The 110,725-nt window shown below is 41.4% G+C and overlaps 3 protein-coding genes across 8 annotated transcripts; 2 read left to right on the top strand and 1 right to left on the bottom strand.

The window, feature by feature from the left end:
* Positions 1–7,797: 7,797 nt before the first annotated feature.
* TMEM205 (transmembrane protein 205) lies at positions 7,798–17,541 on the bottom strand. 2 transcript variants are annotated; one of them, XM_070938279.1, is made up of 4 exons: positions 17,450–17,541; positions 13,447–13,548; positions 12,952–13,115; positions 7,798–9,950 (listed from the first exon to the last, which is right to left on the bottom strand). In XM_070938279.1, the coding sequence occupies exons 2-4, from the start codon at positions 13,544–13,546 to the stop codon at positions 9,648–9,650; spliced, it is 567 nt and encodes a 188-aa protein (XP_070794380.1). In that variant the 5' UTR covers positions 13,547–13,548; positions 17,450–17,541; the 3' UTR covers positions 7,798–9,647. The 2 variants fall into 2 exon arrangements, with proteins under 2 accessions (XP_070794380.1, XP_070794379.1); XM_070938278.1 differs by lacking the exon at positions 17,450–17,541 and having other exon boundaries at positions 13,447–13,606.
* An 85-nt stretch (positions 17,542–17,626) lies between these two features.
* CCDC159 (coiled-coil domain containing 159) lies at positions 17,627–33,934 on the top strand. Of its 2 annotated transcripts, XM_070935271.1 has the most exons (12): positions 17,627–17,687; positions 23,391–23,483; positions 24,408–24,435; positions 25,661–25,737; positions 25,826–25,907; positions 26,410–26,581; positions 26,881–26,948; positions 28,349–28,425; positions 31,620–31,708; positions 32,259–32,338; positions 33,118–33,230; positions 33,651–33,934. In XM_070935271.1, exons 1-11 carry the CDS (start codon positions 17,661–17,663, stop codon positions 33,219–33,221), a joined length of 897 nt encoding a protein of 298 aa, XP_070791372.1. In that variant the 5' UTR covers positions 17,627–17,660; the 3' UTR covers positions 33,222–33,230; positions 33,651–33,934. The 2 variants fall into 2 exon arrangements, with proteins under 2 accessions (XP_070791372.1, XP_070791374.1); XM_070935273.1 differs by lacking the exons at positions 33,118–33,230; positions 33,651–33,934 and adding an exon at positions 33,023–33,100.
* A 13,010-nt stretch (positions 33,935–46,944) lies between these two features.
* On the top strand, positions 46,945–80,041 carry PLPPR2 (phospholipid phosphatase related 2). Of its 4 annotated transcripts, XM_070935270.1 has the most exons (11): positions 46,945–47,397; positions 49,867–49,927; positions 50,548–50,634; positions 52,126–52,314; positions 54,366–54,486; positions 54,575–54,831; positions 64,141–64,317; positions 69,286–69,423; positions 71,822–71,940; positions 77,541–77,628; positions 78,133–78,220. In XM_070935270.1, exons 3-10 carry the CDS (start codon positions 50,563–50,565, stop codon positions 77,581–77,583), a joined length of 1,116 nt encoding a protein of 371 aa, XP_070791371.1. In that variant the 5' UTR covers positions 46,945–47,397; positions 49,867–49,927; positions 50,548–50,562; the 3' UTR covers positions 77,584–77,628; positions 78,133–78,220. The 4 variants fall into 4 exon arrangements, with proteins under 4 accessions (XP_070791371.1, XP_070791369.1, XP_070791370.1 ...); XM_070935268.1 differs by lacking the exon at positions 77,541–77,628 and having other exon boundaries at positions 49,867–49,915; positions 78,133–80,041; XM_070935269.1 differs by lacking the exon at positions 77,541–77,628 and having other exon boundaries at positions 71,825–71,940; positions 78,133–80,041.
* The last annotated feature ends 30,684 nt before the right edge of the window (positions 80,042–110,725 follow it).

Below are 110,725 nucleotides of genomic sequence, written 5' to 3'. Positions count from 1 at the left end.
AACATTACATTTATGTTGTCTGTCAAAGGAAGAGGTTCTCCTTGCCAATCCCACTATCAGATCCCTAAAAGTGATACTGCCATTCAATTGGAAGAAGGGGGAGACTTGGATTCGATTTACCAGCATTGCCTGTGTCAACAGATATTTTACAACCTATATCCTGGCGCCAAAGAGCCCTGAGATCCCCTTAACTTTGGGGAATGTTTGATAGCCATGTGGGCTGTTTCACTTTAAAGGGTAACAGTGTGAATGCATGTTTATTCGGGTTCTCGGGGAAACTAGTAAAGAAAACATCTTCATACTTGTGTATTGGCTAAAATCTGCATTCTGACTTAAAGGGAAGGGTCTCTACTGCTTTAATCCTAGGGGTATTCAGATCTTGCTTTAACTGGGTTGTTATCACTTCTGCTTAATAAAAGGTTCCTTTTGAACAACCATGTTTCAAGAGTTTTTATTTTCTTAAGTTGGAAGAAGAGGCAATCATTACACCCACTATTGTTTGGCTGCCTATTTGCCCTCTGCCTAGGTGACATGGTTGCTGCTCTTTCTGCTTGAAGTTTGGTTTTCATCTTTCTGTCTAGGTCAGCGGTTCTCAACCTGGGGGTCGTGACCCCTTTGGGGGTCGAACGGCCATTTCACAGGGGTGGCCAAAGCCCTCTCTCGCCCCCCCCAAGCTTTCACTCACCCTCACCCTCTGCCTCTGTTGTATCGCAGGTCGCCGTTCGCTTACCCTGCCCACTCCCAATCTATTGCTGCCTCCTGAGTCCCAGTTGATGGCTAGAGGGAAAAAAAACTGTTTAAATTCTTGCCTTGGGGCTTCAAAGGGCCGCCCTACAGCTGATCAGTGTTAAAAGAAAACAAATGAGTAGACCGGTGCCTGCAAAAATAGAAAAAAACAGCCCCTTTCAGCTTCAGCACAGGTTAATTACCATAAGTTCATTTGATCAGCCTCCAGACTCTCAGCTGATTTGCTCTCAGCTGTTTTGCGGAGGGCTCTGTTGCTAGCTAGCGGCAAAGAGGTAAATTGCTGGAGCAGATTTTTTTTCCCCCTAGCTATGCTGAAAAAGTGAAACTGAAAGTAAAGCAGGGTCTTTGCTGCAACGTGACAAAATGAGGCAGAGAGAGATTTCTTTTTCTTTTTCCTCACCAAAAAAGGTAGTGCAAAACTGCAAACAATGGGAAATTTAGGGCAAAAGAAGAGGTTCAAGATTTTAAAACACAAAAGAAAAAAAGCTCTATTTAACTAGGGAATTGTAATAATTGAGATACTATTAATTGTATATTGTGTTGAAAGCAGAAATGGTTAAGTTGTGGTTTGGAGGAATATATGAGGGAAATTATTTGGTTTATTATTATTGGTAAATATAATTAATTGATTTGTAAGAAATTGGATTGCATGGAAAAAATTGGAATATTCATGTTCATATTGATTAATATACAAAAAAGATAGTTATATAACTAATTGATTTATATTAAGATGTTGAATTTATATTAAACAACTGTATTACATAATTACATAATTAACCAATGTGAGGATCGATATAAAAATAGATGACAATGCGAAGGGGTATAATATAGAATAGAAGGGAAAAATTGAATTTGATTAAGATTAGAGATGAGGATGAAGGGTAATATTGGTTTTTTAAAAAAAATAGATGAGGAATAAATATGGCAAAAAGGAAATATAGAAATTGTAAATTTAATTGAAATGACTAAACATTGAACCTTCATGTAGGTTCAATTTGTTTAAATTTGTGAACTGGCCAAATACTCTGTTCAAAGAAAATACATTGTATGTTTGTATGTTTGTTTCTAATTATTGCTATTTATTGCTATTTGTTCTCTTTTATTCTTTAAAGTTTAATAATTCATTCTTTATCTTAATATCTTAATATTTGTTTGGGGTTGGTTTTCTTCCCTTTCATCTTTTTTATTGTACAGCAATCTTTCTCCTCAAACCTACCACCTCTCTCTTTTCTTTCCTTCTTACTTTCTCTTCCCCCCTTCTCCTCCTCCCTACTTCCTCTTCCTTTCTCCTTCTCCTCCTCTCTTCCTCCCTCTCTTACCCTCACTCCTACTCTAATTTCCCTTCCCTTCCTTCATCCCTCTCTATTGCTGTATCCTTTTATGCACATGGACTACTCAGAAGGCTGAAAAAGTTATTTTTGACTGGTCCTCGCACTTTTGACCAGTCCTCGAACTTACGACTGTCCTCACATTTTAAGGTTTTTGCCCTATTTTGTCACCATGGTGAAGAGAAGCAGTTGTGAAATGAGTGACATGGTTGTTAAGAATGCTGCACGGGCATAAATGTGAGGATGGTCATAAGTGTGAGGACCAGTCAAAAGTGCGAGGACCTGTCAGAAATGACTTTTTTCAGTCCTCTGAGTAGTCTCTATACACATAGCCATGGCCACCCGGTCACATGACCAGCTTGCCATGCCCACTCAGTCACATGACCTCCAAGCCACACCCACAAAATAAGCCACGCCCACAGAACCGATAGTAAAAAAAATTTAGAACCCACCCCTGGTTGGGGGTCACCACAACATGAGGAACTGTATTAAAGGGTCGCGGCATTAGGAAGGTTGAGAACCACTGGTCTAGGTTAATTCTTCCTGTTCCACACATCAGTTTGCTTCTTCCTGCTTAAACTTCTAATCTCATTTTATTTGTAAATTTTAAACAAATTCTCCAATTTGAGATCACCTTCTTGTCTGTTTTACTCAGAAAATATTTGGCAGCATCCAGATCTGATGAATATGATTTATTCAATGCCTCAGATTTTTCGGTGTTTATAGACCACAGCCTCCCACAGCCCCACTGGGATAGAATTAACAGTTTAGCTCCAATGGTTGTATTTTACCCCCTACTGGACAGCAGTAATCTTTCTTGACAACAGCCTGTTTTTCAGGCTACCTTCTGGAAACTCTGGAAAGCTGAATTATTAATGGTTACATAGCAAGAGTGAAACCATGTAAATTTAACTACTTTTAACAAGTAATTGAAAAGTTGAATCATGTAGATTGGACATCTGTGCATGTTGCAAAGATTTCATGTTAATACTTGGGACACCCTTCAGAGTTTTTTTTCTTTTCTTTCAGAGTTTCAGAGTCATCATCACCAAATGGATTCGCAACTGGCTGACAGACCATACTCAATGAGTAGTCCTTAATGGGTCTAAGTCTACATGGAGGGAAGTAAGCAGTGGGGTACCACAAGGTTCTGTCTTAGACTCAGTACTCTTCAATATCTTCATAAATGACTTAGATAAAGGAATAGAAGGGGAACTTACCAAATTTGCAGATGATACTAAGCTAGCAGGAATAGCTAACCCCCTAGAAGATAGGCTCAAGATCCAGATGGATCTTGACAGACTTGAACACTGGGCCCTATCTAACAAAATGAAATTCAATGTAGAGAAAAGTAACGTCTTACACTTAGGCAAGAAAAACCAAAAATACACATATAGACTGGGTGAAACCAGGCTTAATAGCAGTAACTGTGAGAGGGATCTTGGAGTCTTAGTGGACAACCAGCTAAATATGAGCCAGCAGTGTGCAGCAGCAGCCAAAAAAGCCAATGCAATCCTAAATTGCATTAACATACAATCAAGATCAAGTGAGGTACTAATACCACTCTATAAAGCCTTAGTAAGACCACACCTGGATTGCTGCATCCAGTTTTTTACACCTTTGTAAAAAAGGTTTTGAGACTAGAAAAAATGCAGAGAAGAGCAACCAGGAGGATTAGGGGTCTGAAAGCTAAAACATATGAAAAGCAGTTACAGGAACTCGGCATAGCTAGTCTAGTGAAGAGAAGGACCAGGGGAGACATGATAGCAGTCTTCCAATATTTAAGGGGCTGCTATAGAGAGGAAGGGGTCAAGCTATTTTCCAAGGCACCTGAAGGCCAGACAAGGAATAATGGATGGAAACTAACCAAATAGAGATTCAACCTAGAAATGAGAAATTTTCTGACAAAGAGAACAATCAACCTATGGAACAGCTTGCCTTCGGAAGCTGTGGGAGCTTCATCACTTGAGACTTTCAAGAAGAGATTGGACTGCCACTTGTCAGAAATGGTGTAGGGTCTCCTGCTTGGACAGGGGGTTGGACTAGATGACGTACAAGGTCCCTTCCAACTCTGCTAATCTGTAATCTGTAAATCTTCTAAACATGAGTATCAATTGTGATTAAGGTATGTTACTCAACCCCAATGTAATCCATGACCTACATCTATAAGTCACACTGGGCTTAATTAAGCAATGGCTTAGCATGCTGTGCAGACCAGCCTGGGCTAACTGAAGCTATATGTGTACATATGGACATGGGCAGCTTTCCAGAAAGATAAAAAGGGGTTTTCCCCCCTCTATACTAAAGGAGTTTTACAGGCATTTTTTTAAAAGAGATTTTTTAAAAGCCCTCAGAAGGCCTATTAAATGGAACCGAGAAGAAATCTATTCACCTGTACAATGATCAAAGAGTTTAGTACACAGCAGTCCCATTTGATGAGACTAAGAACAACTTGTAATAGTGTTAGAAGGAAGTACGGTCTGGGTAAAACCTGTGAAGTAAATATCACCAAGTCATAGCTTTGAATTAGTCTGTTAAGGTGAGTTTGCTATTTTATCATTGGTTGAATGCACACACATAAAGGGTAATGTGGCTTGTTTGGGTCATGCTTTAGCATGTTGTGTCAACTTCACTACATTACTGTTTTTAGCAAACCATGTTTTAGAGTAGGGGTGAAATGCTCCTGGTTCGGATCAGATCACCCAATCCGGTAGCAATGGAGGTGGGTGGTTTGGAGAACCGGTAGCAAAAATCCCTGCCCACCACCATACCCAGCTGAGCCGCACAATCATCAGAGGCTTTTTTTTTAACTTTTAAAAGGATTTTTTCTACAACCTCTTTGGCCAAAAAAATGCTTTTAAAAGTAAAAAAAAAAAGCCTGTGATGATCACGCAGCTCAGCTGGGATCCTCAAAGGCTTTTAAAAGCATTTTTTCTACAACCTCTTCAGAGATTGTAGAAAAAATGCTTTTAAAAGCCTCTGACGATCCCAGCTGAGTTGCCTGATCTGCAGAGGCTTTTTTAAGCCTCTGCTGATCAGGCAACTCAGCTGGGATCGTCAGAGCCTTTTGAAAGCATTTTTTTGAAACCTCTTCACCGAAGAGGTTGTAGAAAAAATTGTTTTAAAAGTAAAAAGAAATGGCCATGCCCACCCAGTCACATTACCCACCACCACCAAGCCACACCCACAGAACCAGTAGTAACAAATTTTAGATTTCACCACTGGTTTAGACTGATACATGGAGCCAGCTGTGGCTTAAATTATGACAACATGATGCTTAGATCAGAGTTTGTGGTTGAAATGGCCAATAAGATGCCTTTAGAAATTCTGGATTATCACCCCAACCAGAACATCCAGGAATTAGGTAAATATATCTTCCTGTTCATATATCCAATATTGGTGTCAGGCTCCAAATAATGCATCCATTACAAATCGAATTCCGAGGCATTAATATTGCATCTCTTCCTGGCAGAAGTGGTCAAATTTTGTATGTACCTGAGGATAGCAGTAAAGGTCCTCTCTAACAGCAAAAAATACACTCACTTTTTCATGAAGCTTTCTTTAGTATGTTGCCTAGGTGGCAGAGTAGCACAGCGAGCTGGAACAGGATTATGTTCTCAAATTCAGAGGTACCCAGGATTTGATATTCAGAGCAGAATTTTATAAAACAGCTTACATAAAAAATCACGAAAGAAAACAAACTCTGGTTCTTGCCGCATACTAAACCAGTATTTATTTATTATTTATTTATTAATCAAATTTCTATACCGCCCTACTCCCGAAGGACTCAGGGCGGTGAACAGCCAAGATAAAATACAAATAATACAAATATTAAAAAATCCCTTAAAATTATTAAATATTTTGGCTGAAACATAGATTAAAACACCCAATTTATAAAATCACAAATTACAAATTTAAAAGAGGAGAGTTAGGCCAGGCCAGCCTGCTGAAATAAAAAAGTTTTGAGAGCACGACAAAACGTGCGCAGGTCCGGGATCCTCCGTATCTCTGGGGGGAGCTCGTTCCAGATGGTAGGTGCCCCCACAGAGAAGGCTCGCCCCCTGGGGGCCGCCAGTCGACACTGTTTGGCCGACGGCACCCTGAGGAGCCCCTCTATGGGAGCGTACTGGTCGGTGAGAGGCTATTGGTAGCAGAAGGCGGTCTCGTAAATACCCCGGTCCGATGCCATGGAGCGCTCTAAAGGTGGTAACCAAAACCTTGAAGCGCACCCGGAAGACCACCGGGAGCCAGTGCAGCTCGCGCAGGAGGGTGGTCACATGGGAGCACCACATCGCTCCCATAACCACCCGCGCGGCCGCATTCTGAACCAGCTGGAGCCTCCGGGTGCTCCTCAAGGGGAGCCCCATGTAGAGAGCATTGCAGTAGTCCAGACGGGAAGTAATGAGAGCATGAGTGACTGTATTTAACGAGTCCCGATCCAGAAAGGGACGCAACTGGCGAATCAGGCGGACCTGATAAAAAGTCCCCCTGGCCACGGCCATCATGTGCTCTTCTAAAGACAGCTGTGAGTCCAGGAGGACACTCAAGTTGCGAACCCTCTCCGTGGGGGCCAATGACTCGCCCCCAATAGTCAGTGATGGCACCAACTGACTATATTGGGATGTCGGAAACCACAGCCACTCGGTCTTGGATGGGTTGAGCCTGAGTCTGTTTCTCCCCATCCAGATCCGCACGGTCTCTAGGCACCGGGACATCACTTCAAGGGCATCATTGGGGTGGTCCGGGGTGGAGATGTACAGCTGAGTATCATCAGCGTACTGATGGTACTTCACCCCGAAACCATGGATGATCTCACCCAGCGGCTTCACATAAATGTTGAACAGAAGGGGCGAGAGGACCGACCCTTGTGGCACCCCACATACAAGGGGCCTCGGGGTCGACCTCTGCCCCCCTTTCAACACGGACTGCGACCGGTCAGAAAGGAGGAGAACCACCGTAGGATGGTGCCCCCCACCCCTAACTCCTCTAGCCGGTGCAGCATGATACCATGGTCAATGGTATCAAAAGCCGCTGAGAGGTCTAATAGGACCAGGACAGAAGAACAACCCCTGTCCCGAGCCCTCCAGAGATCATCAACCAACGCGACCAATGCTGTTTCCGTGCTGTACTCAGGCCTGAAGCCCGACTGGAACGGATCCAGATACGACAATTCATCCAGGTGCTGGGGGAACTGTCGCCTATCATACAAACTATCTTAGTTTAATATGTGAACTCAACAGCAGTGGTTAATGAATCACGGTTTATGTTTTAGCATATTACCACAATAGAATTTAGACCTATATACTGCTCCACAGTGCTTTACAGCACACACTGTGCAGTTTACAATGTCAGCATATTGCCCTCAACAATCTAGGTCCTCATTTTATGGACCTCTGAAGGATGGAAGGCTGAGCGAATACTGAACAGGTTAGGATCAAACTCCTGACAGTGGACAGAATCAACCTGCAATACTGCATTCTAACCATGGCATATGAAACCAGCCAACTGTTTTAGGAATAAACAATGGTATAGTATGAACTTGAGTCACCCAGGTAAGAGAAGAAATAGGGTAGTTACTGAAATGAGTACAGCTCAATAGATTAAAACAGTTTATGAATCCAAAAATAGGAGTTCTGTCATTAATTTACTTGTCAATCTGAAAATCCCCACTGGAAACTGGGAGAGACAAAGCGTCTAAATAAGCAACAGAAGCAGGCAGCTATTGATCTACCAAAGTAGGTTCATTTTTAATAGTAAACATTCTTTATTCCAAAAGCAGAATTCCAAAAGATAAGAATTTGCATATAAGAAGGTATTCTATATTTAAATTTTCTTTCTTTTTTTTTTACTTATTTTTTTTTTAACATTTTATATTTTAAATTACTAACATTACAAACAACATATACAATATTTCACCCTGTGCTATACATAAGAAAGGAAGATTTGGTTCTTCGGATATATCCTCATGATCGCCAAAATCCACGTTCTCGGGGTACAGGTACCGAAGCATCCAATTTTCCCAGCGCATAGTCCACAAATGGTTTCCAAATTTTCCAGAAAATATCTTCTTTATAGTCACCATTTCTAATTTTAATATCACATGTCATTTTATCATTTAAAGCTAATTTCCACATTTCACAATACCATTCTTCTATTCTAAAATTCACATCTAATTTCCAATATCTGGCTATTATAATTCTACCCATTATAATCATAATTCTAATCAATTCTTTCTCATATTTTGTTGGTTCTATTTCCTTAATTATCAACAGTAATATAGTTTCTGGTCTCAATATTATTGCTTTCCCCATCATTTCAAATATCATTTCCTCCAATTGTTGCCAAAACTTTTTAACTTTATCACATTTGTACCACATATGTTCATAAATCCCTAATTCCATATCACATCTCCAACATTGTTTACTAATTTTTTTATCCATCAATGACAATCTTAATGGAGTCAAATACCATTTCCAAACAACCTTATAATTATGCTCTTTAATCCTTACAGATAAAGTCTTCATAATTCTACTCTTCCAATTCACGTTCCAATCTAAATCTGATATTTTAATATTAAGTTCTTTTTCCCAATTCATCTTCATCACCCTTTGTGGTTTTCCATCAAAATTTATAATCTTATATATCTTACTAACGAGTCCCTTTAGCCCAATTTCATCTTTCATAATTTGGAATACTAAATATTCAAATTCAGTTTTACTTCTACTTATCGAACAATTGTCCCTTACCTTCTTAGTCCATTTTTCTATCTGTATTTTTTCAAACCAGCCTAAACCCAATTTTTCAATGATTTCTTTTTTCCTCCTTTCATTTTCTGAAGTTTTTAACCAATCTATTATAGTTTGTATATTTTCATCTTCCATTAGCCTATCACGACTTATATTAGTTTTAATCGGCCAATTTTCAATTGTCTTCCCTAAGAAAATTATATCTGGAATTAAAATTTTAACAAATTTGTTCCAAATTTTACTCAGTCCCTTTAACCAATAGCTATTAATTACACATTTTGATTTTGCTTTATCTAAAAACCATGTTGAGCCAAATCTCTTGATGTCCTTTAATTCTAAATCTCTCCAATGACTATCTTCACCTTTAAATATTTTTACCACAGTCCGAATAGCATAATTTTCTTTCAAGATAGCAGAATCCTGTACCTTACTGCTAAAAGTGAATCCTATTAAGGTTTTGTTCCCTGGGTATACAGTTGGTATTAAATGGTATTAGACTCTTGTTAAACAATAGGCAGACTACTGACAGTGACAAATCATAAAACATTGTTATAAAAATCTAACTTGGCACAACCCAATTAATATTGCATCAAGATTTTAAAACAGAAATGACAATTTATGCAGATAATTTGCTCTAATTTAAATATCCCTTCACAGTTATTGGACAATCTAATTTATACTTCAAGAGGGCATTCTGTATCTGGTTGTTTCTAGAGGAATGGTTCACACTCCAAAGGATTGATTTCTGGTCATTTCCAAGCTCTTCCTCGGAGCAAAATCAGCATTTTAGGAGAAAGCATTGGAACCAGCTAGAGCAGTGGAGAGTCTACAGGCTCTCCAATTGCAAGGCAATGAATGCCAAGTTCACCCCGGTGCAGATAACACAAGCCAGATTGCAGAGAGAAGACAAGCCATGAAACTTAAAGAACTTCTGGCGCAGGTGCCGATATTTGCTGTCTTTTTCCTTCAGAAGTTGGTAAGCCTCTCGCTGACCTGAATTTCCCACTTCCTGTCCGAGCCCATGCTCCTTTTCAATCTCTTGCATCTTAAGCATGGTCTTGGTGGTGACTTGCGAGAACCAGGAGGCATTAGTGGCAACCAAAATGAGGCAAATAAAAAAAAGTGTGATCTATAAGAAAGACAAAAAGTATCATGACCACTTCTGGATTCCAATTTACTATGTGTAATTTTCTTGGGAGTCTTTTTATTTAAGTTCTGGCGTTACATTCTTATTTCTAGGAAAAATGAAAGGGCAGTTGATGAACCTGATTTTCCTCATTTTTAAGAGTCAATTAGCTACATAGTCCAAAAAGTATTAATGAAAATGATGTATATATTTTAAATTTATTTCAAATTAACTTCCCACCATTTTCCTCCACAATTCTCTGAGGCAGGTTGCTGACAGAATGTGATTGGCCTAAAATTAGAGTCAGCTTTCCACATTCATCATCATCATCTTTTAATTTATGGGGTCCATAATCCCTTGCAGGGTGGATTCTGGGCAACTAAATGGAGCAAGCAGAGTGTTTACTGGATGCCCTTCTTGTCGTTAGTGCCCAGAGAGAGAAATATCTGCCTCTACCGATCGAACTCACAGCCTGATTGTGAGGCGAGAGCTCTACCTCTAGGCCACCACACCACTCATCAGCTTTCCACATTGCACACTATTGATTCTATATATATTAAAGGAGCTAGTGCAATATGAATGCTAACTTTTCTGTGCCTAGGATCAGCTCCAACAAAACACCAGTGCTTCAGAAATATTGCAAAATCTGCTGACCAGCAGAGTTGTACGGTTGTCAATCACTTGTGTTCTTGACATTTTGCTCAGTACACAGATTATTTCCCATGATCCAAAGAGATTGTGGTGAAAAATTAAGGGGAGGAACCGTAGGTTTTCAGTGATGTTTCAACTAATTCTTTAAGGACATTATCAGATAAATATGTGGTTCACATAGTCCACACATAACATCTGTATGCTTTCTCCAAGATTTTTATTTTATTGCCTCAAAACAAAGTTTTGGGGAGCTAAATACAATTATTTTCTAGATAAAGTCTGCAAGGAGCAGAAGAAAATGATAGTATTGCATAGTATCTTTTTCAACCACTATGATCCTATCATTTCGGTTTGTTTTGTTGATCTTGAGTACGATTAGCTGCCAATATGGTGATTCACATGACCACTCAAAACAGGTTTTTTCAGTGCTAACAATATTCAGCTGCTTCCCTGATATACTCATATAGCAACAGGGAAGTAGATATATACTGAGCCTATTTTTACTGTGAATGGTGAAAAAAAGGAGAGAAATTCCCTGAGGATGGGCTCCAGCATGAGTCCGAAAGCTCAGAAGAGTAAACCTCTGGTCCCAATGACCAACCCAGATTGGATCATGAAAAAAATTAATTTAACATCCCACCACTCACTAAATACTTTTAAAGCCCCAGGCAATTATTCTGCTTCACGTCCCAGCCCCATGTATTTTCTTCCAAGTCAAAAGTTCTACTTGGAGGAAAAGATAAAAATAAAACTTGTACCTTTTTAGGCAGCACTACAGTTGTACTTTGAAAGCCCCTACCTTATCTGCCCTTAAGAATTTCTCTCTAGGATTCAGATGTGCTAGACAAGAATCTGGTTGGTTTGGTTTTAGATTAGCATGTTGCATGAACACAGCCACTGAAGCTGTAAATTTAGAGTTATGACTTAGTATGTATTATGTGAATCCAGTTAATTGTGATTAATTCAGTAAACAGCTCAAATAGTAGCATCATAGTCCCTTCAGTGTTCTCACTCTTGTTGCTCTTAGCATGACAGAGAAGGCTGTTTTATAAGAAATGAAATCATTTATTTATTAATTGCATTCTATATTTGAAAAATGTGCCCAGAATGACTTAGGAAGAGCTTGTAATGCAGCATATATTATCCTGGAATCTACTCTGCATAGCAAAATTACACTAAACAAGAAATTACAGTAAGGCTGAAGCACTCACACTCAATTTTCCCAGAGGTGGGAATGGTGACGAAATGAAAAAGCATTGCATGCTAAATATTATGTCTTTCTGTGGTAAAATATTACAAAATATATGTTAATTCAGTAGAGTTCTTAATTGATAAATTATAAAAAAGGGCTTTATGGCATCTTAAAGACAATCAAATTTATTATACCAAATTAAAGGCATATTTAAAGTGCCACAAAATATTCTGCTGCAAAGGTTATACATAACTATCCATTTAACAAGAATTATTAATTTATTATAAAACATTTTATACGAACCTTTGCTTTTCTTCTGAAATACAGCCGTGAAGGCTGGGAGCAAATATGATAGTGTTCTAAATACACCCCCTCTGAGTTGAAATATTCTAGAAGATTTAGAAATGTTATATAGACTGGGGACAGGGAGAGAGGCAGAAAGCAGAATTGCAATCCTAAACCAGTTTATTCAGAAGCCCACTAAATACAAATACGGACCTATTCAGTTTGAGATATTGTATTATCTCTGTTTATCCTTAATGAATGTCACTATGTCACTATCATTCTGCTTACCAAATCCTTTAACCAAGGCGGCTGCTAACAGTTCATCTGATAAGAATCTGGCCATGGACATTTGTAGATGTAAAGCATTCTGAAACTAAAATTGCTACCCAGAGAATCAAACATCAAGGCCTTTCCCCCCATCAACAGCTATCACTTGTGTAGCTACAGAATTGAATGATAAGTAATTATGGCTTTTCTATATGTCCTGTAATGTAAATATATCTACTGGTATATGCCATTATGACTATCTTTAATCTGAAGCAGTTGGTGCTGCAAAGGTCTCAGGAAGAACATGGAAGAATATACATGAAAAAGTATCAGAGCATTAAAATGATATAGAAAAAGAGGGATTTAAATAGGAGATAATGGAACTCTTCTAAGAGATCTAATTTGAACAGTGAGACTGCTAGATCAATGCAGCCAAGAAGATATTTTATAAAGAATAAGATGACCTCTTAACCTCAGATGTGTTAGGAAATTTGAATGCTGATAATATGACAAGCTTAAGTCATTTTCAGAATGTGCCTATATAGTTTCTGCCTGCATGCCTGTCCTGAATGAAAAACTGCAGGGTTTAGATAATTAATTGCTACTTACCTGAACAGTTTCTCTGGTGCTGAGAAGTTCCCGTGGATGGTATGCAGCAAATATGGCAAGATTAAGGAACGTGCAGCCAAGTAAGGTGTAGAAATAGAAGGGAAACAATTTGCCCTGTACCAGACCAAAGGTGTGCCGGCTCACAGTTCGGAAAAGAACAAAACCTAGAGACAAAGAAGGGATGGGTTACATGGGAAAACACATCCTTTTCTTTAAGTAGTGGAAGAGAAGTTCAGATTTCTACATAAAAATTGGGCATTGGACTTTCATACAGCTAACTAAGAAAACAATAGAGTGATGTTGGCAGCAGTGACAGGGGCTGGAAGTCTAAGCTTTCAAGGGTATTGGGTTCAGAAAAACCAGGTTAGAGGTAGGTACTGGCAAATTTGGAAAACATGGATGTTTCTCTCCTTCCAACACATACTTTCTCTAACCCAGCCTCTGTCATACAGAAGAATATTCTAAATTAGCTCCCCTCCTGCCCAACAGACATACCTGCAATGAAGGTTACCCATATCTGCATTCCCCAGGCTGTAGAGAGGAGAAAAAGCTGGGTGATTCTGATAAGGCCACTTGGCTCACCTTCCATCGGCATCTCTGAAGCAAGATACGTAGGGAAGAAAAGGAGTGAGAAAAGGGAAGAACAAGGAGACATATCCAAGGGTGGGTGATCTAAGGCTTGGCCTTAGCCATATTGCTAAGCCTGATAATTGCCCAAAATGTGTGATATGATACCAACTATCCTGTGATGGAAAACATACCAAAAGTATGTTTACTTTTGTATATGCCCTGAATTGTATATGTATATGTAAAGGACTTTTTTTTTAAAAAGTACAGTAATTGTTTTACTATCTATTTTGATTAATTACTGCAAATTGTTTCAATATGTTAAATCCTCAAACATGTACCAATGTTACTTCTGACAATGTTATCAAGATGTATCTCATTTTGCTAATAGACATATAAATCATGGGAACCAGTCATACTTTCACTATATTGAACGTCTAAACATTAATCTCCCAAAAACCTCCACTGCCAGATAGTTCGAAAGAGCAGCAGGCAGGCAGCGATAAGAGTTGGAAAGGCAAGCAAGCAGGCACGAGGCAGAAGTCACTTGCTAAACACTGCCTGCCACTCTGCCTAAAGCAGCAGCACTCTTAATTGTCAAGAGACTAGATTAAATTTAATCCCCCCCCACAGAGATCCCCTCTGATTGTAGATAAGGCCTGGCTAACTTATTTCACACACTGAATTTGAGGCAGGAAAGGGCCATTATCTACCTACCTACCAACCAACTATCCATCCATCCATCCATCCTATTTGTATGGCCATCCATTTCACAAGAGAGTGACTCGGGTTGGTATTACAGCACTTAATCGGAAAACTATTATATGTGTTTTCATAAATATAAGTGAAAATCATTATTAAAAACTATAAAAAAACATATGAAATGAGATAGGAGCCATTGTAAGATCTCCCTGGTCCCCTAGGGCCCTGAAAGCATAGTCAAGTTTTGAGGGACTTGTTGAATGTTAAGAGGGATGGTGCTAATCTCACTTCTGGGGTGGGAGGTGGGGGGTGGAGAGAAGATTCTATAAGGCGGGTGCTACAGTGTGGTGAGCTCCTGTTACTTGCCCCAGCTCCTGCCCACCTAGCAGTTTGAAAGCATGCAAATGCAAGTAGATTAATAGATACCATTTTGGTGGGAGGATTATAGCATTTTGAGTGCCTTTAGTATATAGCCATGCTGGCCACATGATCATGAAAATTATCTTCAGACATTGCTGGCTCCCTCAGTCAAGAAATGGAGATGAGCACTGTGTCTTAGAGTTGGACATAACTGACTGGGAAATCTTTAACTTTTTACAAGAGAGAAGGCCTGCCTCCTGGGACGGGACTTGCAGCATGTCTTCTCTGTCAGATCTGATGGGATGGGCAGATGTAATTAGGGTTGGCCAGTCCCTCAGATAATCTGGCCCCATGCCATATAAGGCTTTAAAGGTCAATATCAGCATTTTGAATTGGGGGCAACCAGAAGCAGACTGGCAACCAATATGTGCTTTTCCAGGCATACACATAACTGCCTGCACCGCTGCTTTCTGCACAGATGAAACTTCCAGATAAGTTTCAAGGGCAGTTGTATGTAGAGCACATGACAGAAGTCCAAATGGGAGGTGACTAGGTTGTAAGCGACAGTGAGCAGAGCCCCCTCTTGATCCAGGAATAAGTACAACTGGTGCTTTGCACACAAAGATGTGCAAAGGCCTTCCTAGCCACAACTGCCACCTGCTCTTTGAATAAGAATTGTGAGTTAGGAGGGACCTCAGATCGCACACTGTGTCTGAGGCAGTGCTACCCCATCCCACACCAAAGATGGCATAGTCCTAAAATTGGAAGGCTCCAAAACTTTAAGTCACTCAGTCTTGCCAAGGTTCGGCTGAAGCCTATTGTTCCCCATCAAGACCATCACAGCCTCCAGGTATCAGGATAAGACACCCACAGTATTGCTTAATTCTCCACAGCAGAGATGTATAATTAGGTGTCATCAGTGTACTGTACTGATGATACCTCATCCTGTGGCAACAGATGAGCTCACCCAGTGGTCTCATGCAGATGTTGAATAGGAGAAGAAAGAGCATAGAACCCCTGTGGCATCCCACATGGTTCGGGGCTGTTGGTGGGATCTCCCTTCCCCTACCATCAACTGGAATCAGTCCCGGAGAAAGGAAGTAGAACAGCACAACACTGTGTCCTCCTACCCCTGAGCCAATCCAGAAGTTGATGGTATCAAAAGCTGCAGGGAGATCATGTAGGGCAAGGATGGTTGCACAATTGCCACCCTGTTTTCACCAGAGATCATCCATTTTGAATTTTAAAAAATGATGCGGGGGGGGGGGGGGGAGAGGGACTGGCTGTGCTTCAAGGTAAAATGCTCTTCTTCAACTGCTAGTTTTATTTTCCTAAGGTTTTAGGTCTGTATGGCTACAGAAATTAGATTTCAACAACACACTAAATTCTGGCTAGGTTTACAAGCCATTTAACTTATTTTAGCCCAATATTTCCTGGCCTCAGCCTATGTCCGTGATGGCGAACCTATGGCACGCGTGCCACAGGTGGCACATGGAGCCATATCTGTGGGCAGACGAGGGTTGCCCTAGCTCATCTCCGGTGCGCCTGCACACACCAGACAGCTGATTTTGGACCTTCTGGGCCCACTGGAAGTCAGGAAACAGGCTGTTTCTGGCCTCCGGAGGGCCTCCAGGGGGCTGGGAAAGGCTGTTTTCGCCTTCCCCAGGCTCCTAGAAAGGCTCTGGAGCCTGGGGAGGGCAAAAAAACGGGCCTACCAGGCCCACTGGGCGATCACGTACCAAGTGGGGGGAGCGCAGGGGGGTTGTGCGCGGGGGAGTGGGGTGCATTGAATTATGGGTGTGGGCACACACGCACGACCCCCCTCCGCTTTTGTCATGTGACGCCAAAAAGGTTAGCCATCACTGGCCTATGTTGTTCATTTATGGTTCAGTATGTTTTGTGGATCCAGAAAATGTTAAGTATTTTGCCTTCCTGTTAAAAGTTGTCTGATTAACACTTTCTTGGTGGCATCCACGATTCTTTCTCAAAATCCCAAATGTTCCATCAGCCCCTAAGATCGAGGATGGCTGAGTTTCTACACATCCGTGGAATTAAACTAATTTTCCAATACACAAAACCATACTTTGACTGATAACATGAACACTGGCTGCATATCTAAACTATGACTGGCTGTTGTGTTTACTATCCAAAGGAAGAACTGAAGACACATAGCAGAGCTCTTCAAACAAGCATTGATGAATGCCACAGATTTTGAGGCGATTCACTTCTAAAAAACATTGCTCAGTACACGCTGCCTTGACATCTCCGACCCCCAAAGAAGGCCGCCGCTTCGGGAGCGGTGCAGATTGGTCTGTTTGACACCACCAGCCGGGGATTCCGGGATCGCATTCGCGGCATCATGCTAATGCCCGCTGACTTGCGACTCGGTCCTCCAGGCTCCGGAGCTTATTTCTCGGGGGAGATAAATCAGGACAAGTCAATTGGGAAGGAGACTTAACGTAAAGCAGCAGGAACGAAGCCAGCATACCCGCTTTCCCAGCACTTTCTCCTCCTTCCCGTTTCCGTCACCCTCCCGCAGACACATTTTGGCACAGACAAGCCGACAAGGGCTCTTCTGGTCCAGGGCACTCGGGAAGGAAGGGGCAAAGTTCAAGGCAAACTCGGGAAGGGGAAAGTCACTGAAGTCGAAAAACTGGAAAGGGAGAAAGGAGCTTTCGCAATGAACAAGAACCCAAAGGGACAACTCCGCACACGAATCTTGCCCTGAACACTGAAAGGCTGCAGGACTCAAATGCACTCTCCCACCCACAGAAAAAGCAGCGGGAATGCTGCTCTCTTCCCTGCGCTGCCCCGGAAAGAGCACCCAGGCCACGGTGCCCCAACCGCGATTTCCCCAGCAATCACCCACCTCTTCCGACTCTTCACTGCAGCCTCTCGGTTAGCGGCTTTGCCCCCGTGCTCCTTAGCAAGTAGGCCCCGCCCTCTGCATTCAGAAGAGGAAGCGTCATGAAGGGAGGCGTGGCCACGGCTGACCACGCCCCTTTGTTTGCACATTGACTCGCTGCTAAACCCTCTTCCCCGCTTTCTGGTTTGGGTCAGGAGACCATCAACAGAGCTGGATGATGGACGGGAAGATGGTCACAACGGTAAAGGACTCACAGGGTGGTGTAGGGACAGATCCCAAGGGCAAGAATTCAGGACCGGCTGAAAGGGGTGATCCAAAGCCCTTTTCTTCCCCTGTTCGAGAGGTGCAGATCTTTCTTCACGCCTCCTTTAAGCACCGCAGCCTTCCTGCACTTCTTTCCTGCCTAGAAAGCCTGAAGTGCCGATCCTGGATCAGTGCACGAAACAAGGAGTGCTGAATGACAGGCCGTCCCCAGCAAGAAACTGTGCGAACTTAGTCTAAATCTAAAACATATGTGTAGTAGATGTATGGTTACCCTATTGCTGCCTGTCACCTTCTTAATGTCTATGGAGATTCTCAGTCATACAGGTCATAGTTGTCCCAAAGGTGCTTTTTTCAAGAGGCAGCTGGACTTCCTCGTTTTTCTTTGGAGACATTTCACTTCTCATCCAAGAAGCTTCTTCACTTCTGACTGGATGGTGGGGAATGGAAGGATTTATACTCCTTGCAGACAGTTGGTCATTTGCATTCTTTTAGAGAGTTGTTGAGGCCACCTGGAGGTTTATCTGTGATCTCAGGGTCACCTGAGTAGTGCAAATGGATGTGGAGCCTTCTTAGAACTGTTGAAAGGATTTTGTGTTGTAGATTGGAGATAGATGATGCCATATCCCTCCCCCTCTGTTGAGAGAGGGTTGTCCAATTTTGACATAGATGGCCTCTTTAACCCCTCTTTCAAATCAGCGATACTCTTTGTCCAAAATGGGACTTTGCTGTCTTCAAAAGAGTGGTCTGTGTCTTTTAAATGCAGATGGACTGCTGAATCTAGTCCTGAAGGGTTTATTCACCTATGTTGTGCCATGCATTTATGAAATGGTTGTTTCATTTGCCGATGTACAGATCTGCACATGGCTCACTGCATTGTATTGCATATACCACGTTGCTCAGTTTCTGTCGTAGTGTTGTATCCTTGGGGTGGGCAAGTTTCTGCCTTAGTGTATTTTTGGGTTTGAAGTGTGCACATATGTTGGCTGAAGATCCTCCTGAGCTTTTCCGATATGTCTGCAACATACAGAATGATAACATTGCTTCGTTTATTGTTCTCTCCATTGTCTGTTACAGAGGAGCTCCTGTAGGGTCTTTTTTGAGATTTGATGAAGTCCCACTTGGGATAGCCACCTGTTCTGAGGGCTTCCTTAGTGTGTTTACATTTTTTTCTTTCCCATCTTTTCTGGTAGGCAGGCCTTCAGCTGGTAGGCAGATTTGTACATTGGGGAAATGAAACAACCACTTCATAAATACATGGCACAACATAGGAGAACAAACCCATCAGGACTAGATTCAGCAGTCCATCTGCATTTAAAAGACGAAGGTCACTCTTTTGAAGACAGCAAAGTCCACATTTTGGACAGAGAGGACCACTGGTTTGAAAGAGGCCAAAATTGGACAATCCTCTCTCAACAGAGGGGGAGGGATATTACATCATCTATCTCCAATCTACAACACAGTCCTTTCAACAGTTTGAAGAAGGCTCCACATCCATTTGCACTACTCAGAAGACCCTGATGACACAGATAAACCTCCAGGTGACCTTAACCACCCGCTAAAAGAATGCAAATGACCAGCTGTCTGCAAGGAATATAGAACCTTACATTCTCAACCACCCAGTCAGAGCTGAAGAAGCTTCTTGGATGAGAAGCGAAACATCTTCAAAGAAAAACCAGAAAGTTCAGTTGCTTTTTGAAAAAAGCACCTTTGGGTGTTCTCTTCTTAATTTGGGGAGACAAGGAAAAGCACTGGCATTTCAAATTCACTGGACTCGCTACTGTAGGATGGCTCCCAAGCAAATGCACAGGCTATACTCATACAAGACAATTCCTAAAATTTTGAATACCCTCAATTGGTCCTCTCCCAATACCACTCCGATACTCCCATGCTGTGTTGTTAGATTTCACTTTTGGAATGATGAGTGATGAACTTGGTAATACCTACCTCATATCCTTGGATGGATACTAGCATTCTAGAAAATATAATCTCAAGAGAATGGATTTTATTAAATGGATAAAATTGATTTATACGTCCCAAAGACAATTGTAAATTGAAATAATTGTAAATAGAGAAATTAACCTTATGAGATAAGAAAGGGACAAGACACAGATGTCCCTCATTATTATTCATCTTAGCTCTGCAAGTATGGTATTGAATAGACACATAACATGATGAAATAATTGCTGGAGTGAGGATTAAAAGTGGAATATGTAAGTTAAGGGTGTTTGCTGATAATTGATAATAATTTTGAAAAATTCTTTGGAAGAACTAGAAATTTGGTGCATTGATTAGCTGGATTTAAAATTAATGAAAAAATGAAGATGTTAATTAACATGAGGAGGAGGAGCAAAAATACTGTTTTAATGTTTAGGAAAAAGTAAAATACTTAATATTAATATGATTAACATTAATTGCATATTATTTCAGGCCTATAATCAAATTAAGGACATACTAAGATGGAAAAACTTACAATTGCCATTGTTGGAAGGAATTTCTGTGATAAAAATGAATGACCGTTTAAGCAAAACCAAAAGATATACAGTATCTAGGTTTGTACGGCAAGGAAATAACACAAGTTAAATATAAAATGTGCTAAGATACAAAGAAACAATGAGAATTAGAACTGCCTGGTTAGAAAGTATATTTTGCAGTCGGCTGCTCATTTTGAATGAAAGAGTGGGTGCTGCTGAGAAATAAGATAATTTTAGAGCTAGAGGAGCATAACCTGAGGTTTGGATGGCACAATTTTCTACGGTAGGATAAAGTTAAGGTTAATGTAGATTCAAAAATCACTATATTATTAATAATAATAATATATGGGAATTAATAATCCTGATGAAAGCCACAATTACAACTATATGGAATACAATTATAATGTAACTCGGGTGGTTGTTTTTATTTTTATATATATATGAGGATATTCATTACTGATGGGGGCAGATGAAGACTGAAGACTTTGAACAAACTGTTGCACCAGGATGCTATGTTACCCAATTATGGATGGGGGACTCAACAATCTAGTGGAAAGACATCAAAGAAGATATTATATGGATTATAAATTTAAAGTTATTGTCTTTTTTTTTTTAAATAACGGAATATATGTATATATATATATATATTAGTAGAGTGGGCAGATATTAAGAATTGAATTGTTGTGTATGGTAATTTTGTAGGAAAGTGGGTGGAAATATGTTAGTCTACTGATGGATTAGCTTAAGAAAAGGGATGTTTAAGTGATATATTTAGGGTAGTGGAGGAAATGGACAGAGTTGAATAAATGTTAAATTAGGACTTATGTGGAAGGCTGCTTTGAAATGTTATATTAATATACACAAAGAATAAATGTTAAAGTAGGATTTATTATACAGTCTTAAAGTGGAAGGTTGTTTTGAAATGTTGTAACAATACATAGATATAAGTTTTGGGGAGGACAAAAAGGGTAGATTATTGCTAAATTGGGGGTTATAATAATATTATGCTAAACTAGAAGTTATCATACAATGTTATAGCAGACTGCTTTTTTTTTTTTTTTTTTGAAATGTATGGTAAAAGGGGAAAGTAATAATATTAATAATATTTTTAGTAAGTAAGGGTCAGTATATAGAGGAGAGAGTAAGGCGATGGTAAAATATTATGTAATCTGTTATGAATTAGGTTTTTGGTGTGAAGAAGTCACGGGGGGATGGGTGGCGAGGGGGGGTTAGGGAGGAGGGGGGGAAGGAAAAAAGGGGAAAAATTTGTATTTGAAAACTTTTTCAATAAAAAAATCACTATATTAGAAGTGCCATATTGAGAACATGGAATAAACCCAGATTGTGCCAAAAATGCCTTTATGGGTCTCAGCATAAGAAACATTTTATGTAAAAGGAATAGCCAGCAAAGAAGGATAGTTAGCATATAGAGAGCTATTAGAAAAAGAACATGGAAACTATAAGATGAAATCAATAGATCAGTTGACTGGATTTAACTTTTAATGGTTTTCATACGCACAGTTAAGAGAAATATTTAAGGAAGATAAGAGAACATTTGGAATTGAATAGCACAAGAGCAAATTTGAAATTGAATTATGTACAAATAATTAACATGTAATTGCTAAAACGTATAAACTTGTTGAAATTTGAAGAACAGGTGAAAGTATATGATAAGGATCAAAGATAAAGGGTCATTTTATCATGCCTGGTGGACTTGTAAAATAGCTAGAAAATTCTGAGTTCATATACATACAATGATACAAAGAATTTTAAATATTAATATTCATAACTTTATTGGGACTAATAGATAAACAGTTAGAAAAGAATTATGGAAGACTGTTTTTTAAACACCATGATAACTGCTGTGAGATTATTATGGTATATGCACTCTGAACGGTATTTCAGAAAGATTCTGTACGGTATTTCAGAAAGATTCTGAAATACCCACAATGGAGGAATGATTGATGAAGATGACAGAATGAACAGAGATGGCAACATTTACTTCTCTGATTAGAGAAAGGGCAATAGCCACATTTATTAGTGACTGGAAGCATCTTAAACACTTTTTGCTGAAAAGAACTAGTGAGACTTTATGGGTTTGATAACTAGAAAGGGTAGACTATGGAAAGAAGGAAATTATTTTGTAACCTTAAAGAGAGAGGAGGTAAATATAAATGTAAGATCAGAAGCTATTTATAACCTTTTCTTCCCTTTTCTTTCCCTTTTTTGCACCTTTTTCACACTATTTTTTACTTTTTATTTCAAAATTTGTATTGTTTTTATTCTCTTAAATTTTCTCTAATAAAAATTATATATATATGATCTGAGAGGGCCCATCCAATTGTGCATACCTTTCCAAGAGTAGTTAAACACAGAGAAAATTAAGAGGAAAATACAATATGTAACTGAATAATATATGTTTAACTTCAACAAGGTTTAAAATAATTTTTAATAGTGAAAAGTGAGTGAAATTCTTTACAGCAGAATGTATGTGAGATATAGCCAGCTAATAAACAGAATCTATGGGTTAAATATATTTTCACATCATGTCAATAATTGAAGATCCTAATTTATTCAGACCAAGTCTACAGGGGCTATTGGGGAGGGATGGGCATTTACAGTATAGCCCGTGATGGCGAACCTATGGCATGTGTGCCCAAAGTGGCACACGAAGCCATGTTGCCCTGCACGCATGGCCTTGCCTGTTTGTCTTCTGGGTTTCTGGCATACATGCATCCGTGATGATCAGATGTCCTTCATGTATGCGGCAGTGCCAAAAACCAGTGTGCGCATGTGTGCCGGCTAGCTGATTGTTGGGTGCGTGCTGGAACCCAGAAGTTCGGCTTTTCTGGAGCACAGCTCCAACGAGCGCGCACATGCACGCACAATGTTTCTGTGCAACCTTTTTGGAACTCGGTGCCAAAAATAATCAGAAATAGGCTTGTAAAGGAAGTTGAAAGAAATAATTGAAACAAGCAAAAGAATAGAACCTCAAACTCAAAATTCCTAGCCAAGTTTCCCTTCTGATCTGAAGCATGTTCATATTTTCCCTTTAAAGGAACAAGCACCTTGTGCTGGTCTTCCAAAATAAAGGATTTGGAAGAAGGTTGGACTCCATTTTCAAGCCCCAGTTTCCTGTACTGGGTTGTTGCTTGCTCTCATATATTTGCTTCTGCTTCTAAATTAAGGTCTCTGTTTCTCTGTCTTAGAGGTCAACTACAATGACACTTGCCAAGAATAGACAGAATCACATCAACTCTCCTAACTGGTGCTTAGCTCGGGCAAGCAGCCCTGCATCAGCGGTAGGTATCTTGTTGGATTTCAAAGATATAGCAAGAAAATCATGTTTGTATTTTGCTCAAGATACATTAGGGATAAACACTTACTCCTTCAAAATAAAGCCTGCCAAATGGACAAGTAAGCATACATAGCTATGGCCAGGCCTCTGAGCGTACAGTCTCACTTATGCTCTTGAAATCAAAATGATTTAAATTGTTTATCTTGTGGATTGCAGTGGGGTGAGGTGGAGGCTTAAATATCCTGGATCCTGATTTTAAACCATTTTAAACTCAGATTACTCTTATTACAGCCCAAAATATGTATTGTTTTATAGCATGCATGCTATAAAATGCTTAAGAAGTATGCTACTAGTAGAGTCAAAATGCAAATGCAACTTTTCTTCTATGTAGAATCCAAACAGGCATTGCTAGCAAATGCCCGTTTAATATAGCATATTAGAAGAAGAGCATGTGAAGGCAACTCTAATCTTATGGGTGTACTTTTTGGGGACTGTGATGGCTGGGGAATTATGGGAATTGAAATCCACCTATCTTAAAGTTGTCAAGGTTGAGAAATACTGGTAGCATTCTGTGCAGCTAAGAACTGAGCTGCAGTTCATGAAAGTTTATACCTTTAAATGGAATTTGTTAATCAAAAAAGGTGTTACCAGACTCCTGATTGTTTACTCTCTGACTTCTGAAATTCTGACAGAGGATGATCCAATTCTTTTGCAGGCAGAACAATAAAGAGAACACTGATCTTAATAAAAAAGAAAAGAAATATTCCCAAACAGGCATGAATGAAAGATGTATGGGTAAAGGAATACAGACTGACTTTTTATGAGAAGGGGTTTTGTTGAAAGTAAGCAGCTTATGCCATAAGAGTCCTCACTTTTGGAGAGCTTGTTGTTTTATTTGGAACGGATTGATGGGAGTTTACTTTTCCAGGTGGAGTTGGCTGGGTTGGAGCCACAAGGTAGGTGACATGGTCCTTTTTGAGCTTTTGCTAAATCTACCAATTTATTTATTTAAAATATTTATATTATAATTGAAAGGGAGGTAAGATATCAGGGTCAAACATGTCTCCTCTGAGTGGTCATGAAGTAAACAGGGGGGGAAAAATCAGATATTGGACTTTTTCCTTAAAGAGAGTTTCTCTCCCCCTCTTTTCCTACCTCTCTCATTCTCTCTTCTCCTCCTCTTATTTTTCTGGTCCCTTTAACCTGAATGCAGAAGCAATGTACAGACATTTCTGTATTCTCCGGGAATTCCTGAACTTGTTCAGTCCTTGTTCAAGGTTTCTGTGAATATTCTCTCACTCTTGTCTAAGGTGATGCCTTCTTCTTGAATCCCCTCCTGTTTACTTTGAGCCAGTGTCCTTCAGGATTAGAAGTTCAATAATTGTCCATGCTAGCAATGATGATGGGAATAGCAATACAACCCATATGGAGAACATCAATTGGGGAAGTCTACTTTTGATATTTCTTCTCTTGACTTTACAAACCATCCTTTTAGTTTCCATTATCATTTCTACACTTAAGACATTCACATAAGTAGGCTTTTTGATCCTTTCCATTCTGTTCTTTTTTCCTATTATTACACTCTGAGAATTCATCTTTCCAATCATGCCCCTTTTTGTTCTCTTTTGGTACTCAGCCCAGCCATGAATTCAGATACCCAATTTCTTCACTGCCCTCCTTGGATCTACTGTCACTTGAATTCTTAATGTGTTCTCTTCTGTTACCAATCCACACTCACTAGAAAGAGATGCTTATTGCCCCTTAGAGATGAAGTGGATCCCAGTCTCTTCTTTTGCAAGTCAGGATTCTTCCTCAGAATACTTGAGCAATAATAACTGCTAAAGCAAAAAAATTCCAGTAGTGTCTGGGATTAATTCTCCAAGTAGACGTGAAGATGAAGCTCAGCATTTTTAGTTTTCAGAATTAAGGCTTGCTATTAATAACAGGCTTACTTAAAAAAGAACTAGAGTGGCGCTTAGTGAAGCCTTTTCAGTTTTCAGTATTTTACATCAATATGACCTAAAATGTGATCTATTCTTAACGTAAGTCTTAAAACTAAAGAACCCAATTAAACAAATGAGTCAGAAACATTGAACTTGCTCCTTTATTTATCAAGGAAAAAGATCCAAAGCTACACATTTGTGTGTGGCAAAAGTATGTGAATAATTGTCTCTCTTGTAGCTTCAATTCCAGAGTTCCAATTGGTACTGAAAAATGATGTGGAGCTTATCAGAGCTCAGCTCCATGCCCAAACAGAGGTATGTATAGTTGGCATAAACCTGGAGATCTTGTCATCTTGGTATCACAATTGATGTTAATCCCATTTGTGCCAAATTTTTTTTCCAGGCTTTTCAAGCACTGAGCCACTCAATTACTTTGTTAGAGCAAGAGAGCAACTATCAGCAGGGTAGGATCAATGCATTGGAAGGTGAGAACTATGAATACCACTCTGTTTTGTGGATTTTCAAGTCCCATCATATCAGGTTACATCCTGCTTTAAACCATTTAAGGGATCATCTCTCCCTGCATTTAAATTTTTGCAGGGAAAGAGGATCTCTGGAGCATTAATCTATTAGGAATTTCTGTATGCAAAATTCCACAGAGACCTTGGTTTCTTATGAATTTTTGACTCTTCTGGTTATGAAAACATAGCAGACACAAGACTGATAGGTTATATAATCCCCACCCCTAAGCAGCTTGCACAAGCAGAATTGGAGGGAATTTAAAACATTTCTTAACATTTTCAGTGTAACTCAGTCTAGAAGAATTTTAAGAGGGTTATATCTTAGAATCCCTGGTCCGTTTTGAATGCCGTTTCAAGAATTGTACAGGAGCATTTTCATAGAATTAGGACTGGTAAATCGAGATTGCAGAACATCATCCCTATCTCTCCATTACTGAAGAACATATCATATCTTCCATCCTTCCAGAGGAAGTAAAATTTGCTGCCCATTTATCCCGTGGAGCGAAGTTTGATGAGCTAATACGGAAAAAAATCCAGGAGCTTTGGAAAACCATGGCCAAAGAAGTAGAAGAGCTTCAGAGTTCCATGGTCCAGAAACAAAGTTCAATGGAGAATCTATCTCAAGATGTCCTTGAGAGGTAGGAGAAAACTGAGTGGGCAGAAAAAGAAATGAGCTATGTCTTGTGGATTTTGGATAGGTAGAAAAATGGCTAAAATAGACTGGGTCTCCACAATCTTTACTGTAATTCTCTTTCCACTGCTCTTGTGACTGAAGAAGTCTTGGGTAATAAACTGGTGTAGATGCTTATATTGCCAAAGGCTAGAGGACAATAATAGTGAGTTTTTATGTTTTTGCTTAATAATAAATTATCTTAGGATTTGAATTTCCAGGGCTATATTGTAAAGCTTCCTGTCCTGTTTCTTTTTCCCCTGGCAGCAAAAAAATTCTTTGGGAAGAGTTGGAATCAGTTCAGGGTGAACTGCGACGCATCCATCAAAAACTAAGTAAGTAGCTACTAGTGTTATCTTCTTGCAATATTTTGTTCATATTCACTTCCAACATGCAGTAGATTCTTCTCTACCAGTATTTGCCCATTTATCATACATTCAGTATTGTCATGGCTCTCCAAATCTTTTGAATCTTTCTCTGCAATAAGCTCTTAAGCATCATCCAGTCAATTTGGAGGCAAATTCAGCTTCCTTTGTAAAAAGTCAATGTCTCCTTCAAATTGAAGAAGTCCTGAAGATGTCAGGATTCCAGATGTCCAATCTAGCTTAGAGCTCTAAACTTACCCGGAAAACTTCCACTTAAATACTACCGTGTTTTCCCCAAAATAAGACCCTGTCGTATACTTTTTTGAACCCTGAAATAAGCGCTTGGCCTTATTGCCATGCACTCAAAAGCCCGATTGGGCTTATTATCAGGGGATGTCTTATTTTGGGGGAAACAGGGTAAGCAAGTTCAAACTTGATCAGTTTTTGAGTCAAGTCAATATTAGCCTCCTGAGTTTCTATCTTGATCATTTGATTTAACTCTCATTGAAGCACAGAGAAACAGGACTGTCTCCCCACTTGACTAGGGCTGGACAAGTTCTATATGCATCTTTGCTATTGTCAGCATTTAGCCCAACTCTTCTTCCGCCTGCTGAAAAGGTTGTTCACCAACACATACCCTGGGAATTTTCTATCTTTGAGAAGGAAGGTTCTATAACCTTCCAAAACAGTAGCTCTATGGCTGAATAGCTTTATTAATCAGGAATATTTTCCTTATTAATTCAGTATTTTAATGCTATTTAATCTCATGCTGCAGTACTTTCTGTTTTAATTTAATAGATATCTTACCCTTGATTGCTTATATGAGAACTAAAAAAAGATTATTTGGCCATTTCCCTACAACTGACTAGCAGCAATTTGTGGAGTCATCCAATAATTCAACTGATGTTCTGCCAAAATAAAAGTAATTGCAATATACTTTCTATCATCTTACCAATGTCTGAATAGCTAACCTCACCAGTGCATTGATGATCAATGTATCAGTACACTGATGATGTTATCTAGTTGGGTAATGAAACATCTGCAAGCAAACAACTATGCTCAGAAAACACCAAGGACTCCACGTGTTAAGTGTCAGATATAGTCCCCTCTGTTCTCTTTTTTTGGTGGTAAATATCCCCTTTGTTATTGTTTTTGCTCCTTTATCTGCTAAGGAAAATATAAATAATGATGTGAGTATTGTCCACTGAAGGCAAGGTCTTAAAGGAAATGTTTGCAGCAGAGCAAGAGGTTAAGAGGAAGCCATGTGTGCCTGGTGCTTCACAGAAGTTAGAAGAGAGAGTTTAAAAGATGATGATGGGAGTAATCCTGATTGGGATCCTCATTGGGAGTGTTCTTGGCTCTTATCTTAGAGGACCAGGAGGTCGATATCACTAGAAACCTTGTCAGCATTAAGAAAATGCAAGAGAATCAAATGAAGTGCACCAAGGTAAATTCCTCCACTCGGTTTCACTCTTGAATTGGAATCCCTATGAGAAGAACTGTATATTAGCATTTTTTTTCTAGGAGCCATTATTAAATTGTACATACTCTTATCAGTTAAAAAACTCAGCTCATTACACTGTAAAATAAATCTCTCTCACCCAATTGTCCATAAGGTGGTTATCTGACAGAATATATATTTTAGGAAATTTCTACCCTGACTTTTGCCACACAATAAGGTGTGATTCATCAGAAACATCAGAAACAGGAGGCAGAAGGAGAGAAGAGTTTGGCAATCCAGAGGGTTGTTTTCCTTCTGCCTATCCCACCTCCTGAATTCTAGTCAGTTGTTGTGGAGGCAAGCAGCCAGGGGAGAAGTGGGCACAATGAGGTAATGATATATCAGAAAAATAAGATGAGGAAGAAAAAAGAAACTGTCTAAGAGAGGAGGAATGGCATTAACATGTACATAAAATTATCAAGTACCCAGGATTTCTAACATGGAGAAGGTATTGGGGAGAACCAGAGAGTCAGTTTGGTGTAGTGGGGGACACAGTTTCCCATTTTCTGGCACCAGGCTAGAAAGTGGGAGAATTTGAGTTCTAGTTTTGCCTTGAACACAAAACCAGCCGGCTGACCATGGCCCCATTACCTTCTCTCAGCCCCAGAAAGTAGGCAATGGCAAAATGTTTTTGAAATTTTGTCGAGAAAATTGCAGGGACTAGTCCAGGCAGTTGTCAGGAGTCAAGCAGACCTCAAGGCACAATAAATACTTTTTAAAAAAATGTTTATTTAAAGCATTTCTATAGCCACCCATATCAAATTCCAGGCAGGTCCCAACCAACAATTATGTCAGGCCTGCCCCAGCCCAGGTCCCTAGGAAAGAAAAACCTTCAACTCCATTTGATTGAAGCTATAGGTTCTTTTACTAAGGTTAGGTGTTTACATCGAAAGAAAGCCTAAATCAGAGGTTTCTGTGCAAAACGTTACATTTTTCCCTTCTCCCTGCCCCCCCCCGACCAGTCCATCTCTATCCAACAGCGTGCTGTTTAGGTGTTTTGAGAACAGCTTGGATGTTTGATGCCACTAGGTGCAGTTTCACATTCTTTTTCCAGGCTAGGTGTCCTTGAAGACTAGAATGTGCCAGTTCTCACACCTCTGGTTTCTGTTAAGCCTGTTCCCTCTCATCTCTATCCTCTACATTCCATTGTCCCCTCCTCCCCCCCTAACAATTTATAAGAGGATGCCAGCAAAGCATAGAAGCTGAAGGTCAGATCTCACCACAGGACAACTCACTACAGGACGATTCAACAATTCTATTTAATTACCGTATTTTCCGGCATATAAGACGACTTTTTAACACATGAAAATCTTCTCAAAAGTCGGGGGTCGTCTTATATGCCGGGTGTCGTTCTCCTGTAACCAGGCAGACCAGCCCGAAAGGCTCTGATGAGCCTTAAATGGCTCTGGCGATCCCACCTCTGACGATCCCAGCTCTGACAATCCCAGCTGAGTTCCCTGCAACTCAGCTGGGATCGCCAGAAACCATGTAAAAGGAAAAAAGTTTGTTCCCTTTTACTCTGACGATCCAAGCTCTGACGATCCCAGCTGAGTTCCCTGCAACTCAGCTGGGATGGCCAGAGCCATGTAAAAGGAAAAAAGTTTTCCCCTTCCAGCTTGCTTACCTCAGCTGCTAGTCGCAATGCTTGCCTTGCTTCGCTTGCCTGAATCTATTCCATCAGCAAGCAACTCCCTGCCTGCAATCAAGCAGTTGTGGACTTCAACTCCCAGAATTCCTCAGCCAGCAAAGCAAAGCTGGCTGAGGAATTCTGGGAGTTGAAGTCTACAAGTCTTAAAGTTGCCAAGGTTGGAGACCCCTGTTCTATTGGGTAAGTTTTTTTCCCCTTTGGGATCTTTAAAAAAAATAGTCAATTGGGGTTTTTTTAGTTGTTCTTTTTTAGACCTAGGCATTTAAAGTTTAGGAAGTTTTAAATTTAGCTTTCATATAAAAATAAAAATAAAATAAAATAAAATAATATTTGTGCAGCTTTCTGAGATTTAGTGTGTTTCTGTAGTGTTTCACTCTAACTACACAAACACACAAAATCTCACAAAGCTGTATGTGGAATTTTGTGTGTGTAAAGTGTGAAAGTTGGTTTTTTGGACTTTTTGTGGCTGTGTGAGGTTCCTGCTTGTTGCAGGGGCCATTTTGGGACTAGCACAGCTGCTTTTACATTGTGGGTGAGCCAGTTGTGTTGTGTGGGTGTAGAGTGTGAAAGTTTTTTGGGGGGCTTTTTGTGGCTGTGTGAGGTTCCTGCTTGTTGCAGGGGCCATTTTGGGACTAGCACAGCTGCTTTTACATTGTGGGTGAGCCAGTTGTGTTGTGTGGGTGTAGAGTGTGAAAGTTTTTTGGGGGGCTTTTTGTGGCTGTGTGAGGTTCCTGCTTGTTGCAGGGGCCATTTTGGGACTAGCACAGCTGCTTTTACATTGTAGGTGAGCCAGTTGATGTTTTTTTTAATTTTTATTTGGTGTGCATTGGAAGAGGGGTAGTCTTATATGGCGAGCATAGCCCAAACCCTATATTTTAACAGGAAAAGTTGGGGGTCGTCTTATACGCCCAGTCATCTTATACGCCGGAAAATACGGTATTTAAAATAATTAGAAAATATTTTAATTTTTGTCATTCACATTTTATTTTGTTCCTCCTTTGGCATCCTTTCTTTAATTATTATATTCCACTATTTTTGATATTAGTGTAACTCTTGTCCCACAGCGAGTTGTCGTGAGGTGAGGTGGCCATGGTGAGTTGTCCCACAGCAAATTGGCTGTGGCGTGTTGTCCCATCCATTTAGCTGTAGTAGCAAATCTTTTTGGAAAGTAAAACAGTGGCAACACTTTAATGGAGGTTGGATTTGGGCAAAGAGACCTGCTTCATGGGAAGTGAGTAGAAGAGCAGAAAAGTATTTTTTAGTGATCCTAAGCTTATGTTAGCCTACAGCAGCGGAGGTCTGATTACACAACTCCCTGTCTCCTGTTGCATAGTCTTGTGTAGTCTGAATACCCAAATCTGAATACCCAAGGCTGATCTAGGTACTGTTTCAACAATTCATCCAGAGGTTTGTAGAAGAGAGCTCCCTCCTGGATATCCACCATAGGCTGTTTTGCATCCCAATGTATTTATTTGACTTGACCTTTCTCTAGTTCCTGACCCAACTGAGGGGCAAAGTCCCGGATGGTGCCCTAGAAGAGAAAGATCATAAACCAGGGACTGAAGAGCTGAATGAAATCTGGTAAGAACAGCTCCTTGGGAGTTCTTGTTGGCTTTCTTCCTGTCTCAGATAGTGGAAGGAATTTTTTAAATTTGACATCTTTCCCTTCAGTGGACTTGGGTATCAGGCACCTTCTTTCATTTTATGGGATATTGGAATAGGAATCTTCGGGGCTTGAATTTTCTGCACCAGGAAGGTAAACCTTTATAAAGCTGCACCACATCTTTCCTATAAGTAGATATAGTAGACTCAAATTTGAGTCTAAGGAAATGCTTGTATTCCTCACCAATCTATTATCTCTGGAAATAAAAGGATAGCATGTTTGAATCCATTATAAATAAAAGAAAAATAAATCTATATAATTGCTCCTATGTTACAAAGTACTTGTTTTGGATCTCCGAGGATGAAATTATAAAATGAGATCACCAGGTGAGGGTTTCAGAGCTACACTTTCATCCTGCATAATTAACTTTTAATATTATCAAAGGATGTAAGGAAATATTGTTCCTGTCTCTTTCTTTCGGTAGCAGGTGAGCCACAAAGAGAATCATACGTTTTTCTTCTGATACAGGTCAGCTGTCAACACTTTACGCAACTCCATTATGAACAACAGCACATGGAGTGAGAAGAGGAATTCTTCAAGAATGAAAGGTGAGTAGGCCTAGTTACTCCACCTTTGAATAGAAGCATACAGGAATGGACCATAGGCATGAATGGAAAACTCAGACTAGGCCTGCTTCAAGGAGGCACCATCCTTCGGGGTTCAGAATAATCTTCAGTGTGTTTTCTCTAACTTTTCGTCCCAGGTAATTAAGTACAAGCATTAAAGTCTCAAATAACTGAAAATTATAGGCAGCCCAATTTTATCACTTTTGGGGTTAATTTGGAGTGCAGGGTTGGGCTGTGTGAGGGTACCTACCAGGGAAAAACTAATATACATTATTTCTCTTAAATATTCTTCTGGGGTGAATCTGTCAGCCCTTCAAGATAGTCCAGGCAGGAAACAAAACTATGAGTACTAATGCTACTTTTTGGTAAGGTTACAGCAACAGAATTTTGTAAGCCTGAAGGTTCTCCCCTTTCACCTGCCTTTACTTTCCAGAGAATTAGAGGGGGTCCCTTCTGAAACATTTCCTCCATTCCAATCACTGCTCTGGATTCAGACTTCATTTATCAGACCATGATCTGGGTTGTGGCTCTTTCTCTTGTCTTCCAAGATTATTCTGACATCCCATGGCAGAATCACATATCAGTGGCAAGACTTGCTTGGTATCAGCAGAGCACAGTGGGATAAAATGGGAAACTGTGTTTCCTAATTTGTCTACCTCCTCACAGGACCTTTCTGAAAGCAGGAGACAACATAGGATAAATAAATGAAGGGTAAGATGGCTCAACTCCTCCAGAAATCTCTCTCTGGGACCTTTTTACAGATCGAGGGAGCCGACAACAGCGAAAAACTAATTTGGTTGATTCCAATCTCTCTGACTCTGCTCTCCATCAGCACCGCCGCAGTAGCTCAGAGCACAGTTCCTAGAAGGGCAAGGTGAGCCTCCTTTTTTTCTCTTGCTCCTCACATTTGAGAGCATGGCTACCCTGAAATTCCCAGCACAGATTAGGTAGAAGACCACACAGAATTTTCTTTTAGAGTAGACTCACCCTTTTTTACCCTTTCTATGTCAAAAGACACAGAAAAGACGTGACACTGTTAGTAGAAGGAGCAAGACATTTTGGAGTTTGGGAAGGGTGGGGTAAAAGTAAATAGCAGGCGAAAGAAATGGTAACATTGCCAAATGTTTTCATTTTGCTCCTGAATTTTGTGTAGCTACTCCTGGAGACAACAATAGTGGAGCAAGGCATTGTTCATTTGGTTTGTAAACTGCCCATCTCCAGTAGAGAATAAACAGACCCCCTCCTATTCATACATCTACCTGTGTATCAGGCAAACTAATGGTTTCTTTCTTAGGTATGGAAGGAGAATCAAGATCCTAGAAAGAAGCTGGGTCATCTTTGGAGCTGAATTTTTGACAATGCAGATAAAATTAAACCAAACTGCTTGGAAGAGACTTGATTTGGTCATCACTGTGATAGAAAGCTGCCTTAGATTAAGTCGGGCCATTTATCTATCTAGATTAATATTACCTACTTAAAATAGCAGGCAGTGGATCTTCAGGTTTTTAGTCCAGAAACTTTCCTGGTTTCACCTGGAGATACCAAAGGGATGGAAATAGAAACCAAGCCAATAACAATGACCAGCCAATAACCTATAATTATTTGCAGTTTCTCATCTGTGGCTTACCTCTGCTCTACACTTTATCTATTAAATACAGTGTTGTTGTCAGTGTTCCAAGTAATTCACCCATAGAAATTAGAACTCTGAGGCAGGCAGATTCCTCAAAGAACAGTTTTATTGGGTAGATCATATTGGCACAACTGGTGAAAGCTGACTCAAAGGTCCCATGGCTTTCACCTAATTAAAAGTAAATGTTTCCCCTTTACCCCCCTCCAAGTCACTGGTCATGCTGTCCAATCCAGAGCTGGATGGTTGCATGGTAACTTCACCCCTCCTCTGGCCAGCCATCTGTGGGAATGTCCTTGGATTCCCACAGGAAAGTTTTATTGTTTTGGCTACAAACCAGTGGTGAAATATAGCTGGTTCTATCTGGCTTGGGCGAACTGGTAGCGCCGGCAGCGGGAGGCTCCGCCCACCCACCTGGACATCATCACATCCATTTTTGACCCTCTGCGCATGTGTGGAGGGGGTGCATGCGCTCACATTTGCGAACCGGTAGCAAAGGTAAGTGGATTTTACCCCTGCTACAACCCCCATCTAAGTATTTCCCACCCTCCCGCTGCTTTGTGGCAGCCCTGAAGCCTCCAAGATGGCCTCAGCCATGATCACTTCAGGATTGATAGTTGCTTCCTCTATTCAGGCAAGTTGTGAATTTTAGGCCTGAATGATCAAGCAGCTCACTAAAGTCCCAGAAAAAGAAACAAAACTACTAATAATTAAGTAATCCTTTCTTCTAAAATATGTCTGCATAATATAGATTTAGCAATCCACTCTGTCATTTCTAAATTTTACTTTCTAAGACTAGAAATTTGAAATAAAACAATTCTTTGCAAGTATCATGAGGTATCCTGCATCAGACTACATTGGTCTTACAGTGGTCCTTCCATTGTTGGAAGATGCCCACTCCCTCATCCACTCGTTCCACTGCTGCCATCTCCAAACTCATGGTCTTCGATGCTCACATTTAGGACACAAGGCCAAGGATTTCCTTCTTTCTTCCCTTGATTATAGACACATCACTTTTCTACTACTTTCCTGGTCCATAGTGTTGGAAAATTACTGGGAATCAATTCCTGTTTCTTTGGCACCCAGTACAGTCCCATCTACAGATCAGAGGAAACAAACTTGCCATTTAATTCAGCTAATAACCCCCCCCCCTGTTTATTTATTAAAGATCAGCACAAATAGCAATTATCTGGCAAAAACTGTATAAAGCAGGCAGAAAAGGGCATTTTCATAATTTATTACAATATCAAATGACACAGAACTTTCTAGAGCAAACAATACTGTAGGAAATTAGCATGGGCAAAGGAGTGGCCTTTGGATATTCCTGCTTTAACCTTTTTAGATACACAGCAGCAACAGAATAGAGATGAAGAATAGATCACCAATGAGTCCCCCTCTATATTGTATGAGGAGGATATAACCAACACCAAGTAAATGGACAAGATTACATTTTACAGGAGGTTCTTTAAGGAGAAATCAAAAATTAGGAAGAAACTTTTTAAAATGACAAATCTTTTTTTTTTAATTGAAAAGTTTTACAAAAAGTTTACATATTTCCCCCCCTCTTCCCTACCTCAACCTCCCCCCTCCCCCTCCTCTTCCCAGAACAAATTACAGGGTATAAACTTCAACAATCATAATCAATCCTAGTCTAAACAATTATGACATTCCACATCTCTTGTTCCTTCAATTCCCTAATTACCAGCCTAGCTTTATTACTTAAAGACACACTAAATATCTATATAATCATTCATAACCTATCTGCAATTTCTTATTCTGATATTTATTTTGAATATAATCTGTCCATCTTCTCCAGTCTTTTAAATATCTTTCATTTGAATGATCCTTCAAGTACGCCGAGATTTTTGCCATTTCCGCTAGATTTGTAACGTTCATTGTCCACTCTTGGATTGTAGGTAAATCTTGCTTCTTCCAATATTGTGCCACCAACAGTCTTGCTGCAGTTATTAAGTTCAAAATCAATTTAGTCTCTATAACTATACAATCCGTAACTATACCCAGAAGAAACAGCTGTGGTGTAAATTTCAACCTCTTTTTAAGAATATTTTGTAAAATCCACCAGATTTTAATCCAAAACGCTTTAACCTTTTTACATGTCCACCAAATGTGAAAATAAGTGTGAAAATGACAAATCTTTTAAGAAGTGTTTTTATTTAAATTAATAACAAATTAAAATTCATATCTTCCATAATTTACAAGATTCATAATTTATTATCAATTTATTTTGGTAACAAATCTCTTTCATATTTGCATATTTGTACTGCAGTACTGTAGCAAATTGCTGTAAAATACCTCTTACTCTATGAAGGACATACTATAATCTCTCCTGGCTTCAATTGGACTGTATGATACTGTATGTCCTATAATGTATCATTTTACCCTAACCTGATATATACAGTTTTTGTGAATGATCATCATCATCATCATCATCATCATCATCATCATCATCATCATCATCATTTTTTTCCCCGTTGGGCAGCAGACCAAAATGGCGGCTCCACAGTGAACCCCGAGCTTAGGGAGGCGATGTTCGACATTTTCAGGGGTGCCGTGGATGAAGCCCGAGGAACAGCTGACTGTCGGGGAGGAAGTTAGAGGACGGCGCAGAGAACAGCGCAATCGGGGCCCGGCTGTTGGGGCCTAGGCGGCCGCCAGGGCTAGCACAGCCGGCGCCACGGGCAGCGAGGTTGCTGTTGCGGCGACGACGACGACGATGGTCAGTGCCAGGGCAGCTAGAGAACCACGGTTCAGAGGCAGGCTTGGGCGCCACGGGCGGCAGCGCGGAGGCGGCGGCGATGGCTATGGCGGTGAAGGTGACTGCGGTGGCGAAGGCGGTGGCGCTGGAGGCGGCGTGGGCGGCAGCAGTATCTGGAGGCTTGGCTGCAAAGACGCCCCTGTTGTTGATGGAGAAGAGGGCAGCATTACAAACGTTAGGATCCCTCAGTTTTTGAGGGTTCTGGACACTCACCCCCTTTTTTTCTGAAGCATGGGAGGGGGCTTAATGGGCTGAATGGCCTGAAGATCAAGTTTATGGGGAAGGAACTGAGGATTGTCAGCTGGGGGATGACGGTTGGTCTCCCCCTTAACTGTTCTCCCCCCCTTATTAGGCTTAAGCCTAATATGGCCACTCAGCATAAATTTACAGCTTTTGATTGATCTGCAGCCTTATTTGACCATTATTTGACCATCTTGTCTTCACTGGGTTACCCGGATTATTCAATCATTTATTCCATCCTATGACTACACCTTGCTTTTTTCTGAACTAAACCTCGGCTATCGCTGGTGTCAGGATGGGAGGAGGCACAGACACTGAGAGTCTTGGACTATGGTGGGACGGACCATCTCTCGTTTGACCTTATGACTCTGGTTTGGTCACCTTGAAAGGGCGGCCGTTGAGACTTTTTCCCACCATTGAATAGACTTATTATAATCACAAGACTTCCCATCGTCGTGAGAGGGCGATGATGTCCCGATGTTCTGATGTTTTTAGCATATTGTCTTCTCTTTAACATCTTTTCCTCCCGTATTTAATCTACCTGTTTTTAACCATCTCTAACACCCTTTTAGTAGAAAATGATCCTTCATCACTCTCAGCTCGTTGCTATTCTTTAATGTATTCAACTGCGGAGCTCCTTGCACTGCAAGACTCCCCCCTCTCGCAGGTTTGGCCCTCTCAACTATTGAGTTGAGTTGATGGGTTTTGGAACCCCGAGAGGTGGTGCGCTAAAAAACGGAGGCTCTGGGGTTTTTTAAATAGATCTTTAGATCCAATTTTAAGGGGATCCGGGAGGTGGGTGGTTTTTAATAACAAAAATGAGACTGGGGGGTCTCTTAAGGATCAGCAGCCATGCCATTCTGACAGTCCCGGCAGGTTGGGGGGGTTGGGAGTCGTGGGAGATGCTCGGAGGAGGGTGGGACATTCTATACCTGTGATGGTGGGAGGGGGCAGAAGAAATCGAAGTAGGGGTGGGGAGCATCACACCAGATGCATTCGGATGGTGACTTGCTCCCATACCTCCTGCTCACCCTGCTTTCCTTGGGATATGAGAGCGAGGGACCCTGGTCTCCATCTGGTATATGTGAATGCCAGGTCCGTGATGAATAAGGCCCTCCTCATACGAGATCTTATTGATGAGGAGGGTGCGGACCTGGCCTGTATCACAGACACCTGGTTGGGGCAAGAAGGGGGAATCCCTCTTTCTGATTTATGCCCCTCAGGCTTTCATGTCCTGCACCAGCCACGACACCAGGGAAGGGGCAGGGTGGGTGGCAGTAGTTGTTAGAGAAAGTTTGTGTCCTAAGGAGGTCACTGTCCCTCAGATAGGCGGGTGTGAGTCTCTTCTATTGAAGTGGGACCCTGGAGTTCAGTCAGGCTTGTTGGTCACATACCTATCTCCCAGCTATGTTGCCACAGCCCTGCCCGCACTGCTCAATGTCTTGACTGAAGTGGCACTCGAACTCCCCAGCTTTTTGGTTTTGGGAGATTTTAATCTGCCTTCGATCAGCGAGTCATCTGAGACAGTCTGGGAGTTCATGGCCTCCATGGCAGCCATGGACCTGACTCAGGTTATTCAGGGCCCAACTCATAGGGGAGGACACACACTCGACCTGGTTTTTCTCTCTGGGCAGTGGATAAATGGTCATGGTAAGGGGGAACTTTCCATCACTCCCCTGTCATGGACTGACCATTCCCTCCTTAGACTGGACTTTCAATCTGCCAACCCTTGCCGCTGGGAGACGGGACCCATAAAATGGTTCTGCCCCAGGCGCCTGATGGACCCAGAAAGGTTCTTGAAGGAACTTGGGACATTCCCCACCTCTAAATCCTGTGATTCAGCTGAGGCTCTGGTGGCATCCTGGGAATGGGTGGCTACCGACGCCTTGGACAGAATTGCACCTTTACGGCCTCTAACCCGACGCAGATCCCGGATTGCTCCTTGGTTTTCCATGGAGCTCCAGGAAATGAAACATCAGAAAAGACACCTAGAGGAGAGTTGGAGGTCCTCCCGGTCTGAATCTGACTGAACACAGTTAAGAACCCATATTAGGTCTTATCTAGTGGTGATGAAAGCGACGAAAGCTGCCCTCATTGCATCTGCAGAAAACTGCCCAGCGGCCCTGTTTCGTGTGACCCGCTCCCTCCTCAATCAGGAAGTGAGGGAAGACCCTTTATAGAGCAGAGCTGAGGATTTTGTACAGTTTCTGCATGATAAAATCGTTCAGATCCGGATCGGATTGGATTCTGACTGGGCAGAATCCAATCGGGAGACTAGGGTGGGTCTTGAGAATAATATCTGGATTGAGTTTGACCCTGTTTCTGTCAAGGAAGTGGACAGGATTATGGGCAAACTTAGCTCCTCCACTTGCTTATTGGACCCTTGTCCCTCCTGGTTGGTTTTGGCTGCCAGGGAGGTGACTAGAGACTGGATCCAGGCAATTGTCGACGCTTCATTGAGAGAGGGGAACTTCCCCGTCTCTCTTAAGGAGGCGGTGGTTCGACCTCTCCTCAAGAAGCCGTCCCTGGATCCAGACTTACTTAATAACTATCGCCTGTCTCTAACCTTCGCTTCATCGCGAAGGTTGTTGAGACTGTAGTGGCACAACAGCTCCCACAATTCCTGGAGGAAACGGAATACCTTGACCCATACCAATCGGGCTTCCGACACGGACACAGCATGGAAACGGCATTGGTCGCTCTGGTGAATGATCTCTGGCAGGCTCGGGATGGTGGTTATTCCTCCATCCTACTTGACCTGGTCCTACTTGACCTCTCAGCGGCTTTTGATACCATCGACCATGGTATTCTACTGCAGTGACTTGTGGGGTTGGGGGTGGGAGGCACTGTCTTACAGTGGTTCTCCTCCTACCTCTCAGGTCACTTTCAGTTTGTATGGGCGGGAGGGCAGAGATCCACCCCGAGGCCCCTATATTGTGGGGTGCCTCAGGGGTCAGTTCTCTCCCCTCTACTCTTTAACATCTATATGATGCCACTGGGTGAGATCATTCGTGGCTTTGGGGTGAGATATCATCAATATACTGATGATACCCAATTATACATCTCCACCCCAGACCACCCCAGAGATGCCCTTTCCGTGATGTCCCGTTGCCTGGAGGCGGTACGGGCCTGGATGGGCAGAAACAGACTCAAACTCAATCCCTCCAAGACTGAGTGGCTGTGGATGCCGACATCTCGGGTTTCAGAGGCCCCATCACTTTTGATAGATGGGGGAAAAACTTGCCCCCGTTGATAGGGCTCGCAACTTGGGTGTCCTCCTGGATGCTCGGCTATCCCTAGAAGACCATCTAACGGCCGTGACCAGGGGGGCCTTCGCACAAGTTTGCCTGGTGCGCCAGTTGCGTCCTTTCCTGGACCGAGATGACTTTCGCACAGTCACTCATGCCCTGGTTACTTCCCGCTGGGATTACTGCAATTCCCTCTACATGGGCCTTCCCCTGAGATGCACCCAGAGACTCCAGCTGATCCAGAATGCAGCCGCACGGGTTGTTACGGGACCCCTTGTTACTCCCATATAACACCCCTCCTGCGTGAGCTGCACTGGTTACCTGTGGTTCTCCGGGTCCGCTTCAAGGTGCTAGTTCTCAGCTATAAGGCCCTACATGACTTAGGTTCGGGATATTTGCAGGACCTTCTCCTGCCTGCCTCTCACCGTCCTGTTCGCTCACATAGGGCCGCTCTCCTTAGGGTTCCGACAGCAAGCCAATGTCGTCTTGCTGTGCCCAGGGGTAGGGCGTTCTCTGTGGGTGCTCCCACCCTCTGGAATGAATTACCTACTGAGCTCCGGACGGCTCCTGATCTCCGTTCCTTCCGTTGGGACCTGAAGACTTGGCTGTTCAAACAAATAGGCTGACTCTGATTCCTGGTTTTATTATTTACTATTAATTAGTTATTTGGTTTAAAATGGGATTTTATTGTACTTGTTTCTTAACTTGTGTTCGCCGCCCTGAGTCCTTTGGGAGAATGGCGGCATATAAATACGTGTAATAAATAAGTAAATAAATAAATCATCATCATCACATAGCCATTGTCTATCCAATGCAGGATGAAGGCCTCTTCCACATGTTTCCAACCAATATGGTCCTGAGCTTTCTTTTGCAATTGGGCCCGTAAGACTTGCTGATGTCATTGATTATTTATATTATCTGTTTTTTATAAAATCCTTGGAAAGTAAAAACATTTGGCATATAGATCTAACTATAGATCTATAGTAAATTTTCTTTTTATATCTACGAACCTGGATATTGAATCTTCCCATATAAATGGAAGTTTCAATTGTGATATTAGATAATGTAATTTTTAAAACAGAATCTCCCATGCTGCCTGGTTTTTTAAAGAATCTTTCTATGAATTCTTAATGTTTTAATATTAAAACAACAATTTTTCATTTTCCTTTGCCATAGTTTTAATGTTGTTTGCCATTTCAGTTTGAAGCACTTGTTTAGAAACCTTAGTATTAGCACTTCATATTAATTCACAAATTAAAGAATAAAGAGATAAACTCTACAGGTAGTCCTCGATTTACGACCACAATTCAGCCCAAAATTTCTGTTGTTAAGTGAGGCATTTGTTAAGTGAGCCTTGCCCCATTTTAGGACCTTTTTTGCCTTAGTTTTAAGTGAATCACTGCAGTGGATAAACTTAGTAACAGGGTTGTTAAGTGAATCTGGCTTCCCCATTGATTTTGCTTGTCAGAAGGTCACAAAAGGTAATCACATGAGCTTGGGACATAGCAGCCGTCATAAATATGAACCAGTTGCCAAGTGTCTGAATTTTGATCACATGATCATGGGGATGCTACAAAGGTCATAACTGTGAAAAATGGTCATAGGTTACTTTTTTCAATGCCGTTGTAACCGAATGGTCACTAAACGAACTGTTGTAAGTCAAGGACTACCTGTATTTACTTTATTTGCAGAAGATATACTATTAACTTTTTCACAAGTTCTAGTTATTCAGCAAAATACATTAGGATGAAATATCGGGCCTAACTGAGTTTTTTCAAAAGACACAATTTGTTTTTCCTAACTTCTCCAAATGATATCTAATATATTTAATATAACAACTTTATTCCAGTTTTGAAGATTTCCAGAAAATCTTCAGAAATCTGAAGAAAAAATGGAATGGGATGGGACAAATTTTAAAATATTTGAACATTGAACTGTACTAGTTGGAACGATGAGTCTTTCAAAACATTTTTTTAAATTTAAAATGTAAAATACTTCAAAATTGTGAACTGTGTTTGAAAATACAATTTGTTTCACTGGAATATTCATTGTTAACAAGAAGTATGACTTCAATTCTAACTGGGAATTTTTGAAAGGCACCAGATTAGGGAAAAACCCATTAGTAAAGAGAAAGTAGTTTGTTTTACAGGGTACTCTTCAAGAATACAATGAAAGTGGAGTATGAATCCGAATGGCTGTGAATATACCATTTACTGATTTGTGGTGATGATGTGGCTTTTTGGAGGAGCAGGCTTCCTAACCTTGATTATGTCCAAGGAATGTTACTGAATTGTACTTTTATGCCTAGACCCTGTTCTCATTTGGAATGGCACTACTGCAGGGGTGGGCAACTATGGCCCTTTTATGACTTGTGGACTTCAACTCCCAGAATTCCTGAGCCAGCCATGTTAGCTCAGGAATTCTGGGAATTGAAGCTCACAAGTCATAAAAGGGCTATAGTTGGCCAGCTCTGCACTACTGTATGAAATTTATAGCATACTCATTTTTGCTGTGTATTTGGAGATCAGTAGCATCCTCCTTAAAATCCTACTCCTGGCTTCTTCAGGGGGCAATGTTGTCCTCAGACTTCATGCTAACCAAATCTTTTCTCATCTATATCTCTAGCCATGGCTTGCTGCGATCTTGGAACTACCCTATAATCTCCCAACACACACTCACTTGATTCATTCCAGCACCATAGGATAACTTCTAAGCACTGAAGAACTGCAAAATGAAATCTGTTTCCCTGAGCACTCCTAAGAACATTATTTTAACCTTTAGGTTATTCCTGCTTCAAAGAGAGATTTTCTGCTGTTTGAAGCCTAGTTTGATTTTTCTGCTTGGCCATTTTTCACACTTCCATAATAATCTCTCCTTTCTCTAGATTAGATTCCCAAATGTCATGAGATTCTCTTTTAACTACAGCATCTATTTTGAAGAATTTACCCAGTATTTTCATTCTGAAATTACTGCAAAATACTGAGGAAATATTTGTGATTGTCTGTCTCAGATGTGGCTTAAGACATTTCTACTTGATCTGTTGATTACAGGATGGTTTATTTTATATAAGAAAAGATGGGGATCCTTTTTTTAAAAAAATAAATTCTGCCAAACACATATGGCTTTTTCCTGGCAACCAAACTCTCTAGTACTACCATTACTCTTGTGACAGCTATAGAACAATGTTAATTTTAAATTTGTTACAAATACATATACATAATTTGCCAGAATCAGCAAATGGCAAATTAACATTTGTTAATCCTCTGGAGCGGTTACATTAGCTGCCTTTGAAAATCTCATAGCTTTGAACATATCAGACAAAGTTATTTTTAGAAGCAGTCAGAGTAGAGATTTTCAGCAATAAAAAAAATAGAATAAAGATTTGGAGAATAGATTTTTCTATTTTACAAACTCTGTTTTTTGAAAATGTTAAAATTCTTAATAATTGAAAAAGAGATTTTGAGGGGGGCTTTCTCTGAGTCAGTTTTTATTATTTACTCCTGGCAACTGTCTGGACAAGTCCCTGCAATTTTTGTGGCAAGTTTTTTCTGAAGTGGTTTGCTGTTGCTTTCTTCCCAGGGCTGAGAAAGTGTAGCTGGCCAAAGGTCACGTAGCTGGCTTTGTGCCTAAAGCAGGGGTCTCCTGGTTTCTAGCCTGCTGCCTCAACCACTATACCAACTGGCTTTCTGAAAATGAGAGTAGCTCATGAGAATTATTCTTGAAGTTTATTAGACACCTCAGAAGATGTGCTAAAGTGCTGGTGATTATCTTTTTATGATGAAGATGCAGTAACTGTGAAGGTACAATAGTTCAAATGCTTTGTTTATGCTCTTGCATTGGTTGAATAATCTTTCTTTGATGAAGGAAGGTAAGTTTGAAATACGTTAATGCATTGCTAAATTACATTCTGAACATCTTTGAAGAACTTTGGATCCACCATGCTTGGATTGTTATTAAAATACTGTCATGTATACCTGGAAGTTGTCTTAATGAAATGTTTCAGCTATCAGCTCTGAATTATTTCTTGGGGTAGGAAAGACTGAGCCTTGTGTTTTTATTTGTATTCCTATGTGGGTTTTACCCCCAATTCAACCCAAAATGGCACTTGAGACCCAATTGTTTGATTATAACAATAATGATCAACTGTTTCCTCTGCTGAAAAATGAGTTGTCTTTCACACAAGCTACACAAAGCAGGAGAAAGAGTCGGAAGAGTAGAACCTTGGATGGACTGGACATATGTCTAAACAAATGTCTAGCAGTTGCTGGTGTTCTTCGTACAAAAGGCTTTTCTACGATCTGTAATTAAATTATCTTATTAAAAGCTGTGTCCTTCTCTCCCTGCATGTCTTCTAGGTCTAGTATCAGTGTTGGTAGAGTCCAGGAGATTCTGCAGCAACAGCTGTCTACTGAACAATTCCCAAGGCAAATTGGGGGCAGGGGGAATTGGCATCCTTTGTAGGTGCCTTTTCCTTTTCTGTTTACGAGCTTCTGTTGTAGATGCTGTTCAAACCATACCTGTGTTTCCTTTGTTGCTAAGAAAAATACCACCTTCCTTATCTCTCACCTCCTCTGACTTCAGCTGATTGCTTCCTTGAGATGCCTGGCTTGGCCTGTGAGGGGGCTGAGTCCATCTCTGGAGTGGGTACTACTGAACCTTGGCAGATAAAGCAGTTGGTTGGTTGAAGCAGGGGAAGCTCAAGAGGAAAGAAGCTAAAGAGGAGGATGACAATGCTGAGAGGCTGGGGAAAAGAGAGGAAGGGCTGGAGAAAAGAGAGGAAGGCCTGAAAAGCTGATTGGCCCTGAGGCATGGCTTAGCTGTACTCCTTCTCTCACGTGCTCTAAATGTGAACCGGGGACAACCAGTAAATAATATCCAAACTGTTCCACTTAATTTGAGTTTCTTCAGAATGATTCTGTGTCAATGACTAGAAGTTAAGTCTGAGGTCAGGGAGAAAACCAAGCTGTCAGGATGCCTTAATTAAATCATGAGCCTTGAGTCAAACTTCAAAAGAAATCCAGTTATTTATTAGGAGCTTCATATTGGCACGTTCCCAAGTGAAGCCAGCTCTGACCCTACATAATTTATGCCCCAATCATGACCCTGTTTTCCCCCTCCCCCCCCAGGATGTGTCATCAATCACATTCGCCAACGGAGCAATTTCACGGGTTGTAGAGACCACTCCCCTCCGGCCGCTGTGGGTAAACCTGGGATACAGCCTTGAGAGAGATAAGTCTGGAATGTACATCTGCCTTTGGCTGCCATGCCGTTTCATTGGTTTCCCATCCCCCCTTGCTTATGACAACTCAAGAGCAGGCCAGGGATGCTTTTCAAGTTGACACAAGCCTTATGGCATATACAGTATATATTCAGAAGTTCATACCATGTGGTGCCTTCACTTTTCTTTTGTGTATTTCACCGCTGCCCATAGAGATAGGCAGTGGCAGCTATAAAGCTACCAACAGCTGTGCCAAGGCAGGCACAGGGGCCATGCAAGGGCTGTAAGGCTTATGATTTGGGGAGAGAAAAGTTGTCACTCTGATCCCTTCCACCCCTCAGTCTTGGCTTGGTTGCTGTAAGTGATTCCGCCATCACATTCCATGGACAGAGACACTTGGCTGCCATTGTTTTATTGCTTGCTTCTACATGGGGTAAAAGTGCTGGAGAATGGTAGAGCTTTTCCCCAGTATAACTGAAGTAAACTGAGCAAATAAGTGCACAACGGTTTTGATAACTAAGGCCACATTTTTCATGGAATGGGGGTGGGGACTGGGAGGCTGAAGAGTGAAGAGGATGCCTCACATGGGCAGTGGAGGAAACTTTCTGAGTTTCAAACTGAATTATGCTTGAAGACAGGGGTGGGTTCTACTTACCTTTACTACTGGTTTGCAATGGGGCCATGCACACACGCTCGTATTGCTCGTGCATGCGCAAGCATTTTGATAACATTGGGGTCAGTGGGTGGAGTCTCCTGCCAGTTTTACTACCGGTTCTATAGAACCAGTGCGAACTGGGGGCAACCCACCATAGCTTGAAGGTTGGACCCAGATTTTGGGGGGCAATATACTGATTTTGTAAACTGCTCAGAGAGTGCTGTAAATACTATCGGATGGTATATAAGTCTGCTATTGTTTTTGCTATTTTAGGGCTTGTGCTGCAGTATTCATGAATTTCCCTCTTGAGGGAGGTACAAAGGGGTTTGAGGGCCACAAAAAGAGGGCTCAGGGACCATCACTTGCTCTCCCCAGATGTAAAGGATGGCTTTTAAATGCCATATGCTATTGATGTTTTTGACAGTACGATCACCATATTTCCATTTCCCTCTGCAACAAAGCAACCAAACTCTTGCTTTTACTGTAGCAAAAGTAAATAGAGGGAAATACAAATGTCTGAAATTGCACAAGGATCTTTCAAGCAATTTTATAAAAGATCTTTCCTGATAAAATTGACAGAAAAATGCAAGCCAAATTTCTTTCTTCTTACACTTATTTCAATAAGTTAGTGTTACCTCTGAATTATATTTTCTGTAACTAGTAATTCATGTTTTTCTGTATAATCTGACTGTGAGTTTGAAATGTGTGCACTCAATAATTGTTGTTAAAGCACATTTGGCAACAAATTTGGATTGTTGGTGCTTCATTTTTCCTGTAGTATTAATCATTGGTAGAAATAGAGTTATATGAGTATATTACAGGGAAGCTCAATTCAAACAAGCAACAACAAAGCTGGCTTGTTTAGAATTGGAAGTGAAGCTTTGATTTATTGATTTTAGCTGAGCCTTCTTGATTGTGCAACTCTCACCCATCTGACCCAGAAGAGACACAGCCAGCATTTCATTGAATATCCCCTCTTGAAGGATTCTCCTTCCCTCTATCTCCTCCCTTTGTGTGTGTGTGTGCCCGCGTGTGTGCATTCATATGTTTGTGTGGCACTCCTCTCTCTCTCCCTCACTCCAGCTGCTAATGCAAAATAACATTTCATCCAGCAACCCAGGGTCTAATTACGATATTGGCGTGATCAGCGTGGATTCCTTGCTCTGTCTGGCAGACTGTTAAAATTGCTTACCGAAGAGAAAGAGGAGGAGACAAGAACTGAGGTGGGCCGAGGAAGCCATGGCTGCTGCCTAAAAAGCCACTCCTACAGACAGAAGGTGAGAGATGTAACGGCTGGGCTGTGGGGGGATTTTCCTGGAGGGGATTTTCCTGGTAGCTTGCAATATCTGTCTAGGTTCTCCATTGTTGCTTCTCCATTCATACTAGCATTATTACAGTTTTGACAACTGCAGTTCTGTGTGTGTGTGTGTGTGTGTGTGTGTGTGTGTGTGTGTGTGTGTACGCGCGCATACATGTTTTAAAAGACTGTGTTGCTAAGCTACACTCTTAGAATGCTGAATGTATCAATTCACCGCACACACATGCCTACACATGTACACACTCTTGCTGTCCTGATTGCTATTTGCAGCAAAATGGTCACTGATGCCATTGGCGAAACCACGGAGGCAGACGATACCACTTTACTTCAGCTGGGCTCAGAGGGTTGATGAGCTGCCATGGATGTGGGTCACTTGCCAAAGGGGGCAGGCAGCCCATAGATCTTGCAGCTGGATTCTTACAACACTGGTTACAATGCTAGAGAAGTTGGACTAGCCCCATGAGCAGCATGACTCTCTCTTGCAGGGTTCCAATCTCTGCTGGAGGAAGCAGCAATCATGCAAAGAGGAAGGGGGAGAAAGCAGTCAGCCCCCAACCCTCCTCTATACTGAGGGAAGAGAGTTTTGAATCCTTGTGCATTTATGTAGAGTGATCATTATTCTCTGCTACAGGTTCTCATCCAAATTGTACACTATTTACACAAGAATCCTGATTCTCTGCTCAGAATAAATAGCATAAAGCAGTACAAGATGCAGTATTAACATGTATTAACGTTGTTTGAAGTTGAGTTTGCATGCTTCTTTCTAAGTAGGGCATTCAGATTTTCCAGTTCTTTGGCCAGAGAGGGATATGTTGCAAGGAGAAGTAAGAGATTAGGAGAAACAGTGGGGGAATGTGACTAAGTAAAGACATATCTTTTTTCTTATTATATATGAAGATAAAGCAGTATAATTTTCTATTGCATTGACATTTGTACAAAAAAGCATAACTAAGTAATGCCTCTACAAATTGACTGTAAAATTCCGTTTTTATTTCTGCTACTTGAATATGAGCAAATTTTCACAGTATTTATTTTTAATTAATACTCTTAACATAGTTGGATCAGTGATTATGTAACATCTTACTATGATGAAATTTGCATTAAAACATACTCCTGTTGGCGGGGAAAACAGTTGGAGCTTCTGGATTCCTAGGCATGCTTGTGTTTTTTAACAAAACTACAATCTTAAGTGAATATGCAACACAATCCTTTACGGGTTTGGCTAGACCACTGAGTCTGGTAGATTTATTCCAGTTCCACTAAATTGGTCTGAAGAATGGGAAGCCACTGCAGTGACCACTGATGGGACAACACCCAGCCTTCTATTTATGATGGATTTGGTCAATCAATGTGTCTGCGGTGACTGTATTTTTCTGGGCTCCCTTTTGCAGGTAGAACTTAAACATATTCAATAGTCCTGTAGCAAAAGTTCCTCTTATAAAAGTTCCTCTTGGATTTCGGAAGGAGTTCAAATTCTCTGCCATGATAAAAGTTTGCTCAGTTCTTTCTACAGACTGCAAAATGTCTGTTCTCTGCTTTGAACTACTTATCAAATTCTTGAGCTGCATCCTGCTTTGATTCCATTAATTCACAGAAATGGTCATATTCTGGGATATACATCCACACATTCTTCTCATAGCCAAAGTAAAATTCAGCACCCTCAGAGAGAGAAGTTTAAAATACCTACTTTAGTTTGTCTTTTCCCCCGACTCCTCAGAATCAGAGGCTGGCTGGCTGGCTAGCTGGATCCTGGAACCTTTATGGTTTGGTTTTGTACATTAGATATTAAAATGCATATTCACTCAGAAGAAAACCCTGCATTGATCCATGCTCACAGTAACATGTGCACAAGGTTTCTACAATATAATTTTAGGAGAAGTAGAAATTTGAAGGCAGGAAGGTAGCTTTGAAAAAAAATACAGTCTATGTATTGCTTTTTCAAAAAAGTATTTTAAAATATTAATTTCCCCCAATACAGGTAATCTTCAATTTACAACAGCTTGTTTAATGACCGTTCAAACACCACTGAAAAAAGTGGCTTATGACCATTTTTCACTTACAACCATTGCAGCATCCCTATAGTCACGTGATTGAAATTCAGATGCTTGACAATTGGTTCATACTTATGATGGTTGCAGTGTCCCAGGGTCATGTGCTAATCTTTTGTAATTTTCCGACAAGCAAAGTCAATGGGGAAGCCAGATTCACTTAACAACTGTGTTACTAACTTAACAACTGCAATGATTCACTTAACAAATGTGGTAGGAAAGATTGTAAAAGGGGGCAAAATTGACTTAACAAATGTTTCAGTTAACAACAGAAATTTGGGGCTCAGTTGTGGTCATAAGTCGAAAACTACATGTATTGTATATCAGCATAATTTTTCTTAAAAAAAATTAAGGGGCATTATTATTTTGTTCTCTTGTAGATGCCATATCCTCCTTGAGTTGTTAGAACGACTTTATACTTTACACGAGGTACTTGACAAGGTAGGGTGACTTTGCTAAACCTGAGCACCTGGACTCCAAAAGAGGAGATGCTTTGGTCAGGTAGTTTTCATATAGAATATCAAAGTTGTTGCTTGACCTTAAAGCAACTATTCTCAAACTGTAGGACTTCTGGGGGAAGGAGGAGAATGTCACAAGCGATTGGGAGTCACAGTTTTTTTAAAAAAAACTGAACAGGCATTTGGAGGCACAATGTTAGCTCTGTCAAAATGTTCTGGGGTCTGTGCTACTAATTTTCCTGTCAAAGGCCAAAGTGGGCAAAGCAGTACTGTAACCATAAACACCTTTGATATTTAGATTAAAATGTAATCATTAAAAATAAACCATGGTATTTATTCCCTGCCCCAACTTAATCCTAGGGAAGTAATTCTTGAGAGAGCACATATGTTCACTTATTGTTTTAGGGGGCTCAGGACACAATCCAGTTTGAACACATCTGCCTTAAAATATGATGATATGAATGTTTGGAAATATTGGGGATCCTGTAGGGAAGAGTTATGCTTACCTAAAATAGAGCACAACTTCTTGGGGTTTTCTTTAGAATGTTCACAGCAGAGGGGTGTTAGAGGATCCCCCCCCATAAATCATGTTCTTTCTTGCAGAAGTATCCAGGCCTAATGGCTATGGCTGGTGGAAAGCAGGAGCTTAAGAGAAGCATAACCATTATACCTTGTTTTGTATTTGTGGAGGTAAGAAAACCAGGGAATTTGACCAACAAGTTCCCTGTCTCTCTCTCTCTCTCTCTCTCTCTCTCTCTCTCTCTCTCTCTCTCTCTCTCTCTCTCTCACTCACTCACACACACACACACTCACTCACTCACTCACTCACTCACTCACACACACTGCCATTCTCACAGTAACATAGTTGGAAGGGACCTTGGAGGTCATCTAGTCCAACCCCCTGCTCACACAGAAGACCTGTACTAGGGATTTGAATTGCTGAACTGCCGACATTTCTGATCGACAAGCTCAGTGTCTTAGCCACTGAGCCTAGGAAGGAGTTGTTCACACTCAAATACTGTAGCCAGTTCAGTTTAGGGTTATAAGAGTAGTAGTGAGATACAGAGTTTGCATTTTGCAGGGATTGTTCTTTCAAGACTTGGAACCAAAAGTCATTTTGCTAGTGTTCCTGGAAGCTGCTCAGTAAAACTTAAAGCAAAATTGCCCAATGCATCTGCCATATTACAAGAAAAGCTGCTTGGGTAGGTCACAGCATTGCTTGGATGGATCTCTTCTTTGTAGAAGACTAGTCTTCAGTATTCCATATTCCACATATGGAGGTCATTGTGGGCAGGATGGCCAGCATTAGCAGATTAAGATTAGAAAAATCTGTGTCATTGTGAGAGGGGAGTATACTGGAATCCCTAACTGTTTCACACCATCTAATCATCTGGCTGTTTGCAGTCCATATCTCATAGTTTTACTAGTGTGTCCCTCCTTTCTTTTAGTGGCCTAGAACACTTCAGCTCTGTAATATGTTAGAGTAGTCAAGAATTTAGTTAGTCTACTTTTCGAGGGCTATATCTACTTACAAACAAGGGTGCAAACCTGAATACCTTCCCCTGAAATAGAACTGTTTTTGAAATTTTCTGTGCAAGTTTTTAGCAAACATAGAAAGGTCCTCAAATGTTTGTTGATTGGCTAGCCATTTGGAAAATGCATCTACTTATTTTTAGACATTTTCATGACATATTTTTAAAAATGAGGAAATGGGACATGACAATTGTTTATAGATGCAAAATAGATTTATTTCCATTCCATGAAGAGCATTCAGATGCTTCCTGTAAAGTGGATGGACAAAAGAAAACAGACATATCTGAAACGACTCCCCTGTCAAATGGAAGCCTGCATTCAGCTCACTTCCTCTGGGCTCAGTCCCTGAGAGTTGGCCTGGGATCATTTATGAGATGTGAATTGCAAAAAGGGGAATGTCTAGGAAAAGTGGGACGGAATCAGGAATGGTGGGATATAGGAGAGGAACACACAGCAGCCTTATTTTGGCCCAGAAAGCTGAGTTCCTCTCTTATTCCTCAACCTGGTATCTGAATAAGAAAAGATGCATAGAAATTTGCATGCAGTAATGGTCAGGTGGCAACCATCTGTGATTCCAGAGATCTGAAAGATCTCCTTGCCTCCTATTCTGTTAGTGGTGCCTGATGTGCCATCCTGTTCTTTTTCCAGCTGGGGATCATGGCTGGCACAGTGGTGCTGGCTTACCACTTTGAGTATTCAGATACTTTTCCGGTGCACTTTCAAGGATTCTTCTGCTATGACAATACTTTGGCCAAACCCTATCCTGGGCCAGAGGACAGTAGCCGAGCACCTCCAGTCCTGGTCTACTCTCTTGTTACTGCTGTCCCCACCATCACGGTAAGAGATCCACAAGGGATTTGAGAGGAGAGAGAACCCTCAAGAGGAAGGGTATTGTATCTTATCCTATAACTATTGTATTTTACCCTACTCTTATTTTAAATGATTTGTATAGGATTTTATTGGTAATATGTGTTCGAATTTTGTGTTTTGATATGGCCTATAGGCTAATCAATAAAGCTATCTAATCTAATCTAATCCTCAAGAGGAAGGGCTGGTAAATGGAACTTGGCATACTTTGGGAATGATAACATAGATACGGCCTCCACTGTGGTGGTATTAATTTCCTTGAGCTGCTAGAGGGAAGAAGTATTAGAGCATCCAGTCATATTTGAAGCTCTGTTGGGAAATGGAGTGAGGATGTATTTGAGGCCTCACAAGACATGTCCAGTCTATTAGAATCATCTGAATGATTATATTCACATTATATTATACTCACATATTCTGTCTGCTCAGATGCTTTCATTGGCATTGCCTTTCATATAGGTATTTTCAGAATGACCTATGTACCAACCCAAATTTGTTTCTGTAATGTTTTAATTGTTACACGTTTACCTGGCTTTTCCTCCAAATTGCTCAGAAGAAAGCACACAATTCTCTCCCCATTTATTCTCATAAAACAAGTTGTATTAAGAGCAGTGTTAATTCAGATAATTCAACATATACCTGAACATGGGTCTCTCCCATCCAATATCTTCACCAGTATGATGTGCAACGTAACTGCTTTTTATTCCTCACCATCCTTTTCCTGTGTGGGAAAAAATGACCAGAAACTCCAATAAGGATGTCTGAGCCCAGCTTCACAAAAGCTGGGCACTTCAGCTGTTATTACTCCAGTCAAGCTTGCCACATCTAGGTCCCTAGGAAAGAAAGACCCTCGATGAAGTGATAGGTTCTTTTACTAAGAATTAGTGGTTGCAGCGAAAGCAGGCTAGAACTGAGGTTCCCGCACAAAGCATTACAAAGTTTTCCCTTCTCCCCAGCCCTTCCTATGTGACTGATCCATCATCATCCAATGGTGTTTTGGTATAGGTATTTTGGGAACTGCTCGGATGTTTGGTGCCACTTGGTGCAATTCACATTCCTTCCCCAGGCTCCATGGCCTTGAAGACTGGAACAGGCTGGTTCTCGCACCTCTGGCTTCTCTCAAACCTGTCATCACCACCACCCCTTTGGATCTTCTCTACCCTCTACATGCCAATTTCCTCTTCTCCCTCCCTGCCCCAGACCCCCAACAATTTATGGCAGAATGCCAGCAAAGCACTAAGCTGAAGAGGGCGGATCTGACAGGAGCACTCTCCCTTTTTTTAATGAGATACTCAATGCATCACTTTGCTTCCCTAAATGACTTTACTCCATTGAATGGACTTTTCTGTATTGCATCTCCTTTCTCTGTCCCTTGCATGAGCCCTGCTTGCTCTGACAGCCCTTTCTATACAGTGGGCATTGCTATGCTGCTTTTATTTCATTAGCACTTGGAAATACCTTAGTGACCAAAGAGAAAACGGAAATAAAATTATGATTTGTTTTGAACTAAATTCCCACTGATGTAGTCCTATTGTGCTCTGAACTGCTACAGATACTATCTACAGTAGAATTACATTTTTTTCAAGAGTCATGTAAAAAACATGTGTTTCTATTCTAATATATGAGAATGCTTTTCAATCTGTTTTGCCAGTACTTCCCAAATTTAGGTAACAAAACTCATATGAAACCTAGAACTCATTTAAGTTACAGATGTTAGGGGGGGGAAGTGTATATGTTTATCCTCATGGAAATGCATACTCTGTTTATCCCTCAACTTGGGCTGGCCTCTCTTGGACCTTTGGAGGCTAGAAAATAATGTCACTTCCTCTCAAACCCCCCTCCCCCCATGCTAAGTTTTAGCAGTACTTCATTTATGAAACGAAACATAAGGAATCTTGAAGGAGTCCTCCAGCCCTTTTGCAAATACCTTGGCCAGCCTTTTCCTCACAGAGCTTACTTTAAACAACTGCTATTAAAGAGGAAGTACAATTTCTCTTTTTGATTCTTTCTTTCTCTCATCCCAGATACTTGTTGGAGAACTGGCTGCCTTCTTCTTCCAACCCACAAGGCATAAGGAGAAAACCATCACCTCGGGCGAGTGCTGTTATTTCAATCCCCTTCTGCGCCGCATGATCCGCTTCCTGGGTAAGAGGAGAATGCCCCTCCCACCTAGACCCAGCTGAGTCTCCAGGCTCTGCTCCACCTTCTCATTCCTGTACTTTTCCTTTCATAGGTGTTTATTCCTTCGGCCTCTTCACTACCACCATCTTTGCCAATGCAGGCCAAGTGGTGACCGGCAACCAGACTCCACATTTCCTGTCCGTGTGCCAACCAAACTACACTGTGCTGGGCTGCCAACCACCCCCAGGCACAATTTACGTCACAGACAAAGCAGCCTGCACTGGCAATCCTCTCCTGGTCACTGCAGCCTGCAAGGCGTTCCCCTCCAAGGACGCTGCCCTCAGCGCCTATGCGGTGGCGTACACTGTGGTATGAAGTGGAAGCTAGGTGACAGGGCAGACAGAAAGATGGAGGGCGGAGGGCCCAGTTTTGGGGTTCTTCCAGTAATTTACCACCCAATTCCTCTCCCATGCCCTGCCTCAACCCCCATTTGTATCAGATCGGGTGGGTAGAGGCCAGGTTTGACAATATACACAGGGACAGAAGCGGTCAAGGTTTGGGAATGAACTGCTCCTTTGAGAAATCTGAAGTGCCCTCTAGTGGGCACAGTGTGAAAGAAACATTCACAGGATCTTTTCTCCAGGACAGGATTGGGGGAACTATCTTTTGTGACAAAGCGCTGCCTGCTGTGAGCAAAAATTATCAATGGCAAGCGCACCTTAGAAAAAAGGATCAGCTTTGATTTCACTGTGTCCATTTCTCATTAGAAGGCAATAAAACCAAATAGGTCCCTTGATGTTATACTGGAGAAAACCTAGCTTCTCCTCTTTCTCAGCCAGCTGAGTTCTTGTCTTTTGGCCCTTTGCTTCTCTGATGCTGTCTGGGTGCTGCAAGTGTCACATGCCATTGACAGAACAAGAATTGTTAGAATCTGAAACACTGGACTAATAAATGCATTTATTATTTATTATTAATAACAACAACAAAGAATGCTTGGTGTATGCCACTGAAGGTTATTTTTTAAAAATAGACATTCTAACTAGATAATGATTTAATGCTATGAAATGCAATTGTTCTAGAAAGCTAGATACACTGCTTGTTTAGCAGTGTTTAGATGCAGTGTTTAGATACCATAGTACATCAGGATCTACAGCTGAATATGAGTACAGCATCTGTAAATCTATTTTAAGCAACTGATGCAGGTGGTGGAACTGGCACTAAACTCTTTTCCCCACACAGTTTCTTGGAGTAGTTATTCACCTTGTAATGCTTAATTACCACATCTGGAAAGTGGAATGGAGGGAAAGATCCAGAGCCTTGGTAGTACAGTGGTCTAAAGCACCCTGTTATTAAGACCAGCTGCCTGCAATTACTGCAGGTTCGAATCTCGCCAGGCTCAAGGTTGACTCAGCCTTTCATCCTTTCTAAAGTAGGTAAATTGAGGACCCAGTTGTGGGGGCAATAAGCTGACTTTGTATAAATATACAAAAGGATGAAGGCTATTGCTGAGCACATTGTAAAGCCACCCTGAGTCTTCGGAGAAGGGCGGCATATAAATCAAATTAAAAAAAAAAAAAAGATGGTCCCTGAATTTGAATTTAGCAGTGTCAGCAGGGAACATAAATTCAAAGTAGGATAAAGTTTTGATAAAGATTTCTCTGAGGAAAGTGGAGAGTTGTTGGGAAACAAGGAGAAGGAGGTGTCCTCTTTTGGTAATCTATGAGAGACTTTATATAAATCTGGTGACTGTCTGGACAAGTCCTTGCAGTTTTCTTGACAAGACTTTAACTGAACTGAATACAATAGAGCTGGAAGGGACCTTGGAGGTTTTCTAGTCCAACCCCCTACTTAAGCAGGAGACCCTGTACCAAACAAGTGGCTGTCCAGGCTCTTCTTAAAAACCTCCAGTGATGAAGCACCCACCACTTTTCAAGGCAAGCTGTTCCACTGGTTAGTTGTCCTCACTGTTAGGAAGTTTCTCCTCAGTTCCAGGTTGCTTCACTCCTTGATTAGTTTCCATCCATTGTTTCTTATCCTGCCCTCTGGTGCTTTGGAAAATAAGTTGACACCCTCCTCTTTGTGGCAGTCTCAAATACTCAAATACTACTATCATGTCCCCCCCTCTCCCCAGTCCTTCTTTTCTTTAGACTTGCCAAACCCAAATCCTGCAACCATTCTTCATATGATTTAGTTTCTAGGCCTTTAATTATTTAGTTGATCTTCTTTGCACTTTTTCCAAAGTCTCAATACCCTTTTTGTAATGTGGTGACCAAAATTGGTTGCAATATTTCAGGTGTTACCTTACCAAGGCTTTATAATACTTCACGTGATTTTGATTTTATGCCTCTGTTTATATAACCAAGGATTACTAGCTTTTTTTTACTTGTAACTTTGATTTTTCCTGCCTAGGTGTAAAACCTTGCTTTTCTCTACATTAAATTTCATGTTGTTGGATAGGACCCATTGTTCAAGTCTGTCAAGATCTTTTGGAATCCTGAGCTCTAGGATGTTGGCTATTCCTGCCAGTTTAGTGTCATCTGGAAGTTTGATGAGTTCCCCTTCTATTCCCTCATCTAAGTCATTTATGAAGATATTGAAGAGTACTGGGCCTAAAACAGAGTCTTGTGGTACCCTACTGCTTACTTCCCTCCATGTAGATGTAGTGCCATTAAGGACCACTCATTGAGTACAATTCATCAGCCAGTTACAAACCCATTGGGGAACTACCGGAGGACTGGAAAAGAGCTGATGTGGTTCCCATTTTCAAAAAAGGGAAAAAAACAGACCCAGGAAACTATAGACTGGTGATGGCGAACCTATAGCACGCGTGCCCGAAGTGGCATGTGGAGCCATGTCAGCTGGCTTGTGTGGCATTGCCTGTTCCTCTTCCAGGTTTCTGGCGTGCATGCGATGATCAGTTGGCCTTTGTGCATGTGGCAGTGCCGGAAACTGGAAGAGCTGGTCTGTGAGCCGGGAATGGGGCTTCCTCAAACTTCGGAATTGTAGCATCCAGAAAGACCAATGGGAATTCTCCCTTCCGCAATGTCATCAGTCTCCGGGAAGAGTCTCCCTTGACTTCACCCAATTGGAGGAGAGAGTTCCACGCAGAGAAGAAGCCCAAGTTCAGGCCAAGATCCTCCCTCCCACTTTCTCTGCTTCTCTCTCTCTCACAGAACTGTCTCTCCTCCTTCAGGTGAAGTCCCAGAGGACTCTGCCTGGAGACTGATGACACTCAAGCAGGGAGAATTCTCATTGGTGCTGCCCCTCATTCTGGCCCCTCCCATCTCAAAAGTCCAAGAGAAACAGTTCCTCCCCCCAATGCAGAACTGCGGACTCCTCCTCTCGGGCTGAAAGCATCTGGCCAGACACACATGCACATGAGCAAGTGCGCCGTGAGCATGCAGGCCACCAACTGATCGGTGCGTACGCATGCACAGCAGTAGCTGAAAGACTTTGTGGCTGGTGCGCATGTGCGTGCCAGAAACCAGACGTACCTTATCCGGCATGTGGATGCCCTCTGGGCAGCTCCTCTTCCTGGTCGCAGCCCTGATGAGCATGCACGTGCATGTGCAATATGTTCCCTTTTCAGCACTTGGTGCCCCCCCCCCATGCATGCGTTCCCTTTTCAGCACTCGGTGCCAAAAAGGTTCGCCATCACTGCTATAGACCAATCAGCCTAACATCAATATTTGGGAAGACATTGGAAAAGACAATAAAAAAACGTATCTGTCAACAACTAGAAACGAGTAAAGTAACAACTAGAAGTCAGCATGGGTAAGTTAAAAACAGATCATGCCAAACCAATTTTATTTCATTCTTCAACATAATGACTAAATTAGTAGACCAGTGAAATACTGTGGACATAATATACTTAGATTTTAGTAAGGCATTTGACAAAGTAGACCACAATGTACTTCTTGGTAAGCTAGAAAAAAGTGGAATAGATAATATCACCATCAGATGGATTTGTAACTGGCTGACAAACCATACTCAATGAGTAGTCCTTAATGGTACTACATCTACATGGAGGGAAGTAAGCAGTGGGGTACAACAAGGTTCCGTCTTAAACCCAGTACTCTTCAATGTCTTCATAAACAACTTAGATGAGGGAATAGAAGGGGAACTTACCAAATTTGTGGATGACACTAAGCTGGCAGGAATAGCCAACACCCTAGATGATAGGCTCAAGATCCAGATGGATCTTGATAGACTTGAACACTGGGCCCTAGCAAAAACAATGAAATTCAATGTAGAGAAAAGTAAAGTCTTACACTTAGGTAAGAAAAATATATATATACATATAGACTGGGTGAAACCAGGCTTAATAGCAGTAACTGTGATAGGGATCTTGGAGTCTTAGTGGACAACCAGCTAAATATGAGCCAGCAGTTTGCAGCAGCAGCCAAAAAAGCCAATACAATCCTAAATTGCATTAACAGAGGGATACAATCAAGATCAAGTGAGGTACTAAAACCACTCTATAAATCCTTAGTAAGACCACACCTAGAATACTGCATCCAGTTTTGGTCACCACACTCTAAAAAAGATGTTGAGACTCTAGAAAGAGTGCAGATGATTAGGGGACTAGAGCAGTAGTGGGTTTCAAATCCCAGTGCTACCGGTTTGCTATTGGTAGTGTGAGTGCGTGCATGCTTGCTTTGGAAGCGTGTGATGCTTCTGCGCATGTGCAGAGCATTTTTGATGACATCTGGATGGATGGGCAGAGCCTCCTACTGCTGCTATTGCCGGTTCGCCTGAACCGGGAGCAACGCACCACTAGAAGGGCATGGCTAGTCTAGTGAAGAGAAGGACCAGGGGAGACATGATAGCAATCTTCCAATATTTGAGGGGCTGCCACAGAGAGGAGGAGCTCAAGGTATCTTCCAAAGCACCTGAAGGCCAGACAAGGAATAATGGATGGAAACTGAACAAGGAGAGATTCAACCTGGAAATTAGGAGAAATTTTCTGACAGTGAGAACAATCAATCAATGGAACAGCTTCCCTTTGGAAATTGTGGGAGCTTCATCACTGGAAGCTTTCAAGAAGAGACTGGACTGCCATCTGTCAGAATAGTGTAGGGTCTCCTGCTTGTGTGGGAGGTTGGACTAAATGACCCACTAGGTCCTTTCCAACTCTGTTAATCAGTTAAATCTAGTGGTAATGCTGTCTGTCCCACATTTTTCTAGTTTATCAAGAAGTAGGTTATGTTCTACATTGTCAAATGCCTTGCTGAAGTCTAAATACTATATACTATGTCAACTGTGTCCACTATGCATTTTGCTGGTCTATAAATTTAGTCACTTTATCAAAGAATGAAATAAGATTGGTTTGACATGGTCTGTTTTTAACAAACTCATGCTGGCTTTTAGTTATAACTTTATCTCTATCTAGATGTTTGCAGATCTGTTTTCTGATTATCTTTCCCAGTATCTTCCTAGGTATTGATGTTAGGTATTGATGTCTGTAGTTTCCTGGGTCTGTGTCCCCCCCCCCTTTTATTTTAATGGGCACCACATCAACTCTTTTCCAATCCTCAGGTAATTCCCCGATGTTCTATGATTTTTGAAAGATATGGTAAAATGATTCTGAGATAACATCTGCCAGCTCCTTCAGAACTCTGGGATGTAATCCTGGTGTTTTATATTCATCAAGATCAAATCATTTCTCTAACCATTTTCTTGCGTATTTTAATTTTTATTTCTAGTCTGTCTTTTACGGTTAGCTTTTTGGTAGGTTGGGTTATAGTTTCTTTTTGCTTGAAGACTGATGTAAAGAATGAATTAAACAGTCCTAAAGGTGCTTTTTCAAGAGGCAACTGGACTTTCTTATTTTTCTTTGAAAATGTTTCACTTCTCATCCAAGAAGCTTCTTCAGCTCTGACTGGATGGTTGAGAATGTAAGGTTCTATATTCCTTGCAGACAGCTGGTCATTTGCATTCTTCTAGAGAGTCATTAAGGCTACTTGGAGGTTTATCTGTGTCATCAGGGTCACCTGAGTAGTTCAAATGGGTGTGGAGCCTTCTTGAACTGTTGAAAGGACTGTGTTGTAGACTAGAGTTAGATGATGCCAAATCCCTCCCCCTCTATTGAGAGAGAACTGTTCAGTTTTGACATAGATGGCCTCTTTTACTCCACTTTCAAACCAGCGATACTCTTTGTCCAAAATGTGGATTTTGCTGTCTTCAAAAGAGTGGCCTTTGTCTTTTAAATGCAGATGGACTGCTGAATCTAGTCCTGATTGGTTTGTTCTCCTTTGTCAGGGATGTCAAACTCAATTTCATTGAAAGCCACATCAGCATTATGGTTGCTCTCAAAGGGCCAGTTGCATGTAAGACTACTATGATTCACAGCAGCCAGTGGGCATGACTGGATAAGTGTGGCCGCGACTGGGTGGGAGTAACCAGTTGGGTATGGGCTCTCACTGGGGGCAGGTGACTTGGGACTGTAGGGTTGGGATGGAACAAGTCTCACCAGCTAACTCTAATTCAACATGGGGACAATTTGGTGCTCCACAAGCTCATCGCCCCCCCCAAACTGCTGGTAGCCAAGCGTGCGCACACACACACACACACACACACACACTGCATCCCAAGTTTGGCAACTTTTATCCACACAGGAAGGAGAGGGTCTTCTCCCCAAGCCCAGGCATGATTGGCAGTTTGCAAGCTCAGATGTCGATAAAAGTCTCCAAGCTTGGTGTGTATGTGCACATGCGCATTTGTGCAGGCTTCCTGGGCTGGAGGAGAGCAGTGGGGCCTTTCTCTGCAGCAGCCAAACAAAGGAGCTGTTCTCTTTACTCCCTACCTCCTTATATGATTAGTTCTCTATTGGTTTTTGCTTGGAATTAGATTCTAACGGTCATGAAGATTGGTCCCCTCCCCATCAATTTTAGTTTAAAGCCCTTCTGGTAAGATGAGCCAGTCATTTTCTGAATATATTCTTTCCAGTTCTTGTGAGGTTCACTTCATCCTTTGCTAGTAGCCCTTCATGTAGGTAATGCAGACCGTGGTGTAGGAAACGACTCCAGTTTTTAAGCTAGTGGTTTGCTTCTAAAATCCTTTCCTCCCTCATTGGATGTTGGCCTTTTGTTAGAAGTATAGATGAAAACACCACTTGAGCTCCTAATTCTTTAACTTTCTTCCCTAGCTGTTTATTTTCTCTGTTATTGTTTTTAGATTCATTGTTGAGTCATTGGTCCCCACAATGTAGGAGAAGAAAGAGGTAATAATCCATGGGGTTGATTATTTTAGTAAGGTTCTCAATTATATCTTTGATTTTTGCTCTAGGGAGACAGCATACCTCCCTAGACTGACTTTTGGTCCGAAGACTATAGTTTCTATTCCCCAAATAACTGAATCTCCTATCACCAATATTCAGCTTTTTTCCTCTAGGGAAGTGTGGGATACTATTCTTCCTGCCAGAGGAATGCTTGGTTGTGTCTCTTTTTTAGAAACTATTGATAAATGTTCTTTTGTGGGTGCCTGTGTATTTTCTTCCAGGGGAGGCTATAAAAGCAATTGTTCAGTTCCAGAGGGGCTTCACTGGAGGGGGCTAGGGTCAATAGTAGGGGCTTTGCTCTTGGCTGTTATTTTCTTTTAAGAGTGACATGTTTCCATTGGTCTTCCTCTTTAGGTTCATTGTGTTCCCTATTGTGTTTAATTTGGGTGTATCGGTTTTCTTCTTTTTGTTCATATATAGGGTCATTTTTTAAGAAGCTGTTTGCTCCCTGTTGTATTTAACTTTAGTATAGTCTTCTTGTATAGCTTGGGATTCCTTGCTTTGTTCATTGAGTTTCAGAGTGACTAGAGTTGTTTCTAGACTCTTTACTAGAAGAGACTAGACAGCCACTTATCTGAAATGGTATAGGTTCTCCTGCTTGAGCAAGGGGCTGGACTAGAAGACCTCCAAGGTCCCTTCCAGATTCTATTCTATTCTATTCTATTCTATTCTATTCTATTCTATTCTATTCTATTCTATTCTATTCTATTCTATTCTATTCTATTCTAGTAATTAATATAATTTACATTTCATACATATATAGTTTGGGTCTTCTGTGGGCATACGTTAAAACATATGACATATTTTGCAAATCACTATAATGACAGTCTCTATTTCCATGATTTTTCTTAAAAAATTTAAAAATTTCTAAAATTAATATTTCCCTGTTGTGAAGTGTCAATTTACAATAGTCTACAAAAATCCTTGACCCTTTGTTGAAAAAATTCATCTTGCCTGTTTTAAGTGTCTATCTCTTTTTCTGTGTTTTTTTCTTCAACTGTTAAGAATTTAAAAATTTCTAAAGAATTAAAATAAGTAAACTGTTTTTAATTGTTTATTTGAAAAAAGAAAGTGAAAAAGTGAAAAAAAATTAAAAGTTGAAAAATGAATTTTATTTAAAAAAGGAAAAAATAAATTTAAAATTGACAAAGATTTAAAAATTGAAAATGGAATTTAAAATTAAATTAAAAAGAAATTTAAAAGTTGAAAAAGGTTAAAAATTGAAAAAAGAATTTAAAAATTGAAAAAAATGAAAATTGAAAAGAGAAAGTTTAAAAATTTACAGAAGAATTTGTTTTTAAAAAAACTTCAGAAATTTTAAAAATTTAAGGATTTTCAAAATTTCTTGGCCTTTTATGAAGTGTTATGCATTTTTTTGGGGGGTTGGAAATGTCAGGCTTTTTTCTAGGAGATGCTTACCGTAGCTCTTAACCCTCTACACTCTGGCTTGAAAGTTTATCCCTTTCCTTCCTGTCCACAAGTGTTATGTATTTATCCTTTTCCTCCCTGCCTTCTTGCCCTTTGGTTACATGGCTACATGGGTTTTCAGGTATGATGTGCTGATCTGGGTGTTCTAAACCACTGCTCAGCTACTCAGCTGTGCTGCTTTCAGCCGCTGCTGGTCCACCGTGCTGCTTTTAGTCACTGCTGTGAACAGCCTGCTGCCATACTTAGCTCCACACCGCTACTGTTCAGTTGATCTGCTGCACTGTTCTCAGCCACTGCTGGTCTGCCACTGCTCTCAGTTGTTGCTCTGGGCACTCTACTCCTCTGCTACTTAGCTCTGCAAGCTGCTGCTCAGGGTCCAGCGTCCTGCTCTCAGCCACTGGTCTGTTGCCACCTAGTTCCATTTCACTGCTGCTCCATGGCCTCTGTTTGCAACTCACCACCTCTGCTCAGCTGCCAGGCTGGATTGCTGGGCCGCCTCTCAATCTCTCAGATGGGCCGCCGGGCTGTCTCTTCATCTCTCAGATGGGCCACCTCACAGCCAGGACACTGGGCCGCCTCACAGCTGGGTCACTTCTCAGTTGGGCCACCTCAAACTGGTTTTCAAAAGTAGTTTGCCTTTGCCATTTGAAAACTTCAGAAGTAGTTTGCCTTTGCCTCCTTTCTAGGGCTAAGGAAGAGGGATTGACCCAGCTCACCCAGCTGGCATCATGCCTCAGGCAGTACTAGAACTCACAGTATCCCAGTTTTTATCCTGATGCTTTAACCACTATACCAGATTGGGTGGTCTTCTGCCTGCCTTTTTTCCTTATTTTAAAAAAAGTTGCACCTTGGTTATGGTTGCACCTTGGTTGCACCTTGCATGGTTATGCTGTGCAATATCTTGAGCACTTTTCAAGGAAAATGAAGGGCATTTCAGCTAACTCTCCTATGCTGTTCTTCCATTTCCACAGATGTATGTCACGCTGGTTTTTCAGCTGAAGGGCTCCCGCTTGGCCAAGCCATCCCTGTGCCTGGCACTCCTCGGCCCAGCATTCTTGGTGGGTGTGGTGCGTGTGGCCGAGTACCGGAACCATTGGTCTGATGTGCTGGCTGGGTTCCTCACTGGTGGGGCTATTGCCATCTTTCTGGTAAGTGTTCTGTATTTGGGGGCTTCTTGACTGCTCAGCCTCTTCAAGGGAGGGAAAAGGGTAGGGCTTCCTTCTCAGCGTTCAGCCACCATCAGGACTATTCTGGGAAGGAGAAGCCGTTCCAGTCATATAGATGAGATGAGATGAGATGAGATGAGATGAGATGAGATGAGATGAGATGAGATGAGATGAGATGAGATGAGATGAGATGAGATGAGTTGGAAGGGACCTTGTAGGTCATCTAGTTCAACCCCCTGCCCAAGCAGGAGAGTCTATACCATTTCCGACAAATGGCAGTCCAATCTGTGCCTGAAAGCCTCCAGGGATGAAGCTCCCACAACTTCTGAAGGTAAACTGCTCCATTCTCAGTGTCAAAAAATTTCTTGTTATTTCTAGGTTGAATCTCTCCTTGGTCAATTTCCATCCATTATTCCTTGTCTGGCCTTCAAGTACTTCGGAAAATAGATTGACCCTTTCCTCTCTGTGGCAGCCCCTCAAATATTGGAACACTGCTATCAAGTCTCCCCTGGTCCTTCTCTTCACTAGACTAGCTATACCGAGTTCCTGTAACCGTTCTTCATGTTTTAGTCTCCAGTCCCCTAATCATCCTGGTTGCTCTTTTCTGCACTTTTTCTAGAGTCTCAACATCTTTTTTATAGTGTGGTGACCAAAACTGGATGCAGTACTCTAGGTGTGGTCTTACTAAGGCTTTAAAGAGTACTTCACTTGAACTTGATTATATCCCTTCATTAATGCTTCGTTGGGTGAGGGTGACTTCCCTGCCGCCTTGAAAGAGGCGGTGGTGAGGCCTCTCCTCAAGAAGCCTTCCCTGGATCCGGCAATGTTGGTTAATTATCGTCCGGTCTCCAACCTTCATTTTGTGGCGAAGGTTGTCAAGAGTGTGGTTGCGCAACAGCTCCCCCAGCACCTGGATGAAACGACATATCTGGATCCGTTCCAGTCGGGCTTCAGGCCGGGGTACAGCACGGAAACGGCATTGGTCGTGTTGGTAGATGATCTCTGGAGGGCTCGGGACAGGGGGTGCTCCTCTGTCCTGGTCCTGTTAGACCTCTCAGCGGCTTTTGATACCATCGACCATGGTATCATGCTGCACCGGTTGGAAGAGTTAGGGGTAGGGGGCACTGTACTGCGGTGGTTCTCCTCCTTTCTCTCTGACCAGTTGCAGTCTGTGTTGGCAGGGGGGCAGAGGTCGACCCCAAGGCCCCTTATATGTGGGGTGCCACAAGGGTCGGTCCTCTCGCCCCTTTTGTTCAACATTTATGTAAAGCCACTGGGTGAGATCATCCGTGGTTTCGGGGTGAAGTACCACCAGTACACTGATGACACCCAGCTGTACATCTCCACCCCAGACCACCCCAACGATGCCCTTGAAGTGATGTCCCAGTGTCTGGAGGCCATGCGGATCTGGATGGGGAGGAACAGGCTCAGACTCAACCCATCCAAGACCGAGTGGCTGTGGTTTCCGACGTCCCAATATAGTCAGTTGACGCCATCGCTGACTATTGGGGGCGAATCATTGGCCCCCACGGAGAGGGTTCGCAACTTGAGTGTCCTCCTGGACTCACGGCTGTTTTTAGAAGAGCATTTGACAGCCGTGACCGGGAGGATTTTTCATCAGGTTCGCCTGATTTGCCAGTTGCATCCCTTTCTGGATCGGGACTCCCTACACACAGTCACTCATGCCCTCGTCACTTCCCGCCTGGACTATTGTAACGCTCTCTACATGGGGCTCCCCTTGAGGAGCACCCGGAGGCTCCAACTGGCGCAGAGTGCGGCCGTGCGAGCTGCACTGGCTCCTGGTGGTCTTCCGGGTGCGCTTCAAGGTTTTGGTCACCACCTTTAGAGCGCTCCATGGCTTAAGACCTGGTTATTTACGGGACCGCCTACTACCACAAACAGCCTCCAACCGGCCGGTACGCTCTCATAGAGAGGGACTCCTCCGGGTGCCGTCAGCCAAACAATGTTGACTGGCGGTCCCTAGGGGGGGGGCCTTCTCTGTGGAGGCACCTACTGTCTGGAATGAGCTCCCCCCAGAGATACAAAGGATCCCAGACCTGCGCACCTTCCGCCACGCTGTAAAGACCTTTTTATTCCACCAGGCGGGCTTGGCCTAATCCTTTCCCTCTTTTTTAATATGTAAATTTTAATTTGTTTTAAATTATTGGGGTGTTTTAATTTGTCAGGGCCAAAACTATTTAATTTGATTTTATCTGGTTTTTTAAATTTTTTGTATCTATGTATTTTATTGTTTGGCTGTTCACCGCCCTGAGTCCTCCGGGAGTAGGGCAGTATACAAATCAAATAAATAAATAAATAAATAAATAAATAAATAAATAAATAAATAAATAAATAAATAAATATAATAATAATAATAATAATAATAATAATAATAATAATAATAATAATAATAATAATAATAATGCAGTTTAGGATTGCATTGGCTTTTTTGGCTGCTGCTGCACACTGCTGGCTCATATTTAGCTGGTTGTCCACTAAGACTCCAAGATCACTCTGACAGTTACTGATATTAAGCCTGGTTTCAGCTAATCTATATGTGTACTTTTGTTTTTTCTTGTCTAAATGTAAAACTTTACATTTCTCTACATTGAATTTCATTTTGTTAGATAGGGTCCAGTGTTCAAGTCTGTCAAGATCCATCTGGATCTTGAGCCTATCTTCTACGGTGTTAGCTATTCCTGCCAGCTTAGTATCATCTGCAAATTTGGTGAGTTCCCCTTCTATTCCTTCATCTAAGTCGTTTATGAAGATATTGAAGAGTACTGGTCCTAAGATGGAACCTTGTGGTACCCCACTGCTTACTTCCCTCCACATAGATATAGACCCATTAAGGACTACTCATTGCGTATTGTTTGTCAGCCAGTTACAAATCCAAATTGTGGTGATGCTATCTATCCCACCTTTTCCTAGGTTACCAAGAAGTAGGTTGTGGTCTACTTTGTCGAATCCCTAGCTGAAGTCTAAGTATCAGTGGTGGGTTTTGGGCGAACCAGTAGTGGTGGCGGTGGGAGGCTCTGCCCACCTGCCCGGACGTCATCATGGATGCTCTGCCATGCGCTGAAGGTTCTGCGCATGCACAGAAGCGCCACGCACAAGCACGCTCCCAATTCTGAATCAGTAGCAAAGGTAACTGGAACCCACTACTGCTAAGTATATTATGCCCACAGTATTTTGCTGGTCTTCTAATTTAGTCATTATGTTGAAGAATGGAATAAGATTGGTTTGGCATGATCTGTTTTTAACAAACCCATGCTGACTGCTAGTTGTTACTTTACTCATTTCTAGAGGTTGGCAGATCTGTTTTTTTATTATCTTTTCCAATATTTTCCTGGGTATTGACGTTAGGCTGATTGGTCTGTAGTTTCCTGGGTCTGTTTTTTCCCCATTTTTAAAGGATGGGAACTACATCAGCTCTTTTCCAGTCCTGTGGTAATTCCCCGGTGCTCCAGGATATTTGAAAGATGTGGTGCAGTGGTTCTGAGATGACATCTGCCAGCTCCTTTAGAACTCTGGGATGTAGTCCATCAGGTCCTGGTGATTTGTATTCGTCAAGATCAGACAGGTGTTCTCTTACTATTTTTTTTTTTTTTGCTTCTTTTAACTTTTATATAGTGGCAGTGCTGTTTTTGGAGCTTTTTTACCAGGTTTTGCAGGGTAGAGCCTCCTTTTTAAATACAGTGTGTCATCAGGCAGTTTCTAAAACTATTCCTTTATCAGCACCAAAGGGCTAAAACTTAAAGACCACGCCAGTGATGCTATTCTAAGGGAAGATAATCTTGAGGGGCAGCTTACCTTATAAGATAACTTTTATTGTCATTTTTTTTCCTGTGGGCACTCTGGCACACATTAAAAATGAAATTCTGTTGCCTGCTCTCAAAAGTGTATATATACATAACACACATATAGATACACTATATACATACATATGTATATACCTACACCCTAATATATAAATACATATAAATATTAACCAATATCCATCTTGAATATATAATATATTAATCCATTAGTTTGTGATGTGTTGATGACTGTGTTATAATTTTCCCAAATGCAGACATGAATGGGGCCATTTCTTATTTGACTAAAGCTATCATTGTCCATGGGGTTGCGATGGGTCAGACACGACTTCGCAACTAACAACAAAATATTGAGTGGTATAGCTCTTTTTTCCAAACATCTCTTTGTCCTTGCTCTCTTCCTCTTCCTCCTCCTCTTCTGCAGAAGAAAAAATATCTATCTTTTCCTCAAGAGGTGAGATGGGAACTGAGGACTCTGTGCAGTCTTTAAAGCACACAAGGACTCTGTCTCACAGCCCTTAAAGTTTGTACTGTAGACATTTTCTGTGGTGTATATATATTTCAAATACTTTTCTCTATTTTTTTTCATATTTGTAAGCAATTTTCTTTATATACATTTGTGCATAGTAAACCAACTGAAATTTTATTTACAGAGAACAGCATAATACAGTTCAGAGAAGTGGCTATTCTGAGTTGGGGTAATAGAAATGTAAACTAGCTTGGTTCCTACTAAAACACAAGATAACTTTTTACCCCCTTTCGTATGGCTGAGAGGTTCAACCAATCACTTCCCTCTGCTCAGATAAACATTCTGTCCTCATTCCTTTTTGCATTTCAATAAAAAGGCAGCTTGTGGTTCCTCTGTTATGCCCAGCTATTCACTCCATACTAGTGAATACCAAAGTGAGTCCTGACCTAATGGCTTATGCTCGTAACAAGACAAAAAGGTCAATGAAGAAAAATTTGGGATTGATCAAGAAGCAGTTGGCAAAAGGAATGGGAAAGGCCAAATAAGAGACTATGTTAATGGTTGCAAAGCTCCGTTGAATGTTCCTTCTGATGCAGAGTACTATGTTGGCAGAAATCAGGAAAAGAGCCCTTTAATGCTGCTCTTCTTCTCTTTGTTGGATAGGTGACATGTGTGGTTAACAATTTCCAAAGCCCTGTATCCTCAGCCAAGGAAGTTTCTCCACCTGAAAATCTACCCAGTGTTCCAGTCTTGGGATTGCCCTGTGTTGACAGTTCCCTTAACAAATTAAGTGTGGCTCAGGTAAGAGATATTCCTGATGCACTGTTGCATGTTTCCTCTTCTTCTTCAGTTTTCTCTTTAATCAAAAACACCTACCCACACATACACGTGCATAGCTAGCACCATATTTGAGGATGCAATAGGCAAAATGCCTTTTAGTGGGCTTCTTCTACCTCTTCAATGCGTTTACATAGCAATTTATGGGACAAGAAGAGGACAGGTTGGTCCAGCTGCCATTTAAATTTCCTTCTGTTCTCCTGAAAATCCTATTTTCAAAGATATGGGGAATTTAAACTGGAAATTTAATTTAGCTGTTAGGCCTTGTGCCAGGCAGGGCAATCATGAACAGGAGGCTCAACTGAGATGCCGGCATCTGAGGTTGGGGCTGATCCTCTCCCAGCCCACCTTCTTCTCTTCAGACACCAGTGAGGTTTTAAGGGAGCATTGCCATCTGGACTCACTTGTTTGAGTTGAGCGGCCATACAGATTGAATTAACAAATGTAAAACTCTTCCAGATTAGGCATCAGAAGGGAAAATGAGGGAGCATTAAGGGAACTCAAAGAGGGAAAAGCTAGAAAGTCAAGTGGCTCATGTTTGGATGCCCATCATAAATTGCTAATGAAAACCAGGTGCTGCTGTCACATCACTGCACAGATCTCTGGGGAAAGACTGAGCAGCCATTGTTCCTCTGCAGTGGGACCACTGTTTTGTCACAGGGACATATCTAAAACTTGATGAATCTCACTATTCACAAATAAATGCCAACAGTCACACAGGAGGCTAGTCATCTGTTTTGAGCTTTAAAGTGGACAATCACATTAAGGATTGTAAGCTTTTAAACAACAACTCTGTGAATGAACAAAAATATGATTGCATGTGTTTTGGTATTTTCTTGTACAAGGCTCCCACTTAATCTTTCAGAGAAACTTGATTTCTACCGTACTGTCCAGAAGAGCTCTTGTAATCCCTGTGCTCTAGTGAATTCTGATCATCTATTCTTATGGAGCATCTTAGGCTTTTTGCTTTTTTTCCATTCAGCTATTCCTAAATTCTGCCTCCTTCCCTTTTTGTGTGTGTGTGCCTTGGAGTCAGCCTTTTGATTCCTAACGATTGTCTTGGCAAGTAATTGCAGTATTCATGGCAAGGTTTTTTAGAAGTAGTTTGCCATTGCCTCCTTCCTAGAACTGAGAAAGAGTGACTGGCCTAAGATCACGCAGCTGGCTTTCTGCCTCAAGTGGGATTAGAACTCTCAGCTCCCTGGATTGTAGCCTGATGCCTTAACCACTACACCAGACTGGCTCTCTTGAGCTCTATTCTTAGAATGTTCTTTCTACTGATGAATAGCAAGTCCCCATGCTTCCCTCTTTTGAAAACATTCTAGCCTGTTTGTTTTTCTTTTTTTTTAAAAAAACAAAAACAAAACCTTTGTTGTATAAATAATAAAACCATAGATCTAATAGGCTTTAGAAATACTCTGCTCAGTGCAAGATTCAATAGGACATCTCTGACCATGATCTCTGTTGGAAGACCTTTGTGGGCATCCTGCTCCCAATCTCAAGGCAACAGAATTTTTTAAATTGTGGAGTTAGTGCTGAAATTGATGCATAGAGGGAATTGTTATCAGGCAATTAAGGGAATAAGCGTAGGAAGAACTTAGCCTTTGGGCCCAGGTATTTTGTATTTATTCTGCTGAAAACAGTTAGCAGAATGAAAGAACATGAAGGATCAAAAGAGCCTCTCCCAGCAGCAGGGAGAGTCAGCTTCTGACAGAAGGAAGAGAAAGAGAAGGCTGGGATGACCAAGATCTTCATTAGCACAAAATACTGTGGAGCGATGCTCAGACTAGCCCTTCACACTAGGTTGTTCTTCAATTATCTCCAAAACCATTTCTTCCACATGCTGCTTTTCCCTGTCATAGATGTTTAAGCCTCTGATCAGGCAACAAACTTCCATTAGCACTTTTGGTTTCAATCAGTGATAACTTTATGAAAATCATCTGGAACTTTTAGATTCAGTGTAGACTGATAGATCTTTTTCCAGTAATGAATGCACTCTCTCCCTCTCTCTCTCTCTCTCTCTCTCCCTCTCTCTCTCTCTCCCTCCCTCCCTCCCTCCCCCCTCTCTCTCTTTGTGCATAAAATGATGAACACGGTGGCTTTATGAAGCTTTTTAATATAGAAGTTCTTGCTCTTCTATCTCTGAAAGCGTCGTTCTCCCCAACTCCAAATATTCCAATGCTTTAACATTTTTCCCTAAAGAAAACAAGTTTTCAACTTATTTCTTTCCCCTTTCTACTTGGATGTGAATAGTAAATATTTAATGATGTTAATTTCTGTCTCATTCTCTCCCATTTAACCATGACTTGCCCCTCCACTGCCCTGCCCTGATGCTGCCCCCTTGGGTGGAGTGGGGCTGCAGCAGGTGAGGGACACCCCAGAAGAGTTTTCTACACTACTCTCAAGAGGTCTGGAAAGGCAGCTAGCACGATCTCTACACTTGGCAGCACCTGGCAGTGCAGCAATGACCCATCCCTATGAGTAAGTGCCTGTTCCCAGAACTGTCTATCTTGACCCCTTGCAAGGTATCCTTGGTTACTCTCAGGGGAGATTAAGTTGGCACAGAGGGTTGCCATAGGCAATAACTATCATGGGGGAAAAAAAGGAGAAGGAAGGGATACTTCGGATTGGCATATGGTTGGATATCAGAAGCAGGCAAAAAGTCATGGTACAGAAGAATTGGATCAGATATCCTGATGTTCAAGCAGAAATTTTGGCAGTTGCAGATACCAATTCCATTTAAATATAGGAAAGGAAATGTAGGGTGGTATAGAATATTCAAAATCAAATAGAAATGTTTCACCTGGAAAAAGCATGACCCTTTTGAATTTACACTAGTCGTGCTGCAGGTAAATAGCATTACCCAGTATTAATGTAGTGACACATTTTTTCGCCACAGTGCAACAGGCTGATGTTATATATTGTTGGGGTCCTTCAGATATTTAGGGCAACTATTACTGCTGTGTGCTTAGAGCCTTTTGAGAAAAAGAGGAAGTTCTTTGGAAGGCTGTATGCTTTACATATGGAAGGTCCTACTTAGGACTAAACAACCTTTTTAGTGAAATATCAGAGAGCTATTGATGGGACATGCCTACACTATGTGCACAATTATTAGGCAACTGAGTATTTTGACCATATCATCATTTCTGGGTGCCGGCTAGCTGGTCTTCATGTGTGCGGGAGCGCCAGAAATTGGAAGAGCAGCTCCCTGGCATGCATGTGCGCACCAGGAAGCTGAGCTTCCAGTTTCTGCTGCACACATGCATGCCGGAAACCAGTTCCGCCGGGGAACTGCACTTACGGTTTCCAGCACTCCTGCAGACGTGCACCTGGGAGCAGGTTTTCCGGTTTCCGGTGCTCCCCTGTGTGTGTGCGCACAGTCCTGTTTTGGCACTCGGTGCTGAAAAGATTCACCAACACTGCTCTATATCAAGGTGGGCATAATTATTAGGCAGGCAAAAAGGGCCAAAAAAAGAGATTTAACTGATTCTGAAAAGTCAAAAATTGTAAAAGGTCTTTCAGAGAGATGCAGCACTCTTGAAATTGCTAAGATATTGGGGCATGATCATAGAACCATCAAACATTTTGTTGCAAATACAGTATAATACTTTCCTTTTCTTGAGGTGCATTTTAAATAGTTTTGACCTGAGTTTATGCATAAGAAACAGCTAGTTACAAGGTAGAATGAAAACGGGATGAATTAAAATTGTCCCCTGAAGTAGTATAATATAAAAGTTTTCTGTGCAATTTTATTGCCCATTTAAGTTGTCCCAGCCTCTTTGATACGATAAGAAAATATTGTGCCTTGTTAGAAGTAATGATTTCTGGTCTTCCTGATACTGTAGTTGAGCCAGATTGCAACTTGACATATCCCAAAAGTTTTTAGATAGTTTCCAGTTTATGCCTACTACTACAGTATTTCATGTAATGCATATTACAGCATTAAGAGAATTGGTTCCAGAAATGCCAACCCATCAGATACCTACTTGTTTGAATAGCAATGTATTGTCCTCTGCTCTTCTTCTGTTGTTATTTAATTCATTTATCGTTTTGTTTTACTGTTTTGCCTCTGGTATGAACTGTCAGAGAGCTTTCCAATTGTGCAGAACAGAATTGAAGTTTGTAGTTATAAATAAAATGTTAAAATGTTGATGAAGGGGGCATTCTTCCCTGAGAAAATGCTGGGTGTGATGAACTGCATACAGCAAGAACTCTGGCAACATTTCATACATTCTGTGATTCTATGCAGTCCACTTGGCACCTTCCCCAGATTAAAGATGTCCTCTTGCTCTGGCCACATCATCCTTTCCCCTTAACCATTTAAGGCAGAGGGGACACCATAAAAGCAGGAGTGCCTGCCATTCTTCAGCATTTGGTTTAAGCACTGGAAACCTACACAGAAGAAAAAGCAGGGCAGGAGATCAACATTGTTGTTAGTCAATCTTTTTAGGGTTTTTTTGGGGGGAGGGTTGTTCGGCGAGGGAGGGGTGTGGGGAGGGTGTTCTGTTAAGGGGGAGGCCAGGCCCGGTACAGGGTCGCGTCATGGGAGGTGTGGAGTGGGGAGTTGAGGGGGTTAGTGTTGGTAGTGAAGAGGGCGATTCCATCAGCACTGTGGGTGGAATGGGCAGATATGGCGGGAGCAGGGGGGCATATTGTGTTGCGGGGGCATGTACCCGCTGTCTTCGGGTGCGTATCCCCAATGCTCTTCTCGTTCCCTGGGTTGTCCAGAGCCTCAGAGCCTGAGCCTTAGGCTGATGCTGTGCAATGCCAGGTCCGTGGTTAACAAAGCCCCCCTCATTTGCGAGCTGATTCAGGAGGGGGGAGCGGACCTGGCGGGCATTACAGAGACCTGGCTGGGCCAGGGGGGGTCCCCCTTGTCGAGATGTGCCCACCAGGTTTCTGCGCATTTCATCAGCCGAGGGCCCAGGGTAGGGGTGGGGGAGTGGCGGTTATTATAAAGGAAGGTCTTGACTGTACCTCAGATAGCCGGATGTGAGTCTCTCCTTGTGAAGTGGGGTCATGGGATGCAGGTGGGCTTGCTGATTACATACCTGACTCCCTGTCGCGTGGCAGTGGCCCTGCCCGAGCTCCTCAACGTAATAGCCGGGGTGGCGGTTGATACCCCCAGGGTTTTGGTCATGGGGGATTTCAACCTGCCGTCCATCGGTGAAACGTCTGAGGTGGCTCAGGAGTTCATGGCTTCCATGACAGCCATGACAGCAATGAACCTGACCCAGTTAATTCATGGCCCTACTCACACGGGAGGACACACTCTGGACTTGGTTTTTGTCTCTGGTCAGTGGTTGAATGGCCTAGATACAGGGGACATAGCCATCGAACCCTTGTCATGGTAAGACCATTCCCTCCTTAGGCTTGACTTTCTGACTGCCACACCCCACCGCAGGGATGCAGAACCGATTAGGTGGTTCCACCCCAGGCGCCTGATGGATCCTGATAGGTTCCAGATGGAGCTTGGGCCATTTCCTGAGACTCTGGCTCACGACTTGACTGAAGACCTGGTGGCCGCCTGGGATAGAGCGGCCGCTGGTGCTTTGGACCGGGTCGTGCCTCTGCAGCCTCTGACCCGGCGTCGAACCTGCCCAGCTCCTTGGTTCTCCGAGGAGCTGAGGGAGATGAAGCGCCGGAAAAGACGCCTAGAGAGCGGTTGGAGGGCTAGTCATTCCGAATCTGACCGAACACTGGTGAGGTCTCATATTAAGACCTACTTAGTGGCGATAAAAGCGGCAAAGTGTAATTACTTTTCCGCTCTTATTGCGTCGGCAGATAACCGCCCAGCTGCCCTGTTTAGGGTGACCTGCTCCCTTCTCCACCTGGGAGCACGGGAAGACCCCTTGCAAGAGCGAGCTGAGGATTTTCCGCAGTATCTGCACAATAAAATCGCTCAAATTCGGGAAGGCTTGGACTTTGACTGGGTGGGTTCAGGTGGGATGTCTGAGGCGGGTCTTGAGAATGTTATCTGGGATGAGTTTGACCCTGTGACTCCTGAGAACGTGGACAGGATGCTGGGGAGGTTGAACGCTACCACATGTTTATTGGACCCGTGTCCCTCCTGGCTGGTGCTGGCTACCCGGGAGGTTAGACGAGGCTGGCTCCAGGGGATTATAAACGCTTCTTTGAGTGAGGGTTTTCTGCCTCCTGCCTTGAAAGAGGTGGTGGTGAGGCCCCTCCTCAAGAAGCCCTCTCTGGATCTGGCTGTTTTGGCACACTATCGTCCAGTCTCCAACCTTCGCTTTGTGGCGAAGGTTGTTGAGAGTGTGGTGGCGCAACAGCTCCCGCAGTACCTGGATGAAACTGTCTATCTAGATCCATTCCAGTCCGTCTTCAGGTCTGGGTACAGCAGAGAAACGGCATTGGTCGCATTGGTTGATGATCTCTGGAGGGCTCAGGACAGGGGTTGCTCCTCTGTTCTGGTCCTATTAGACCTCTCAGCGGCTTTTGATACCATCGACCATGGTATCATGCTGCGCCAGCTGGAGGAGTTGGGAGTGGGAGGCACCGTGTTACGGTGGTTCTCCTCCTATCTCTCCGACCGGTCGCAGTCTGTGTTGGCAGGAGGGCAGAGATCGACCTCAAGGCGCCTTGTTTGTGGGGTGCCACAGGGTCGGTCCTCTCGCCTCTCCTGTTCAACATTTATGTGAAGCCGCTGGGTGAGATCATCCATGGTTTTGGGGTGCAGTGCCATCTGTACGTTGATGACACTCAGCTGTACATCTCCACCCCAGAGCACCCCAATGATGCCCTTGAAGTGATGTCCCGGTGCCTGGAGGCCGTGCGGGTCTGGATGGGGAGGAACAGGCTCCGACTCAACCCTTCCAAGACCGAGTGGCTGTGGTTGCCAGGGTCCTGATATAGCCAGCTGGTGTCATCGCTGGCTATAGGGGACGAGTCATTGGCCCCCACAGAGAGGGTTCGTAACTTGGGCGTCCTCCTGGATGTATGGCTGTCTTTAGAAAAGCATATAACAGCCGTGGCCAGGGGGGCTTTTTATCAGGTTTGCCTGATACGCCAGTTGCGCCCCTTTCTGGATCGGGACTCCTTATGCACGGTCACTCACACCCTTGTTACTTCCCACCTGGACTACTGTAATGCTCTCTACATGGGGCTCCGCTTGAGGAGCACCCGGAGGCTCCAGCTGGTCCAGAATGCGGCCGTGCGGGTGATTGTGGGGCGACATGGCGCTCCCATGTAACACCTCTCCTGCGTGAGCTGCACTGGCTCCCGGTGGTCTTCCGGGTGCACTTCAATGTATTGGTTCTCACCTTTAAAGCGCTCGATGGCTTAGGGCCCAGGTATCTACGAACCACGTTCTGCCACCGATAACCTCCCACCGGCCAATACGCTCCCACAGAGAGGGTCTCCTCAGGGTGCCGTCGGTCAAGCAATGTCGACTGGCGGCCCCCAGGGGGAGAGCCTTCTCTGTGGGGGCAGCCGCCCTCTGGAACGAGCTACCCCCAGAGATACGACTGATCCCGGACCTCCGTACTTTCTGCCGGGCCCTGAAGATTTTTCTATTTCAGCAAGCTGGGCTGGCTTAAAAGTTTTAACTGGTTAATTTTATGGGTAAGGGGTTTTAAATTGGGGAAGCCAAATTAATTTAATCATGTTTTAAATTATTTTAATTTTCATATTGTATGTATTTTAATCTTGGCTGTTCACCGCCCTGAGTCCTTCGGGAGAAGGGCGGTATAAAAATTTAATTAATAATAATAATAATAATAATAATAATAATAATAATAATAACAACAACAACAACAACAACAACAACAACAACAACAACATCCCTTCCTCTCCATCCACCCATCTGCCCACCCACTCCACTACCAGAAGGTCCCTCTCTGTGCTCAACCACCAACCTGAAACATTTTATGGCTCACCAATGACAGATTGGACTCTTGTAAAAAGGCACACATTTTAGAGGAATCCACTGGTTTCAATGTATTTGTGTGAGTAGTTCTGTGCAAAATATCCTAGCTATTGCTACTAGGTATGGAGATTCTGAGATGATAATGACTTGTGCCTGCTGGGAAAATTTGCACTGACAGCTTAATTTCCACATTTAGGTTGCAGTCCTGTGCACATTTTCAGGGGCCTAAGTCCCACTGAACAAAATGGAACTTGCTTCTGAATAAACACACATAGGATTGTGATGTAAGTCTTTGCTTTCTGTGTTGCTGTGCTGTTCTGCTCACTGGTTTTGTTTACACCAGGATACAGTATTCCATTGTTCAAGTCTTTTTTTAAGTGAGATATATGGTTAAGTGGTATAAGAAGAGACAAGGAAATCCTCTCTTGAACCCGATAATTCAAACTCATCAGCAAAAAGCCTTGCCCATGTAATGAAAAGTTAAATACCTTGGCTTACAGTCATGACTACTAGAGATCTGCTCTTTTAAAACACACACATGGAACCATAAACATAAAAAGAGAATATTTTAAAGTTGGTTGATATTTGATTTTGCCTAAGAAGTTAAAGATGGAAAAAGGTGACAGTTGGCTTTCCCCTGTTTGCTGGGACTCAGCTGAAGGCTTTGCTGAAGAATTCTAAAGCTTGAGTTCCAATACTCTGTAATTTTGATCTGTAGAGTTTGTTCCTGTATTTTAAGTCCATTCTGACATACTCACTCCCTTCTCCCCTCCCTTCCTCTATTCCAGAATCACGGAGCTGTGTTCACAGAGGCCACCTGATTCTCAACATTGTCTCTTCCCCTCCACCCCAGATGTCCTCATTCCCTCCCGGTCGGTCACAAGTGAAGTCTGACCTAAGAAAGCATTCCTGATATGAAGCTAGATCTTGGGGGGGGGGCTCTAACCTCATACTCTCCATTTCCCAACCTATTTCTTGGACTTTCCCGGAATCAGGTTTGTTAGTTGTCATAACATAGTTCTGGTTCTATGATATGAGTGTGCAGCATAGATTGGGGAGGGAAAATAAGGGTAAAAATAAAATCACATCACTTTTTCAGTTGGTCTGATGCCATTCACCAGTTCTGTTACTAACTGAACTTCTTCTCTAAGAATGAGCTCTTGGGATTTTGATCACAGCTTGCTTTGACAAGGTTCTTTTGGGAATTTGGAATCTTTGGAATCTGATAAGGCATTCTTTCCTTTACTGCTGATTCTTTAAGAAAAAAGTTAGGTGTGATTTCCAAATAAATAGCTCCATTTTGGGAAATAACCCTGTGAGTCTGAAGAAGGCACATTTGACCAAGAGAGGTGGTTTTGATGGCGGGGGTTTTAAAAAGAGAAGTTTAAAATTAAATTTGCAAACTTTAATATTCTGACTTGAATAGTCAGAAAAATTATTAATTAATCATTATGGTAGCTAATACTCTATTTGAAGACCAGAAATCAAGCAAATAAGACTTTACTCAAAATCTTAGGGCTGTCCACTATAGGCAGTTTTGACACCTTTTTGATTGAGCTATAATCAATAAACCTTGTTATAAAAGTAAATAATCTGGTCTCAAGATATGGCCTTTGATGAAGAAGAACTTTCAGCTAACATTGGAAGGATCTTGGTCCAAGGAGATACATGAGAAGATACATGTCATTAGAAAGACTAGATTATGGTTTAGATCCATGCTCAGCTTCATATGATGACTTCATAGCAAAGGTTGGCTGAAGAAAAGTAAACTACACATGATCCACAAAACTTTCTTCTGAGCTTAGTCATCAGAAACAAGCAATAACACTCCAGCTCAAATGGATTCTCCCTAGAGTCAATTATTGCTGCTTTCCAGGGTGTTATCCTAGAGTATTTCGGGAGCTCAATGTGAAAACATTTTAAACATACAGTTTCATCAGCTCTGAACCTTGATCATTTGTTCCCAGTAGACACACCCTAGTTGAATCTGGAGCCATTTGCATGCTGGGGGAGGGGGGAAGCTTTCAACAGAGCTGAATTTCTATTCCATTGTTGTTTTAGGGATATGTTTTCATTGCAAGAGAAATAGATGTCAATCTTATTCCACTGTAGTTACTTTCAATGAGTAGAGATTTTCAAAACTACCATACATTTCCAAACAATGCCATATAGGAAGCCATGACTTATTGCTAACCTTGTTCTAGTTTAAAATCACAATGTGATTCCTCACAATTTCAGCTTCACTTTCTTGACTCACCCACCATGCTCAATAATAGTTGTTGCAGCTGCTTGGCAGATGATCATTATTCCACACAGTTCTGCCGAAGGGGATGATAATACCTCCCATGTCCTCCAAAAAATAATTGGAGATCCTTTATATTTCCATTACTCCATCAGTGAAATCCAACTTTATTGAGCATTATTTCCATAAAGATGGAAATTAAAGATGGGAATTGTTCCAGATTAGGAAAGGCTGCCTTTTTCTCACTTTCCCTACTACTCTTCCTGGTGCTGATAATTGTTATTGTCTCTGCTACACAGTTGCTGGTCAGCTGCATGGCACCTTCTGGGTGTAGCACAGGGATGGGTGGGCAGTTGCTTGGAAAAATTGGCAGAGTGCACTGCCCCCACTGTGCTCAGTGAAGAACTTCCCACATCTTTCCAAAATCTATTTTAATAAATTTCTGTTTAACAATCTGTCTTGCTTCACAGTGTCCTTCATTTGAGGAAGAGTTCTAGTAAATGGCACAAACAAAATGAAGAAATGTTAATGTGAAATCAGATAAAAGCATCTAATCCCAAATGAGACCATGTTATTTTCAGGCTAAGTGATATACTGTAATAAATGAGATCTACTAAACATGTTATTTTTTTACACACAACTGTGGAATTAGTTCCAAAGCCTTGTATAGGTATGAGTTTCCTAGATAGTCACAGGCAAGTTTCTTTCTCAGTGGCTCTGTTCTCATGGTGACCTGAAAACACCATAGCTATCTTCAGGGCTGGCAACAGATTTGAGAAATATCTAATTGAAGTGTCTATAAGAACATCAGCAATGTCCTGAATTGGAACCCCTGGCTCATCTAGTCCAGTAGTCTGTTCTCACAGTGACCAACCACTGCACAGGAAGCCTACTAATCTCCCCTCAGATGGCTTTCAGAGGAAGTCACTGCCATCAAGGCTAATAGCCACCGATCCTCATGACTTCCATGAACTGATCCAATCCTATTTTGAAGCCAGCGAAAGCAGTAGCCATCACCACCTCTTGTAGTACCCCCTGCAACAAACAAAATATCTACTTTGTCCCCACATCTACACAACAGCATCATTACAAACCCCACTGAGTATACATACAAGATTATTCCTACCATATATAGGTAGTTCTCTGTCAATGATGGCAATTGGAACTGGAATACCTATAGATAAGCAACATGGTTATAAAGTGTGACATTATTGACTGCACCATTTAGCAACAGCAATTCTGACATTCCTGCTTGCCATAGTTAAGTGAATCATTGTGGGTTCTTAAACAAGGATATCATGCAGTCGCCATTTGTAACCTCCTACCAGCTTACCCATTGACTTTGCTTACCTGCTGAGACCCTCTCTAGCCATGGCTGTGTCCAATCTCTTAGCAAGGACGTAGCTGTGCAATCTTGTCCAGGTTTGGAAACTAAGCAGGGTTGGTCTGAAGATGTATTTGGATGAGAGACTCACAGAGAACGTCATTATACAGTTTGGATTAGGGAAGCAAACGACTCCTGGAAGAAGGAAGCAATAGCAGATCATTTCCATGCTGTTATCAGGGAAACAGCCTTAAGATGTCAATATTTATTTATTTAATAAATTTATACAGCCACCCAACTCATACATGACTATGGGCTGCTAACAAAATAAGAACAAACTGAAAAACAGCTAGTGTTAAAACATAAAACAGCATAGAATAGCAGCTGAGAATACTCAGAAACACCATATAATCAATATAACCAGACAACAGGCCCACCCCTGCTATCAAGGTTCCAGGCTTGACAGCAAAGCCCAGTTTTTAATGCCTTATGAAAGGCCAGCAAGGTCTGGGCAAGTCTCATCTTGGGTGTGGAGACAATGAAATTCCAAAAGGCAGGTGCCATAGCAGCAATATGCAGTTAGTGCCAGGAATCTGCTGAACTATGGCTGCTATGTGCATGTCATTGGTCTGGGTATGTGCAGACTTGAGAAATGGCAATAATGATTGATTGTGAGTACTTTTCATGTCCATTTTAGTAAGGTAGTTTCCTGGGCCAGCACAGATAAATTCTTTGTGTGTGTATATATATATATGCATATATGTACATACAATTATGAAGAGTTTTATAATAGTCACATTCCTTATTTATTATAAGTGATTATATGCTGCTTAATCAAATGAAACTAAGTGGTTTATAAAAGCTATATAACAACAGCAAACATAAAAAATACACACATATCATAATAAATTCTAGGAATAATAAACAAAATAAACAGCACCCACACTGTAATGATATGTGGAAATACCTTGGAAGATAGGAAGAAGAGCCACAGACTACGTTATGATCAGATAAAAGGCAGCTGAGTCCACAGAAAGAATAGGGGAGTGACAAATGTCTCAGAAGGGACCCTCCCTAGTTTCTTGGACTGTCAATATGAAAGGGAAGAGATATAATTTCAGACTTGCAAGTTTCTGTTAATGTAGCTTTACAATTTGAGATCAACAAGACCCGCAATCAGGGCAAAGTGGAGGAATTTGCACAAACACTCAAGGAAACTCTCCCAGGCCCGGCTGAAATAAATGCATCTGAACAATGGGAATATTTCAAGAATGTTGTTTATAACACCGCCTTGTCAGTATTTGATAAGGAGATCAGAAAGACAGCAGATTGGTTCGAAGCCCATTCAGAGGAGTTGACCCCAGTGATTGAGGAAAAAAGGAGAGCTCTAAGTGCATATAAAGCCTGTTCCAGTGAGCACAACCTACAGTTTCTGTGAGCTGCTCGAAGCAAAGTCCAACAGACTGCCAGGAGATGTGCTAATGATTATTGGCTGCAGCTTTGCTCTCGGATCCAGATAGCAGCTGACACAGGCAACGTCAAGGGGATGTGTGATGGCATCAAGCAGGCCTTAGGTCCAACACAGAAGAAATCTGCCCCTCTGAAGTCTGCTACAGGTGAGGTTATCCAGGACCAAGCACAGCAGATGGCATGCTGGGTGCAGCACTACCCTGAGTTATATTCCAGAGAAAATGTGGTAACTGAAGAAGCATTAAATAACATTGGGTGCCTGCCTGCCTTGGAGGAGCTTGACAGTGAACCAACTTTAGAAGAACTAAATGGGGCCCTGGATTCCCTTGCCTCTGGCAAGGCACCCGGGAAAGATAACATCCCTGCTGAAGTTCTGAAGTGCTGCAAAGAGAACATCCCCACTGAACTGCATGAAATCTTCTGTCTTTGTTGGAGGGAAGGTGGAGAACCACAGGACATGAAGGATGCAAATATCGTCACACTGTACAAGAACAAAGGTGACAGGGGTAACTGTAACAACTACTGTGGCATCTCTCTTCTTAGTGTTGTAGGGAAGCGGCTTGCCCGTGTCATACTGAAGAGGCTCCAGGTGCTTGCAGAGGGAGTCTATCCAGAATCTCACTGTGGATTTCGAGCCAACAGGTCCACTATTGACATGGTATTTTCCCTTAGACAGTTGCAGGAGAAATGCAGGGAACAAAGACAGCCACTTTTCGTAGCCTTCATAGATCTTACAAAGGCTTTTGACTTGGTTAGCCTTTATAAAATTCTCCCCAAGATTGGATGTCCACCTCAGCTCCTCAATATCATCAGGTCCTTTCATGAGGAAATGAAGGGCTCTGTAGTTTTGATGGCTTAACATCAGATTTCTTTGATATTCGAAGTGGAGTGAAGCAGGGCTGTGTCCTCGCGCCAACTTTATTCAGGATCTTTTTTGCTGTCATGCTGAAACATGTTTTTGGAACTACAACAGAGGGTATTTACCTCCGGATCAGATCAGATGGAAAACTCTTTAATCTCTCTAGATTGAGAGCAAAGTCTAAAGTCCAGCTGAAATGCTTACGGGATTTCCTCTTCGCTGATGATGATGCCATCCCTGCTCACTCTGCTGAAGCTCTTCAACAACTTATGGGCAGTTTTAGCAAGGCCTGCCAAGACTTTGGACTAACAATCAGCCTGAAAAAAGCACAAGTCCTGGGTCAGGACATAGATTCACCTCCCTGTATTACAATCTCTGCACAAGAACTGGAGGTCGTCCATGACTTTGTGTACCTCAGCTCAACTATCTCTGACACTCTCTCTTTAGATATTGAGCTGAATAAATGTATTGGTAAAGCGGCCACCACATTTTCCAGACTTACAAAGAGAGTATGGCTTAATAAGAAACTGACGGAAGATACAAAGATCCAGGTCTATAGAGCCTGCATCCTGAGCACACTCTTGTACTGCAGTGAGTCTTGGACCCTTTACGCACGGCAGGAGAGAAAGTTGAACACCTTTCATATGCACTGTCTCTGACGAATTCTTGGCATCACCTGGCAGGACAAAGTTCCAAATAGCGCAGTCTTGGAATGTGCTGGAATTTCTAGCATGTATACACTATTGAAACAGTGACGTCTATGCTGGCTGGGGCATGTCATGAGAATGGCTGATGGTCAGATTCCGAAAGATCTCCTGTATGGAGAATTAGTGCAGGGAAAGCGTCTCAGAGGGAGACCACAGCTGCAATATATCTGCAAGAGGGACCTAAAGGCCCTGGGAATGGATATTAACAATTGGGAAACCTTGACCTCCGATCATTCAGCTTGGAGGCTAAAGACACAGGATGGCCTTCTCCAATTTGAAGAGACACTTGTTCGGCAGGCTGAGGCAAAGAGGCAGTCCTGGAACCAGCGAAATCTGAGGGCCGGGCAGGGGACAGAATGTATCTGCCCTCAGTGTGGAAGGGATTGCAACTCTCAAACTGGCTTTTTTAGTCACACTAGATGCTGTTTTAGGACCTCTTTCCAGAGCACGATACCATAGTCTCTTGCGACTGAAGGATGTCAATGATGATGAGCTTTACAATAAAGTTAGAGTTAGTACTTCTGGGTGTGCTACTTGTCTGGAGTATTCGCAAAGCATTCAGATCTCAGGTGGATACTCATTGTATCCACAAAATGCCCACTTAAAAAAACTACTCAGACTTGGTTAGGTTTCTGAATGTTAATAAGGATGCTGACCTCCACCTAGATAACTAGTTTGTTATCTGCTCCTTGAATTGCACTCAGAAAGAAACTGGCAACTAGTACAGCTCCTGAAGTACTGATATTATGTGACATTGTTGGAACATTCCTGTTACTATACATATACCAGTAATTGTATTTTGTACCAAGTAATCTTTAAGGACAGATCACTGTAGAGCAAGTCACAGTAATGTAATCTAGAAATCACAAGAAGATAACTCAGGAACAGCTTTAATGGGTGCTCCAGTCAAAGCTGAGCAAATGTTCATCAGGCCACAGCTTCTACCTAATCTGACCCAGAAAGAGTCCAGAAGAATCTTTTTTTTTTTGCAAAAAGTTTTTTATTTTTTAAACAAAAACAACATAAAAACATCATCCTTCCAAACAATTGCAGTGTTTCGATCAGTTAGAATCATTTCGTGCTCTCAAAAATTTTTCAAAATCTCATTATATGACAAATGTTCTTTCCTCTAACAAAAAACAAATATTTTATTTATTTATTTATTTTATTTTATTGAATTTGTATACCGCCCTACTCCCGAAGGACTCAGGGCGGTGAACAGCCATAGAATAAAACATATAGATACAAAATTTAAAATAAACTAAAACAAATTAAATAATTTGGCTGAACAAATTTAAAACCCCAATAATTTAAAACCAAATTTAAAATTCCCATTTAAAAAGGGGAAAGACTTAGGTCAGACCAGCTTGATGAAATAGGAAAGTCTTGAGCGCGCGACGGAAAGTATGCAGATCCAGGATCTTCCGTATCTCCGGGGGGAGCTTGTTCCAGATAGTAGGTGCCTCCACAGAGAAGGCTCTCCCCCTGGGGCCCGGCAGTCGACATTGTTTGGCCGATGGCACCCGGAGGAGCCCCTCTCTATGGGAGCGTACTGGCAGGTGGGAGGCTATTCGTGGTAACAGGCGGTCCCGTAAATAACCAGGTCCTAAGCCATGGAGTGCTCTAAAGGTGATAACCAAAACCTTGAAGCGCACTCAGAAGACCACTGGGAGCCAGTGAAGCTCGCGCAGGAGAGCTGTTACATGGGAGTGCCACGTCGCTCCCGTCACCACCCACGCGGCTGCATTCTGCGCCAGTTGGAGCCTCCGAGTGCTCCTCAAGGGGAGCCCCATGTAGAGAGCATTACAATAGTCCAGACGGGAGGTGATGAGGGCATGAGTGACCATGCGTAAGGAGTCCCGAACTAGAAAGGGAACTGGCGGATCAGGCGAACCTGATGAAAAATCCTCCCGGTCACGGCCGTCAAGTGCTCTTCTAAAGACAGCCGTGAATCCAGGAGGACACCCAAGTTGCGAGCCCTTTCTGTGGGGGCCAATGATTCGCCCCCAATAGTCAGCGATGGCACCAGCTGACTATATCGGGACGTCGGAAACCACAGCCACTCGGTCTTGGATGGGTTGAGCCTGAGCCTGTTTCTCCCCATCCAGATCCGTACGGCCTCCAGGAACCGGGACATCACTTCAAGGGCATCGTTGGGGTGGTCTGGGGTGGAGATGTACAGCTGGGTGTCATCAGCGTACTGATGGTACTCCACCCCGAAACCACGGATGATCTCGCCCAGCGGCTTTACATAAATGTTGAACAAAAGGGGCGAGAGGACTGATCCTTGTGGCACCCCACATATAAGGGGCCTCGGGGTCGACCTCTGCCCCCCCGTCAACACAGACTGCGACCGGTCAGAGGGAAAGGAGGAGAACCACCGTAGTACGGTGCCTCCCACCCCCAACTCTTCCAACCGGTGCAGCATGATACCATGGTTGATGGTATCAAAAGCCGCTGAGAGATCTAACAGGACCAGGACAGAGGAGGACCCCCTGTTCTGAGCCCTCCAGAGATCATCCACCAAAGCGACCAATGCCGTTTCCATGCTGTACCCAGGCCTGAAGCCCGACTGGAATGGATCTAGATACGTCGTTTCATCCAGCTATCACGCAACCACACTCTCAACAACCTTCGCCACAAAGCGAAGGTTGGAGACTGGACGATAGTTAGCCAATACTGCCGGGTCCAGGGAAGGCTTCTTGAGGAGAGGTCTCACCACCGCCTCTTTCAAGGCGGTGGGAAAGACACCCTCGCCCAATGAAGCATTTATAATCCCCTGGAGCCAGCCTCGCGTCACCTCCCAGGAAGCCAGCACTAACCAGGACGGGCACGGGTCCAACAAACATGTGGTCGCATTCAGTCTACCCAGAATCCTGTCCACATCCTCAAGGGTCATTTAAACATTTTATCCAAATTTCATTTCATATATAATATTTCATCTCCATGTTTTATTATCTATCCATTGATAAAATAGCTCCCATATCAAATAATATTGTTTATCTTCCTATTCTCTTATTTTAAATGTCAATCTGCTCATTTCAGCACAATCCAACATTTTCTTAATAATTTCTTCATCAGTAATTATCTTCTCACCTTTCCAATTTTTTGCAAATATAATTCTAGCCGCTGTTAAAATATTCATAATTAAATATTGCAATTCTGGTAATATCCTTAATAAAAATATCTCTGGTTTAAAGTCAGTATGTCTCTTTGTCATTTTTTCCAACCACGTGTGTATCTTAGTCCAAAATCTCCTTGCATCTATGCATGTTCACCACATATGGTAATAAGATCCTGGGGTCTGATGACATTTCCAACACTTCTCCAATTTGTTTTTGAACATTCTGGCTATCCTCGTTGGGGGTAAATGCCACCTGTAAAACATCTTATACAAATTCTCCTTATATGCTGTAGACATTGTCATTTTGTAATTTTGTGACCACAATTTTTGCCATTTCTCTAAATCAATACCATAACCAAAATTTTTCCCCCATGCTATCATTGATTCTTTAACTTGTTCTTCTTCCAATTTTACCTCTAGCAAATATCCATATAACTTTTTAATTATATGGTCATCAGAACCCATTAATATCTTATCTAAAATAGTCAAAACATTATAAAACCCTTCTTGTTTGAGATCTTCTTGATATCTAGAAAATATTTGCATGTATGAAAACCAATCCATCTTAAATCCCTGGTCTTCTAAATCTTGTTTTAATTTAAGTTCACCCTTTTCATCCAATAATTCACTATATCTAACAATTTGTTCCCCTTTAAATATCACTGGATATGAAAAAGCTTCAATTGTAGATACCCAGACTGGAATCTTCAAATAATGATATTTTTTAATCCTCTCCCAATTCAAAAACAAAGCTTCCCCCCCGCCAGAATCGCTAAGATGTTCCCAGGATCCTCTGATAGATGTTGGAAATGTGGGTCGGCCAAGGGTACTTTCTTCCATCAGTGGTGGATTTGTCCATTGACTAGATGTTATTGGGGGAAAATACAGCAGTGGCTGCTGGAAATAACAGGTGTGAGCTTTCCCCTTCACCCAGACCTCTACTTACTAGGAATAAGACCGGACCACATTGACAACAAGGATTGGTACATATTTGTCCATGTCTCAACAGCGGCGAGAATGGCATTTGCCCAACTGTGGAAAGATGCAGATACACCCCCTAACCATCTGATAATAAATAAGATTCTTCGATGTGCTGAGATGGACAGGTTAACATATATATTAAAAGATAAGAAAGACTCAATATATAATAAAAGTTGGGACAGATGCTTTGTCTGGCTTAAAAAAAGGTTAAACCTAGGGTGATAAGATCGTTTTATTAGATTAAATAGATACTTAATAGGCTTTTTAATTCTTTATAATTTTGGAAAAAAACAGGCCAATTGTTTTGTAGATAATTAAAAGAACTTGATTGTATTGAAATGTTTGGTTAGGATGATATTAGTTAATATTAATTGGAGAGTGAGTTTAACTCTCGGTTAGTCATGTTTGTTGTTTCATTTTAGTCTTGTGTTTATGTGTTCCTACATTTCATTTCTTATATTGTTTTCCAATCATTATTATGTGTTAATTTTACTGTAAATATTTAATAAAGATATTTAAAAAAAACACAAAGCTTCACATATCTGATGTCTTCTAAAATACCCCTGTATTTTAGTTCCTTTGTACCATAAAAAGGCGTGCCACCCCATCAACAAATCATGTCCCTCCAAATTCAATATTCTCGTGTTTTTCAATGTTATCCATTCTTTAATCCACATTAAACTAGCTGTTTGGTAATATAGTTCAAAATTAGGTAGACCAAAACCTCCCCTCATTTTAGCATCTTGTAACAGCTTAAGTTTTATTCTTGCCTTCTTTCCCTGCCAAATGTATTTCAGCACCATTTTATTCAAATATACAAAGAATTCCTTACCCAGCTTTATTGGAATTGTCTGAAAAAGATACAAAATTCTAGGTAAAATATTCATCTTAATAGTTGAAATCCTACCAATCAAAGATAACTGCAAATTTCCCCATTTCCCCAAGTCTTGTCCTATCTGTTACTTAAGCTTATTGTAATTATTTTCTGTAAGTGAACTACACCTTGTTGTCAATTGTATCCCCAAATATTTTACCTTATTTGTGACCTGCATCTTTGAAATCTCCATCAATTCCTCTTTTTGTTTTTTTAACATATTTTTAGTCAGTATCTTCGTCTTTTCTTTATTGATTTTCAAACCAGCAACTTCCCCAAACTCTCCAATTTTTTCTATCAGTTTATTTATTGATGCTAGTGGTTCTTCAATAATAAAGACCAGGCCATCAGCAAAAGTCCAGAAGAATCTTCACATTGCATAATGTTAGACTATAACATTACCCCCTCCCCTGCCCCAAGTTAATGAGAACCTCAAAGTTCTGTTTCGGAGCCAGTACTCTTTAACATCTTCATAAATGATCTAGATGAGGCGATGTTCATCAAATTTATCAGAGTTTGTTGCAAAATCAAATCCAGAAAGCACACACAGGCAGACTGATGCAGTAGGATTCATTAACTTCTTTATATACCATATTTTTGGGAGTATAAGACGCACCGGAGTATAAGACGCACCTTAGTTTTTGTGGAGGAAAATAAGAAAAAAGCTGATTGGCAGGTGGATCAGCCTCCCGGAATACACCCAATCAGCTGTTCCCTGTGTTCTGCCCCAGCTACGGACCATAAAGAATGCAGCACACACAAAGTCCATACAAACCTTAGTTTACTAATTAAGGACTACTAATGAGCTTTCTTAGTAGTTGTTCAAGTACAAGTACAGTTTAAATCAGTCTTTTCTGAACAAGGGCTGTTAATTTAACTTCATTAACAGCCGACAAGAGTCCAAGGAATAATAACTCAATTCTGAGGCACAGTCTTTCAGATAACCGTAAGCTTACTGCGGTTGGCAGAATGCTCAGAAGCAATTTGCAGGAAAAATGACAAGAGAGAAGCAAGAGCCGATCAGATGTTTCTGGAGTCAATATGCGAAGGAATATGAATGAAGTTGTTTTCTGCAGATTGCCTCAGTCATTGTCATTTCTTAAATAGTCTAGGGGAGTGGCCAATTAGCCCCAAGCCTTACTTTTGAGGAGACCTCCTCCTGAGGAGCCATTCCTGCCTTTTGGCAGCTCTGCGTGCCTGTGCATTGAGAAGAGGCTCCTCCTCTTCTTTCTCTTCACTTATGGGAGCTTCTGGAGGTTCTGAAGGCCCTGGCTGAATCCCCGCCTCTGACACCAAATCTTCTCCAGCCTCCTCATTGTCTGACTCAGGTGCCAGCTGCACAGGCTGCTGGCGAATCACCACACCAGCCTCCTCGCTGTCGGAATCAGCTACCAGCTGCACAGGCTGCTGGCGGGCCACAACACCCAGAGGTGAATTTTAGCAACAGGTTCCTTGGTTGTGAGCTCTGTGCCTTGCTTTTTTTTTTTTTTTTTTTCTGCCTCTGAAAGCCTTCGAAACAGAGCTTCAGAAAAAAAGGCTCCGTTTGGGGGCTTCTTTTCTGAAGCTCTGTTTGGGGCTTCTTTTCTGAAGCTTCGTTTCTAATGCTTTTTTCAGCCTCTGAAACCTCTGTTTGAGAACCTGGGGGGGCTACATTCGGAGTATAAAACGCACCCAGATTTTCACCCTCTTTTTTGGGGGGGAAAGGTGCATCTTATACTCTGAAAAATATGGTACATGAAGATAAATGTACAATACCAATACAGATTCTTCTTCAATGTAGTAGCAGTTACAAGCAAAACACAAGCCAGCAGTACAGCAGAGATGCAAGTCCAGACTGGTTTCAGTTTCATTTCTCAGCACAGCACAGAGCTGAGCCATGCCCAGCCTCCAAACTGTTTCAGCTCCCATTGGCTGACTTAGTTGCTATGCCTATTCATTGACTGACCTTGTTATCATGTCTCTGCCAGTTCATGAATATTCTGACACAGAATATTCATGAACAGACATTCTGGAACAGACATAAATCCAATTAACTTAATATTCTTCCCATGGTGCACTCCAACCAATGGCTTGGTCATTATGTCTGCCAAATTGTCCTCTGAAGAACAGTGAAGCAAGCTAATCAATTTACATTTTATGGCTTCCCTGACATTACAATATTTAATGTCCACATACTTGCTTCTATTCTTTACTCTGTCACCTGTTACCATTTTAATGCAGGCAACATTATCCTCATACACGTTACAGCTTCATTTACCTTTCCATTTAAATCCTGTAACAGCTGTACATACCAGGATACCTCTGAACAGAGTTGAGACAAAGCAATAAATTTTGCCTCCACAATAGAAATGGCTACAGTTGTTTGCTTCCTAGACTTCCAACCAATTAAAGCCCCTCCAAACAATACCACAATCCTAGAATCAGACTTTCTGGTTTTTACATCATTTGCATAATCACTATCAACATAGCATTTCAGTTTTAATTCTTCAGAGACCTGTATTTGAAGACCCAAATTCATAGTTCCCTTCAATACCTGAGAATCCTTTTTACACCCATCCAATGCAATTGCATTGGTGCAGCAGTAAAGCAACTCAAAATGCTTACTGCACAAGCTATGTTTGGTCTGGACCACTGTGACAGATATAACAGGCTCCTATTGCTGACTGATATATCTCTTGATCACAGGCTTCACTTTCATCCTCACCCAAACTATTATGAAAATCTGTGCTCATAGGTGTTGGAGCAGTTTTACAATATTTCATGTCATCTCTCTCCAACAACTGTTCAATTTTTCTTTTTTGACTGACAACATAACCACCTTTCTCAGTTTTTTGTATCTCCACACCAAGATAATTTTGTATATCTCCGAAGTTCTTTAATTCAAATTTCTTCTCCAACTTATTAGCAAATTCTTTTACCTGTGATACATCCTTTGCAATGAAACAAAGATCATCCACAAATGCTAATAGTTGACAATCCCCACCTTGTAACTTTCCAGTGTATATGCAACCATCAGCCTTGCAACTCTTGAATCCAAGACCCTTCAATGCAGTATCTAAACATATATTCCAATTCCTGGCTGACTGCTTCAGCCCATAAATGGCCTTGTTCAATTTGTACACCGTGTTAGGCCTTTTACTTTCATACCTTGGTGCTTGAACCATGTAAATTTCTTCCTCTAATTCTGCATTGAGGAATGCAGTGGTTATGTCAAAATGCCAAATTTTATGGCCGTGTGCCACTGCCAACACTACTGCGAGTCTTATGCCTGCACTCTTTACAGTTGGTGTGAATACCTGATCATAGTGCACATTTTTCATCTATGAAAAACCTTGTGCCACTAATCTTGTTTTATATTGTACCTCACTATTGGGTAGTACTTTCTTCTTGTATACCCACTTGCATCCTATGGCTTTGCTACCCTGTGACAAAATCATAGATGTGAACATGTTATGTTCACCCATGGATTCCATTTCCTTGTCCATGGCTTCTTTCTACTTTACTTGTTCAATTTTAGGTAATGTCAATACTTTCTTATAGTTCCTTGGCTCAAACCATACATTACACACCTTTACTTTACTAGCAGAATACCTGTCAAGTGGAATCCCCTTCTTCCATCGCTCTGACCTGCGCGGCATTGACTGCTCCTATGCTTGAACCCTCTCTTTCTTCATATCTTTTTCAGCTTCTCTTCCCTGAACGCTGACACCGTCACTAAGTGTGTTACCATCACTAAGTGAGTTACTGTCACTAAGTGGATCACCATCACTAAGTGAATCATTGTCACTAAGTGGATCATTCCATAAATTTATATCAATTCTGTTCCAATTTTGCTCTGCAAAGCTAGCAGACCTAGAAATTACTATTCTTTTGCTCCCATCGCTAAAGCGATAGCTTTTTGAACCAGGCTCATAACCCATAAATCTGATCTTTCTAGCCTTTGGTTGTCCTTTTCTTCTAATTGCCTTTGGAAAATGTGCCCATGCACTGCTTCCAAAAACACTTAAATGTGCCAGAAATGGCTTTCTTTATTATTATTATTTATTAGATTTCTATACCGCCCTACTCCCGAAGGACTCTCCCATATAACACTGCATATGGAGTATCATTAATAGAGGAACTTTACAGTCTATTGATTAAATAATTAGCAGTCAACATGGCTTCACCCCAATATGACCTGCTCAGACCAGAATCCTCCAGCAGTGAGTCCTTCATCGTTTGTAACACTCCATTCCATCTCTCAACAATACCATTCTCAGCTGCTGTGTACGGATTTGTGCATCTGTGTTTTATACCTAACTGTCCCAACCATTGTTGAAAACTTGTTGAGATGAATTCTGAACCTCTGTCAGTCTGCAGCTGACATACCTGTTGTTTATACCTTCTTTCTACGAAGCTTACCCATTGCTTAAATTTCTGTAGCACCTCTATTTTACTCTTTAGTAAATAGCAGAACCCAAACCTGCTGTAGTCATCTACAATGACCAGCACATACTTTGCTCTTCCCAAATTGGCTTGCCTTGGCCCAACCAAATCTGTATGTACCAGCTCTAGAGCTCTTGTTGTCTGCCTTGTGCTACTTTTGCTCACTGGGAATGCCTTGGACTTTGATGACTTACATACTGCGCAGTCCAAATATGCCTTACATCCCTTTAAATTTAATCCTTCTGCAAACTGGTCCATCCTTTGCAAAACTTTGAACCTAGCATGGCCAAGCTTCCTGTGCAAGAGATGAACACATGAATCATATGGTGCCATATTTCCAAATGTTTGTGCACATTGAACCTTTTGTCCCTGCAACACATAAAGATTATCCTCTTTTATGCCCTGTGCACATACATTCCCATTTCTCTTCATGAGACACCTCCCATTTGCAAATTTGGTCTTAAATTCTTGCTTGTCTAAAATAGAGACACTCAGCAAATTATGCTCCATTTCAGGCACACATAATATATCATTAAACCTTGTTTCCAAATATGGAATTTGCACACTGCCTCTTCCAATGACTTTAGCCTTCTGGTCATTTGCCAAGGCTACTGCATCTTTAGCAGCTGGATCCATTCTGTAAAACAATTTAGAATTATTAACAGTTGTTTGACTTGCCCCACTGTCTATCAACCATTTGTCTCTGCTATTGCAATAGCTAGCTGTTGCAACAGCAACCTGTCCATCTTGCAATTTTCCGTGCAAACAGTTCCTGTCTTACAAATAATTTCTTCTTTAAATGTGTTCTTTCACCACAAATGAAGCACCACCTCTGTTGCTGGGCTGTAATCTGATATCTTCTGCTGCTACATTTCTCTTTGGAGACATCCAGTCTGTGGAATTTTCTGTCTTCTCTCTCTGCTCCTTGGGCTCTCACCTCAGGAATTCCTCCTCATGGCTCTTTCTAAAATGGCGCTTGTTCTCCTCAGCAATCAAACAAGCCTTTAAAGCCTCCAAATGCAATTCCTGTTCTGGTCTGCACTCAAATGCTGCAGAAACAATGTCTCACATTTCATTCAGACTGTTTAATACTCGCAGCACCTTCTGAGATTCAGGAAACTGCAATCCATGCTGTTCCAACTCCACAAATAAAGTTTGCATTTGTACAAAATGCTGTTCCACAGATTCTCCTTGTTGCAAACAGGCTCTGTATAATTTTCTTGAAAATTGTACAATATTCCATGCTGACATACTCACATGCACACTTCTCAACTTCAGCCAGACCTCCTTTGCAGTCTTTAAATCAGCCACATTGAGAAATTGTTCATCTTCTAAACTTAAGATGATATAAGCCATTGCTTTATCAAGCTGCCTCTGCTCTGCAGCAGCAAACACATGTGGTGGATTTACATAGATATCCCAGAGCTCCTTAGCCTTCAGGAAACATTCCATCTTTGCAGCCCAAATAATAGAATTCTTCTGTCCCAAACGAGGCAGAGAGCTCTCCTTAAATTCAACAGCAGCCATCCTGCAAGCTTTCTCTGTCTTGTTTCTCCTTTTAAACACAGGCAGTCTCTCTGCTTAATCTTTCTGCCAGTTTTTCTGTGTGCTCTGGGCCCATAACCTATCAGTGTTTGTTGCAAAATCAAATCCAGAAAGCGCACACAGGCAGACTGATGCAGCAGGATTCATTAACTTCTTTATATACATAATAATACATGAAGATAAACGTACAATACCAATATAGATTCTTCTTCAATGTAGTAGCAGTTACAAGCAAAACCCACAGCCAGCAGTATAGCAGAGATGCAAGTCCAGACTGGTTTTAGTTTCGTTTCTCAGCACAGCAGAGCTGAGTCATGCCCAGCCTCCAAACTGTTTCAGCTCCCATTGGCTGACTTAGTTGCTATGCCTATTCATTGGCTGACCTTGTTACCATGTCTCTGCCAGTTCATGAATAATCTGACAAAATTTGCAGATGACACTAAGCTGGAAGGAACATAGGGGCCCCATACTAATCTGTGTTCAATGCACCTTATATCATATAAATACAGCAACTGTATGGCTTACTCAGTATTATTGTGTTTTTCAACACCAATTTTGTTGGAAGTGCCAATAAAATAAATATACCGTATTTTTCGGAGTATAAGACGCACCTTTTTACCTCCCAAAAGGGGGTGAAAATTTAGGTGCGTCTTATACACCAAATGTAGCCCTGCCCACCCACTGGCTCCCACCCTTTGGCCTGTGCCTCCAGCAGTTACCTCCTTGCAAGCAAACAGCAAGAAAAAACAGCTCCTTTCAGCTTCAGCATAGGTTAATTAGCACAAGTTGATTAGATCGGCCTCCCGACTCTCAGCTGATTTGCTCTCAGCTGTTTTGCGCAGGGCTCTGCTGCTTGCTGCTTGCTGCTTGCTGGAGCAGATTTTTCCCCCTAGCTATGCTGAAAAACAAAACTGAAAGTAAAGCAGGCTCTTTGCTCCAACGTGGCAAAATGAGGCAGAGATTTCTTTTCCTTTTTCCTCACCAAAAAAGGTAGGTGCAAACAATGGGAAATTTAGGGCAAAAGAGGGGAGTTCAAGATTTTAAAACACAAAAGAAAAAAGGCAAAAATAAAAATGGGAAAGGAGAAAAAGAAAAAGAAATGAAAGAGAAAGATGTTATACATATTTAGAATTGAAATATGAATAGTAGTAAGAAAGAAATGGGAAATCATGATTGTAAAAATGAAATGAATAATAATTGGAATATTTTTCTATATGGGCAAAATTGTGGATTATTGGGAGAGTTTAAGATGTGAAAATGAGTAACATAAGGGGAAAGCTGTATTTAACTAGGGAATTGTAATAATTGAGATACTATTAATTTTATATTGCGTTGAAAGCAGAAATGGTTAAGTTGTGGTTTGGAGGAATATATGGGGGAAATTATTTGGTTTATTATTATTGGTAAATATAAATTGATTTGTAACAAATTGGATTGCATGGAAATAATTGGAATATTCATGTTCATATTGACTAATATACAAAAAAGATAGTTATATAACTAATTGATTTATATAAAAATGTTGAATTTGTATTAAACAATTGTAATATTACATAATTAACCAATGTGAGGATGGATATAAAAATAGATGACAATGGGAAGGGGTATAATATAGAATAGAAGGGAAAAATTGAATTTGATTAAGATTAGAGATGAGAATGAAGGGTAATATTGGTTTTTTTTAAAAAATAGATGAGGAATAAATATGGCAAAAAGGAAATATGGAAATTGTAAATTTAATTGAAATGACTAAACACTGTTTAAATTTGTGAACCAGCCAAATATTCTGTTCAAAGAAAATACATTGTATGTTTGTATGTGTGTTTGTCTAAAAAAATAAAAAAAACCTTTTTTTAAAAAAAACAACTAAAAAAGGTAGGTGAGTCTTATACTCCGAAAAATACGGTATGTTTAATTTTATCAACCATTTACATTTTTATTCCTGTGAGTAGTTGTCATAGGGGCCCCAGTACACTGCTTTGCCAGGGGCCCATAATGCTATTAAGACGGCCTACTTGATGGTATTCAGTATTTTGAATACTGAATCCAGTTCTAGTCACCATGATTCAAAAAGGATGCTGAAGCCCTAGAAAGAGTACAGAGAAGAGCAACAAAGGTGATAAGGGGCCTGGAGGCTAAACCATATGAAGAAAGATTGAGTGAACTAGAGCCCCTATGTGAGAAGATGGGTGATTAATAAATTTGATAGATTAGATTAGATTAACAGAGTTGGAACCCCCCACCCAAGCAGGAGACCCTAGATCATTTCTGACAAATGGCAGTCCAAAAGAGAGAGAGAGAGAGAGAGAGAGAGAGATTTAGCAAACAAAAAAAGATGATAGCCATCTTCCAACACTTGAAGAACAGTCACAGGTAAAAATGGATTGATTTATTCTCCAAAGCACCTATGTTCAGGACAAGAAGCAATGGGTGGCAGTCAGTGGTGAAATCTAAATTTTTTTACTACCGGTTCTCTGGGTGTGGCTTGGTGGGCGTGGCAGGGGAAGGATACCGCAAAATCTCCATTCCCACCCCACTCTGGGGCCAGCCAGAGGTGGTATTTGCCAGTTCTCCGAACTGCTCAAAATTTCCTCTATCGGTTCTCCAGAACCTGCTGGATTTCACCCCTGGTGGCAGTTCATCAGAGGGAAATGCAAGATGGAATTAAGAAGAAATTTCCTGACAGTGAGAACAATTAGTCATTGGAGGAGCTTGCCTCCTAGAATTGTGGATGTACCACTGATGCAGGTTTTCAAGGAAAGATTGGACCATCATTTGTCCAGGATAGAATAAGTACTCTTTTCCTGGGTAGAGGGTTGGATTAGATTTCCAAAGAGCCTTCCAGCCCTATGATTATAATATATCACAAGTACATTCAGATGTTGCTTTATTTTACTGCTTTATGTGTGCATGCACAAAAAGAATATTTTCAACTTAATTTCCACAGATTCTAGTTGTTATTATTGTTTGCAATAAACCAGAAAAACAATTGACATTGTACACACCCTCTCAATCCCTTGGTAGTACAGTGGTCTAAGGCACCCTGTTATTAAGCTGGTTATTAAGACCAGCTGCCTGCAATTACTGCAAGTTCGAATTTCGCCAGGCTCAAGGTTGACTCAGCCTTCCATCCTTTCTAAGGTAGGTAAATTGAGGACCCAGTTGTGGGGGCAATAATCTGACTTTGTATAAATATACAAAAGAATGAAGGCTATTGCTTAGCGCATTGTAAGCCGCCCTGAGTCTCTGGAGAAGGGCAGCATATAAATCAAATTTAAAAAAAAAAAAATCCACTTGTTACTTTGGTAATATAGAGACTTTGTGGTTGATCTGCTGCATTTCTTTTATTAGAAGCAAGGTTGATTTTGAGGAGCTGATGGCATTATTTGTTGCTCTTGGGAAAACATATCTACTGTGCAGGAATGATGAATGATATGCATTGTCTCTAAAGCAGTTAACATTTTGGCTATTCATTCTCAATTGCATGGTCTTCACCATTCCTTTTCAACCAGACGTGGTACATTGGTATTGATTGTTTCACAAATCGGTGTCTTTTTTCTCTGCTGATACTTGTCAGATCCCTAACGTGATACTGCCATTCAAATGGAGGGAGGGGGGAGCATGGGGATAATCTGTATAACTTTTTTCCTGGCGCCTAAGTGCCCTGCAGTATTCTCACCTTCTTTGGAACATAATAAGGAGGGAGGGCCATGTGGATTGTTTCAGTTTGCTGAAAGCGGAAGAAGATCCTGGGAAGGATTCCTTATCTGTCTCTCAGGATGGCCGTTACAAAAACATCTTCACACCTGTGGATTGGCTGAATCCACATTCAGACTGGAGGAGGGATTCTAAAGCCCTATTTCTAACTGTATAGTTTGGGAGGGAATTTAGAGTCTGCTTTGCCTGTCCTGCTATCATTTCTTCTCTATAAAAGGTTCCTTTAGAATTACCACATTTCAAGAGTCCATACTTTCTTGGGAAAGGAGGAGAGGCAGGGCCTGTCAATACTTTTCCTGTAAATAAAGATAATCCAAAATGGGGATTCCGGTCTGGCTTCCGTCGCCACCAGATGGTCCTCTGAGACCGCCAGCCCCGTTGCCTGTAAAGAGCCGCCTTTACATCTGAAAGGCGGCTCGAAAAAATCCATTTCCTGAAGGAAATGTGAGACAGAGCAGGCGAGGGCAGGTAGAGCCCTCTGCGAAGTCCCCAGAGTTCTTTTTTTACTCTTGGGGACGAGCAGGTTGTGGCTCCCTACTTCCGCTCGCCGCTGCTCCGGGCTTCGGGAGAACTCTGCCTTTTTGCAGAGCCAGGCGCTGGGACCGGACCAATCAACGAAATTAAGAGATGGTTTAATTAAGGAGGACGAGATTTGGACTTGGGACCCTAAATCGCAAGTATTTTTAATGATTTTACAAGCATTTTTAAGCGAAGGAAAAAAAAAGTTTAAAATGGCGACTGCTGAGGCTTGAGAAGAAGAAAGCCGAAAGCGAAAGTCCTTCCATAACAAGCTACAAAGTAGCGGAATAAACAGTGCTGGCTAGAATCTAGAAGAAAAATATCCATTTTAAGTTTCTTTTTTCTTGGAGATTTGTACTTGATCTTGTTTGGGGAAAAGTTTTCTTTCTTTAAAAAGAGTTTGTTTGTGTGGCAGGATGGCACTAAAACTAATAAAGCCTGACAAACAAGCAGCGGGGGGGGTGTTCCCCCATTTACAATTATGTGAACAAGTTTTGAGCTTACAGACTCAGCAAAGTGGCTTTAATTTAAAAGAATTTGTCCTGGAGGAAATGGCAAGATATCACGAGACTGTGAACCAGAAACTTGAAAAATTTAGGCAGGAAATTAAAGAAATGATACAACTAAAGTATGATAATCTGCAACGAAAGATTGTAACAGTGACTAATGCTTTTTCAGAAATTGTTATAAAGATGGATACAAATATCAAGTTATTAGAGTCTAAAATGGAGGAAGTTGATGATAAGATTTATAATCTGGACAATAAAATACAAAGAATTGAAAATGATTTGATAAATATTCAAGACAATAGTTTAGAAGTAAAGTCTAAAAAGGAAGCTGGTCACGAGACTTACAATGCAGAAGATATAAAGCAAGGGATTGAAAAAGAAGTTACAATGATGCAATACAGGCTCACGGAATTTGCGGTTAGAATGAGAGGGTTACAGGAAAATAATAGAGATGATTTAAGAAAAATATCTGCTCAAGTTCTGGCCGGGATTTTAAAGGTTCATCCTGAGGAGGTATCTTGTAAGATTGACAAGGCCTATAGAGTAAATTCTTGGATTGCAAAGCAAAGGCAATTGCCTAGAGATGTGGTGATTTACTTCACAGATAAAGAAATAAGAAATGATATTGTGCAAAAATCCTTTAATTCTACTCTACAATTGTATGGAAGAAAGATCTAAAGATATAAAGAGTTGCCGCCTAAGATGCTAAAAGATAGAAAGAAATTTGGATTTTTGGTGACTGAGCTAAAGAAACAAAACATCTCATTCAAGTGGGACGTTCCAGTTGGAATAATATTGAGATATCAAGGAGAAAGATATCAGCTAAATGCTGTTGAAAAAGCGGAAGAATTCTACTACAAGGTTCTCAAAAAGCAAAATCAACAAGAGATAGAAATTCAAGATAAGCAGAAGGAGGTGGAAGTAATGGAAAAACAACAAGTTACAGAGGTCTTTGTAGATGAGCCGCTTCTGGATATACAACTCATAGAACCAGAATGGAGATTTAAGCCACAAAAGCAAAACCAACAAGATCAAGTTATAGATCAGCATGAAAAACAAACAGTTGCTTCCGGTTTGCTCTTCGTAGCCACCAGACGGTCCCTCGGGACCGCCAGCCCCTCCGCCTGTACAGCGTAAAGGCGGCTCGAAAAACCCCATTTCCAGGAGGAAATGTGGGATAGAGCAGGTGAGTGTAGGTAGAGCTCTCCGTAGCCCCCAGGGTTTTTTTTTTTACTCTTGGGGGTGGGCAGAGGAAGCTCCCTATAGCACTCGCCGCCTGCTCCGGGCATTGGGAGACCTCTGCCTTTTTGCAGAGCAAGGCTACGAAGACAAGCTTTTTAAGATATTTAACAGATTAACTAAAGATGATGAGATCTGGAACTGGACCTGGACCCTAAATTGCAAGTATTAATACTTATTTCGCAAAGGATATTCAACAAAGTAAAAAAGACCTTTTAAAATGGCGATTGCTGAAACTGGAGCAGGGAAGCTGAAAAGAGAAAGTCCTTCCATTTCTTATTAAGCCACAAAGTAGCAGAATAAATGCTCCTGGTTACATTTGAAGGGATATGAGCTGGACCTGTGATCCTGAATCGCAAGTATTTCACTTATTTTATAACAATTATTGAAGAAGGAAAAGGAAAAAAGAATCTTTAAAAAGGGCGATTGCCGAGGCTTGAGAAGGGGCTGAAAGGGAGAGTCCTTCCGTTTCCTATTGAGATACAAAGTAGCTGAATAAATACTTTTGGCTACACTTGAAAATAAAGCTCTACTTTTGTGGTTTTTTTCTTCCTGGAGATCTGATATTGATCTTGGTTGGAAAGAAGTTTTTTTTTTCTTTGCTGCCTCTCTTTTCTTTTTAAAAAAAAATAGTTTGTCTGTGTTGAAATATGGCATTAAAGCCGGACAAACAAGCAATGGGGGGGGGATTCCCCCATTAACAAATTACGTGACCAAGTTTTAAAGCTGCAGTCTCAGAAAACTGATTTTAATATAATTGAATTTCTTTTGGAGGAGATTGTAAGAAGGGATGAGATTGTGAATCAGAACTTTGAAAAATTTAAGCAGGAAATTAAAGAATTAGTGCAATTAAAGTTTGATATTCTGGATCGAAAGATTATAAAAATGGCTAATGGCTTTGCAGAATTTATGATTAAGTTGGATGAAAATACTAACTTATTAGAGTCTAAAGTGGAAGAAATTGAGGACAATTTGGACAATAAAATACAAAAAATTGAAAATGATTTGACAAACATTCAAGACAATAGCTCAGAAGAAAAACCTAAAATGGAGGTTGAACAAAAGACTTGTAATGCAGAAAATTTACAACAACGGATTGAAAGAGAGGTTCTAATGGTGCATTACAATTTTACAGAATATGCGATCAGACTCAGAGGTTTGCAGGAAAATAACAGAGATGATTTAAGGAAAATATCTTCTGAAATTCTGGCTGGGATTTTAAAGGTTCAACCTGAGGAAGTGTTTTGTAGGATTGACAGAGTTTACAGAATAAACTCCTGGATTGCAAAGCAAAGGCAATTGCCTAGAGATGTGGTGATTTATTTTACAGATAAAGAAATTAGGAATAATATTGTGCAAAATTCCTTCAATTCTACTTTGCAATTGTATGGAAGAAAGATATGGATCTATAAAGAGCTCCCCCCCAAGGTGTTAACGGAAAGGAAGAAATTTGGTTTTCTGGTGACTGAGTTAAAAAACAGAAACATTTCATTTAGGTGGGATGCCCCAGTTGGTATAATATTGAGATATCAAGGAGAAAGATACCAATTAGATACTGTTGAAAAAGCGGAAGAATTTTATCAAAAAATTTTGAAAATGAACTTAACATCTATAGGCACAATACAGGATAAGCAGAAGGAGTTGGAAATAAAGGGAAAACATCGAATTACAGAGGTTGCGGTAGACAAATTGCCTTTGGATTCTCTAGATACCCCAGCTGGATTATCTACAAATATGAGAGAAGCGGCATCTGATTTCAACATGATGATTCACCAAGTCAAAGACAAGTATGGAAATCAATTAGCTGACATACAATTGGCAAAAAAGAAATATGAGATACAAAAACAAAACCAACAAGATCAACTTATAAAGCAGAACGAAAACCGATCAGTTGATATACAACTTGTAGAAAGGAAAACAGGATGGAAATTAAACCCACAAAAAGAAAAGAAAAAAAGAAATAGGTCTCACAAAAACAGAAATTTCTAAATTAAGCAACAGTGAAGCCAGTGATTTTAAAAAAATGAATGAATATGTGAAAAGATAGTGGAGGCGAAGTATTGGTTAATATCATCCTGAGGACAGTGACAGACCTCTGCAAGGCCGTAATTTTGGGATGTGAAAAGAGCCTTAAACTGTTGGATTACGCTGGGGCATGCAGAAGATCTGGTTGTTACTCATTAGGATGATGGGAATTAATAATCCTGATGAAAGCCACAATTACAACTATATGGAATATAATCATAATGTCACTCGGGTGGTTGTTTTTACTTTTATATATATATGAGGATATTCATTACTGATGGGGGCAGTGGATAACTGAAGACTTTGAACAAACTGTTGCACCAGGATGCCTCGTTACCCAATTATGGATGAGGGACTCAACAATCCAGTGGAAAGACATCAAAGAAGATATTATATGGATTATAAATTTAAAGTTATTGTCTTTTTTTTTAATAACGGAATATATACATATATATATATATATATATATATATATATTTTAGCAGAGTGGGCAGTGGATTAAAGATATTAAGAATTGTTGTGCATGGTAATTTTGTAGGAAAGTGGGTGGAAATATGTTAGTTTACTGATTGATTAGTTTAAGAAAAGGGATGTTTAAGTGATATATTTAGGGGAGTGGAGGAAATGGATAGAGTTGAATAAATGTTAAATTAGGATTTATGGGGAAGGCTGCTTTGAAATGTTATATTAATATACACAAAGAATAAATGTTAAAGTAGGATTTATTATATAGTCTTAAAGTGGAAGGTTGCTTTGAAATGTTGTAATAATATATAGATATAAGTTTCGGGGAGGAGAAAAAGGGCAGATTATTGCTAAATTGGGAGTTATAATAATATTATGCTAAATTAGAAGTTATCATACAATGTTATAGTAGACTGCTTTTTTTTTTGAAATGTATGGTAAAAGGGGAAAGTAACAATATCAATAATATTTTTAGTAAGTAAGGGTCAGTATATAGAGGAGGGAGTAAGGAGATGGTAAAATATTATGTAATCTGTTATGAATTAGGTTTTTGGTGTGAAGAAGTCACGGGGGGGATGGGTGGCGAGGGGGGGTTAGGGAGGAGGGGGGAAGAAAAAAAGGGGGGAAAATTTGTATTTGAAAACTTTTTCAATAAAAAAAAAACAGTTGATATACAATTTATAGAAAGGAAATCAGGATGGAGATCTAACCCACAAAAAGTCAAGAAAAGAAGAAGCAGGTCTCACAAAAACAAAAACTTTTAAACTAAACAACAGCGTAATGCCAGTTATTTAAGAGATGATTGAATATATGAAAAGATAGTTGAGGCAAAGTATTGGTTTATATTATCCTGAGGAGAGTGACAGACCTCTGCAGTGCTGTACTTTTGGGATGTGAAAAGGGCCTTAAACTGAATGGAGTGGAACTATTTTTTTTTTTTTTGGATTCTTTGATAAATGTACTACGTTTATGCTGAGCTACAAGGCGAGAGAGCTATGGAATTGGGGCACGCAGATGATCTGGTTGTTACCCTATTACGGTGGTTGGAATTAATAATTTGGATGAAAGACACCACTATAGACACTATATGGAATACAAATATAAAGTCACTCGGGTGGTTGTTTTTCTTTCTTTTTTTTTTTTTAGAAGATATTTGTTATTGATGGGGGCAGATGGTAATTGAAGATACCGAACATACTGTTGGAATTAGGATGTGATGTTACCCTAACATGGGTGATGGAGTTAACAATCCAGCTGAAAGATATTACAGAAGATATCATATGGATTACAAGCTTAAAGTCTTTTTTAAGAGGATTTTATTTATATAAGGGAATATTTTTTAGTGGTGTGGGTAGAAGAATAAAGATATTAAGAATTATTAAGTATGGTAGTCTTGTAGGAAAGTGGGTGGAGACAGGTTAGCTTATTGGTTGTTTAGTTTAAGAAAAGGGATATTATGTTTAGATATGAATATATGTAAAAGATTTGAGTTAAGAGATATATCGATGGGGGTGGAGGAAATGGGTAGACTATGAATTGAATAAATGTTAAATTAGGATTTATTATATAGTCTTATAGTGGAAGGTTGCTTTGAAATGTTATATTAATATATATAAAAGATTTGATTTAAGAGATACATGTATGGGGGGGCAGAAAAAGGATAGATTATGAGCAGAAATTGCTAAACTGGGAGATATAATAATATTATTATGCTAAATTAGGAATTATTATATAATGTTATAGTAGAATGTTATTTTGAAATGTATAGTATAAGGGGGATATAATAATATTATTAGAAAGAAAGGGCCAGTATATGGGGGATGGAGTAAGGGGATGGTAAAATATTATATAATCTGTTATGAATTTGGGTTTTATTTTGAAGAAGCCACAGGGGGAGGGGAGGGGGGGGGTTAGGGAGGAGGGGGAAAAGGGGGGGGGGAATTTGTATTTGAAAAACTTTTTCAATAAAAAAAAAGATAATCCAAAATGCATTAATAGGCTAGTGTTCTTTTGACATGTACTTCAAAAGAATTTGTTTGAACTACTAAGGGATTTTTCAACTGGAATAGTTGACTATTCAACAACTTCACACACCTCTGTTGGATTTTATGATTTAAAAAATCCAGTTATAATTATTGATTTAACAAAAAATCGGCTGCCTACTGTCTTGCAGAAAACTAGAATTTGGTTTTGGTTTAGTTTTCAACATGTGTGTCTGCAACAGAGAAGACTAGATAGAAATTAATTCAAACTAATCCATTGTGTGTGCCCAAAGAAAATACATTTGCCAGGTTTAGCCGCACAAAACTTTGGACGCACATCATAGGAACTTGCAATGGGAGACAATTTCCATGTTTGTAAGTTTCTCTCGAACTTCAGCTTGCCTATAGCAGTTTTGTGGACTGGAGGCCTTGATAATATGTATTACTATACCAATATTAATTTTATATTGCGTTGAAAGCAGAAATGGTTAAGTTGTGGTTTGGAGGAATATATGGGGGAAATTATTTGGTTTATTATTATTGGTAAATATAATTAATTGTAAGAAATTGGATTGCATGGAAATAATTGGAATATTCATGTTCATATTGACTAATATACAAAAAAGATAGTTATATAACTAATTGATTTATATAAAAATGTTGAATTTGTATTAAACAACTGTAATATTACATAATTAACCAATGTGAGGATAGATATAAAAATAGATGACAATGGGAAGGGGTATAATATAGAATAGAAGGGAAAAATTGAATTTGATTAAGATTAGAGATGAGGATGAAGGGTAATATTGGTTTTTTACAAAAATAGATGAGGAATAAATATGGCAAAAAGGAAATATAGAAATTGTAAATTTAATTGAAATGACTAAACACTGTTTAAATTTGTGAACCGGCCAAATACTCTGTTCAAAGAAAATACATTGTATGTTTGTATGTTTGTTTCTAATTATTGCTATTTATTGCTATTTGTTCTCTTTTATTCTTTAAAGTTTAATAATTCATTCTTTATCTTAATATCTTAATATTTGTTTGGGGTTGGCTTTCTTCCCTTTCATCTTTTTTTATTGTACAGCAATCTTTCTCCTCAAACCTACCACTTCTCTCTTTTCTTTCCTTCTTACTTTCTCTTCCCCCCTCTTCTTCTCCTCCCTTCTTCCTCTTCCTTTCTCCTTCTCCTCCTCTCTTCCTCCCTCTCTTACCCTCACTCCTACTCTAATTTCCCTTCCTTCCTTCCTCCCTTCTCTTCCTTCCCTCTCTTCTCCTTCCTTCATCCCTCTCTATTGCTGTATCCTTTTGTGCATATGGATTACTCAGATGGCTGAAAAAGTTATTTTTGACTGGTCCTTGCACTTTTGACCAGTCCTCGAACTTACGACTGTCTTCACATTTTACATTTTTCGTCCTATCTTGTCACCATGGTGAAGAGAAGCAGTTGTGAAATGAGTGACACGGTTGTTAAGAATGCTACAATGGGCATAAATATGAGGATGATCATAAGTGTGAGAACCAGTCAAAAGTGCGAGGACCTGTCAGAAATGACGTTTTTCAGCCCACTGAGTAGTCCCTATACACATAGCCACGGCCACCCGGTCACATGACCAGCTAGCCACGCCCACCCAGTCACATGATCTCCAAGCCACGCCCACAAAATAAGCCACGCCCACAGAACCGGTAGTAAAAAAATGTAGAACCCACCCCTATGCAGGAGGCGGCAAGCGTGGCCACCTCATGGCTGCTGCTATGTTGTGCTGCTATGGAAGTACAACACAGCCACTCGTCAGCTGTTCACTGTTCGGGTGGGGGAGAAGCAAGACACATGGTGTGAGATGGGGTCACTCCTCTTGCTGTCTCTTCTCCCCCCCCCTCGCCAGGGGCCGGGGAGACGCAAGATGCACATCTTACCTGCCTTGCACCTCCGTCGCGTGTCTCACCGTTGTCTGCAGGCAAACACATTGTAGGGTAAAAATAAAGTTCTTGCAAGTTCAAGGAAGTTTGATTGAATTTGCGAGTTTTTTTTTTACCCTATAACGTGTTTGCCTGCAGACAATGGCGAGACATGCGACGGAGCTGCAAGGCAGGTAAGACGGCTCCACGCGCCCCAATGGTACCATAACAGCAGCCTGGCTGCTTCCCATCCCCGCCGTCTCTTTGTCGAAGGGGGTGGCAGGTGGGGCAGGGGAGAAGGGAGATGCATCGAGTATGACGGGGCTCCTCTTGCCATCTCTTCTCCCCCTCTCACCGGGCATGGCAGGGCTTCCTGCCCCTGCCCAAATAAGATGCAATTTGAGGGTGGCAGGTGGGGAGGGGTGGGGCCAGGGAAACATGAGACGCGCGGCAAACATGTTGTAGGGTAAAAACAAAGTTCTCGCGAGTTCAAGAAGTCTGATTGAACTCGTGAGGTTTTTTTTTTACCCTATAACGTGTTTGTCTACAGACAATAGCAAGATACGCAACGGAGCTGCAAGGCAGGTAAGATTCACATCTCGTGTCTCCCTGGCCCCACCCCTCCCCACCTGCCACCCCCAAATTGCGTCCAATTTGGGCAGGGGCAGGAAGCCCTGCCATGCCCGGCGAGAGGGGGAGAAGATTGGCTGCAAAAGTGGCTGCGCTTGCTGGAGGCGGCAGCCTGAGCAGCACCTGCGAATCAGCTGTGAATGGTGGCCTGAGTGGCTCAGCTGATCTGATTAAGGGGCCGAGAAGGCCTGAGGTGACCGGGGAAGGGAAGGGCTGCCTGTTATGCTGGTCACACCCACCCAGTCACTAGGGCTTATTTTCAGGGGAGGGCTTATATTTATGCCCACCCCAAAAATCAGGCTTGGCCTTATTTTTGGGACATGTCCTATTTTCAGGGAAACACGGTAATGAAGGAGAGAAGCAACTTAGAACTTAGGAGAAATTTCCTGACAGAATAATTAATCAGTGGAACATCTTGCCTCCAGAAGTTGTGAATACTCCAACACTGGAAGTTTTTAAGAAGATATTGGATAGCCATTTGTCTGAAGTGGTATAGAGTTTCCTGCCTAAGCAGGGGGTTGGACTAGAAGACCTCCAAGGTCCCTTCCAACTCTGTTATTCTATTCTATTCTACCCTGTTCCTGAAGGCTATGAGGATCTCATAGGGGAACAACAGCCACAACACTCCGACAAACTAAGTGGCTTGGTTAAATCTATGCCTGAGTGGCATAGATTTAACCCAGGGCTGCTGGGTTAAATCTATGCCATGTTTGCTGCTGGATGGGGTTGCATGGCCCTAGACAGATGCAGAATGCAATCTGGGAATCCTTCTGAACTCACAACTCCTACTCAAAGATCAGATTGCAATCATGGCTAGGAGATTCTTTGCACAGCTTTCACCTCCCATTTGGACTTCTGTAATGTGCTCTACATGAGACTGCCATTGAAGCATATCTAGAGTTTCAACCAGTGTAGAATGCAGTGGCACAGGCCTCCTAGAAAACCACAATTATGGTTTGTGAGCCGCATTGGTTGCCAGTCTGCTTTTGAGTCCAATTCAAAGTGAAGATGTTAACTTTTAAAGCCCTTCATGGCATAGGACCAGGTTACTGAGGATCCACCTCTCCCAGATTTCATCTGCCCATCCCACCAGATCCAGCATAGTGGGTTCCATCAGCTAGGGTGCTACATTTGGCAGGCCTTAGGCAGTGGGGCTTTTCTGCTGTGGCTCCTATATTGTAGAATCTTCTCCCCTCTGAAGTGAGGTTGGCCTCATCACTTCTGAGCTTCTGACAGTCCATTAAGACTTGGTTATGCCAGCAAGCCTGGAGACCCCAGAGGATTGGGAATCTTGTGAGGTGGCTCCATGTATTTAGTATCTACATATTATTAAAACTCTCATGTCTGTCACCTTTCATTGGGAGAAATGGTGGCTCGCAGGATAAAACTTTTTGACCCAAAGAATTGAAATTTGGTAGATTTTATAAAACATTTTATGACATAATACAAAGTGTCAAAATATTTCCTGAGGCCAATTCTTGAAGCTTGATATGGTGTACAGTTTAATATGAGTTACTTCCAAGAAAGATACAGCAATTTTTGAAGCAGGTACCCCAAAAGAGGCCAACTTACAGAATGCACCCAAAATTCAGAATCCATGACTCCCATGGGACTGAAGTTTGGCAAATTTTATAAAACATTTTATGATAAACAAACAAACAAACAAACAAACAAACAAACAAACAAACAAACAAGATGGCCTGCTTCAATCATTGCCAAAAGCTGATCTTTTTTCACTCCCTCAGCTGGGAGGAAAATTTCTCCAATCTTCTCATTTTCTTCCTCTGTCAGAGAGTGAAATTGTTGTATCAGATATTATTATATTCATGTGGGGGTGCATATGGGTAGGGCATTGGATCCAGCATACAATTAGAGTTGGGGGAGCATTAATGAGATTTTAACCATAGGCCTCTTGTCCAGATGAGGGCAGTGGAAAGCTGCATCTGCTATTTGTGCTGAGAGGAAGGCTCCCCTGGGGCCCAGCCTTATTTTTCCCCACGTGGCAATAAAGAGCAATCCCCTGGTTTTGTCAGCAAGTGGGAAAGCCGCTGCTCATCTGGGCATGCTGGCTTCCCAGATTTTCTTTTCCTTTTCCTTGTGTAATCTTTCATCTGAATTTTGCATCCCATGCCCTTGTAATTTTCATAGAGAGATGCTCATCATCTCATTCCTCTGATAAGGAGCAGGTGCTTCAGTTTATCGATGCAATCTGTTGATAAATATTTCAGAGCCCCCTCCAGGCAGGCATTGCCACCATTAGCCTCCCATTAACAGAGTCCAGGTACATGAGATGGATTGCTTGGGCAGACCATGATTTAATCACTGCCTTCCCAGGGGTCCTCCTTTTATGAGTGTGGCTGTGTTGTCACCTCAGGAAGGTAAACATGAGAGCAGACAGAACAGGCTGCTGTTTGCACAGGCTTGGTCAAAGGAATGGATAAAGAAGATGCTCAGAGCCTGGAACATGGCTGGATAATGGCCCTTTACTGATTGTGCTCAAATTATCAAAGTTCAATGTGGCAGGTGTGGAAATACCATCATGTCTGGATTTTGAAGACCCAGAATTGCTTATAGAAGAACCTGTGCAAATGAATGCATCCTTCTTTGAGCAGTCTTCTGTGCCTGGTTCAGAATATCTGTGTCTTCACATTTATTATGCATGTGCATCACTCAACATATAGCATTTAGCTTAAAGAGCTATCATAAGAAAACCTGCAGATCTCATTAACAGATAAGAAAATAGCTTGTTTTGCCACGTGTATTTATGTTAGCCCAACTTTCTGCTTGTTTATTTGTTTGCTGCTCTTGGTGAAAATATGTGCTCTTTCCTTGCATTTTA

Source organism: Pituophis catenifer, unplaced genomic scaffold (assembly GCF_029215685.1).
Source record: "Pituophis catenifer annectens isolate HBS135680 unplaced genomic scaffold, rPitCat1.0.hap2 SCAF_2, whole genome shotgun sequence".
Lineage (NCBI taxonomy): Eukaryota > Metazoa > Chordata > Lepidosauria > Squamata > Colubridae > Pituophis > Pituophis catenifer.
This window is presented reverse-complemented; position numbering and strand designations above follow the sequence as displayed.

What these genes read in the sequence shown, in the direction of transcription:
- TMEM205 (XM_070938278.1), bottom strand. Translation starts at nt 13,606, where the DNA reads ATGTCTCCTTGTTCTTCCCTTTTCTCACTCCTTTTCTTCCCTACGTAT. An exon ending in ATGGGTAACCTTCATTGCAG is followed by an intron (nt 13,116 to 13,446) that starts GTATGTCTGTTG and finishes CTTTGTCTCTAG; the next exon opens with GTTTTGTTCTTTTCCGAACT. An exon ending in GCACCAGAGAAACTGTTCAG is followed by an intron (nt 9,951 to 12,951) that starts GTAAGTAGCAAT and finishes TCTTTCTTATAG; the next exon opens with ATCACACTTTTTTTTATTTG.
- PLPPR2 (XM_070935268.1), top strand. Translation starts at nt 50,563, where the DNA reads ATGGCTATGGCTGGTGGAAAGCAGGAGCTTAAGAGAAGCATAACCATT. An exon ending in CTGCTGTCCCCACCATCACG is followed by an intron (nt 52,315 to 54,365) that starts GTAAGAGATCCA and finishes CTCTCATCCCAG; the next exon opens with ATACTTGTTGGAGAACTGGC. An exon ending in ACAAATTAAGTGTGGCTCAG is followed by an intron (nt 69,424 to 71,821) that starts GTAAGAGATATT and finishes GTGGGGCTGCAG; the next exon opens with CAGGTGAGGGACACCCCAGA.
- CCDC159 (XM_070935271.1), top strand. Translation starts at nt 17,661, where the DNA reads ATGATGGACGGGAAGATGGTCACAACG. An exon ending in AGCTCCATGCCCAAACAGAG is followed by an intron (nt 25,738 to 25,825) that starts GTATGTATAGTT and finishes TTTTTTTTCCAG; the next exon opens with GCTTTTCAAGCACTGAGCCA. An exon ending in ACGCATCCATCAAAAACTAA is followed by an intron (nt 26,949 to 28,348) that starts GTAAGTAGCTAC and finishes CTCTTATCTTAG; the next exon opens with AGGACCAGGAGGTCGATATC.